This window comes from Lampetra planeri, chromosome 81, assembly GCF_965212315.1.
Source record: "Lampetra planeri chromosome 81, kcLamPlan1.2.h2, whole genome shotgun sequence".
In the NCBI taxonomy this organism is placed as follows: Eukaryota; Metazoa; Chordata; class Hyperoartia; order Petromyzontiformes; family Petromyzontidae; genus Lampetra; species Lampetra planeri.
The window spans coordinates 2482262-2626440 of record NC_136185.1 but is presented as its reverse complement, the minus strand read 5'-3'; the positions used below and the strand labels follow the sequence as shown (position 1 = coordinate 2626440).

The 144179-nt window shown below is 46.4% G+C and overlaps 6 protein-coding genes across 6 annotated transcripts in view; all 6 read right to left on the bottom strand.

Annotated features, from left to right (window-relative positions):
* Window positions 1-16592, bottom strand: part of LOC144738344 (uncharacterized) — a 69892-nt gene extending 53300 nt beyond the window's left edge. Inside the window, exons 1-3 of the mRNA XM_078621391.1 lie at window positions 16449-16592; window positions 14060-14719; window positions 2640-2744 (exon numbers count right to left, since the gene is read on the bottom strand). Coding sequence (XP_078477517.1) covers window positions 2640-2744; window positions 14060-14691 — 737 coding nt within the window. The 5' untranslated portion in view covers window positions 14692-14719; window positions 16449-16592. The remainder of the gene's footprint in view (window positions 1-2639; window positions 2745-14059; window positions 14720-16448) is intronic.
* Window positions 1-26087, bottom strand: part of LOC144738346 (uncharacterized) — a 35171-nt gene extending 9084 nt beyond the window's left edge. The window contains exon 1 of the mRNA XM_078621393.1: window positions 24769-26087. Within this exon, the coding sequence (XP_078477519.1) occupies window positions 24800-26047 (1248 nt within the window). The 5' untranslated portion in view covers window positions 26048-26087 and the 3' untranslated portion in view covers window positions 24769-24799. The remainder of the gene's footprint in view (window positions 1-24768) is intronic.
* A 15738-nt stretch (window positions 26088-41825) lies between these two features.
* LOC144738306 (uncharacterized) lies at window positions 41826-52266 on the bottom strand. The gene is made up of 3 exons (XM_078621313.1): window positions 52239-52266; window positions 50527-51671; window positions 41826-43924 (listed from the first exon to the last, which is right to left on the bottom strand). The coding sequence occupies exons 1-3, from the start codon at window positions 52264-52266 to the stop codon at window positions 43013-43015; spliced, it is 2085 nt and encodes a 694-aa protein (XP_078477439.1). The 3' UTR covers window positions 41826-43012.
* LOC144738305 (uncharacterized) lies at window positions 49302-90193 on the bottom strand. Its single transcript, XM_078621312.1, has 6 exons — window positions 90156-90193; window positions 89534-89600; window positions 87114-88364; window positions 77561-79025; window positions 60270-61761; window positions 49302-49553 (listed from the first exon to the last, which is right to left on the bottom strand). The coding sequence occupies exons 3-5, from the start codon at window positions 88334-88336 to the stop codon at window positions 60559-60561; spliced, it is 3891 nt and encodes a 1296-aa protein (XP_078477438.1). The 5' UTR covers window positions 88337-88364; window positions 89534-89600; window positions 90156-90193; the 3' UTR covers window positions 49302-49553; window positions 60270-60558.
* Window positions 90194-92450: 2257 nt separating this feature from the next.
* LOC144738304 (uncharacterized) lies at window positions 92451-105003 on the bottom strand. Its single transcript, XM_078621311.1, has 2 exons — window positions 103825-105003; window positions 92451-95141 (listed from the first exon to the last, which is right to left on the bottom strand). The coding sequence occupies exons 1-2, from the start codon at window positions 104977-104979 to the stop codon at window positions 93675-93677; spliced, it is 2622 nt and encodes an 873-aa protein (XP_078477437.1). The 5' UTR covers window positions 104980-105003; the 3' UTR covers window positions 92451-93674.
* A 9347-nt stretch (window positions 105004-114350) lies between these two features.
* On the bottom strand, window positions 114351-127679 carry LOC144738303 (uncharacterized). The gene is made up of 2 exons (XM_078621310.1): window positions 125832-127679; window positions 114351-116194 (listed from the first exon to the last, which is right to left on the bottom strand). Exons 1-2 carry the CDS (start codon window positions 127242-127244, stop codon window positions 114728-114730), a joined length of 2880 nt encoding a protein of 959 aa, XP_078477436.1. The 5' UTR covers window positions 127245-127679; the 3' UTR covers window positions 114351-114727.
* Between the last annotated feature and the right edge of the window lie 16500 nt (window positions 127680-144179).

Genomic DNA, 144179 nt, shown 5'->3' with positions numbered 1-144179 from the left:
TACAATAATCAAATGCAAAACAATATACAATTCAAAGTTGTTTCATATTAAAACTTCAAAAGGGAGCATCGGGTGCTTGCGCGGATGCGTCGTTCGTGTGCTATTTTTTTTTTACTTTCCTGGCCCAAGGCTGTAAATGGTTGTGAGGGGCACCGCAGGCGGTCAGGCTTGCTTCAACCCATGGTTGTCAACATCCAGACGTTAATCGGCAAGGACCATTTCCCGTCCTAATTCGACAAAATCTACGTCAACACGTAATACAAAATTATAATTCGTGTTGTTGAGAATGTATCTCCTCTACGTGTAACTTTTGAGTGGTATGCCTTGTAACTGATGAATGATCCGAGTGTGCTCCCTATTTCAAAGACAATGAGTTGCTCCAGAGGGAGATGCTTCCTGAAAACACAAAAGTACCCTTTGACCTGTACCACAAGAACAATGAGTCTCACCTGAGTGATCTGTACAGGTTACTTGCAAAACACACACTTTGTCCTAACATCACTTATTCAATGTTTGACCCTTATAGACAAAATGGTACATGTACGCACACCATCATACAAGTATTCATTCTAAATTATTGACAGGCATATTAACAAAATTGAATTACTGCACTGAAATATACTGCATTAGGTTACATCATATTAACAAGAAGCTAATATAAAAAATACGCACCGTCTGCTTAACAGTGTATGTACAACATACTAATGCACCATTCAAAACGAGTAGGCCATTGCATGCTGGCATCTGGGTCAAAATGTAGCAAATTCTAAAAACATTATCTACAAACTCCACAACTGAGATGCCACATCAACCATCGCCCCCTACTGACAGGCTCTTGTCCACATGCAGGCCGGTGCACGGCCACCACCTTGTGCCACATAGGGGCAGCTGCTACTCGGGGATGCTCTTCGAGTGTTTGAGACGAGAAACGATATAGAACTCATTCTAGATTTGAAGCTTTCGTGACTGCAAGGATTCATATTGTTAGGTTTTTTCGGTAAAGTCACGTAGGTAAAACATTAAAATTAATGAAAGTAAAATAAAATAAAAATCACGACGTTTCGGAGGCAACACAAGTCTCCGTCATCAGGTGGGACCGTCACAGCCAGATTTGCTGCATCAAGTGAGGCAATGATTCAAGATGTAATCCCTTAAAAGCAAGTTGAGGGGGGAGGAGAGGGGGGGGGAGCTCATCAGAATGTGGTAGCCAATGAATGGAACGTATCGGGAGGGAGGGGCGCGGGGCTCAAAGACGGCACGACGTGCCACGTAGAACGCATCGGGAGGGGGAGGGGGGGCGGGGCCAAAAGAATACACGACGTGGTACACGAGAGTCGGCGGCGTGGACGTGGTTGTGCGCAAGCAACTACTGCTGCACACGCCAACGCATTGGACAGAGAGGGGGAGGGGAGGCCAAAAGAGAGTGTGGGGTGCAAGTGTACGTGGACATGTTTGTGTACAAGCACCTGTTGATACACATGATAGAAAAGAACGAAAATGCCCATGTTTATACCAGTGCTGGCTGAACAATGAAGAGAGTACTGTTAAACACTGGGGATGTTAACACTCGGTAAAGTAAAGTAAAATAGTGCCTGTCAGATAAGATGGTCCAAAAATGTGTAATTAAGTCTTTTTTGCGTGGTTGATAACATCTTTCCAATGATTACTAAGTTTGTACCCATCATCACGGTTGAAATTATGTCTGTGTTTGTATATTTATAGAACTCCGAGTTGCCAAGGCGATTAAGCAAGCACCATATAAATGCAATTGATAACATAGCGAATGCTTGGGAGCTTATTGGCTCTCGCTCCTGGTTAGAGATCTACCCAACACACAGGTCCACACAGACTGGCCGCTCTTACTCTGCAGGTTGAACCTAGGAATTGAGTGTTCAACTTCATTCTTGTCATAAAAAGCCCGTCACAAAGGTGCGTCTATTGGAGCGACATCGTCACTGGCTTACACATCTACCGGGTCTCCATTTGACTTTGTATTGTCTCGGAGGAAGTCCACCCACACCTCCACTTCCACAAACTGCTGGGAGTTGCCTCGCTCTGCCTCACAGTCAGAATTCTCCTCCTGCTTCACGTTGCCTCCATCGATGTGAAGGTCCGATTTTGGAGTTGAATCTTCATCTTCACATTTTACCTTCACTTCTTCGCTCTTCACCATCACTTCTTCACTCTTCACCATCACTTCTTCACGTTTCACCTCGATACCTTTAAAAGCATCCAAGCTGGAATTGTCTTCCGGTTCTTGTTTGATGAGGGATGGGCTCATTGCGGCACTTTGACTTTCGCAAGCTGATTTCAGACTCCACTCCTTGTGGATCTTCTGATGCTTGTGTGTTCTCTGGTGTCTTTGAAGATTTGATGACTGTGCAAATGCCTTCCCACACACACTGCACTTGAAGGGATTCTCTCCCGTGTGTGTTCTCTGGTGTGTTAGAAGAGTAGATGACTGTGCAAACGCCTTCCCACACACACTGCACTTAAAGGGTTTCTCTCCCGTGTGTGTTCTCTGGTGTACTTGAAGATATTCATTACGTGCAAATGCCGTCCTGCACAGAGTGCACCTGAAGGGTTTCTCTCCCGTGTGTGTTCTCTGGTGTATTTCAAGATGAGATGAAAATAAAAACGCCTTCCCACACACACTGCACTTGAAGGGTTTCTCTCCCGTGTATGTTCTCTGGTGTACTTCAAGAGTATGTTTAAGTGCAAACGCCTTCCCGCACAGAGTGCATCTGAAGGGTTTCTCTCCCGTGTGTGTTCTCTGGTGTGCTACAAGATGAGATGAAATTGAAAATGCCTTCCCACACACACTGCACTTGAAGGGTTTCTCTCCCGTGTGTGTTCTCTGGTGTATTACAAGAATAGATGAATATTCAAACGCTTTCCCACACACACTGCACTTGAAGGGTTTCTCTCCTGTGTGAGTTCTCTGGTGCCTTGTCAAATGTGCAGGAAGATCCGTGCTGTATGCACACCAGTCGCATTGATGCCTTTTTGCACCGAGCCGCGCCGAGTGCCTTTGCTCCATCAGACCAAGTCTGTAGAGGAAGCGACAGCTGCAGACAGAAAAAAAGTTATATCCACGTCAGTATCGACGCACAGAGGAATGCATATTTACACAGTAACACATGACTTAGAAGTCAACACTTATTCATATATTCATGATATAGTGAAAAAGATTCCCAAATTCATCACACGGGCTGTTCTGGCACACAATGAGAGGGCGAATGGTCATAAACATGCCAGGAAGCCCTCGAATCTTCAAAATGAATGTTAAACCTAAAACTCCGAGCACGCAATTTTGGCTGTCTAGCTACAAAAGGAATACAGTAATCCCTCGCCACTTCGCGGTTCAAGTTTCGCGGCCTCAGTGCATCGTGGATTTTTCAGAAAAGGCACGTGATTGGTTCCCGGCGCGAGATTGACGAATGAGAGCACGAGTGGATGTACAGTATCCCGTGAGCTGATTGGCTGCGCATCATCGCATCCTCTCCCAGCTTATTCCCTTGTTGTATCTCGCCACTCTCGTTCATGCTGTCAACTGTGTCTCGCGTATCTTAGTGTTGTGTTCGAAATTAACTGGTGAGTGTAGAACACCATAATACGTATCGTATGAGAGAGAGAGTGAATGTATAATATTAAGGTTTTATAATTAAATAGATTTAAAGTATAAATATACATATTTTAAACATTCTGGTACCCACACACACATATAAGGAATTTCCTAGGGGGGCCAATCCTACTTCGCGAATTTTCACTCATCGCGGGGGGTTCCGGTCCCCATTAACCGCGATAAACGAGGGATCACTGTATTTATGAAAGCTAAATTTAGCTGACATAGCAAAAGGTGTTGAAAAGAATACTATTTGTGTCATGCAAAAATGCATAAATTAATGTTCAATCGCAACTTAGAGGTGTGAAGCCAGCCAGGCTCACGATGTCCTTGCACGCTGGAATGAACAGATCTGACTTCAGCTGCATGTGTTTGCTGTGTTAACTTCTTGACTGTTTCCATTCTTATAAAGTTCCAGAGGAAAACAAAAACAAACTATTGTTGTGATACAGTATAACCTCCGTGTTCAATAGAGTTAATAGACTTAACTGCAAACACAAACTTTACACTGTCACACACTGGCATGGTTAAGAGGTGTGTCCAGACCCATGCCTAGCCACCTTCATCTTCTCACTATTAATGCTTCCTGACTCCACAAAGTAATTCAATGAGGATTAATCAACATCGCCGAGGCTGCGTGTCTCTCTCGCTCCCCGTGGTGAGATATTAACTACCTCTCCTGGCATACAGGAAGTCATGGATTCATCCCAACCCTGACGCCTGCTGTATATTTAGTTTGTGTGTCTTTCTCTCTTCCCGTGGTCGTGTGGATTTCCCTCCGGATCCGCCGGTTGTCCCCACTCCACATGCAGAGAGTGAACAACGCCACGTGTCCAGAGTGAACACCGCCACGCGTCCAGAGTGAACACCGCCACGCGTCTAGAGTGAACACCACCACGCGTATAGAGTGAACACCGCCACGCGTTTAGAGTGAACACCACCACGCGTCCAGAGTGAACACCGCCACGCATCTAGAGTGAACACCACCACGCTGTTGACAAGCTTCACCTTGTTGTTGTTGTGAGCAGGTCGCTTCTGAAAACAAGAGCGGTACAGCAGCTCAAGCGGGCGTGGCCTGGTAAAAAATGAAAAAAAAGTGTGAATATTTCAAATAAAACAAAGTTACAAAGTAGCGAGCCAGGTGAAGAGAAATTAAAACTTAAGCAAGATACTCTTTGGTTCTTTCGGTAAAGTCACGTATAATAAATAAATAAATTACATTATAGTTTCAGTTTCATTTATTTGGTATAGCCCCGTGAGCCATTCGCCTCTTGAATCAGATGCAACCGTAACAAACAAAAAACAAAAACATGAACGAGGAAACATCTTAAAGTGACTATGTGACTGTGCAAACATTAAAATCCAGGGAAAAACAGCAAAATATTCCACAAAAAGCACCTAAACCAACGCTGTGTGCAAATAGCATACGACGTTTCGATTGCAACACAAGCAATCATCATCAGGTACAAATGAAAGAGAAAAAAAACCTAGTAAACTTAGAAATGTAATGCAATACAACAGAGAGTCAGCTAACATAACAGTCAACACCCCAACTGGTTGATAACGTTCTTCCAAAGATTGCTCAATTTGAGAGAGAGACAAAACACAGACACAGAGACACATAGACAGACACATAAGCAGAGAGAGATGACAGAAAGACACAGAGAGAGAGACACACACATAGACACACAGAGAGAGATGACACAGAGACACACAAAGAGAGACACACACATACAGTGAGGTAAAAAAGTATTTGATCCCCTGCTGATTTTGTACGTTTGCCCACTGAAAAAGAAATGATCAGTCTATAATTTTAATGGTAGGTTTATTTGAACAGTGAGAGACAGAATAACAACAACAAAAATCCAGAAAAACGCATGTCAAAAATGTTATAAATTGATTTGCATTTTAATGAGGGAAATAAGTATTTGACCCCCTCTCAATCAGAATGATTTCTGGCTCCCAGGTGTCTTTTATACAGGTAACGAGCTGAGATTAGGAGCACACTCTTAAAGGGAGTGCTCCTAATATCAGCTTGTTACCTGTATAAAAGACACCTGTTCACAGTAGAAATCAATCAATCAGATTCCAAACTCTCCACCATGGCCAAGACCAAAGAGCTCTCCAAGGATGTCAGGGACAAGATTGTAGACCTACACAAGGCTGGAATGGGCTACAAGACCATCGCCAAGCAGCTTGGCGATAAGGTGACAACAGTTGGTGCGATTATTTGCAAATGGAAGAAACACAAAAGAACTGTAAATCTCACTCGGCCTGGGGCTCCATGCAAGATCTCACCTCGTGGAGTTGCAATGATCATGAAAACGGTGAGGAATCAGCCCAGAACTACACGGGAGGATCTTGTCAATGATCTCAAGGCAGCTGAGACTATAGTCACCAAGAAAACAGTTGGTAACACACTACGCCGTGAAGGACTGAAATCCTGCAGCGCCCGCAAGGTCCCCCTGCTCAAGAAAGCACATTTACATGCCCATCTGAAGTTTGCCAATGAACATCGGAATGATTCAGAGGACAACTGGGTGAAAGTGTTGTGGTCAGATGAGACCAAAATGGAGCTCTTTGGCATCAACTCAACTAGCCGTGTTTGGAAGAGGAATGCTGCCTATGACCCCAAGAACACCATCCCCACCGTCAAACATGGAGATGGAAACATTATGCTTTGGGGGTGTTTTTCTGCTAAAGGGACAGGACAACTTCACCGCATCAAAGGGACGATGGACGGGGCCATGTACTGTCAAATCTTGGGTGAGAACCTCCTTCCCTCAGCCAGGGCATTGAAAATAGGTCGTGGATGGGTATTCCAGCATGACAATGACCCAAAACACACGGCCAAGGCAACAAAGGAGTGGATCAAGAAGAAGCACATTAAGGTCCTGGAGTGGCCTAGCCAGTCTCCAGACCTTAATCCCATAGAAAATTTGTGGAGGGAGCTGAAGGTTCGAGTTGCCAAACGTCAGCCTCGAAACCTTATTGACTTGGAGAAGATCTGCAAAGAGGAGTGGGACAAAATCCCTCCTGAAATGTGTGCAAACCTGGTGGCCAACTACAAGAAACGTCTGAACTCTGTGATTGCCAACAAGGGTTTTGCCACCAAGTACTAAGTCATGTTTTGCAGAGGGGTCAAATACTTATTTCCCTCATTAAAACGCAAATCCATTTATAACATTTTGACATGCGTTTTTCTGGATTTTTGTTGCTGTTATTCTGTCTCTCACTGTTCAAATAAACCTACCATTAAAATTATAGACTGATCATTTCTTTGTCAGTGGGCAATCGTACAAAATAAGCAGGGGATCAAATACTCTTTTCCCTCACTGTAGACACACAGACAAATGACACAGACACACAGAGAGAGACACACACACATAGACACAGAGAGATGACACAGAGACACACAGAGAGAGACACAAGCACACAGAGAAACAACGCCTGTGTCGAGGCCTTAAATAGAGAGAGGGGCAGAGAGAGAAGGGGGGCAGAGAGAGGGGGGGGGGGGTAGAGAGGGGGGGGTAGAGAAATTAGCACGTCAATGCAAGGCCGTAGCCATGGAGTCAACATTGGGGGGGGACCAAATCTTCCAGGGGGGTCTGGGGTCCCCCCCCCAGAAAAATATCTAAATTTGAAAACTCATTTCCTGCCATTTCCTCCCAAACATATTTTTAAAAGTTCACTAACACATGGGATGGAATTTGTTTTATTTGATACAATAATGTCTAATAGTGTATTGTATTACATTGCTCTGTTTTTTCTTTTTTACCTTTTCTTGTTTCATAGTATGTAATGGCAGAGATTAGGGATTCATAAACTACAACGCAATCATATAAACAGAAATCTATGCATTGTGATATGAAGACAACTCCAGATTTCGTGGCCAAGGTTTAGCAAATTGTTCTTTTTATTAACAGAGCATCGCAATTATTATTTACAAATATTTTACAGAAATATATTGGAGGGGCATATTTGATTATTATAATTATTATAACATATTATGATTATTATAACATGTTATATTTATTATAACATATTATACTTATTATAACATTATAATTAATATATATTATATTTATTATAACATTATAACTACGGCCTTGTGTCAATGAGAGATTTTGAGCTTTGGTGACTGCACACAGAGAGAGACACAACAAACTTAATATTTGAAATGTAATGCAACACAGAGTCGGTCAACACACCAGGTTATTTCGATAAAGTCACCATGTAGGTAGAAAATTAAATTAAAATTAATAAAAGTAAAAATAGAAATAAAATAATAAAAAAATCACGCCTCACTTGATGCAGCAAATCTGGCTGTGACGGTCCCACCTGATGACTTGTGTTGCCTCCGAAACGTCGTGATTTTTTATTTTATATTTTATTCTATTGTTACTTTTATTAATTTTTATTTAATTTTTCACCTACACGGTGACTTTACCGAACAAACCTAAGGGCATGAATCCTTGCAGTCACAACTAACGCATCGCCTGGCTGATCGCGTTCTTCCACAGGTTGCTAAACTATCTTCTTGGTTCTTTCGGTAAAGTCACGTAGAATGGAAATAATAAAATAATACAAATATTAAACATATTAGTTTTACAATTTTATTATTTTCATTCTACGTGATGTGAAACATAATAAAAGTTTGTTTTATTTTTATTATTTTATTATTTCCATTCTACGTGATATAAAACAAATTAAAAGGTTATGTTTTATTTTTATTATTTTATCGGTTTATGTTTATTATTTTATTATTTCCATTTTACGTGATATAAAACATATTAAAAGTTTATTATGTTACATTTTTATTATTTTATGTTTATTCTTTTATTATTTCCATTCTACGTGATGACTTTACCGAAAGAACCAAGCAGATGAATCACTGCAGTCACGAAAGCTTTAAATCGAAATTGCCAAACGAAGCGAGAGAATTGAAGCGAACGCGACCAGGCGAGGGCAGGAGGCAAGGCCCCGCGTTGTAAAGTTTCAATCTGGACATCGCTTCCATGCTCGCTGCTACTCAAATAACATCCCTGCGAGAGAGAGAGAGCGAGGCTCTACCTCGATAAACAACAACCACAACCACCACAACAACAACCACCACTACAACCACAACCACCACAACCGCGATCAGAATTTCTTACCTCGGATTTCAGTTCCCGCGCGGAGCCGCAACTTTCCGTTACTTCGTGACGTCACGCGGCAGCAGCAGGTGACATGACGTCACTTGCGCGTACGAGACACTCTCCTCCCACGACGAACGGGACTTAACTTGAACAAATTATGTTAATGAGACCAGCCCAGACGTGGAGGGATGGGGCGGGGCTGCTGAACCCGTCGCAAAAAAACTCGCGACGACTTTCACGAATAAATTATGTTAATGAGGCGCCAGTCACCGGCCGTAGCTTTGCCCAAATAAGGATTGGCACTGGGACAGATATCGGCAGCGGCCGAGCGGAGGTGACGTCACGCTCAAGAGCTTCGCGGTCGGGGGGTGGGGGGATTGGTGACATGACGTCACTAACGAGGCACACCTCCCCCTGGCGTTTGACGCCGATGAGGTCACACTGAGCGGTGACGTCAGAGGGCGGGGTCAGAGTTCAAGTTTGTTGACAGAAGGGGAGCGGCAGTGTCGAAACGGCCTCAAACGAGAACCCGGTGCGGTGTGTCAACATCGCTCGCACTGGGGAGACAAAGGCGGCCGGGCGTGGGGCTGGCCACCCACCCCCTCTGTGTGTGCCGTGACGACCTCCATCGGTGCTGCTACTCGCTATGAGCAGCACTTTGTAGATGTCGTGGCTTGGCTCTCGACATTTCACGATGACATTTTCACGTCCTTAAAAAGATGATCGCCATACTAACCTAGGCCGTTTTTTGGCAAAATTGGTCCAATTTTCCTAGCTTTATTTTTCAACGAAAAGTGCATTCCTTAGTTGTGTTTAGCCTGAGTAGCCTATATATTACGTTAAAAAGTGTGGAATTTCATGCATGAAATTTAGAAGTAAAAAGAAAAAGTGAATTCCTCCATTTTGTTAAGGATTAGTATGCTCTATATTACATTAAAAGTGGGAAATTTCACCATTAAATTTTCACGTCCCAAACAGGAAATCGGCATACTGCCGTTTTTGGCTAAAATTTAACGAATTTTTACAGCTGTATTTTTGAAGAAAAAGTGCATTCCTCGGTTGTGGTTAGCCTGAGTAGCCTATATATTACATTAAAAGTGGGAAATTTCACCATGAAATTTGAAGTAAAAACATCAAATCAGCATAGTTAACCAATGCCGTTCTTGGCCAAAATTTGCTCAATTTTCATAGCTAGATTTTCCAAGAAAAAGTTAATTCCTCCATTTTGTTAAGCTCTATATTACTTTAAAAGTGGGAAATTTCACCATTACATTTTCACGTCCCAAAAATAAAATCGCCATACTTATGCCGGTTTTAACCAAAATAAGCAAAATTTTCATAGCTCTCCTTTTCAACAAAAAGTTCATTCATCAATTGTATTTACCCTTAGTATGCCATGTATTAGATTAAAAGTGGAACATTTTATGATGAAATGTTCACGTCCCAGTATAGAAAATCGGCATACTAACATATGCCGTTTTTGGCCAATAATGGACACATTTTTACAGCTTCATTTTTTAACAAAAGTGCAATCCTCGGGTGTGTTTAGCCTTAGTATCCTATATATATTACGTAAAAAAAAGTGGGAAATTTCACCATGAAATTTTAAAGAAAAAAAATAAAATCGGCCAAAATTGGCCAAACTTTCAGCCTTATTAGTCGACAAAAGTTCATTGCTCCATTGTATTTAGCCTTAGTATGCTATGTATTAGATTAAAAGTTGAAAATTTTATGATGAAATGTGCACGTCCCAATATAGAATATCGGCATACTAACCTATGCCGTTTTTGGCCAATAATGGACAAATATTTGCAACTTCATTTTTCAACAAAAGTGCAATCCTCGGGTGTGCTTAGCCTTAGTATCCTATATATTACGATAAAAAGCGGGAAATTTCACGCCGGGTACTTCCCGCGAGCACTCTTATATAAGCACACAACTTCATCTGTGATGAACCCTGCACTTTCCTTCGTTTTCATGCAGGAGGCGCTGCAAACCTACGCGCCCCCTACATGAACGACGGAGGAGCAGGGACAGACGTTCGATCGCGTTGGAATCGATCTGAAGATGGCGGTCTTCTGGCACGGCCAGCTCTGTGTTGCCTTATCTCCGCCCCGCGATCCCAACCAGGTGAAAGTCCGCATCGAACCGAACCCCGGTAAGGCCATCTGCTTAACGACTAGAGAAAATTCACACGAAATGTCGTTTTCAATGAAGTCTTCCAGATGGAAAATGATATCAGCTTTTAATGAAGAAATACAAGTATCAAATGCAAAACATAATACAATTCAAAGTTGTTTCATTTTAAAACTTCAAAACGGAGCATCGGGAGCTTGCGTGAATGCGTCGTTCGTGCGCAATTTTCTTCGTGACTTTCCTGGCCCAAGGCCATAAATGGTTGTGAGGGACGCCGCAGGCGGTCAGGCTTGCTTCAACACATGGTTGTGAACATCCAGACGTTAATCGGCAAAGACCATTTCTTGTCCTAGTTCGCCAACATATAAGACGTCATGCAAATTTAAAATGAATGTTGTTGTGCAGAATGTATCTACTAGATGTGCTCTGCCTTGTAACCGAATACAAATCTGTACCAAAAATGTATTTCAAATGTGCTCTTAAAATTACCTCCTTGCTATGAAGCAGATCAGCAGACACGACATCTTTCATTTATCGATCTCTCCATGAAACAGAGGAATATTTTACACAAACTATAACTAGCAAAGCCTTCTGGGAGTCCGTCATTGATTCAGTGCAAGCCACCTGGGGACCCTTATTGGTGCACAGCGTCTCAAGAGCAGCCGGGCTTGCTTCAACCGATAGTTACTGACATCCAAACGTTAATCAGCAAGGAGCATTTCTAGCCCTAGTTAGACAAAATCTACGTCAACACGTAATACAAAATTATAATTCGTGTTGTAGAGAATGTATCTCCTCTACGTGTAACTTTTGAGTGGTATGCCTCGTAACAGATGAATGATCCGAGTGTGCTCCCTATTTCAAAGACAATGAGTTGCTCCAGAGGGAGATGCTTCCTGAAAACACAAAAATACCCTTTTACCTGTATCACAAGAACAATGAGTCTCACCTGAGTGATCCGTACAGATTACTTGCAAAACACACACTGTGTCCTAACATCACTTATTCAATGTTTGACCCTTATAGACAAAATGGTACATGTACGCACACCATCATACAAGTATTCATTCTAAATTATTGACAGGCATATTAACAAAATTTAATTACTGCACTGAAATATACTGCATTAGGTTACATCCTATTAACAAGAAGCTAATTAAAAAAATACGCACCGTCTGCTTAACAGTGTATGTACAACATACTAATGCACCATTCAAAACGAGTAGGCCATTGCATGATGGCATCTGGGTCAAAATGTAGCAAATTCTAAAAACATTATCTACAAACTCCACAACTGAGATGCCACATCAACCATCGCCCCCTACTGACAGGCTCTTGTCCACATGCAGGCCGGTGCACGGCCACCACCTTGTGCCACATAGGGGCAGCTGCTACTCGGGGATGCTCTTCGAGTGTTTGAGACGAGAAACGATATAGAACTCATTCTAGATTTGAAGCTTTCGTGACTGCAAGGATTCATATTCTTAGGTTTTTTCGGTAAAGTCACGTAGGTAAAACATTAAAATTAATGAAAGTAAAATAAAATAAAAATCATGACGTTTCGGAGGCAACACAAGTCTCCGTCATCAGGTGGGACCGTCACAGCCAAATTTGCTGCATCAAGTGAGGCAATGATTCAAGATGTAATCCCTTAAAAGCAAGTTGAGGGGGGAGGAGAGGGGGGGGGAGCTCATCAGAATGTGGTAGCCAATGAATGGAACGTATCGGGAGGGAGGGGCGCGGGGCTCAAAGACGGCACGACGTGCCACGTAGAACGCATCGGGAGGGGGAGGGGGGGCGGGGCCAAAAGAATGCACGACGTGGTACACGAGAGTCGGCGGCGTGGACGTGGTTGTGCGCAAGCAACTACTGCTGCACACGCCAACGCATTGGACAGAGAGGGGGAGGGGAGGCCAAAAGAGAGTGTGGGGTGCAAGTGTACGTGGACATGTTTGTGTACAAGCACCTGTTGATACACATGATAGAAAAGAACGAAAATGCCCATGTTTATACCAGTGCTGGCTGAACAATGAAGAGAGTACTGTTAAACACTGGGGATGTTAACACTCGGTAAAGTAAAGTAAAATAGTGCCTGTCAGATAAGATGGTCCAAAAATGTGTAATTAAGTCTTTTTTGCGTGGTTGATAACATCTTTCCAATGATTACTAAGTTTGTACCCATCATCACGGTTGAAATTATGTCTGTGTTTGTATATTTATAGAACTCCGAGTTGCCGAGGCGATTAAGCAAGCACCATATAAATGCAATTGATAACATAGCGAATGCTTGGGAGCTTATTGGCTCTCGCTCCTGGTTAGATATCTACCCAACACACAGGTCCACACAGACTGGCCGCTCTTACTCTGCAGGTGGAACCTAGGAATTGAGTGTTCAACTTCATTCTTGTCATAAAAAGCCTGTCACAAAGGTGCGTCTATTGGAGCGACATCGTCACTGGCTTACACATCTACCGGGTCTCCATTTGACTTTGTATTGTCTCGGAGGAAGTCCACCCACACCTCCACTTCCACAAACTGCTGGGAGTTGCCTCGCTCTGCCTCACAGTCAGAATTCTCCTCCTGCTTCACGTTGCCTCCATCGATGTGAAGGTCCGATTTTGGAGTTGAATCTTCATCTTCACATTTTACCTTCACTTCTTCGCTCTTCACCATCACTTCTTCACTCTTCACCATCACTTCTTCACGTTTCACCTCGATACCTTTAAAAGCATCCAAGCTGGAATTGTCTTCCGGTTCTTGTTTGATGAGGGATGGGCTCATTGCGGCACTTTGACTTTCGCAAGCTGATTTCAGACTCCACTCCTTGTGGATCTTCTGATTCTTGTGTGTTCTCTGGTGTCTTTGAAGATTTGATGACTGTGCAAATGCCTTCCCACACACACTGCACTTGAAGGGATTCTCTCCCGTGTGTGTTCTCTGGTGTGTTAGAAGAGTAGATGACTGTGCAAACGCCTTCCCACACACACTGCACTTAAAGGGTTTATCTCCCGTGTGTGTTCTCTGGTGTACTTGAAGATATTCATTACGTGCAAATGCCGTCCCGCACAGAGTGCACCTGAAGGGTTTCTCTCCCGTGTGTGTTCTCTGGTGTATTTCAAGATGAGATGAAAATAAAAACGCCTTCCCACACACACTGCACTTGAAGGGTTTCTCTCCCGTGTGTGTTCTTTGGTGTGCTCCAAGAGTAGATGACTGTGCAAAAGCCTTCCCACACACACTGCACTTGAAGGGTTTCTCTCCCGTGTGTGTTCTCTGGTGTGTTACAAGAGTAGATGAACTTGAAAACGCCTTCCCACACACACTGCACTTGAAGGGTTTCTCTCCCGTGTGTGTTCTCTGGTGTATTACAAGAATAGATGAATATTCAAACGCTTTCCCACACACACTGCACTTGAAGGGTTTCTCTCCCGTGTGTGTTCTCTGGTGTGCTCCAAGAGTAGATGACTGTGCAAAAGCCTTCCCACACACACTGCACTTGAAGGGTTTCTCTCCCGTGTGTGTTCTCTGGTGAGTTACATGAGTAGATGAACTTGAAAACGCCTTCCCACACACACTGCACTTGAAGGGTTTCTCTCCCGTGTGTGTTCTCTGGTGTATTACAAGAATAGATGAATATTCAAACGCTTTCCCACACACACTGCACTTGAAGGGTTTCTCTCCTGTGTGAGTTCTCTGGTGCCTTGTCAAATGTGCAGGACGATCCGTGCTGTTGGCACGCAGGTCGCATTGTTGCCTTTTTGCACCGAGCCACGCCGAGTGCCTTTGCTCCATCAGACCAAGTCTGCAGAGGAAGCGACAGCTGCAGACAGAAAAAAAGTTATATCCACGTCAGTATCGATGCACAGAGGAATGCATATTTACACAGTAACACATGACTTATAAGTCAACACTTATTCATATATTTATGATATAGTGAAAAAGATTCCCAAATTCATCACACGGGCTGTTTTGGCACACAATGAGAGGGCGAATGGTCATAAACATGCCAGGAAGCCCTCGAATCTTCAAAATGAATGTTAAACCTAAAACTCCGAGCACACAATTTTGGCTGTCCAGCTACAAAAGGAATACAGTAATCCCTCGCCACTTCGCGGTTCAAGTTTCGCGGCCTCAGTGCATCGCGGATTTTTCAGACAAGGCACGTGATTGGTTCCCGGTGCGAGAACGACGAATGAGAGCACGAGTGGATGTACAGTATCCCGTGAGCTGATTGGCTGCGCATCATCGCATCCTCTCCCAGCTTATTCCCTTGTTGTATCTCGCCACTCTCGTTCATGCTGTCAACTGTGTCTCGCGTATCTTAGTGTTGTGTTCGAAATTAACTGGTGAGTGTAGAACACCATAATACGTATTGTATGAGAGAGAGTGAATGTATAATATTAAGGTTTTATAATTAAATAGATTTAAGTAAAATATATATAAAGTATAAATATACATATTTTAAACATTCTGGTACCCACACACACATATACGGAAATTCCTAGGGGGGCCAATCCTACTTCGCGGATTTGCACTTATCGCGGGGGGTTCCGGTCCCCATTAACCGCGATAAACGAGGGATCACTGTATTTATGAAAGCTAAATTTAGCTGACATAGCAAAAGGTGTTGAAAAGAATACTATTTGTGTTATGCAAAAATGCATAAATTAATGTTCAGTCGCAACTTAGAGGTGTGAAGCCAGCCAGACTCACGATGTCCTTGAATGCTGATCTGACTTCAGCTGCATGTGTGTGCTGTGTTAACTTCTTGACTGTTTCCATTCTTATAAAGTTCCAGAGGAAAACAAAAACAAACTATTGTTGTGATACAGTATAACCTCCGTGTTCAATAGAGTTAATAGACTTAACTGCAAACACAAACTTTACACTGTCACACACTGGCATGGTTAAGAGGTGTGTCCAGACCCATGCCTAACCACCTTCATCCACTCACTATTAATGCTTCCTGACTCCACAAAGTAATTCAATGAGGATTAATCAACATCGCCGAGGCTGCGTGTCTCTCTCGCTCCCCGTGGTGAGATGTTAACTACCTCTCCTGGCATACAGGAAGTCGTGGATTCATCCCAACCCTGACGCCTGCTGTATATTTAGTTTGTGTGTCTTTCTCTCTTCCTGTGGTCGCGTGGATTTCCCTCCGGATCCCCCGGTTGTCCCCACTCCACATGCAGAGAGTGAACACTGCCACGCGTCCAGAGTGAACACCGCCACGCGTCCAGATTGAACACCGCCACGCGTCCAGAGTGAACACTGCCACGCGTCCAGAGTGAACACCGCCACGCGTCCAGAGTGAACACCGCCACGCGTCCAGAGTGAACACCGCCACGCGTCCAGAGTGAACACCGCCACGCGTCCAGATTGAACACCGCCACGCGTCCAGAGTGAACACCGCCACGCGTCCAGAGTGAACACCGCCACGCGTCCAGAGTGAACACCGCCACGCGTCCAGAGTGAACACCGCCACGCGTCCAGAGTGAACACCGCCACGCGTCTAGAGTGAACACCACCACGCTGTTGACAAGCCTCACCTTGTTGTTGTTGTTGTGAGCAGGTCGCTTCTGAAAACAAGAGCGGTACAGCAGCTCAAGCGGGCGTGGCCTGGTAAAAAATGAAAAAAAAAGTGTGAATATTTCAAATAAAACAAAGTTACAAAGTAGCGAGCCAGGTGAAGAGAAATTCAAACTTAAGCAAGATACTCTTTGGTTCTTTCGGTAAAGTCACGTAGAATAAATAAATAAATTACATTATAGTTTCAGTTTCATTTATTTGGTATAGCCCCGTGAGCCATTCGGCTCTTGAATCAGATGCAACCGTAACAAACAAAAAACTAAAACATGAACGAGGAAACATCTTAAAGTGACTATGTGACTGTGCAAACATTAAAATCCAGGGAAAAACAGCAAAATATTCCACAAAAAGCACCTAAACCAACGCTGTGTGCAAATAGCATACGACGTTTCGATTGCAACACAAGCAATCATCATCAGGTACAAATGAAAGAGAAAAAAAACCTAGTAAACTTAGAAATGTAATGCAATACAACACAGAGAGTCGGCTAACATAACAGTCAACACCCCAACTGGTTGATAACGTTCTTCCAAAGATTGCTCAATTTGAGAGAGAGACAAAACACAGACACGGAGACACATAGACAGACGCATAAGCAGAGAGAGATGACACAAAGACACAGAGAGAGAGAGAGACACACACAGACACACAGAGAGAGATGACACAGAGACACACAGAGAGAGACACACACATACAGTGAGGGAAAAAAGTATTTGATCCCCTGCTGATTTTGTATGTTTGCCCACTGACAAAGAAATGATCAGTCTATAATTTTAATGGTAGGTTTATTTGAACAGTGAGAGACAGAATAACAACAACAAAAATCCAGAAAAACGCATGTCAAAAATGTTATAAATTGATTTGCATTTTAATGAGGGAAATAAGTATTTGACCCCCTCTCAATCAGAATGATTTCTGGCTCCCAGGTGTCTTTTATACAGGTAACGAGCTGAGATTAGGAGCACACTCTTAAAGGGAGTGCTCCTAATATCAGCTTGTTACCTGTATAAAAGACACCTGTTCACAGTAGAAATCAATCAATCAGATTCCAAACTCTCCACCATGGCCAAGACCAAAGAGCTCTCCAAGGATGTCAGGGACAAGATTGTAGACCTACACAAGGCTGGAATGGGCTACAAGACCATCGCCAAGCAGCTTGGCGATAAGGTGACAACAGTTGGTGCGATTATTCGCAAATGGAAGAAACACAAAAGAACTGTAAATCTCACTCGGCCTGGGGCTCCATGCAAGATCTCACCTCGTGGAGTTGCAATGATCATGAAAACGGTGAGGAATCAGCCCAGAACTACACGGGAGGATCTTGTCAATGATCTCAAGGCAGCTGAGACTATAGTCACCAAGAAAACAGTTGGTAACACACTACGCCGTGAAGGACTGAAATCCTGCAGCGCCCGCAAGGTCCCCCTGCTCAAGAAAGCACATTTAAATGCCCATCTGAAGTTTGCCAATGAACATCTGAATGATTCAGAGGACAACTGGGTGAAAGTGTTGTGGTCAGATGAGACCAAAATGGAGCTCTTTGGCATCAACTCAACTCGCCGCGTTTGGAAGAGGAATGCTGCCTATCACCCCAAGAACACCATCACCACCGTCAAACATGGAGATGGAAACATTATGCTTTGGGGGTGTTTTTCTGCTAAAGGGACATGACAACTTCACCGCATCAAAGGGACGATGGACGGGGCCATGTACTGTCAAATCTTGGGTGAGAACCTCCTTCCCTCAGCCAGGGCATTGAAAATAGGTCGTGGATGGGTATTCCAGCATGACAATGACCCAAAACACACGGCCAAGGCAACAAAGGAGTGGCTCAAGAAGAAGCACATTAAGGTCCTGGAGTGGCCTAGCCAGTCTCCAGACCTTAATCCCATAGAAAATCTGTGGAGGGAGCTGAAGGTTCGAGTTGCCAAACGTCAGCCTCGAAACCTTAATGACTTGGAGAAGATCTGCAAAGAGGAGTGGGACAAAATCCCTCCTGAAATGTGTGCAAACCTGGTGGCCAACTACAAGAAACGTCTGAACTCTGTGATTGCCAACAAGGGTTTTGCCACCAAGTACTAAGTCATGTTTTGCAGAGGGGTCAAATACTTATTTCCCTCATTAAAACGCAAATCCATTTATAACATTTTGACATGCGTTTTTCTGGATTTTTGTTGTTGTTATTCTGTCTCTCACTGTTCAAATAAACCTACCATTAAAATTATAGACTGATCATTTCTTTGTCAGTGGGCAATCGTACAAAATCAGCAGGGGATCAAATACTCTTTTCCCTCACTGTAGACACACAGACAGATGACACAGACACACAGAGAGAGACACACACACACATAGACACAGAGAGATGACACAGAGACACACAGAGAGAGACACAAGCACACAGAGAAACAACGCCTGTGTCGAGGCCTTAAATAGAGAGAGGGGCAGAGAGAGGGGGGGGGGGCAGAGAGAGAGGGGGGGTAGAGAGGGGGGGGGTAGAGAAATTAGCACGTCAATGCAAGGCTGTAGCCATGGAGTCAACATTGGGGGGGGGGGACCAAATCTTCCAGGGGGGTCTGGGGTCCCCCCCCCAGAAAAATATCTAAATTTGAAAACTCATTTCCTGCCATTTCCTCCCAAACATATTTTTAAAAGTTCACTAACACATGGGATGGAATTTGTTTTATTTGATACAATAATGTCTAATAGTGTATTGTATTACATTGCTCTGTTTTTTCTTTTTTACCTTTTCTTGTTTCATAGTATGTAATGGCAGAGATTAGGGATTCATAAAGTACAACGCAATCATATGAATAGAAATCTATGCATTGTGATATGAAGACAACTCCAGATTTCATGGCCAAGGTTTAGAAAATTGTTCTTTTTATTAACAGAGCATCGCAATTATTATTTACAAATATTTTACAGAAATATATTGGAGGGGCATATTTGATTATTATAATTATTATAACATATTATGATTATTGTAACATGTTATATTTATTATAACATTATAATTACGGCCTTGTGTCAATGAGAGATTTTGAGCTTTGGTGACTGCACACAGAGAGAGACACTTAATCAAACAAACTTAATATTTGAAATGTAATGCAACACAGAGTCGGTCAACACACCAACTAACGTACTCTTAGGTTATTTTGGTAAAGTCACCATGTAGGTAGAAAATTAAATTAAAATTAATAAAAGTAAAAATAGAAATAAAATAATAAAAAAATCACGCTTCACTTGATGCAGCAAATCTGGCTGTGACGGTCCCACCTGATGACTTGTGTTGCCTCCGAAACGTCGTGATTTATTATTTTATTTCTATTGTTACTTTTATTAATTTTTATTTAATTTTTCACCTACACGGTGACTTTACCGAACAAACCTAAGGGCATGAATCCTTGCAGTCACAAAAGCTTCAAATCTAGAGTTAACACAACTAACGCATCGCCTGGCTGATCGCGTTCTTCCACAGGTTGCTAAACTATCTTCTTGGTTCTTTCGGTAGTCACGTAGATGGAAATAATAAAATAATAAAAATTATTTAACATTAGTTTTACTATTTTATTATTTCCATTCTACGTGATGTAAAACATATTAAAAGTTTATTATGTTACATTTTTATTGTTTTATGTTTATTATTTTATTATTTCCATTCTACGTGATGACTTTACCGAAAGAACCAAGCAGATGAATCACTGCAGTCACGAAAGCTTTAAATCGAAATTGCTAAACTAAGCGAGAGAATTGAAGCGAACGCGATCAGGCGAGGGCAGGAGGCAAGGCCCCGTGTTGTAAAGTTTCAATCAGGACATCGCTTCCATGCTCGCTGCTACTCAAATAACATCCCTACGAGAGAGAGCGAGGCTCTACCTCGGTAAACAACAACCACAACCACCACCACAACAACCACCACAACAACAACCACCACAACAACCACCACCACAACCGCGATGAGAATTTCTTACCTCGGATTTCAGTTCCCGCGCGGAGCGGCAACTTTCCGTTACCTCGTGACGTCACGCGGCAGCAGGTGACATGACGTCACTTGCGGGGTACACCTCCCCCTGGCGTTTGATGCCGATGAGGTCACGCTGAGCGGTGACGTCAGAGAGCGGGGTCAGAGCTCAAGTTTGTTGACAGAAAGGGAGCGGCAGTGTCGAAACGGCCTCAAACGAGTCCCCGGTGCGGTGTGTCAACATCGCTCGCACTGGGGAGACAAAGGCGGCCGGGCGTGGTGCTGGCCACCCACCCCCTCTGTGTGTGCCGTGACGACCTCCATCGGTGCTGCTACTCGCTATGAGCAGCGCTTTGTAGATGTCGTGGCTTGGCTCTCCAGCACACCGCTGGCGACATTTCACGATGACATTTTCACGTCCATAAAAGATAATCGCCATACTAACCTAGGCCGTTTTTTGGCAAAATCGATCAAAATTTTTTTAGCTTTTTTTTGCAACGAAAAGTGCATTCCTTGGTTGTGTTTAGCCTGAGTAGCCCATATATTACGTCAAAAAGTGGGGAATTTCATGCATGAAATTTAGAAGTAAAAAGAAAAAGTGAATTCCTCCATTTTGTTAAGGATTAGTATTCATCTGCTTGGTTCTTTCGGTAAAGTCACGTAGAATGGAAATAATAAAATAAAAATATAAAAACGCGACCAGGCGAGGGCAGGAGGCAAGGCCCCGCGTTGTAAAGTTTAAATCTGGACATCGCTTCCATGCTCGCTGCTACTCAAATAACATCGCTGCGAGAGAGAGAGAGCGAGGCTCTACCTCGGTAAACAACAACCACAACCACCACAACAACAACCACCACTACAACCACAACCACCACAACCGCGATGAGAATTTCTCACCTCGGATTTCAGTTCCCGCGCGGAGCGGAAACTTTCCGTTACTTCGTGACGTCACGCGGCAGCAGGCGGTGACATGACGTCACTTGCGTGTTACAAGACACTCACCTCCCACGACGAACGGGACTTAACTTGAACAAATTATGTTAATGAGACCAGCCCAGACGTGGAGGGATGGGGCGGGGCTGCTGAACCCGTCGCAAAAAAACTCGCGACGACTTTCACGAATAAATTATGTTAATGAGGCGCCAGTCACCGGCCGTGGCTTTGCCCAAATAAGGATTGGCACTGGGACAGATATCGGCAGCGGCCGAGCGGAGGTGACGTCACGCTCAAGAGCTTCGCGGTCGGGGGGTGGGGGGAATACCTTGGTGACATGACGTCACTAACGAGGCACACCTCCCCCTGGCGTTTGACGCCGATGAGGTCACACTGAGCGGTGACGTCAGAGGGCGGGGTCAGAGTTCAAGTTTGTTGACAGAAGGGGAGCGGCAGTGTCGAAACGGCCTCAAACGAGAACCCGGTGCGGTGTGTCAACATCGCTCGCACTGGGGAGACAAAGGCGGCCGGGCGTGGGGCTGGCCACCCACCCCCTCTGTGTGTGCCGTGACGACCTCCATCGGTGCTGCTACTCGCTATGAGCAGCGCTTTGTAGATGTCGTGGCTTGGCTCTCCAGCACACCGCTGGCGACATTTCACGATGACATTTTCACGTCCATAAAAGATAATCGCCATACTAACCTAGGCCGTTTTTTGGCAAAATCGATCAAAATTTTTTTAGCTTTTTTTTGCAACGAAAAGTGCATTCCTTGGTTGTGTTTAGCCTGAGTAGCCCATATATTACGTTAAAAAGTGGGGAATTTCATGCATGAAATTTTCGAATGTAAAAAAGTTAATCGGCATACTGTGTCGTTTTTAGGCTCAATAAGCCCAACTTTGACAGCTTTATTCCTCCATTGTATTTAGCCTTAGTATGCCACGTATTAGATTAAAAGTGGAAAATTTCACGATGAAATGTTCACGTCCCAAACAGAAAATCGACATACTAACCTCTGCCGTTTTTGGCTAAAATTGAACGAATTTTTACAGCTGTATTTTTTAACAAAAAGTGCATTCCTCGGTTGTGTTTAGACTGACTAGCCTATATATTACATTAAAAGTGGGAAATTTGACCATGAAATTTGAAGTAAAAAGATCAAATCGGCATACTTTACCAATGCTGTTCTTGGCCAAAATTTTCTCAATTTTCATAGCTAGATTTTCCAAGAAAAAGTGAATTCCTCCATTTTGTTCAGCATTAGTATGCTCTATGTTACTTTAAAAGTGGGAAAATTCACGATAAAATTTTCACGTCCCAAAAATAAAATCGCCATACTTATGCCCGTTTTAACCAAAATAAGCAAAATTTTCATAGCTCTCCTTTTCAACAAAAAGTTAATTAATCAATTGTATTTACCCTTAGTATGCCGTGTATTAGATTAAAAGTGGAATATTTTATGATGAAATGTTCACGTACCAATAATGGACACATTTTTACAGCTTCATTTTTTAACAAAAGTGCAATCCTCGGGTGTGTTTAGCCTTAGTTTCCTATACATTACGGTACAAGGTGGGAAATTTCACCATGAAATTTTAGAGTAAAAGAATAAAATCGGCCAAAATTGGCCAAACTTTCAGCCTTATTTGTCGACAAAAGTTCATTGCTCCATTGTATTTAGCCTTAGTATGCTATGTATTAGATTAAACGTTGAACATTTTATGATGAAATGTGCACGTCCCAATATATAAAATCGGCATACTAACCTATGCCGTTTTTGGCCAATAATGGACAAATATTTGCAACTTAATTTTTCAACAAAAGTGCAATCCTCGGGTGTGCTTAGCCTTAGTATCCTATAGATTACGATACAAGGTGGGAAATTTCACGCCGGGTACTTCCCGCGAGTACTCTTATATAAGCACACAACTTCATCTGTGATGAACGCTGCACTTTCCTTCGTTTTCATGCAGGAGGCGCTGCAAACCTACTCGCCCCCTACATGAACGACGGAGGAGCAGGGACAGACGTTCGATCGCGTTGGAATCGATCTGCACACGGCAGTCTTCTGGCACAGCCAGCTCTGTGTCGCCTTATCTCCACCCCGCGATCCCAACCAGGTGAAAGACCGCATCGAACCGAACCCCGGTAAGGCCATTTACCTCACGACTAGAGAAATTTCACACGAAATGTTGTTTTCAATGAAGTCTTCCAGTTGTAAAATGAAATAAGCTTTAATAAAGAAATACAATTATCTAATTCAAAAATAATACAATTCAAAGTTGTTTCATTTTAAAACTTTTAAACGGAGCATCGGGTGCTTGCGTGGATGCGTCGTTCGTGTGAATTTTTTTCATGACTTTCCTGGCCCAAGGCCGTAAATGGTTGTGAGGGGCACCGCAGGCAGTCAGGCTTGCTTCAACCCATGGTTGTCAACATCCAGACGTTAATCAGCAAGGACCATTTCTCGTCCTAATTCGACAAAATCTACGTCAACACGTAATACAAAATTATAATTCGTGTTGTTGAGAATGTATCTCCTCTACGTGTAACTTTTGAGTGGTCGCCTTGTAACTGATGAATGATCCGAGTGTGCTCCCTATTTCAAAGACAATGAGTTGCTCCAAAGGCCGTCGCGTCCTGAAAACACAAAAGTACCCTTTGACCTGTATCACAAGAACTATGAGTCTCACCTGAGTGATCTGTACAGGTTACTTGCAAAACACACACTTTGTCCTAACATCACTTATTCAATGTTTGACCCTTATAGACAAAATTATACATGTACGCACACCATCATACAAGTATTCATTCTAAATTATTGACAGGCATATTAACAAAATTGAATTACTGCACTGAAATATACTGCATTAGGTTACATCCTATTAACAAGAAGCTAATTTAAAAAATACGCACCGTCTGCTTAACAGTGTATGTACAACATACTAATGCACCATTCAAAATGAGTAGGCCATTGCATGCTGGCATCTGGGTCAAAATTGATGAAATTCTAAACATTACCTACAAACTCCACAACTAAGATGCCACATCAACCATCGCCTCCTACTGACAGGCTCTTGTCCACATGCAGGCCGGTGCACGGCCACCACCTTGTGCCACACAGGGGCAGCTGCTACTTGGGGATGCTCTTCGAGTGTTTGAAACGAGATACGATGCAAAACTCAGAGTTGCCGAGGCGATTAAGCAAGCACCATATAAATGCAATTGATAACATAGTGAATGCTTGGGAGCTTATTGGCTCTCGCTCCTGGTTAGAGATCTACCCAACCCATAGGTCCACACAGACTGGCCGCTCTTACTCTGCAGGTTGAACCTAGGAATTGAGTGTTCAACTTCACATTCTTGTCATTAAAAGCCTGTGACAAAGGTGCATCTATTGGAGCGACATCGTCTCAAGCTTACGCATCTACCGGGTCTCCATTTGACTTTGTATTGTCTCGGAGGAAGTCCACCCACACCTCCACTTCCACAAACTGCTGGGAGTTGCCTCGCTCTGCCTCACAGTCAGAATTCTCCTCCTGCTTCACGTTGCCTCCATCGATGTGAAGGTCAGATTTTGGAGTTGAATCTTCATCTTCACATTTTACCTTCACTTCTTCGCTCTTCACCATCACTTCTTCGCTCTTCACCATCACTTCTTCACTCTTCACCATCACTTCTTCACATTTCACCATCACTTCTTCGCTCTTCACCATCACTTCTTCAAATTTCACCTTCACCTCTTCATGTTTCACCTCGATACCTTTAAAAGCGTCCAAGCTGGAATTGTCTTCCGGTTCTTGTTTCACGAGGGATGGGCTCATTGCGGCACTTTGACTTTCGCAAGCTGATTTCAGACTCCACTCCTTGTGGATCTTCTGATGCTTGTGTGTTCTCTGGTGTTGCTCAAGATGTGATGACCGTGCAAACGCTTTCCCACACACACTGCACTTGAAGGGTTTCTCTCCCGTGTGTGTTCTATGGTGTCTTTGAAGACCAGATGACTGTGCAAACGCCTCCCCACACACACTGCACTTGAAGGGTTTCTCTCCCGTGTGTGTTCTCTGGTGTACTTGAAGATAATCTTTACGTGCAAATGCCGTCCCGCACAGAGTGCACCTGAAGGGTTTCTCTCCGGTGTGTGTTCTCTGGTGTGTTACAAGAGTAGATGACTGTGAAAACGCCTTCCCACACACACTGCACTTGAAGGGTTTCTTTCTCGTGTGTGTTCTCTGGTGTGCTACAAGATTAGTTGACTGTGAAAACGCCTTCCCACACACACTGCACTTGAAGGGTTTCTCTCCCGTGTGTGTTCTCTGGTGTGCTACAAGATTAGTTGACTGTGAAAACGCCTTCCCACACACACTGCACTTGAAGGGTTTCTCTCCCGTGTGTGTTCTCTGGTGTCTTTCAAGAGCAGATGACTGTGCAAACGCCTCCCCACACACACTGCACTTGAAGGGTTTATCTCCCGTGTGCATTCTCTGGTGTTTTACACGAGTAGATGAATCTGAAAACGCCTTCCCACACACACTGCCCTTGAAGGGTTTCTCTCCTGTGTGAGTTTTCTGGTGCCTTGTCAAATGTCCAGGATGATACGTGCTGTATGCACACCGGTCGCATTGTTGCCTTTTTGCACCGAGCCGCGCCGAGTGCCTTTGCTCCATCAGACCAATTCTGCAGAGGAAGCGACAGCTGCAGACAGAAAAAAAGTTACATCCACGTCAGTATCGATGCACAGAGGAATGCATATTTACACAGTAACACATGACTTATAAGTCGACACTTATTCATATATTCATGACATAGTGAAAAAGTTTCCCAAATTCATCACACGGGCTGTTCTGGCACACAATGAGAGGGTGAATGGTCATAAACATGCCTGGAAGCCCTCGTATCTTCAAAATGAATGTTAACCCAAAACTCCGAGCACGCAATTTTAGGCTGTCTAGCTACAAAAGGAATATGTATGAAAGCTAAATTTAGCTGACATAGCAAAAGGTGTTGAAAATAATACTATTTGTGTTATGCAAAAATGCATAAATTAATGTTCAATCGCAACTTAGAGGTGTGAAGCCAGCCAGGCTCACGATGTCCTTGCACGCTGGAATGAACAGATCTGACTTCAGCTGCATCTGTGTGCTGTGTTAACTTCTTGACTGTTTCCATTCTTATAAAGTTCCAGAGGAAAACAAAAACAAACTATTGTTGTGATACAGCATAACCTCCGTGTTCAATAGAGTTAATAGACTTAACTGCAAACACAAACTTTACACTGTCACACACTGGCATGGTTAAGAGGTGTGTCCAGACCCATGCCTAACCACCTTCATTTGCTCACTATTAATGCTTCCTGACTCCACAAAGTAATTCAATGAGGATTAATCAACACCCCTGGGGCTGCGTGTCTCTCTCGCTCCCCGTGGTGAGATGTTAACTACCTCTCCTGGCATACAGGAAGTCGTGGATTCATCCCAACCCTGACGCCTGCTGTATATTTAGTTTGTGTGTCTTTCTCTCTTCCCGTGGTCGCGTGGATTTCCCTGCGGATCCCCCGATTGTCCCCACTCCACATGCAGAGAGCGAACAACGCCACGTGTCCAGAGTGAACAACGCCACGCGTCCAGAGTGAACACCGCCACGCGTCCAGAGTGAACACCGCCACGCGTCCAGAGTGAACACCGCCACGCGTCCAGAGTGAACACCGCCACGCGTCCAGAGTGAACACCGCCACGCGTCCAGAGTGAACACCGCCACGCATCTAGAGTGAACACCACCACGCTGTTGACAAGCCTCACCTTGTTGTTGTTGTGAGCAGGTCGCTTCTGAAAACAAGAGCGGTACAGCAGCTCAAGCGGGCGTGGCCTGGTAAAAAATGAAAAAAAAATGTGAATATTTCAAATAAAACAAAGTTACAAAGTAGCGAGCCAGGTGAAGAGAAATTAAAACTTAAGCAAGATACTCTTTGGTTCTTTCGGTAAAGTCACGTAGAATAAATAAATAAATTACATTATAGTTTCAGTTTCATTTATTTGGTATAGCCCCGTGAGCCATTCGGCTCTTGAATCAGATGCAACCGTAACAAACAAAAAACAAAAACATGAACGAGGAAACATCTTAAAGTGACTATGTGACTGTGCAAACATTAAAATCCAGGGAAAAACAGCAAAATATTCCACAAAAAGCACCTAAACCAACGCTGTGTGCAAATAGCATACGACGTTTCGATTGCAACACAAGCAATCATCATCAGGTACAAATGAAAGAGAAAAAAAACCTAGTAAACTTAGAAATGTAATGCAATACAACAGAGAGTCAGCTAACATAACAGTCAACACCCCAACTGGTTGATAACGTTCTTCCAAAGATTGCTCAATTTGAGAGAGAGACAAAACACAGACACAGAGACACATAGACAGACACATAAGCAGAGAGAGATGACAGAAAGACACAGAGAGAGAGACACACACATAGACACACAGAGAGAGATGACAGAGAGACACACAGAGAGAGACACACACATAGACACACAGACAGATAATACAGAGACACACAGAGAGAGACACACACATAGACACACAGACAGATAATACAGAGACACACAGAGAGAGACACACACATAGACACACAGACAGATAATACAGAGACACAGAGAGAGAGACACACACATAGACACACAGAGAGATAAGACAGAGACACACATAGAGAGAGACACACACAGACACACAGAGAGAGATGACAGAGAGACACACAGAGAGATAATACAGAGACACAAAGAGAGACACACACAGAGAGACACACACAGACACACACAGAGATAATACAGAGATACAAAGAGAGACACACACAGAGAGACACACACACATAGGCACACAGAGAGAGATGACACAAAGACACACAGAGAGAGACACACACACAGACACAGAGAGAGATGACACAAAGACACACAGAGAGAGACAGACACACAGAGACACACCGAGAAAGATGACAGAGAGAGACACACAGAGAGAGATGACACAGAGACACACAGAGAAAGACACACACACAGAGACACACAGAGAGAGATGACAGAGAGTCACACAGAGAGAGACACACAGAGGCACACACAGAAAGATGACACAGAGACACACATAGACACAGAGACACACACATAGACACACAGAGAGACACACATAGACACAGAGACACTTACATAGACACACAGAGAGACAACGCCTCTGTGTCAAAGTCAACATTGGGGGGGACCAAATCTTCCGGGGGGTCTGGGCCCCCCCCCCCAGAAAAATATCTAAATTTGAAAACTCATTTCCTGCCATTTCCTCCCTAAAATATTTGTAAAAGTTCACTAACACATGGGATGGAATTTTTTTTCTTTTATACAATAATGTCTAATAGTGTATTGTATTACATTGATGTTTTTTCTTTTTTACCTTTCCTTGTTTCATAGTATGTAATGGCAGAGATTAGGGATTCATAAAGTACAACGCAATCATGTAAACAGAAATCTATGCATCGTTATATGAAGAAAAGTCCAGATTTTGTGGCAAAGGTTTAGCAAATAGTTGTTTTTATTAACAGAGCATCGCAAATATAATTTTTAAAGATTTTTACAGCAATATATTGGAGGGGCATATTTGAGTATTTTAATTATTATAACATATTATAATTATTATAACATTATAGAATTATTATATATTATAACATGTTATATTTATTATAACATATTATAACTACGGCCTTATGTCAATGAGAGATTTGGAGTTTTGGTGACTGCACACAGAGAGACACTTAATCAAACAAACTTAATATTTGAAATGTAATGCAACACAGAGTCGGTCAACACACCAACTAACGTACTCTTAGGTTATTTTGGTAAAGTCACCATGTAGGTAGAAAATTAAATTAAAAAAAGTAAAAATAGAAATAAAATAATAAAAAAATCACGCTTCACTTGATGCAGCAAATCTGGCTGTGACGGTCCCACCTGATGACTTGTGTTGCCTCCGAAACGTCGTAATTTTTTATTTTATATTTTATTTCTATTGTTACTTTTATTAATTTTTATTTCATTTTTCACCTACACGGTGACTTTACCGAACAAACCTAAGGGCATGAATCCTTGCAGTCACAACTAACGCATCGCCTGGCTGATCGCGTTCTTCCACAGGTTGCTAAACTATCTTCTTGGTTCTTTCGGTAAAGTCACGTAGAATGGAAATAATAAAATAATACAAATATTAAACATATTAGTTTTACTATTTTATTATTTTCATTCTACGTGATGTGAAACATAATAAAAGTTTGTTTTATTTTTATTATTTCCATTCTACGTGATATAAAACAAATTAAAAGGTTATGTTTTATTTTTATTATTTTATCGGTTTATGTTTATTATTTTATTATTTCCATTTTACGTGATATAAAACATATTAAAAGTTTATTATGTTACATTTTTATTTTATGTTTATTCTTTTATTATTTCCATTCTACGTGATGACTTTACCGAAAGAACCAAGCAGATGAATCACTGCAGTCACGAAAGAAGCTTTAAATCGAAATTGCTAAACGAAGCGAGAGAATTGAAGCGAACGCGACCAGGCGAGGGCAGGAGGCAAGGCCCCGCGTTGTAAAGTTTCAATCAGGACATCGCTTCCATGCTCGCTGCTACTCAATTGACATCCCTACGAGAGAGAGAGAGCGAGGCTCTACCTCGGTAAACAACAACCACAACCACCACAACAACAACCACAACAACAACAACCACAACAACAACAACCACAACCGCGATGAGAATTTCTCACCTCGGATTTCAGTTCCCGCGCGGAGCGGAAACTTTCCGTTACCTCGTGACGTCACGCGGCAGCAGCAGGTGACATGACGTCACTTGCGTGGTACAAGACACTCCCCTCCCACAATGAGCGGCTCTAACTTAAATAAATTGTGTTAATGAGCCACCAGTCACTGGGTGTGGCTTTGCCCAAATAAGGATAGTACTTGAACAGATAACGGAAGTCAAACAGGCAGAAGTGACGTTACGCTCAAGGGCCCGTTCTGCCGGGTGGGGTCACTAGCGAGGAACACTTCCCTCTGGCGTGTCACGCCGATGAGGTAATGCTGAATGGTGACGTCACAGAGCGGGGTTAGAGTTTAAGTTGATTTAGATTCATTTTCCATCGCTCCCTCCCTTGAACAGAGACCCCTTGGGTGTGTGAGCTCAACAACAACAACGTGGACATTATTGTGTGTGTGTACACTGCGTGTGTGCGTACACTGCCTTGGGATGAACTGTGTAGACTCGTCCTAAGCCATCAGATTCACCGTCAGCAGCACGTCGCTTCCATGTTTTTAGCAGTCCATGTATAGTAGGAGGGAACTTAATGGTAGAGCAGGTTGGCAGCAAATGGGTCACTTGGGCACAAAACAAAGAACGCCATCAGGGTGGTATCTAGTGGAGCCAGTGCCTGTTGTTGGGCATTTCCTTTGGTGACGTAGATGCGTTGACCATTTTGGAGGTGAAGTGCCAAATGGACGACTGTGGGGGACGATCATGGATGGGGAAGCCAAGAATTCAGCAAATGGCCTCATTGTTGCTGTATCTTCCTTGGAAAAAAATGTTGAGCTCATGCACACTTTGCCCCTCTGTTTTGTAATGCAAAAACAGCCATGTCAGAGCCATTGTTGATGTATTGGCAAACATAATTGATGGCTTTTTTTAGAATAGCAGAATTTCACGGTGAAGTGGGCCTGGAAGATCTTGCACAGAAGAGGGCAGTAGGGAACGATCCACCGGTTGTGAACCTTAATTAGCGAGTTAGTGGCAGGTCTGAGCATTGTTTGAAATCCACCATGCTCAGTATTTCTGTGACGATATCGAGGATAGCCATCATGGGCCGACTGAGTGTCTTGCAAGTAGTTCCGTGGATACCTCTTGGTACACCTGTGGTCTTGCATACATGGCGCATTTGGCTAGAACTGGGCACATGGGCCATGGACCATTTGGTTGCAGACCGCATAGAAAAAGGGCAGGGTCTGGATGGGGGTGAGATAGCTCAGCACTGATAAATGTGTCAACGTGACTTGCATCAATTGTTTCCCTCATCCATAGCGAAATGTGAGCATGAGGTGGACGACGATTTTGCCACCCAACGGTGTGCAAGTTACTGCTTGTCTATCCAAACACGCCGCCTTCGTTGGTCATAATTAGCATCATGAGGCCATAAACTTTGAGTTTTATACACTTGTGAGGGTCGCTAGCCCCCGCGATCCCTCCCTCGGTACCCCTAACGGCCGGGTTAACCTCATTACTCACCCCCTCGCTGCTAGGCGAACCGCTGCTGCGTTCTTCACCCATGGGGTGAGAGCCGTCGCTCCAGGATTCCCCTCCCCCGCGGGTCCGCGTAGTAGGCATGTTTAATTACGCACGCGCACACCCACACACAGCTCTGCGCGGCACTCACTCAACCCTCGCCGCTCACGTTATGATCGCGCACCGGGGGTACGCTGATTACGCACGCCGCGAGCTTACGCATACACAGTACCACACGCGTTCACCCTTATAACACGAGATCACACGAGGCCACGATCAGCTATTAATGATTTATTGTCTACTACGTGGGACTGGTTGTTGAGTCAGTATGAATCGACGAGGCTGCCTACTCTACTAACCCGGAACCTATTCCCTATTTATCGTTCACGAAACACTTTTACCTCCTTACTCACGGTTTGAGGCACTCGACGTTCCGTGGGTTTTCCTCGCTGCTCGCCTCGACACGTCGCACGGACGTCCGGAGGGCAGAGCTGGGGCCGTCCTGGACGTTGGCTTCTCGGAGCAAGAGAGCGATTTTCCCTTTTTGCCCCACTATTTATCCTCCCTACATCAAAGGGAGGCTGCGCTGAACAATGGGCTCGTGCACCTCGAGCCCGCGCACGGCGGTTCCGGCGCTTTTGATATGCTAATCAGTGAGCGGCGTTGGCGGCGTACATCCTAATTACTCCCTTACCCTTCCTAACAATGGGGCCTGTGCGCTCAAGCATAATGTTCCCAACCCTCCATGACTATGCGCAAGAGTCCATGCGGTCCCGCTATTCATGCTGTCCCCTCCCTCCTCCGCCTGTCTCGTCGACCCGTGGGGGTGTGTGTGGGGGGAAAATGCGCCTCCACCGCGGTGGCCGAATGCCCCATGCCGCGACCCCACCATATTAAGGCTGGTCGCAGCGCCGCGGCGCCACGTAGCACGGGGGAGGTCGTCCAATTCCCTGATCGCCGGAAACCGTGAAAGTTTAATCCCGATAAGGGCTTCTCGGATAAAAACCGGTCGGCCAGGTGACCTCCCCACGAGCTCTATGGGGGGGGGGGGAATGCGTGCGGGTGTGTTCGTGCGAGGTGAGGTGAGGGGGACGCGGGGTCGGCTCCGTCGCTTGGTGGTGGCGAGGTCTTAGATGGGGCGCCTGCTGAACGGCTTCGTGGCGGCGGCATGACATAGCCCCCCGAGGTGCTGGTCCCCGTCCCGGGTTGACTGGAGCACCTTGCTTGAGCCGCGCCCACGAGGAAACGCTGCGGGATCCGGGGGGTCCGTCCGGCCCTCGTGGCTGGTCTCGGGGTGGGTGGCTCCGTCCTCTGCAGCTCCTGCGGCGGCCTCCTCCTCCACTCCAGCGGCTCTCCCTGTACCTCGGTACCTGCGGGCTGGGGTACAAACTCAGAAGCGGAGGGGTTTAGGGGCCGTCGTCCGCGCCGTCCCCTGGCGGGGTCGGGGCGTCTCGGGGGCCCGGCGGGGCCCATGTAGGGTGCGAGGCCCCCCAACACGAGGGGTGCGGGTACTCCGGGATTACGGGGCCTTCGAGTGACGGGGTTCTCTCTCGCCGGGGCCGCTTTCCACGGTTTTAAGCGGCGGACGTTGACCACCGTCTCTCGATCCCTCTCCCCGCCATAAATTAGTACCGTCCAGGGGGAGATCTGTCGCACCACGGTCCAGGGTCCCCGCCAGTAGGTCGTCAGTTTCCCCACCTGCCCGGCCCCGACGCGAGGGGTGTGTAGCCACACCTTAGCGCCTGTCAGGAATAAGGGGGGTTCCATGCGGGGTCGGGTGCCCTGTTCCTGCCGCCGATGCGCGGCTTCCCCTTGCGGGTATGCTCGACCTCGGGCTTCTCGCAGGGTCTCCAACAGGTGTTCCACGGGGCGGCTTCCTTCCTCCGGCTGGGGGGAAGGGACGCCGAATAGCAGATCTGCGGGTAAACGAGACTCACGGCCGAACATCATTAAAAACGGGGTTTGTCCCGTCGACGTGTGTACGGTGGTGGCGTAGGCGAAAAGGGCGTAGGGGAGGTGTTCGTCCCAATCCCGTTGATTTGCGGCCGCCATACGTTTGAGTTTCCCCGCTAGGGTCTGATTCATGCGCTCCACCATACCGTTCGCTTGGGGGTGGTACGCTGTGGTTCGGTCCTTCTGGATTCCGAACTCTCGGCACAGTGCCTGGAACAACTCGGCCTCGAACTCGCTACCCTGGTCGGTGAGGACTCGTTCTGGGATCCCGTGCTTAAGTACGTAGTGTTCCACGAATGCCCGGGCCACCACCAAGGCCGTTTTATCAGGGATGGCCACTGCCACGGGGTAGCGGGTGAAATACTCTACTGCGACTAGGATATATCGGTTGCCTCGATGGGATCGCGGGAATGGCCCCTGTAGGTCAATCCCGACCAGCTGATTCGTGCGGCTGACGCGGAACGGCCTTAGGGGTACCTGGTATCGTGCCGGTTTCGGCCCGCACTGCTGACAGGCGCGGCAGCCCTGTACCCAGGCCGCCACGTCTTGTGCCAATTTGGGCCAGAGATACTGGCGACGCAGGGTCTCTCGAGTGCGTCGTTCCCCATCGTGGCCCCCGAGTGGGTGGTCATGCACCAGCCGAAGCAGCTGGGGTCGCACCTGGGCAGGAACACAGATGCACCCCGGCTGGCCGGCCTCGGTTAACTCCCGTACCACTCCGTTCTGCACACACAACCGGGCATACAAACCGCTCCAGGGTCCTGGCAGGGCGCTCTTTTCCTCCCGCAGTGCCGCCTCCACTGCCGCCAGATCGGGATCTCGCTGCTGGGTCTGTCTCAGCTGCTCGTCGTTCAGGCCCGGGAAGGCGCAGCCGACGTCCTCCTGGATCCGTCCGATCGGGTCCCGAGACGCGGGTCCCGCGCTTGCCGTGCGGTCGACGGGATCCTCGGTGCCACCTGTGAGGGCCTCTGTGGCGCACACTGCACTCTCTCTCGCTGGGGGGGGGTCAGTGGCCGCGGCCGCTCGGGGGTCCGTTGCCTGCCGGCAGCGTCCCCCCGTGAAGCACGGGCAGGCCTCCTCCGCCCTTGTCTCAGCGTCCACCGTGGGTCGCCTCGACAAGGCGTCCGCGTTTGCATGCGTCCGGCCAGCCCGATACTCGATTTGCAGGTTGTACTCCTGCAACTGCGCCAACCACCGGGCCATCTGCCCCCGCGGCTCCTTGAATGTGAGAAGGAACTGCAGAGCATAATGGTCAGTGCGTACGCGACATTTCCTGCCGTACAAATACGGCCGGAACTGCTTACATGCGAAAATCACGGCGTACAACTCTTGGCGGGTCACGCAATAGTTCAGCTCGGCCCCACTCAAGGTCCGGCTGGCGTACGCGATGACTCGTTCCGTCCCATCCTGTACCTGTGACAACACCGCGCCCAGCCCGCTGCTGCAGGCGTCGGTGTCCAAAATAAAATCGGTGGTAAAATCGGGGAAAGCGAGGGTGGGGGCGTGGGTGAGGTGGTCTTTGAGAGTGGTGAAGGCCGTCTGGCAGGCCCCCGTCCACTGGTAGGGGTGCTTAGGGGAGGTGAGTTGGGTGAGGGGGCGTGCAATCTCGCTGAATCCCTTTACAAATCGACGATAATAGGTGGCGAGCCCCAAAAATGATCTGATCTCCGTCAGATTCCTTGGCCGTGGCCACTCCACTACGGCGCGTACCTTCTCCGGATCAGTGTGCACGCCTGCCTCGCTGACGCGATGCCCGAGGTACCCCACCTCGCGTTGTGCGATGTAACACTTACGTGGCTTGAGCTTGAGATGAGCCGCTCGCAATCGCTGGAACACCTCTCGTAGCCTGGACCAATGCTCAGACAAAGATCTACTGAACACTATCACATCGTCCAAGTAAATCAGGCACTGTTCCCATTGCAAGCCCCGCATCACCAACTCCATCAGCCGCTGGAACGTCGCAGGCGCATTGGTGAGTCCGAACGGGAGTACTCGAAACTCGAATAGTCCCATCGGGGTGGTGAATGCGGTTTTCGGCCGATCCTCCTCCGCCATCTCCACCTGCCAGTACCCGGACGCGAGATCGAGGGTGGAAAAATATCGCGCTCCGGCGAGGCTGTCGAAGGTGTCGTCGATGCGGGGTATGGGGAAGGCATCGCCGAGCGTGACTGCATTTAGTTTACGGTAATCGACGCAGAACCGGGTTGACCCATCCTTTTTCGTTACTAGCACCACTGGGGCTGACCAGGGGCTCGCCGAGGGCTGAATTATGTTATCGCGAAGCATGTCCCCAACTGCCTCTTTGATTTGGGCGCGTTCGGGTGCGCCCACTCGGTACGCAGGGAGTTTGATGGGTCGGGCTGCACCGGTGTCAATTTGGTGCTTAACAAGATCGGTCCGACCCACGTCCGAGTCGTGTTCACTGAATACGTCGGCATACTCCCGCAGTAACTCGCGCAGCCGATCGGCCTCTCCCTTAGGTAAATCCGCCCATGGTACATGTAACGCGTCGAGCAGGGGAATGACCTCGGCTCGGGGAGTCGGACCGACTCGCCAGGCCAGGTCCTGGTCACCCTCAGGACGACCGGGGTCCTCAGCCCAGAGTGCGAACACCGAGTCGTCAGAGTGGCGTGCGTGCAGGGGGTGTACGGTGGCTATCGGGGTGCGTCGCCGCAGTATCGCTGGGGTACTGTGGGGGTTAAACATCCGCATAAACAATCGGTCCCCATCTGCGTTTACCAACGTGGCGGATCCCACAACCCCATACCGTTTTGCCAACTCCGGGTGAGGAGTTAGCATTACCTCCCCTGATGGTCGGAGCGCGGGGTCGGTGGGGGATGTTGCCACCGGCACCAGCATCTCGGTGAGCGGGCCGATGGTGACTGCCGTCGCCAGGATAGCGGCCACAGGTGCAAAGCGGAGGCGCGTTGGTTCTCGTCCCAGGAACGGTATCCGCTCGCCGTTGCTCTCCATGGTGGCGCATCGCTGGCGGGGTTGCACGTTGAGTCCCAACCGTTCTAGGAGGTCGGTACCTGCGATACACTCGTGACACAACGCACTCGACACGTAGAACTCCTGGGTGCACACCTGGCTGCCTATGCGGACCTCTAGGGTGGCTCTCCCTAGCAGCCCCATTCCGGCTCCGCTCGCCGTGTGCAGCGCGCGGTCCGGGGCCTGCAGGTGACGCACGTCGACCCCGATCGCGCTGCAGTGCGCTGCGCTCACGAGCGAGGCCACCGCCCCCGTGTCCAGCAGGATTCGGGTACGCACTCCGTTTACATCCCCTTCCACCAGCGACGTGGCCCCCGTGATCCCCGCCACCAGCTCCCGCAGCCAGTCGCCAGGAGTCACCGTTTCCGTGGGCGTTGTTGCTGGAACCTGTGTGGAGATCACTCGCTCGCCATTATTCTCATTATCGTCTATTTGTATTGGGACCGCGTCGATTGCACCCCTAGTTGGTCCGCTCACTAGGAGGCGTTGGAGTTTAACCCCCGCGCCTGCCGAGCTCGGGTGATTTCGGGACAGTCTCTCACTAGATGCCCTCGGCGATCGCACATATAACATGCCCGGGGAGGGGGGGCGGCTCCGTAGTGGGCCCCCTGCCCACTCCCTCCCCCCCCATTACGCCGCTGTCCACCCTCCGCCTCTAGTCGGGCCACCCTTCCAGATAACCCCCCTACCGTGGCGCGTAGGTCCCCCATTTCGGATCGGATGGTCTCTACGGAGGACTGCAGCTTGGTCATATTTTTATTCGCTTCCTCGCGTATATCTCCTATGCCAGCCTGTAACCCGGCTACCCACCCTGGGGTGGTCTCGCTGGGTCTCTGGGGCTCCCTTGCCCGTCCCCTTACTGCGATGGCGATCTCTTCCTCCTCGTCGGAGAGTAGGCTCGCCACGGCGCACTCTCGTCCCCTCCCTCGAGGCTGCGCGCGCTCACCCGAGAGTTTCTCGCATTTGCGCGCGCGCTCGACGAGGGTGTTAAAGGAGAGGCGTGCACCGTCTATATTTGGCTGCCACCACGGGGTGCGTGCCAAATATCGTTGGATTTTACCGGCGGCGAGGCCCTCAATTATTTTGGCCTCGTACTCTGGGTACGCGAGCTGGGTCAACATGCGTACATCCTCGGCGTAATCTCGCAGATCCTCGCCGGGCTGGCGGCGGCGTGCCTCTAAGGCCGCCTGCGCATCCTCCTCGTCATAGGCGCCGAAGCGCCGTTCGAGTTCGCACATTAATTTTTCCCACTGAGTTTGTGCGCTTGCGGGCAAAGCTTCCACAAAGTCAGCTGCCCGTCCATCTAAATGTATCTCTAACTGCTGCAACGCCTCCTCATCCGACCACCCATTAATCTTTTTAGCCCCCCTGATGCTGCGGGCAAACGATTTCCATGATGGAATTCCTTTGCCCGTAAATGTGCATTTGATTTTAACCTGGGTTGGGGGGCCTCTTTCCCTTGGGGGTGCGGGGGATCGTCCCGTTTCTGACACCAATATGTGAGGGTCGCTAGCCCCCGCGATCCCTCCCTCGGTACCCCTAACGGCCGGGTTAACCTCATTACTCACCCCCTCGCTGCTAGGCGAACCGCTGCTGCGTTCTTCACCCATGGGGTGAGAGCCGTCGCTCCAGGATTCCCCTCCCCCGCGGGTCCGCGTAGTAGGCATGTTTAATTACGCACGCGCACACCCACACACAGCTCTGCGCGGCACTCACTCAACCCTCGCCGCTCACGTTATGATCGCGCACCGGGGGTACGCTGATTACGCACGCCGCGAGCTTACGCATACACAGTACCACACGCGTTCACCCTTATAACACGAGATCACACGAGGCCACGATCAGCTATTAATGATTTATTGTCTACTACGTGGGACTGGTTGTTGAGTCAGTATGAATCGACGAGGCTGCCTACTCTACTAACCCGGAACCTATTCCCTATTTATCGTTCACGAAACACTTTTACCTCCTTACTCACGGTTTGAGGCACTCGACGTTCCGTGGGTTTTCCTCGCTGCTCGCCTCGACACGTCGCACGGACGTCCGGAGGGCAGAGCTGGGGCCGTCCTGGACGTTGGCTTCTCGGAGCAAGAGAGCGATTTTCCCTTTTTGCCCCACTATTTATCCTCCCTACATCAAAGGGAGGCTGCGCTGAACAATGGGCTCGTGCACCTCGAGCCCGCGCACGGCGGTTCCGGCGCTTTTGATATGCTAATCAGTGAGCGGCGTTGGCGGCGTACATCCTAATTACTCCCTTACCCTTCCTAACAATGGGGCCTGTGCGCTCAAGCATAATGTTCCCAACCCTCCATGACTATGCGCAAGAGTCCATGCGGTCCCGCTATTCATGCTGTCCCCTCCCTCCTCCGCCTGTCTCGTCGACCCGTGGGGGTGTGTGTGGGGGGAAAATGCGCCTCCACCGCGGTGGCCGAATGCCCCATGCCGCGACCCCACCATATTAAGGCTGGTCGCAGCGCCGCGGCGCCACGTAGCACGGGGGAGGTCGTCCAATTCCCTGATCGCCGGAAACCGTGAAAGTTTAATCCCGATAAGGGCTTCTCGGATAAAAACCGGTCGGCCAGGTGACCTCCCCACGAGCTCTATGGGGGGGGGGGAATGCGTGCGGGTGTGTTCGTGCGAGGTGAGGTGAGGGGGACGCGGGGTCGGCTCCGTCGCTTGGTGGTGGCGAGGTCTTAGATGGGGCGCCTGCTGAACGGCTTCGTGGCGGCGGCATGACACACTCGCTAAGATGTCATGTCTGTCTGGTGGCTTTCGGATTGGATAAAGGTAAACCTGCAACTCCTTTCATTTGGGATTGCAAGTGAAGGTAATGAAGAGATGGGGAGTGGTATATTGGCTATTGTACATCATGGTATCCCGAGTCTTCTCATGCATGTATCTTGGTGGAGCTGTGAAGGATGAAGGCAAAATAACTAATCAGCCCACATTGTGACAGTTTGCATCTCCTTTGGCATTGATGGCGTCCCAGAGATGAGCATACTGTTCACACGCAGGCGGGTTTGATTCAGTAGAATGTAACAGAAGGCGCTCACTCTCAATGTTGGCATACTCATCGACAACATACTGGTGAAAGAGGCTGGCGCACCACAATGTGGTGTCCTCCTCTGTCCATGATCACGAAGGAATAGAAGTTTTTTAGAGGAGACAGTTTCGTGAAGATGTCTTTGTCCTGCAGATTTTTAATTGGAGGAATCTTGACGTGGTACCCATCTTGGCCTTGCGACAAGAAAATGTGTTATTGTAGGGCATCGTATGCTCTGTTAGTGTCAAGAAATTGTGCGATGGTGTTTTCTTGGTATGGAACAATGTCTCTCTCACAATGTTCCTCACCCACCGTAAGAAAGCAAGGTCAACAATATTTGGGGCATTGAACCTCCCTGCATGCTCCCCGCTTTGGTGGAAAGTAAAGGTGCGGTACGGCAAAATTTTAATGGGTGATGTTCCCACGAATGTAACAAAACGGTAGACGAAATGCAATGGGCTGTAGCTAAGAAAATCCAACGTATTTAGCAGTATAACAAATTAATCGGCATCGCAGTACTACGTATCAGTAAATAGCGTGACGTGTGCAATCAAAACAATAGAAATGCATTGAAGAAATGATTAAATAAGCTTACATTAAAGAGCAGCATTACGCATAGGTAAGTTGAGAAGTAGGCTACAGTCGAGATTATAGACTGCCAGTACGCCGACTCAATGACACAAGCATTGCTACAGTCGACATGAAAGGCTGGCAATATGGTCAGCAGCTGATAAAGCAGGGTACAGTCGACATGAAAGGCTGGTAGTACACCATGTGAGGTAAAGAAGTAGGCAACAGATTATAGACTGGCATACACTCAATGCCCAAAAGCAAAATTAGCAGTGTAGATAATAGTTTAACATGTAGGCTTTCGCGACCAATATTATTTATTACAAACATTTTTGGGTTAGATCGCGTTATTATTTATGTGTCGTAATCCTCCACCACCCGACACGGCCAATCAGCAAAAAACTGTCACGTTGACAAAGACAAAAAGTTCCCTACTTTAGACCACCGGTGTGTTGAAGAGTGAATCCACAACATTTACAATTTTTGAGTACGACGTTTCGCTGGTAATCACATCCAGCATCGGGCAATTCGCCAGAATGGTGCCAGTGCACCGACGTGAATTAACGAGCAGGCAACAGCACGGACTGGCAGTACACCATCTCAGCTTCATAGAAACACAGTTAAACAAGAACATATTTAGCAACCAAATAGTGCAATATTAGTTTTCTACACACAAACATTTTTATTGTAATATTTGCCAACTTATTTGTTTCATAATAGTAAACAATAAACCTGAGTTCTTAGCGAAAGATTAAATAAAATTGTACTTCACATTGCCGTGGTGAGGCCTAGTCCCATGCAGAGCCCGCGGCCTCGCCTAGATTGCCAAGCCGGAGGAGGTGACACATTGCCAGGCTGGGGGCTGGGCCGCTCTCCCCACCCACGCTGCAATAATGCCATCTAAGCGCTCTAATATTAATAATTACGGACTTTATAGCAGTAACTGCACGCATTGGGGTGGGGGGAACATATGACTGTGAAGAATGAACCTCAGTGTTGTGTATATTTTTAAGCATTGTTAACGCGAATGAAATTTTTATCGATCGTGTGTGCGTTGCTCGGGGCGCAATTGCGTGCTTTGTCCCGCAGCGGGCGGCAAAACTACATAAATAAATAACGAAATATCGCACAAAATCGCTAATTAAACTAATTTTATGGTGACGGATGTGAAAACTGAATAGTGTTTGCCAACCGCAGGGCTTATGGCGTGGTACCGGGCAAATTTTTTTCATAAACCCCACTGTTAGAGAGACAAATCCCTCGCAAGCGCGTGAACACACAGACAGACAAAAAATGAATTTATATATAAGCGCACTACTTTAACTGTGATGAACGCTGCACTTTGTCGTTTTCATGCAGGGGGCGCTGTAAACCTACGCTCCCCCTGCATGAACGACGGAGGCGCAGGGACAGACGTTCGATCACGTTGGAATTGATCTGCAGACGGCGGTCTTCTCGCACGGCCAGCTCTGTGTCGCCTCATCTCAATCCCGCGATCCCAACCAGGTGAAAGTCCGCATCGAACCCAATCCCCGGAAAGGCCATCTACTTAACGACGAGAGAAAATTCACACGAAATGTCGTTTTCAATGAATAAGCTTTTAATGAAGAAATACAATTATCAAATGCAAAACAATATACAATTCAAAGTTGTTTCATATTAAAACTTCAAAACGGAGCATCAGGAGTTTGCGTGGATGCGTCGTTCGTGTGAATTTTTTTCGTGACTTTCCTGGCCCAAGGCCGTAAATGGTTGTGAGGGGCACCGCAGGCGGTCAGGCTTGCTTCAACCCATGGTTGTGAACATCCAGAAGTTAATCGGCAAGGGCCATTTCTCGCCCTAATTCGACAAAATCTACGTCAACACGTAATGCAAAATTATAATTCGTATTGTTGAGAATGTATCTCCTCTACGTGTAAATTTTGAGTGGTATGCCTTGTAAATGATGAATGATCCGAGTGTGCTCCCTATTTCAAAGACAATGAGTTGCTCCAAAGGCAGACGCTTCCTGAAAACACAAAAGTACCCTTTGACCTGTATCACACGAACTATGAGTCTCATCTGAGTGATCTGTACAAGTTACTTGCAAAACACACACTTTGTCCTAACATCACTTATTCAATGTTTGACCCTTATAGACAAAATTGTACATGTACGCACACCATCATACAAGTATTCATTCTAAATTATTGACAGGCATATTAACAAAATTGAATTACTGCACTGAAATATACTGCATTAGGTTACATCCTATTAACAAGAAGCTAATTTAAAAAATACGCACCGTCTGCTTAACAGTGTATGTACAACATACTAATGCACCATTCAAAACGAGTCGGCAATTGCATACTGGCATCTGGGTCAAAATGTAGCAAATTCTAAAAACATTATCTACAAACTCCACAACTGAGATGCCACATCAACCATCGCCCCCTACTGACAGGCTCTTGTCCACATGCAGGCCGGTGCACGGCCACCACCTTGTGCCACACAGGGGCAGCTGCTACTTGGGGATGCTCTTCGAGTGTTTGAAACGAGATACGATGCAAAACTCAGAGTTGCCATATAAATGCAATTGATAACATAGTGAATGCTTGGGAGCTTATTGGCTCTCGCTCCTGGTTAGAGATCTACCCAACCCATAGGTCCACACAGACTGGCCGCTCTTACTCTGCAGGTTGAACCTAGGAATTGAGTGTTCAACTTCACATTCTTGTCATTAAAAGCCTGTGACAAAGGTGCATCTATTGGAGCGACATCGTCTGAAGCTTACGCATCTACCGGGTCTCCATTTGACTTTGTATTGTCTCGGAGGAAGTCCACCCACACCTCCACTTCCACAAACTGCTGGGAGTTGCCTCGCTCTGCCTCACAGTCAGAATTCTCCTCCTGCTTCACGTTGCCTCCATCGATGTGAAGGTCAGATTTTGGAGTTGAATCTTCATCTTCACATTTTACCTTCACTTCTTCGCTCTTCACCATCACTTCTTCGCTCTTCACCATCACTTCTTCGCTCTTCACCATCACTTCTTCGCTCTTCACCAGCACTTCTTCAAATTTCACCTTCACCTCTTCATGTTTCACCTCGATACCTTTAAAAGCGCCCAAGCTGGAATTGTCTTCCGGTTCTTGTTTCACGAGGGATGGGCTCATTGCGGCACTTTGACTTTCGCAAGCTGATTTCAGACTCCACTCCTTGTGGATCTTCTGATGCTTCTGTGTTCTCTGGTGTCTTTCAAGAGCAGATGAACGTGCAAACGCCTTCCCACACACACTGCACTTGAAGGGTTTCACTCCCGTGTGTGTTCTCTGGTGTCTTTCAAGAGCATATGACTGTGCAAACGCCTCCCCACACACACTGCACTTGAAGGGTTTCTCTCCCGTGTGTGTTCTCTGGTGTGTTACAAGAGTAGATGACTGTGAAAACGCCTTCCCACACACACTGCACTTGAAGGGTTTCTTTCTCGTGTGTGTTCTCTGGTGTGCTACAAGATTAGTTGACTGTGAAAACGCCTTCCCACACACACTGCACTTGAAGGGTTTCTCTCCCGTGTGTGTTCTCTGGTGTGCTACAAGATTAGTTGACTGTGAAAACGCCTTCCCACACACACTGCACTTGAAGGGTTTCTCTCCCGTGTGTGTTCTCTGGTGTCTTTCAAGAGCAGATGACTGTGCAAACGCCTCCCCACACACACTGCACTTGAAGGGTTTATCTCCCGTGTGCATTCTCTGGTGTTTTACACGAGTAGATGAATCTGAAAACGCCTTCCCACACACACTGCCCTTGAAGGGTTTCTCTCCTGTGTGAGTTTTCTGGTGCCTTGTCAAATGTCCAGGATGATCCGTGCTGTATGCACACCGGTCGCATTGTTGCCTTTTTGCACCGAGCCGCGCCGAGTGCCTTTGCTCCATCAGACCAATTCTGCAGAGGAAGCGACAGCTGCAGACAGAAAAAAAGTTACATCCACGTCAGTATCGATGCACAGAGGAATGGATATTTACACAGTAACACATGACTTATAAGTCGACACTTATTCATATATTCATGATATAGTGAAAAAGTTTCCCAAATTCATCACACGGGCTGTTCTGGCACACAATGAGAGGGTGAATGGTCATAAACATGCCTGGAAGCCCTCGTATCTTCAACATGAATGTTAACCCAAAACTCCGAGCACACAATTTTAGGCTGTCTAGCTACAAAAGGAATATTTATGAAAGCTAAATTTAGCTGACATAGCAAAAGGTGTTGAAAATAATACTATTTGTGTTATGCAAAAATGCATAAATTAATGTTCAATCGCAACTTAGAGGTGTGAAGCCAGCCAGGCTCACGATGTCCTTGCACGCTGGAATGAACAGATCTGACTTCAGCTGCATGTGTGTGCTGTGTTAACTTCTTGACTGTTTCCATTCTTATAAAGTTCCAGAGGAAAACAAAAACAAACTATTGTTGTGATACAGCATAACCTCTGTGTTCAATAGAGTTAATAGACTTAACTGCAAACACAAACTTTACACTGTCACACACTGGCATGGTTAAGAGGTGTGTCTAGACCCATGCCTAGCCACCTTCATCCACTCACTATTAATGCTTCCTGACTCCACAAAGTAATTCAATGAGGATTAATCAACATCGCCGAGGCTGCGTGTCTTTCTTGCTCCCCGTGGTGACATGTTAACTACCTCTCCTGGCATACAGGAAGTCGTGGATTCATCCCAACCCTGACGCCTGCTGTATATTTAGTTTGTGTGTCTTTCTCTCTTCCCGTGGTCACGTGGATTTCCCTCCGGATCCCCCGATTGTCCCCACTCCACATGCAGAGAGCGAACAACGCCACGTGTCCAGAGTGAACACCGCCACGTGTCCAGAGTGAACACCGCCACGCGTCCAGAGTGAACACCGCCACGCGTCCAGAGTGAACACCACCACGCGTCCAGAGTGAACACCGCCACGCATCTAGAGTGACCACCGCCACGTGTCGAGAGTGAACACCGCCACGCGTCTAGAGTGAACACCACCACGCGTCTAGAGTGAACACCTCCACGCGTCTAGAGTGAACACCGTCACACGTCCAGAGTGAACACCACGCTGTTGACAAGCCCCACCTTGTTGTTGTTGTGGGCAGGTCGCTTGTGAAAACAAGAGCGGTACAGCAGCTCACGCGGGCGTGGCCTGGTAAAAATAAAAACTGTGTTAATATTTAAAGTAAAACAAAGTTACAAAGTGGCGAGCCGGGTGAAGACAAATTCAACTTAAGCGAGATATAATTGTTTTTTTATTCTTCTATCTGGCAAGAAAACTGACACCTTTTTTACGAGGAGTCATGTTTGCATAGACCACAATATCTGCAGTCGGAACGCAAACAAAACACACAACTCTGAGCGAGAGAATTGAAGCAAACGCGACCAGGCGAGGGCAGGAGGCAAGGTCCCGCGTTGTAAAGTTCCAACCTGGACATCGCTTCCATGCTCGCTGCTACTCAATTGACATCCCTACGAGAGAGAGAGCGAGGCTCTACCTCGGTACGCAACAACCACCACCACCACAACCAACACCACAACCACCACCATCACCCCCACCACAACCACCATCACCCCCACCACAACCTCCACCACAACAACCACCACTACAGCCACCACCACCACTACAACCACCACTACAACCACCACCACCACTACAACCACCACTACAACAACCACCACCACAACCGCGATGATAATTTCTCACCTCGGATTTCAGTTTACGGGCGGAGCGGCAACTTCCTGGTCCCTCGCGACGTCACGCGGCAGCAGGTGACATGACGTCACTTGCGGGGTACACCTCCCCCTGGCGTTTGATGCCGATGAGGTCACGCTGAGCGGTGACGTCAGAGAGCGGGGTCAGAGTTCAAGTTTGTTGACAGAAAGGGAGCGGCAGTGTCGAAACGGCCTCAAACGAGTTCCCGGTGCGGTGTGTCAACATCGCCAGCACTGGGGAGACAAAGGCGGCCGGGCGTGGTGCTGGCCACCCACCCCCTCTGTGTGTGCCGTGACGACCTCCATCGGTGCTGCTACTCGCTATGAGCAGCACTTTGTAGATGTCGTGTCTTGGCTCTCCAGGACACCGCTGGCGACATTTCACGATGACATTTTCACGTCCATAAAAGGAAAATCGCCATACTAACCTAGGCCGTTTTTTGGCAAAATTGGTCCAATTTTCGTAGCTTTATTTTTCAACGAAAAGTGCATTCCTTGGTTGTGTTGCCTATATATTACGTTAAAAAGTGTGGAATTTCATGCATGAAATTTAGAAGTAAAAAGAAAAATTAACCCGTAAAAACAAAGTTTTTCACTCTAAATCCTTTATATGCGTGGCGGCTAGAGTCCTCTCGTCCTCTGGCTTGAGATGGCTGCCACCTATGGGTCAGATGATTGTCTGCCAGTATTAAGCAATTGGTAATTAAATATTTAATTTGTTTTCCCTAAACAGTGTAAAATTTTGGAAATTATTTTTCACGAAAATTAATTGTCACACACGAGTCTGTGGAAAATGTCAGCTCGATTGGATCACGGGAAGTGGGTTAAAAAACGAGCGAAAGATTTGCACGGTCCTAAGCAAGCAAGCGAACTTAATATAAAGGATTTAAAAATATATTCGCCTGTGGAGGACGCGGGGATCGATCCCGCGACCTTTGGCATGGGAAGCGAGGGCGCTACCAACTGCGCTACTCCACCACGGCCTGTGGAGGGGTTACGCTCTGGGCTCCTACACTGTGATGTTCAGCCAAAGCCATGAATGAGTTCTATTTGAATAAATGTAAAATACTTTTTTTTGCCTAAAAAGTGTAAAATTTTTGACATTTTTTTCACGAACATCAATTGTCTCGCACAACGAGTCTGTGTGCAAAATGTCAGCTCGATTGGATCACGGGAAGTGGGTTAAAAAACGACCGAAAGATTTGCACGGTCGTAAGCAAGCAAGCACGCAAGCAAGCAAGCGAACTTAATATAAAGGATTTAAAAAAGTGAATTCCTCCATTTTGTTAAGCATTAGTATGCTCTATTACATTAAAAGTGGGAAATTTCACCATTAAGTTTTCACGTCCCAAACAGGAAATCGCCATACGAACCTCTGCCGTTTTTGGCTAAAATTTTACGAATTTTTACAGCTGTATTTTTGAACAAAAAGTGCATTCCTCGGTTGTGTTTAGCCTGAGTAGTCTATATATTACATTGAAAGTGAGAAATTTCACCATGAAATTTTAAGTAAAAACATCAAATCGGCATACTTTACCAATGCTGTTCTTGGCCAAAATTTGGTACATTTTCATAGTTAGATTTTCAAAGAAAAAGTGAATTCCTCCATTTTGTTAAGCATTCGTATGCTCTGTTACTTTAAAAGTGGGAAATTTCACGATTAAATTTTCAGGTCCCAAAAATAAAATCGGCATACTTATGCCGGTATTAACCAAAATAAGCCAAATTTTCATAGCTTTCTTTTTTAACAAAAAGTTAATTCATCAATTGTATTTACCCTTAGTATGCTATGTATTAGATTAAAAGTGGAACATTTTATGATGAAATGTTCACATCCCAATATAGAAAATCGGCATACTAACCTATGCCGTTTTTGACCAATAATGGCCAAATATTTGCAACTTAATTTTTCAACAAAAGTGCAATCCTCGGGTGTGCTTAGCCTTAGTATCCTATATATTACGATAAAAAGTGGGAAATTTCACGCCGGGTACTTCCCGCGAGTACTCTTATCTAAGCACACAACTTCATCTGTGATGAACGCTGCACTTTCCTTCGTTTTCATGCAGGAGGCGCTGCAAACCTACTCGCCCCCTACATGAACGACGGAGGAGCAGGGACAGACGTTCGATCGCGTTGGCATCGATCTGCACACGGCGGTCTTCTGGCACAGCCAGCTCTGTGTCGCCTTATCTCCACCCCGCGATCCCAACCAGGTGAAAGTCCGCATCGAACCGAACCCCGGTAAGGCCATCTACTTAACGACTAGAGAAAATTCACACGAAATGTCGTTTTCAATGAAGTCTTCCAGATGGAAAATGATATCAGTTTTTAATGAAGAAATACAAGTATCAAATGCAAAACATAATACAATTCAAAGTTGTTTCATTTTAAAACTTCAAAACGGAGCATCGGGAGCTTGCGTGAATGCGTCGTTCGTGCGCAATTTTCTTCGTGACTTTCCTGGCCCAAGGCCATAAATGGTTGTGAGGGACGCCGCAGGCGGTCAGGCTTGCTTCAACACATGGTTGTGAACATCCAGACGTTAATCGGCAAGGACCATTTCTTGTCCTAGTTCGCCAACATATAAGACGTCATGCAAATTTAAAATGAGTGTTGTTGTGCAGAATGTATCTACTAGATGTGCTCTGCCTTGTAACCGAATACAAATCTGTACCAAAAATGCATTTCAAATGTGCTCTTAAAATTACCTCCTTGCTATGAAGCAGATCAGCAGACACGACATCTTTCATTTATCGATCTCTCCATGAAACAGAGGAATATTTTACACAAACTATAACTAGCACAGCCTTCTGGGAGTCCGTCATTGATTCAGTGCAAGCCACCTGTGGACCCGTATTGGTGCACAGCGTCTCAAGAGCAGCCGGGGTTGCTTCAACTGACAATTACGAATATCCAGACGTTAATCAGCAAGGAGTATTTCTCTTCCTAGTTAGACAAAATCTACGTCAACACGTAAGACAAAATTATAATTCATGTTGTAGAGAATGTTCCTCTACGTGTAACGTTTGAGTGGTATGCCTTGTAACAGATGAATGATCCGAGTGTGCTCCCTATTTCAAAGACAATGAGTTGCTCCAGAGGCAGACGCTTCCTGAAAACACAAAAGTACCCTTTGACCTGTATCACACGAACTATGAGTCTCATCTGAGTGATCTGTACAGGTTACTTGCAAAACACACACTTTGTCCTAACATCACTTATTCAATGTTTGACCCTTATAGACAAAATGGTACATGTACGCACACAATCAGACAAGTATTCATTCTAAATTATTGACAGGCAATAATTACTGCACTGAAATATACTGCATTAGGTTACATCCTAATAACAAGCTAATTTAAAAAAATACGCACCGTCTGCTTAACAGTGTATGTACAACATACTAATGCACCATTCAAAACGAGTCGGCCATTGCATGCTGGCATCTGGGTAAAAATTTAGCAAATTCTAAACATTACCTACAAACTCCACAACTGAGATGCCACATCAACCATCGCCCCCTACTGACAGGCTCTTGTCCACATGCAGGCCGGTAAAGGGCCACCACCTTGTGCCACACAGGGGCAGCTGCTGCTTGGGGATGCTCTTGGAGTGTTTGAGACGAGATACGATACAAAACTCCGAGTTGCCGAGGCAATTAAGCAAGCACAATATAAATGCAATTGATAACAGTGAATGCTTGGGAGCTTATTGGCATTCGCTCCTGGTTAGAGATCTACCCAACCCACAGGTCCACAAAGACTGGCCGCTCTTACCCTGCAGGTTGAACCTAGGAACTGAGTGTTCAACTTCACATTCTTGTCATTAAAGGCATGTGACAAAGGTGCATCTATTGGAGCGGCATCGTCTAAGGCAGTGGTTCTTAACCTTGTTGGAGGTACTGAACCCCACCAGTTTCATATGCGCATTCACAGAACACTTCTTAATTGGAAAAATAAAATATGTTTTCAAATTCAAAACATAGGTACATGTTTTACTGGTGCACAATCATGAGTCAGGTGTGTGTCTTAACCTCCGCCGAACCCCTGAGACTGACTCACCGAACCCCTGGGGTTCGATCGAACCCAGCTTAAGAACCACTGGTCTAAGGCTTACGCATCTCCCGGGTCTCCATTTGACTTTGTATTGTCTCGGAGGAAGTCCACCCACACCTCCACTTCCACAAACTGCTGGGAGTTGCCTCGCTCTGCCTCACAGTCAGAATTCTCCTCCTGCTTCACGTTGCCTCCATCGATGTGAAGGTCCGATTTGGGAGTTGAATCTTCATCTTCACATTTTACCTTCACTTCTTCGCTCTTCACCATCACGTCTTCACATTTCACCTTCACCTCTTCATATTTCACCTTGACACCTTTAAAAGTGTCCAAGCTGGGATTTTCTTCCGGTTCTTGTTTGATGAGGGATGAGATCATTGCGGCACTTTGACTTTCACAAGCTGATTTCAGACTCCACTCCTTGTGGATCTTCTGATGCTTCTGTGTTCTCTGGTGTTTTTCAAGATGAGCTGAACGTGCAAACGCCCTCCCACACACACTGCACTTGAAGGGTTTCTCTCCCGTGTGTATTCTCTGGTGTCTTTCAAGAGCAGATGACTGTGCAAACGCCTTCCTGCACAAACTGCACCTGAACGGTTTCTCTCCCGTGTGTGTACTCTGGTGTTGTTCAAGATGTGATGACCATGCAAACGCTTTCCCACACACACTGCACTTGAAGGGTTTCTCTCCCGTGTGTGTTCTCTGGTGTGCATGAAGAGCAGATGAACATGCAAACGCCTTCCCACACACACTGCACTTGAAGGGTTTCTCTCCCGTGTGTGTTCTCTGGTGTCTTTCAAGAACAGATGACTGTGCAAATGCCTTCCCACACACACTGCACTTGAAGGGTTTCTCTCCCGTGTGTATTCTCTGGTGTGTTACAAGACTAGATGAATCTGAAAACGTCTTCCCACACACACTGCACTTGAAGGGTTTCTCTACCGTGTGTATTCTCTGGTGTACATGAAGAGAAGATGAATATGAAAACGCCTTCCCACACACACTGCACTTGAAGGGTTTCTCTCCTCTGTGAGTTCCCTGGTGTGCTACAAGAGAACATGAATGTGAAAACAACTTCCCACACACATTGCACTTGAAGGGTTTCTCTCCTGTGTGTGTTCTCTGGTGTGCTACAAGATTAATTGACTGTGAAAACGCCTTCCCACACACACTGCACTTGAAGGGTTTCTCTCCCGTGTGTGTTCTTTGGTGTGTTACAAGAGCGGATGACTGTGCAAACGCCCTCCCACACACAGTGCACTTGAAGGGTTTCTCTCCTGTGTGTGTTCTCTGGTGTGCTACAAGATGAATTGACTGTGAAAACGCCTTCCCACACACACTGCACTTGAAGGGTTTCTCTCCTGTGTGTATTCTCTGGTGTGTTACAAGAGCAGATGAATCTGAAAACGCCTTCCCACACACAGTGCACTTGAACGGTTTCTCTCCCGTGTGTGTTCTCTGGTGTATTACACAAGTAGATGAATCTGAAAACGCCTTCCCACACACACTGCACTTGAAGGGTTTCTCTCCCGTGTGTGTTCTCTGGTGTCTTCTAAGACATGAATGTGAAAACAACTTCCCACACACATTGCACTTGAAGGGTTTCTCTCCTGTGTGTGTTCTCTGGTGTGCTACAAGATTAATTGACTGTGAAAACGCCTTCCCACACACACTGCACTTGAAGGGTTTCTCTCCCGTGTGTGTTCTCTGGTGTGCATGAAGAGCAGATGAACGTGCAAACGCCTTCCCACACACACTGCACTTGAAGGGTTTCTCTCCCGTGTGTGTTCTCTGGTGTCTTTCAAGAACAGATGACTGTGCAAATGCATTCCCACACACACTGCACTTGAAGGGTTTCTCTCCCGTGTGTATTCTCTGGTGTGTTACAAGACTAGATGAATCTGAAAACGTCTTCCCACACACACTGCACTTGAAGGGTTTCTCTCCCGTGTGTATTCTCTGGTGTACATGAAGAGAAGATGAATATGAAAACGCCTTCCCACACACACTGCACTTGAAGGGTTTCTCTCCCGTGTGTGTTCTCTGGTGTTCTACAAGATGAGCTGAACGTGCAAACGCCTTCCCACACACACTGCACTTGCACGGTTTCTCTCCTGTGTGAGTTCTCTGGTGCTGTGTCAAATTTCCAGGATGATCCGTGCTGTATGCACACCGGTCACATTGTTGCCTTTTTGCACCGAACCGCGCCGACTGCCTTTGCTCCATCAGACCAATTCTGCAGAGGCAGCGACAGCTGCAGACAGAAAAAAAGAATATCCACACCATCTACACATCAATATCGATGCACAGAAGAATGCATATACACAGTCACACGTGACTTACACGTCTATACTTATTCATATATTCATGATAAAGTGAAAAAGTGTCCCAAATTCATCACACGGGCTGTTCTGGCACACAATGAGAGGGCAAATGGTTATAACCGTGCCTGGAAGCCCTCGTATCTTCAAAATGAATGTTAACCCAAAACTCCGAGCACAAAATTTCAGCTGTCTGGCTTCAAAAGGAATATTTATGAAAGATAAATTCAGCTGACATAGCAAAGGGTGTTGAAAATAATACAATTTTTGTTCTGCAGAAATGCATAAATTAATGTTCAATCACAACTTAGAGGTGTGAAGCCAGGCACAGATGTCCTTGAATGCTGGGATGAACAGTTCCGACTTCAGCTGCACCGTGTGCTGTGATAACTTCCTGACTCCATTCTTATAAAGAGTTCCAGATGAAAAAAAATACAACTACTGTTTTGGAAAAACCTCCGTGCTCAATGGAGTTAATAGACTTTACTGCAACTATAAACTTCATACTGTCACACACTCAAGAGGCGGAGCCAGGATTTTCAGGTACGGGGGGAAACCCCTCCAGTTATTAAGCAAGAAGTTGTTAGTAAGGAGTTGTAAGAACTTGTCCCTTGCTTTTTATTTGACGCGTGTGATCGGCATCGTGCTCACTGAAGGTGTTGATGCCTTCAGGGAAGTCGTGTACTGTAGACGCAACTGCGCACAATTCTGCGAGTCGCTTGTAACTGCTTTGCCGTTTCTTATTGCCAATTATGGACACGGACTGTTGTCCTCTCAGAGTCCCTGGCACGTAATAACATGCCACACGGTGGCGGTGGGGGTCGCAAAATGCTGATTTATCTATATATATAAAAGGGAAATTTGTGATTGTCTGTTCGAAAACATGCAACAAACTTAAAATTAGGCATGTGGGTAGCTTCCAGACTGTACACAATGCGAAAAGTATAAAAATAGACTTGTGTATTTTGGGGGGGAGGGGGTGGGGCGCAATAATGCATTTATTTTGCACGCAAGTGAGCGGTGACGTCATATCTGTGATGTCACACCCGCATGCGGAAGCATTACATAGCGTGCTTGCTGACGTCACCCCCCCCCCCCAAACACTCCGCGTAGGACGTGTTTTAATCCAAGACAAGAATCCAAGTCCCGGGCAAAGCCGGGTAGTGAAGCTAGTTACTAATAAACCCCAATGATCCCATCGAAATTAGAGATTTCGATCGGATCGTTGGGGGGGCACGTGCCACCCCACCCCCACTGGCTCCACCACTGTCACACACTGGCAGCATGGTTCACAGGTGGTGGTGTGTCCAGACCCACGCCTGGCCACCTTCACCTGCTCAGTATTAATGCTTCCTCACTCCACCAAGTAATTCATTGAGGATCAACCAACACAGCCGAGGCTGCGTGTCTCTCTCTCTCTCCCAGTGGTCGCGTTGATTTCCTTCCCAATCCCCAGGTATCCCCTCCACATGTCCAGAGTGAACACCGCCACGCGTCTAGAGTGAACACCGCCACGCGTCCAGAGTGAACACCGCCACGCGTCCAGAGTGAACACCGCCACGCGTCCAGAGTGAACACCGCCACGCGTCCAGAGTGAACACCGCCACGCGTCCAGAGTGAACACCGCCAAGCGTCTAGAGTGAACACCTCCACGCGTCTAGAGTGAACACCGCCACGCGTCTAGAGTGAACACCGCCACGCGTCTAGAGTGAACACCGCCACGCGTCTAGAGTGAACACCACCATGCGTCTAGAGTGAACACCGCCACGTGTCTAGAGTGAACACCGCCACGCGTCTAGAGTGAACACCACCACGCGTCTAGAACACCGCCACGCGTCTAGAGTGAACAACGCCACGTGTCCAGAGTGAACAACGCCACGCGTCCAGAGTGAACACCGCCACGCGTCCAGAGTGAACACCGCCACGCGTCCAGAGTGAACAACGCCACGCATCCAGAGTGAACACCGCCACGCGTCCAGAGTGAACACCACCACGCTGTTGACAAGCCTCACCTTGTTGTTGTTGTGAGCAGGTCGCTTCTGAAAACAAGAGCGGTACAGCAGCTCAAGCGGGCGTGGCCTGGTAAAAAATGAAAAAAAAAGTGTGAATATTTCAAATAAAACAAAGTTACAAAGTAGCGAGCCAGGTGAAGAGAAATTAAAACTTATGCAAGATACTCTTTGGTTCTTTCGGTAAAGTCACATAGAATAAATAAATAAATAAAATTATAGTTTCTGTTTCATTTATTTGGTATAGCCCCGTGAGCCATTCGGCTCTTGAATCGGATGCAACCGCAACAAACAAAAACATGAACGAGAAAACATCTTAAAGTGACTATGTGACTGTGCAAACATAAAATCCAGGGAAAAACAGCAACATATTCCACAAAAAGCACCGTACACCAACGCTGTGTGCAAATAGCAAATGACGTTTCGATTGCAACACAAGCAATCATCATCAGGTACAAATGAAAGAGGAAACAAACCTAGTAAACTTAGAAATGCAATGCAATACAACACAGAGAGTCGGCTAACATAACAGTCAACACCCCAACAGGTTGATTACGTTCTTCCAAAGATTGCTCAATTTGAGAGAGAGACAAAACACAGACACGGAGACACATAGACAGACACATAAGCAGAGAGAGATGACAGAAAGACACAGAGAGAGAGAGAGATACACACATAGACACACAGAGAGAGATGACAGAGACACACAGAGAGATGACACAGAGACACAGAGAGAGACACACACATAGACATGACAGACACAGAGAGAGACACACACACACACAGAGACACACAGAGAGATGACACAGACACACAGAGAGAGACACACACAGAGACATGACAGACACAGAGAGAGAGACAGACACACACACAGAGACACACAGAGAGATGACACAGACACACAGAGAGAGACACACAGAGACATGACAGACACAGAGAGAGACACACACACACACAGAGACAGACACACACAGAGACATGACAGACACAGAGAGAGACACACACACAGAGACACACAGAGAGATGACACAGACACACAGAGAGAGACACACACAGAGACATGACAGACACAGAGAGAGACACACACACACAGAGACACACAGAGAGATGACACAGACACACAGAGACACACACAGAGACATGACAGACACAGAGAGAGACACACACACACACAGAGACACACAGATAGATGACACAGACACACAGAGAGAGACACACACAGAGACATGACAGACACACACACACACAGAGACACACAGATAGATGACACAGACACACAGAGAGAGACACACACAGAGACATGACAGACACAGAGAGAGACACACACACACAGAGACACGCAGATAGATGACACAGACACACAGAGAGAGACACACACAGAGACATGACAGACACAGAGAGAGACACACACACACAGAGACACACAGATAGATGACACAGACACACACACAGAGACACACACAGAGACATGACAGACACAGAGAGAGACACACACAGAGACACACAGAGAACATCGGGGGGGACCAAATCTTCCAGGGGGTCTGGGGTCCCCCCCCAGAAAAATATCTAAATTTGAAAACTCATTTCCTGCCATTTCCTCCCAAAAATATTTTTAAAAGTTCACTAACACATGGGATGGAATTTGTTTTATTTGATACAATAATGTCTAATAGTGTGTTGTATTACATTGCTCTGTTTTTTCTTTTTTACCTTTCCTTGTTTCATATTATGTAATGGCAGAGATTAGGGATTCATAAAGTACAACGCAATCATGTAAACAGAAATCTATGCATCGTTATATGAAGACAAGTCCAGATTTTGTGGCCAAGGTTTAGCAAATAGTTGTTTTTATTAACAGAGCATCGCAATTATTATTTTTAAAGATTTTTACAGCAATATATTGGAGGGGCATATTTGAGTATTTTAATTATTATAACATTATGATTATTATAACATGTTATAATTATTATAACATATTATACTTATTATAACATTATAATTAATATATATTATATTTATTATAACATTATAATTACGGCCTTGTGTCAATGAGAGATTTGGAGCTTTGGTGACTGCACACAGAGAGAGACACTTAATCAAACAAACTTAATATTTGAAATGTAATACAACACAGAGAGTCGGTCAACACACCAACTAACGTACTCTTAGGTTGTTTCGGTAAAGTCACCATGTAGGTAGAAAATTAAATTAAAATTAATAAAAGTAAAAATAGAAATAAAATAATAAAAAATCACGCCTCACTTGATGCAGCAAATCTGGCTGTGACGGTCCCACCTGATGACTTGTGTTGCCTCCGAAACGTCGTGATTTATTATTTTATATTTTATTTCTATTGTTACTTTTATTAATTTTTATTTAATTTTTCACCTACACGGTGACTTTACCGAACAAACCTAAGAGTATGAATCACTGCAGTCACGAAAGCTTCAAATCTAGAGTTAACACAACTAACGCATCGCCTGGCTGATCGCGTTCTTCCACAGGTTGCTAAACTATCTTCTTGGTTCTTTCGGTAAAGTCACGTAGAATGGAAATAATAAAATAAAACAAATATTAAAAATAAGACTATTTTTTTGTTTCCATTCTACGTGATATAAAACATAATAAAATGCTATGTTTTATTTGTATTATTTTGTTTTATTATTTCCATTCTACGTGATGACTTTACCGAAAGAACCAAGCAGATGAATCACTGCAGTCACGAAAGCTTTAAATCGAAATTGCTAAACTAAGCGAGAGAATTGAAGCGAACGCGACCAGGCGAGGGCAGGAGGCAAGGCCCCGCGTTGTAAAGTTTAAATCTGGACATCGCTTCCATGCTCGCTGCTACTCAAATAACATCCCTACGAGAGAGAGAGAGCGAGGCTCTACCTCGGTAAACAACAACCACAACCACCACCACAACAACAACCACCACAACCGCGATGAGAATTTCTTACCTCGGATTTCAGTTCCCGCGCGGAGCGGCAACTTTCCGTTACCTCGTGACGTCACGCGGCAGCAGGTGACATGACGTCACTTGCGCGGTACACCTCCCCCTCGCGTTTGATGCCGATGAGGTCACGCTGAGCGGTGACGTCAGAGGGCGGGGTCAGAGTTCAAGTTTGTTGACAGAAGGGGAGCGGCAGTGTCGTGGTGAGCGCTGCGCTCCGTACCGACCAGCCGAGTTCCATTCCCGCTCGTGGCCAACACCGCCAGTGACGACTTTCTGAGCCGGTCCTGAGCCTCCCCTTCGTCGACTCAGCCTCAAACGAGTACCCGGTGCGGTGTGTCAACATCGCCACTAGGGAGACAAAGGCGGCCGGGCGTGGTGCTGGCCACCCACCCCCTCTGTGTGTGCCGTGACGACCTCCATCGGTGCTGCTACTCGCTATGAGCAGCACTTTGTAGATGTCGTGGCTTGGCTCTCCAGCACACCGCTGGCGACATTTCACGATGACATTTTCACGTCCATAAAAGATAATCGCCATACTAACCTAGGCCGTTTTTTGGCAAAATCGATCAAAATTTTGTTAGCTTTTTTTTGCAACGAAAAGTGCATTCCTTGGTTGTGTTTAGCCTGAGTAGCCCATATATTACGTTAAAAAGTGGGGAATTTCATGCATGAAATTTTCGAATGTAAAAAAGTTAATCGGCATACTGTGTCGTTTTTAGGCTCAATAAGCCCAACTTTGACAGCTTTATTTTAGGACGAAAGTTAATTCCTCCATTGTATTTAGCCTTAGTATGCCACGTATTAGATTAAAAGTGGAAAATTTCACGATGAAATGTTCACGTCCCAAACAGAAAATCGACATACTAAAATTGAACGAATTTTTACAGCTGTATTTTTTAACAAAAAGTGCATTCCTCGGTTGTGTTTAGACTGACTAGCCTATATATTACATTAAAAGTGGGAAATTTGACCATGAAATTTGAAGTAAAAAGATCAAATCGGCATACTTTACCAATGCTGTTCTTGGCCAAAATTTTCTCAATTTTCATAGCTAGATTTTCCAAGAAAAAGTGAATTCCTCCATTTTGTTCAGCATTAGTATGCTCTATGTTACTTTAAAAGTGGGAAATTTCACGATTACATTTTCACGTCCCAAAAATAAAATCGCCATACTTATGCCCGTTTTAACCAAAATAAGCAAAATTTTCATAGCTCTCCTTTTCAACAAAAAGTTAATTAATCAATTGTATTTACCCTTAGTATGCCGTGTATTAGATTAAAAGTGGAATATTTTATGATGAAATGTTCACGTACCAATAATGGACACATTTTTACAACTTCATTTTTTAACAAAAGTGCAATCCTCGGGTGTGTTTAGCCTTAGTTTCCTATACATTACGATACAAGGTGGGAAATTTCACCATGAAATTTTAAAGTAAAAGAATAAAATCGGCCAAAATTGGCCAAACTTTCAGCCTTATTTGTCGACAAAAGTTCATTGCTCCATTGTATTTAGCCTTAGTATGCTATGTATTAGATTAAACGTTGAACATTTTATGATGAAATGTGCACGTCCCAATATATAAAATCGGCATACTAACCTATGCCGTTTTTGGCCAATAATGGACAAATATTTGCAACTTAATTTTTCAACAAAAGTGCAATCCTCGGGTGTGCTTAGCCTTAGTATCCTATAGATTACGATACAAGGTGGGAAATTTCACGCCGGGTACTTCCCGCGAGTACTCTTATATAAGCACACAACTTCATCTGTGATGACCACTGCACTTTGCATTCGTTTTCATGCAGGAGGCGATGCAAACCTACTCGCCCCCTACATGAACGACGGAGGAGCAGGGACAGACGTTCGATCGCGTTGGAATCGATCTGCACACGGCGGTCTTCTGGCACAGCCAGCTCTGTGTCGCCTTATCTCCACCCCGCGATCCCAACCAGGTGAAAGTCCGCATCGAACCGAACCCTGGTAAGGCCATTTACCTCACGACTAGAGAAATTTCACACGAAATGTTGTTTTCAATGAAGTCTTCCAGTTGTAAAATGAAATAAGCTTTAATGAAGAAATACAATTATCTAATTCAAAAATAATACAATTCAAAGTTGTTTCATTTTAAAACTTTTAAACGGAGCATCGGGTGCTTGCGTGGATGCGTCGTTCGTGTGCATTTTTTTCATGACTTTCCTGGCCCAAGGCCGTAAATGGTTGTGAGGGGCACCACAGGCGGTCAGGCTTGCTTCAACCCATGGTTGTCAACATCCAGACGTTAATCAGCAAGGACCATTTCTCGTCCTAATTCGACAAAATCTACGTCAACACGTAATACAAAATTATAATTCGTGTTGTTGAGAATGTATCTCCTCTACGTGTAACTTTTGAGTGGTCGCCTTGTAACTGATGAATGATCCGAGTGTGCTCCCTATTTCAAAGACAATGAGTTGCTCCAAAGGCCGTCGCGTCCTGAAAACACAAAAGTACCCTTTGACCTGTATCACAAGAACTATGAGTCTCACCTGAGTGATATGTACAGGTTACTTGCAAAACACACACTTTGTCCTAACATCACTTATTCAATGTTTGACCCTTATAGACAAAATTATACATGTACGCACACCATCATACAAGTATTCATTCTAAATTATTGACAGGCATATTAACAAAATTGAATTACTGCACTGAAATATACTGCATTAGGTTACATCCTATTAACAAGAAGCTAATTTAAAAAATACGCACCGTCTGCTTAACAGTGTATGTACAACATACTAATGCACCATTCAAAACGAGTAGGCCATTGCATGCTGGCATCTGGGTCAAAATTGATGAAATTCTAAACATTACCTACAAACTCCACAACTAAGATGCCACATCAACCATCGCCCCCTGACAGGCTCTTGTCCACATGCAGGCCGGTGCACGGCCACCACCTTGTGCCACACAGGGGCAGCTGCTACTTGGGGATGCTCTTCGAGTGTTTGAAACGAGATACGATGCAAAACTCAGAGTTGCCATATAAATGCAATTGATAACATAGTGAATGCTTGGGAGCTTATTGGCTCTCGCTCCTGGTTAGAGATCTACCCAACCCATAGGTCCACACAGACTGGCCGCTCTTACTCTGCAGGTTGAACCTAGGAATTGAGTGTTCAACTTCACATTCTTGTCATTAAAAGCCTGTGACAAAGGTGCATCTATTGGAGCGACATCGTCTCAAGCTTACGCATCTACCGGGTCTCCATTTGACTTTGTATTGTCTCGGAGGAAGTCCACCCACACCTCCACTTCCACAAACTGCTGGGAGTTGCCTCGCTCTGCCTCACAGTCAGAATTCTCCTCCTGCTTCACGTTGCCTCCATCGATGTGAAGGTCAGATTTTGGAGTTGAATCTTCATCTTCACATTTTACCTTCACTTCTTCGCTCTTCACCATCACTTCTTCGCTCTTCACCATCACTTCTTCACTCTTCACCATCACTTCTTCACATTTCACCATCACTTCTTCGCTCTTCACCATCACTTCTTCAAATTTCACCTTCACCTCTTCATGTTTCACCTCGATACCTTTAAAAGCGTCCAAGCTGGAATTGTCTTCCGGTTCTTGTTTCACGAGGGATGGGCTCATTGCGGAACTTTGACTTTCGCAAGCTGATTTCAGACTCCACTCCTTGTGGATCTTCTGATGCTTCTGTGTTCTCTGGTGTCTTTCAAGAGCAGATGAACGTGCAAACGCCTTCCCACACACACTGCACTTGAAGGGTTTCTCTCCCGTGTGTGTTCTCTGGTGTCTTTCAAGAGAATATGACTGTGCAAACGCCTCCCCACACACACTGCACTTGAAGGGTTTCTCTCCCGTGTGTGTTCTCTGGTGTACTTGAAGATTTTGTTTACGTGCAAATGCCGTCCCGCACAGAGTGCACCTGAAGGGTTTCTCTCCGGTGTGTGTTCTCTGGTGTGTTACAAGAGTAGATGACTGTGAAAACGCCTTCCCACACACACTGCACTTGAAGGGTTTCTTTCTCGTGTGTGTTCTCTGGTGTGCTACAAGATTAGTTGACTGTGAAAACGCCTTCCCACACACACTGCACTTGAAGGGTTTCTCTCCTGTGTGTGTTCTCTGGTGTGCTACAAGATTAGTTGACTGTGAAAACGCCTTCCCACACACACTGCACTTGAAGGGTTTCTCTCCCGTGTGCATTCTCTGGTGTTTTACACGAGTAGATGAATCTGAAAACGCCTTCCCACACACACTGCCCTTGAAGGGTTTCTCTCCTGTGTGAGTTTTCTGGTGCCTTGTCAAATGTCCAGGATGATCCGTGCTGTATGCACACCGGTCGCATTGTTGCCTTTTTGCACCGAGCCGCGCCGAGTGCCTTTGCTCCATCAGACCAATTCTGCAGAGGAAGCGACAGCTGCAGACAGAAAAAAAGTTACATCCACGTCAGTATCGATGCACAGAGGAATGCATATTTACACAGTAACACATGACTTATAAGTCGACACTTATTCATATATTCATGACATAGTGAAAAAGTTTCCCAAATTCATCACACGGGCTGTTCTGGCACACAATGAGAGGGTGAATGGTCATAAACATGCCTGGAAGCCCTCGTATCTTCAAAATGAATGTTAACCCAAAACTCCGAGCACACAATTTTAGGCTGTCTAGCTACAAAAGGAATATTTATGAAAGCTAAATTTAGCTGACATAGCAAAAGGTGTTGAAAATAATACTATTTGTGTTATGCAAAAATGCATAAATTAATGTTCAATCGCAACTTAGAGGTGTGAAGCCAGCCAGGCTCACGATGTCCTTGCACGCTGGAATGAACAGATCTGACTTCAGCTGCATGTGTGTGCTGTGTTAACTTCTTGACTGTTTCCATTCTTATAAAGTTCCAGAGGAAAACAAAAACAAACTATTGTTGTGATACAGCATAACCTCCGTGTTCAATAGAGTTAATAGACTTAACTGCAAACACAAACTTTACACTGTCACACACTGGCATGGTTAAGAGGTGTGTCTAGACCCATGCCTAGCCACCTTCATCCACTCACTATTAATGCTTCCTGACTCCACAAAGTAATTCAATGAGGATTAATCAACATCGCCGAGGCTGCGTGTCTCTCTTGCTCCCCGTGGTGAGATGTTAACTACCTCTCCTGGCATACAGGAAGTCGTGGATTCATCCCAACCCTGACGCCTGCTGTATATTTAGTTTGTGTGTCTTTCTCTCTTCCCGTGGTCGCGTGGATTTCCCTCCGGATCCCCCGATTGTCCCCACTCCACATGCAGAGAGCGAACAACGCCACGTGTCCAGAGTGAACAACGCCACGCGTCCAGAGTGAACACCGCCACGCGTTCAGAGTGAACACCGCCACGCGTCCAGAGTGAACACCGCCACGCGTCCAGAGTGAACACCGCCACGCATCTAGAGTGAACACCACCACGCTGTTGACAAGCCTCACCTTGTTGTTGTTGTGAGCAGGTCGCTTCTGAAAACAAGAGCGGTACAGCAGCTCAAGCGGGCGTGGCCTGGTAAAAAATGAAAAAAAAGTGTGAATATTTCAAATAAAACAAAGTTACAAAGTAGCGAGCCAGGTGAAGAGAAATTAAAACTTAAGCAAGATACTCTTTGGTTCTTTCGGTAAAGTCACGTAGAATAAATAAATAAATTACATTATACTTTCAGTTTCATTTATTTGGTATAGCCCCGTGAGCCATTCGGCTCTTGAATCAGATGCAACCGTAACAAACAAAAAACAAAAACATGAACGAGGAAACATCTTAAAGTGACTATGTGACTGTGCAAACATTAAAATCCAGGGAAAAACAGCAAAATATTCCACAAAAAGCACCTAAACCAACGCTGTGTGCAAATAGCATACGACGTTTCGATTGCAACACAAGCAATCATCATCAGGTACAAATGAAAGAGAAAAAAAACCTAGTAAACTTAGAAATGTAATGCAATACAACAGAGAGTCAGCTAACATAACAGTCAACACCCCAACTGGTTGATAACGTTCTTCCAAAGATTGCTCAATTTGAGAGAGAGACAAAACACAGACACAGAGACACATAGACAGACACATAAGCAGAGAGAGATGACAGAAAGACACAGAGAGAGAGACACACACATAGACACACAGAGAGAGATGACACAGAGACACACAAAGAGAGACACACACATACAGTGAGGTAAAAAAGTATTTGATCCCCTGCTGATTTTGTACGTTTGCCCACTGAAAAAGAAATGATCAGTCTATAATTTTAATGGTAGGTTTATTTGAACAGTGAGAGACAGAATAACAACAACAAAAATCCAGAAAAACGCATGTCAAAAATGTTATAAATTGATTTGCATTTTAATGAGGGAAATAAGTATTTGACCCCCTCTCAATCAGAATGATTTATGGCTCCCAGGTGTCTTTTATACAGGTAACGAGCTGAGATTAGGAGCACACTCTTAAAGGGAGTGCTCCTAATATCAGCTTGTTACCTGTGAAGTACCGGTAAGTACGCTGGACACCCAGGTTGAGGCACACGTATGTTTATTCAAGCTTGTCGGTACAGGACAGCACTAGAGGGGGTAGCGGCCCCCTCACCCGGATAACTGGGGATACACCCTAGCTAGTCCTGACCTACTCCCAAGTCCTCCACTAACGGGCTAGGGGAGGCTAACTGGCCCGACACTGGTGAGTCGGGCTACGGTCTCCGGAGTCCCAGGGTACTGACCCTGGTTCACGGAACCACGCCTCTGGCTCGATCCTCCGCAGCCCTTACAAGGGCGGCGTCGAGGGGAGTCCAGGGCTTCTAACTAGAAGATCTTCCTTCTTCCTCCTTCGTTCCCAGACTGAGCCCCGAGCTCTCTCTGTCCTCCCCCTTTATACCCCCCGTCAGGATCACAACCCCCCAGGCTGCCTGATGCGGACGTCGTTGCGGGCACCCCCCCCCCGTGTACTCCCGTAACTCCGCCCACTGTGTTTGTTACCCGTTGGATCGTATGCACCCACAGCCCTCCCGTAACAGCCCTACATCACCCCCCCCATTACAGCTCGCAGCCGTCCCGGCTGCAACAATTCCAAATAAAGGAACATTTACCCCTCGACCCCGTGTGTGCCTCATTTTTTTCCAACAAAATGCAAATTGAAGAACAACAAGAACAACAACCCTACCCCCGAAGGGAATGTCCGACGCACCCCCCCCTCCCGCATAAATACGAAATCCGTAAAAGCACGTATATACAACTAGCCAGGAACTCCCCCCAGCACACACAGCACACCCACGACACACAACGCACCCACCCACACACACACACCGCGCCCACACAACACAACACACACAGTGTGCAAGGAGCACACCACCGACGCAGCATACAGTAACCATGACACGTGAAGGAAAATAAATAAAATAAAAAATAAAAAATTCTTTTTCTTCCTTCTGTATATTATAAGAGTCTGCGCATTTTAGCGCGCGTCCTTGCCGCAGGCCCGTCACACGGGGCAACCCCGGACGGCGGACCATCCGGTGGCGGCTGTCCCATTCGAGGTGAGGTCGCGATTGAAGTCGCGCGACTGTCGGCATCACCCGTGTGGGTTCTAGGGCGTGAGCCCGTCATTCCCGGTGCACCTGTGGGTGGGACAGCCGGCAACACATCAGGCGAGAGCAGCGACGGACCATCCGAGTCGGTCGACCCCCCACATGCTTGGCCCCGCGCGTGTGGAGTGGGCCCTCGCACCGCAACAAACGGTTTTAGCCTAGAGGGGTGTACAAACCACCGGCGCCTGCCCCATTTGATTCGAACGCACTGAGGCCTCAAAACCTCGACAACCTCGACGGGGCCCCGCCACGGGCGCACGAGTTTAGAGGAGGTCGCGAGTGGTACCTGGGGGACAGTGCAGCCATGCCCTGTCCCCCGGCTTCCACTGCAGCACGTGCGCGCGAGCCCGCCTGAGGCGCTCGTTCGCCTTTTGACGCCTGTCAGAATTTAGCCTCGCAGCATCCCGCGCCTCAGTCAGTTTGTCAAGGTTAAATTTAACGTGTTCATCCAATTTAATTTTACCCAGCGGCGCGGGGATCTGCAGCTGTGCCGGAACAGGTGGGTCGGGTTCGCGGCCATACATAAGAAAGAATGGTGAAAATCCCGTCGCAGCATGGGGAGCCAATCTGTATGCCGCTAGAACCCCTTGAATTTGTAAGTCCCAATCAGTCTGTGAGTCCGAGACTTGCTGCGACAACATAGACGAGATGGTGCGATGCAGACGCTCGACCATCCCGTCCGTTTGCGGGTGATAAGGAGAGGTTCGAATTTTTTTCGTTCCTAGGAGATCACAGACTTGTTTTAGGAGTTTCCCGGAAAAATTTCTACCCTGGTCGGTCAACAACCGCTCCGGGGCACCTTTGTCCATGACATAACCTTGGACAAAGGCGTCGACGATGGCTGCTGCCGACTGATTCGCCAGGGGCCAGGCCATAGGCCAGCGCGTAAAATATTCGACCCCAGTAAGCAAATATTTATTTCCCCTGGGGGTGGCGGGGAATGGCCCCAGAATGTCCAGTGCGACCAGTTCATTTATTCTGGAGACCTGGATGGACTGCAAGGGCGGGTTCGACTCCCATGCTGGTGGTTTGCGCTGCGCACACTGAGGGCATGCCGCCAACAGATCAGCGACATCCCTAGTCATGCCCGGCCAAAAATAATTCAGCTGGAGCAAGGCGAGTGTTTTCTGGGTACCTAGGTGGAGGAGGCGCTCATGAGCAGCCCACACCACCTTACCCCGTAGGCCAGAAGGGACCACCAGCCGGTGACGCTGGGATTTCCCGTCCCAATGCATAAGCAAGCCCGCATGGGTTTCTCATGCGTCGGCATGACCCGTCACACGCCCCCTCTCCCCGGCGCGACGACGCAACGCGAGGAGGGAGGCATCCTCCAACTGGAGGCGCCCCCATTCATCAACGGGCAATCCAAGCAGGGAATCTCTCCCCTGTTCGGCGATATCAATGGGGACTACCGTTTCATCGTCGGCGGCCGCCGCCAGGACCGGAACCATCATGTCCCCTACTGGCTTGCAACGCCCCGACCCCAGGAGGCATGCGCATTCGGAGGCGGTTGGCATCCGTGACAGAGCGTCAGCGTTGGTGTGGCGAACGCCCTTACGATAAGTGGTTTCAAAACTGAAATCCTGGAGGACCTCCAGCCATCGGGACAATTGTCCCGATGGCTGTTGAACATTCAGGGCGTACTGCAGTGCCGCATGATCTGTGCGGACGGTGAAATGCCGACCGTACAGATATGGGCGATACTGTTGGATGAAATAGACAATTGCCAACAGTTCCCTACGGGTGACACAATATCTTTGCTCCGTTGGAGACAACACCCGACTGCCGTACGCGACCACCCGTTCCACGCCGTCAACCACCTGGGAAAGCACGCCTCCAATACCCGTGTTGCTCGCGTCGGTGTCGAGCAAAAACGGCCTCGAAAAATCTGGGTAAATCAAGGGAGGAGCCTTCACCAGCGCGTCCCGAAGGGAGCAGAAAGCAGCTTCCTCATCCTGACCCCAGTGGAACCGGACCCCTTTAGATGTTAACGCGTGTAGGGGTTTTGCAATGGTTGCAAAATTAGCGACGAAGCGTCGGTAATATGATGCGAAGCCAATAAAACTCCTGACCTCTCCCACCGTGGTTGGAGTCGGCCAGGAGCTGACACACTGCGTTTTGGCGGGATCGGTAGCAATACCCGAGCGCCCTACGATGTGCCCCAAATAACGCACCGACTCGCGTAACAAATGGCATTTCTGGGGCTTAAATTTCAAATTAGCAGCCCGCATCTTTAGGAAAACCGCCCGCAACCTCTGGAGATGTTCGTCAAAAGTTTTACCAAAGACAATAACGTCATCCAAATAAATCAGGCACGACTCCCATTGCAACCCAGCCAAAACCAATTCCATCAATCGCTGGAAAGTTGCCGGCGCTGAGTGTAAGCCCATCGGCAACCGGTTGAATTGGAACAGGCCGTGCGGTGTACGGAAAGCAGTTTTAGGCTTAGAATCATCGTCCAGAGGAAGCTGCCAGAATCCCGAAAGTAAATCTAGTGTGGAGAAGAATCGCGCTCCCGCCAAAGCGTCCAGCGATTCGTCCATCCGTGGGAGCGGGTATGCGTCGGCAACCGAAATTTTATTAAGGCGCCGAAAATCCACGCAAAACCGCAACGAGCCGTCCTGCTTTTTAACCAGGACGATCGGCGCTCCCCACGGGCTGGTGGAGGGAGAAATGATGTCGGCGGCTAACATGTCATCAACAGCCGATTTGACATGGTCCTTTTCGGCGGGACTTAACCGAAACGGATTTTGGCGAATTGGCGCGCTGTCACCCGTGTCAATATGGTGACGCAGCAGGTGAGTGCAACCCAAATCATATTTATCACGACTGAAAACGTCGGAAAATTCCCTCAGTAGCCTTCTAAGCTGTTGGCGCTCTGAATTTGTCAGGTCCGTCGATTCCGCACAAAGCGCGTCGAGCCACCCTTCATCGCTGTCCGAATGTGGGAGCATCCGGGAAGCAGAGCCAACGTGGTTCGCGACAGGTACCTCGCAGGGCATCGGCGTCGCATGCGCGAGCACCGTCCCTTGAGGAACCACCACCGTCTGCGATCCCACATTGAGGACCGCGATGAAAGGGTCCCCGTCCCCTCTTACAACGGTCTGGGCCGGAATCAAATGAGGTCCATTAACCCCGGCCCTAGACGGTCCCAGCAAAACACCCTGATCCCCTATGCCCTTAGCGAAGGGCTTACGAAGTTTCAGAGGCACTAGCATTTGAGCTCCCGGCGGCACACGAACAGTCTTAACAACGAACGCCGGTACCGTCGCGAACGCCGTCGGAGCCGCCGCAGGGGATGGCAGGAACGCCATGCGCCGCCCCGACGGAAGCTCAATGCATCCTTGGTCGATCAAAATACGAATGGGCATTTTGCCTAAAAAATCCGTCCCCAGCAGGCACGGAACCGCCAGCGAGGAGGAAACGAAAATCGGCCCCGACAATTTGATGTCCCCAATAGAAATTTGCGCTCGAATCTGTCCCATGATGCCGAGAGAGCCCCCCGTTAGCGGCATAGAATGGGACGTTAACCGGCATTAAAGGCCGGCTTTGTACGGGCAGAATATTGTAAATTAATTCCGAAATGATTGTCGCCGATGCCCCCGTATCGACCAAGATGCGTACTTCTACCCCGTCAATGTGTCCGACCACGGCCGACGACCCTGACGACGCGGCTACCACGCGATGGGCCAACACGGACCACTGTTTGGGCTCGATTTGAGTCCCCGCAGTGATCCGCGTTGGCCCCTTGCAACGCGACATCGGCCCCCCGTTTGTTGTGGTGCGAGAGTGTGCAACGGGTGGGTGCTTTGGCCAAGCATGTGTGGTGCCGCGACTCGCCGGATCATGTTGCTGGAGCTTGGGAAGAGGAGGGCCGGCGTCCCGTCGTCCCGCGCTGTCGCGGAGAGCGGCACCCCGAGGCGACGTGGCCCCGGACGCCGCAGTTGAAACACCGCGGGAGCCCCGGTGGAGACGATGGGCGGTTGAAACGGCTTGACCCGTCCCGGGCCGACCGTACTTCTTGCGCCTGTTGCCGTCGATGGTCGACGGCGAAGAGCTCCTCCGTCGGAAGGGTGGCTGCAGCCACCGCACGCCCTGCCGATGCCCTGCTGGCTTTCCGCCGCAGGGACAGAAGGTTGGCGTGAAGGAGGCGCGCCGCCTGAAGAGAGGTCATCTCAGCGTCCTCCTGTGCGACGACAGCGATGTCCAGGTCGTCTGCCAGGAGGAGTATTTTCTCCGTGACCATCGCGTCCACGTCGTCGTCGTCCATACGGGGAAAAGCCGTCTTAGCCAGCGCTAGGAGGCTCGTCCTGTATGCCAGGGGCGACTCCTTTTCACCCCGCTTGCGCTCGTAGAACTGCTCTCTGCATTCTGCTGAAGGTCCATAGACCCCGGCCAGCAGTTGTAGCGCCTTCGGCAGAGTAGACCGCTTCTCTTTCGGCGCCGATGTGAGGGCGGCGAGCGCGTCTGCGTCGAGGAGCGCCGGCAGCGCGCAGAGGGCTTCATCGTCGGACCACCTTGCCATTTCTTGGTGGGCGATGAAGCGTCGCTGGAAGCCGCCCCAGTCGCCCTCTGCACCAACAAATTCTTTCAGCGGAGGCAGCCGTTGTTGCAGCGCAGCTTTCGCCTTGGAAGTCTGCAGGCTGTTATTCCCGGGACTCGGCTGTGCGTCGGCGCAAATGGCAGATGGAATCGCCTGTCGCCGATGTGATGACGCTCCCTCCGCTGGTGATGACGCAGCTGTCCCAGCGAGAGCGGTGTCGGACCCAAGGTTGAGCCCGGCCACGCCCTCTGCAGCTGCCGTAACGATGGCGGGAAATTCAAAGTTGGAGTCTTCAGAAATGGCGGGAAGGCGCTCAGGTCGACGACTCCCCTCGCCCCGTGGTGGACCACCAGCCCCCAGCCGCGTGATGTTTTCCAGCGTGGCGGCAGCGGCGTACAGTAGCTCCGCCAGTCTCTCGTGAGCCAGCCGTAGCGCGTCTGGCTGCGGCCCCTCCTCATGCCGATGCCCCGGTAGGAACGCGTCGGCCCCCGGCTGCGCCATGTCTTGGTGAGCCGTCTCGGGCTCAATGACTTCAGCAGTGTCCTCCTCCGGTACTCTGGCTCGAGCTGTCTGGCGTGTTTCCATGTCCGTAGTTCTTCTGACACCAGATGAAGTACCGGTAAGTACGCTGGACACCCAGGTTGAGGCACACGTATGTTTATTCAAGCTTGTCGGTACAGGACAGCACTAGAGGGGGTAGCGGCCCCCTCACCCGGATAACTGGGGATACACCCTAGCTAGTCCTGACCTACTCCCAAGTCCTCCACTAACGGGCTAGGGGAGGCTAACTGGCCCGACACTGGTGAGTCGGGCTACGGTCTCCGGAGTCCCAGGGTACTGACCCTGGTTCACGGAACCACGCCTCTGGCTCGATCCTCCGCAGCCCTTACAAGGGCGGTGTCGAGGGGAGTCCAGGGCTTCTAACTAGAAGATCTTCCTTCTTCCTCCTTCGTTCCCAGACTGAGCCCCGAGCTCTCTCTGTCCTCCCCCTTTATACCCCCCGTCAGGATCACAACCCCCCAGGCTGCCTGATGCGGACGTCGTTGCGGGCACCCCCCCCCGTGTACTCCCGTAACTCCGCCCACTGTGTTTGTTACCCGTTGGATCGTATGCACCCACAGCCCTCCCGTAACAGCCCTACACCTGTATAAAAGACACCTGTTCACAGTAGAAATCAATCAATCAGATTCCAAACTCTCCACCATGGCCAAGACCAAAGAGCTCTCCAAGGATGTCAGGGACAAGATTGTAGACCTACACAAGGCTGGAATGGGCTACAAGACCATCGCCAAGCAGCTTGGCGATAAGGTGACAACAGTTGGTGCGATTATTTGCAAATGGAAGAAACACAAAAGAACTGTAAATCTCACTCGGCCTGGGGCTCCATGCAAGATCTCACCTCGTGGAGTTGCAATGATCATGAAAACGGTGAGGAATCAGCCCAGAACTACACGGGAGGATCTTGTCAATGATCTCAAGGCAGCTGAGACTATATTCACCAAGAAAACAGTTGGTAACACACTACGCCGTGAAGGACTGAAATCCTGCAGCGCCCGCAAGGTCCCCCTGCTCAAGAAAGCACATTTAAATGCCCATCTGAAGTTTGCCAATGAACATCTGAATGATTCAGAGGACAACTGGGTGAAAGTGTTGTGGTCAGATGAGACCAAAATGGAGCTCTTTGGCATCAACTCAACTCGCCGCGTTTGGAAGAGGAATGCTGCCTATCACCCCAAGAACACCATCACCACCGTCAAACATGGAGATGGAAACATTATGCTTTGGGGGTGTTTTTCTGCTAAAGGGACATGACAACTTCACCGCATCAAAGGGACGATGGACGGGGCCATGTACTGTCAAATCTTGGGTGAGAACCTCCTTCCCTCAGCCAGGGCATTGAAAATAGGTCGTGGATGGGTATTCCAGCATGACAATGACCCAAAACACACGGCCAAGGCAACAAAGGAGTGGCTCAAGAAGAAGCACATTAAGGTCCTGGAGTGGCCTAGCCAGTCTCCAGACCTTAATCCCATAGAAAATCTGTGGAGGGAGCTGAAGGTTCGAGTTGCCAAACGTCAGCCTCGAAACCTTAATGACTTGGAGATCTGCAAAGAGGAGTGGGACAAAATCCCTCCTGAAATGTGTGCAAACCTGGTGGCCAACTACAAGAAACGTCTGAACTCTGTGATTGCCAACAAGGGTTTTGCCACCAAGTACTAAGTCATGTTTTGCAGAGGGGTCAAATACTTATTTCCCTCATTAAAACGCAAATCCATTTATAACATTTTGACATGCGTTTTTCTGGATTTTTGTTGTTGTTATTCTGTCTCTCACTGTTCAAATAAACCTACCATTAAAATTATAGACTGATCATTTCTTTGTCAGTGGGCAATCGTACAAAATCAGCAGGGGATCAAATACTCTTTTCCCTCACTGTAGACACACAGACAGATGACACAGACACACAGAGAGAGACACACACACATAGACACAGAGAGATGACACAGAGACACACAGAGAGAGACACAAGCACACAGAGAAACAACGCCTGTGTCGAGGCCTTAAATAGAGAGAGGGGCAGAGAGAGGGGGGGGGGCAGAGAGAGGGGGGGGGGTAGAGAGGGGGGGGGGGGTAGAGAAATTAGCACGTCAATCCAAGGCCGTAGCCATGGAGTCAACATTGGGGGGGGACCAAATCTTCCAGGGGGGTCTGGGGTCCCCCCCCCCAGAAAAATATCTAAATTTGAAAACTCATTTCCTGCCATTTCCTCCCAAACTGCACACAGAGAGAGACACAACAAACTTATAATTTGAAATGTAATGCAACACAGAGTCGGTCAACACACCAACTAACGTACTCTTAGGTTATTTTGGTAAAGTCACCATGTAGGTAGAAAATTAAATTAAAATTAATAAAAGTAAAAATAGAAATAAAATAATAAAAAAATCACGCTTCAGTTGATGCAGCAAATCTGGCTGTGACGGTCCCACCTGATGACTTGTGTTGCCTCCGAAACGTCGTGATTTTTTATTTTATATTTTATTCTATTGTTACTTTTATTAATTTTAATTTAATTTTTCACCTACACGGTGACTTTACCGAACAAACCTAAGGGCATGAATCCTTGCAGTCACAACTAACGCATCGCCTGGCTGATCGCGTTCTTCCACAGGTTGCTAAACTATCTTCTTGGTTCTTTCGGTAAAGTCACGTAGAATGGAAATAATAAAATAATACAAATATTAAACATATTAGTTTTACTATTTTATTATTTTCATTCTACGTGATGTGAAACATAATAAAAGTTTGTTTTATTTTTATTATTTTATTATTTCCATTCTACGTGATATAAAACAAATTAAAAGGTTATGTTTTATTTTTATTATTTTATCGGTTTATGTTTATTATTTTATTATTTCCATTTTACGTGATATAAAACATATTCAAAGTTTATTATGTTACATTTTTATTATTTTATGTTTATTCTTTTATTATTTCCATTCTACGTGATGACTTTACCGAAAGAACCAAGCAGATGAATCACTGCAGTCAGGAAAGAAGCTTTAAATCGAAATTGCTAAACGAAGCGAGAGAATTGAAACGAACGCGACCAGGCGAGGGCAGGAGGCAAGGCCCCGCGTTGTAAAGTTTCAATCTGGACATCGCTTCCATGCTCGCTGCTACTCAAATAACATCCCTGCGAGAGAGAGAGAGCGAGGCTTTACCTCGGTAAACAACAACCACAACCACCACAACAACAACCACCACTACAACCACAACCACCACAACCGCGATGAGAATTTCTCACCTCGGATTTCAGTTCCCGCGCGGAGCAGAAACTTTCCGTTACCTCGTGACGTCACGCGGCAGCAGGCGGTGACATGACGTCACTTGCGTGTTACAAGACACTCACCTCCCACGACGAACGGGACTTAACTTGAACAAATTATGCTAATGAGACCAGCCCAGACGTGGAGGGATGGGGCGGGGCTGCTGAACCCGTCGCATAAAAACTCGCGAATTTCACGAATAAATTATGTTAATGAGGCGCCAGTCACCGGCCGTAGCTTTGCCCAAATAAGGATTGGCACTGGGACAGATATCGGCAGCGGCCGAGCGGAGGTGACGTCACGCTCAAGAGCTTCGCGGTCGGGGGGTGGGGGGATTGGTGACATGACGTCACTAACGAGGCACACCTCCCCCTGGCGTTTGACGCCGATGAGGTCACACTGAGCGGTGACGTCAGAGGGCGGGGTCAGAGTTCAAGTTTGTTGACAGAAGGGGAGCGGCAGTGTCGAAACGGCCTCAAACGAGAACCCGGTGCGGTGTGTCAACATCGCCAGCACTGGGGAGACAAAGGCGGCCGGGCGTGGGGCTGGCCACCCACCCCCTCTGTGTGTGCCGTGACGACCTCCATCGGTGCTGCTACTCGCTATGAGCAGCACTTTGTAGATGTCGTGGCTTGGCTCTCGACATTTCACGATGACATTTTCACGTCCTTAAAAAGATGATCGCCATACTAACCTAGGCCGTTTTTTGGCAAAATTGGTCCAATTTTCCTAGCTTTATTTTTCAACGAAAAGTGCATTCCTTAGTTGTGTTTAGCCTGAGTAGCCTATATATTACGTTAAAAAGTGTGGAATTTCATGCATGAAATTTAGAAGTAAAAAGAAAAAGTGAATTCCTCCATTTTGTTAAGGATTAGTATGCTCTATATTACATTAAAAGTGGGAAATTTCACCATTAAATTTTCACGTCCCAAACAGGAAATCGGCATACTGCCGTTTTTGGCTAAAATTTTACGAATTTTTACAGCTGTATTTTGAAGAAAAAGTGCATTCCTCGGTTGTGGTTAGCCTGAGTAGCCTATATATTACATTAAAAGTGGGAAATTTCACCATGAAATTTGAAGTAAAAACATCAAATCAGCATATTTAACCAATGCCGTTCTTGGCCAAAATTTGCTCAATTTTCATAGCTAGATTTTCCAAGAAAAAGTGAATTCCTCCATTTTGTTAAGCTCTATATTACTTTAAAAGTGGGAAATTTCACCATTACATTTTCACGTCCCAAAAATAAAATCGCCATACTTATGCCGGTTTTAACCAAAATAAGCAAAATTTTCATAGCTTTCTTTTTCAACAAAAAGTTCATTCATCAATTGTATTTACCCTTAGTATGCCATGTATTAGATTAAAAGTGGAACATTTTATGATGAAATGTTCACGTCCCAGTATAGAAAATCGGCATACTAACATATGCCGTTTTTGGCCAATAATGGACACATTTTTACAGCTTCATTTTTTAACAAAAGTGCAATCCTCGGGTGTGCTTAGCCTTAGTATCCTATATATTACGATAAAAAGCGGGAAATTTCACGCCGGGTACTTCCCGCGAGTACTCTTATATAAGCACACAACTTCATCTGTGATGAACCCTGCACTTTCCTTCGTTTTCATGCAGGAGGCGCTGCAAACCTACGCGCCCCCTACATGAACGACGGAGGAGCAGGGACAGACGTTCGATCGCGTTGGAATCGATCTGAAGATGGCGGTCTTCTGGCACGGCCAGCTCTGTGTTGCCTTATCTCCGCCCCGCGATCCCAACCAGGTGAAAGTCCGCATCGAACCGAACCCCGGTAAGGCCATCTACTTAACGACTAGAGAAAATTCACACGAAATGTCGTTTTCAATTAAGTCTTCCAGATGGAAAATGATATCAGCTTTTAATGAAGAAATACAAGTATCAAATGCAAAACATAATACAATTCAAAGTTGTTTCATTTTAAAACTTCAAAACGGAGCATCGGGAGCTTGCGTGAATGCGTCGTTCGTGCGCAATTTCTTCGTGACTTTCCTGGCCCAAGGCCATAAATGGTTGTGAGGGACGCCGCAGGCGGTCAGGCTTGCTTCAACACATGGTTGTGAACATCCAGACGTTAATCGGCAAGGACCATTTCTTGTCCTAGTTCGCCAACATATAAGACGTCATGCAAATTTAAAATGAGTGTTGTTGTGCAGAATGTATCTAGTAGATGTGCTCTGCCTTGTAACCGAATACAAATCTGTACCAAAAATGCATTTCAAATGTGCTCTTAAAATTACCTCCTTGCTATGAAGCAGATCAGCAGACACGACATCTTTCATTTATCGATCTCTCCATGAAACAGAGGAATATTTTACACAAACTATAACTAGCACAGCCTTCTGGGAGTCCGTCATTGATTCAGTGCAAGCCACCTGTGGACCCGTATTGGTGCACAGCGTCTCAAGAGCAGCCGGGGTTGCTTCAACTGACAATTACGAATATCCAGACGTTAATCAGCAAGGAGTATTTCTCTTCCTAGTTAGACAAAATCTACGTCAACACGTAATACAAAATTATAATTCGTGTTGTAGAGAATGTATCTCCTCTACGTGTAACTTTTGAGTGGTTTGCCTTGTAACAGATGAATGATCCGAGTGTGCTCACTATTTCAAAGACAATGAGTTGCTCCAGAGGGAGATGCTTCCTGAAAACACAAAAATACCCTTTTACCTGTATCACAAGAACAATGAGTCTCACCTGAGTGATCTGTACAGGTTACTTGCAAAACACACACTTTGTCCTAACATCACTTATTCAATGTTTGACCCTAATAGACAAAATGGTACATGTACGCACACCATCATACAAGTATTCATTCTAAATTATTGACAGGCATATTAACAAAATTTAATTACTGCACTGAAATATACTGCATTAGGTTACATCCTATTAACAAGAAGCTAATTAAAAAAATACGCACCGTCTGCTTAACAGTGTATGTACAACATACTAATGCACCACTCAAAACGAGTCGGCCATTGCATGCTGGCATCTGGGTCAAAATGTAGCAAATTCTAAAAACATTATCTACAAACTCCACAACTGAGATGCCACATCAACCATCGCCCCCTACTGACAGGCTCTTGTCCACATGCAGGCCGGTGCACGGCCACCACCTTGTGCCACATAGGGGCAGCTGCTACTCGGGGATGCTCTTCGAGTGTTTGAGACGAGAAACGATATAGAACTCATTCTAGATTTGAAGCTTTCGTGACTGCAAGGATTCAAATTCTTAGGTTCTTTCGGTAAAGTCACGTAGGTAAAACATTAAAATTAATGAAAGTAAAATAAAATAAAAATCACGACGTTTCGGAGGCAACACAAGTCTCCGTCATCAGGTGGGACCGTCACAGCCAGATTTGCTGCATCAAGTGAGGCAATGATTCAAGATGTAATCCCTTAAAAGCAAGTTGAGGGGGGAGGAGAGGGGGGGGGAGCTCATCAGAATGTGGTAGCCAATGAATGGAACGTATCGGGAGGGAGGGGCGCGGGGCTCAAAGACGGCACGACGTGCCACGTAGAACGCATCGGGAGGGGGAGGGGGGGCGGGGCCAAAAGAATACACGACGTGGTACACGAGAGTCGGCGGCGTGGACGTGGTTGTGCGCAAGCAACTACTGCTGCACACGCCAACGCATTGGACAGAGAGGGGGAGGGGAGGCCAAAAGAGAGTGTGGGGTGCAAGTGTACGTGGACATGTTTGTGTACAAGCACCTGTTGATACACATGATAGAAAAGAACGAAAATGCCCATGTTTATACCAGTGCTGGCTGAACAATGAAGAGAGTACTGTTAAACACTGGGGATGTTAACACTCGGTAAAGTAAAGTAAAATAGTGCCTGTCAGATAAGATGGTCCAAAAATGTGTAATTAAGTCTTTTTTGCGTGGTTGCTAACATCTTTCCAATGATTACTAAGTTTGTACCCATCATCACGGTTGAAATTATGTCTGTTTGTATGTTTATAGAACTCCGAGTTGCCGAGGCGATTAAGCAAGCACCATATAAATGCAATTGATAACATAGCGAATGCTTGGGAGCTTATTGGCTCTCGCTCCTGGTTAGAGATCTACCCAACACACAGGTCCACACAGACTGGCCGCTCTTACTCTGCAGGTTGAACCGAGGAATTGAGTGTTCAACTTCATTCTTGTCACAAAAAGCCTGTCACAAAGGTGCGTCTATTGGAGCGACATCGTCACTGGCTTACACATCTACCGGGTCTCCATTTGACTTTGTATTGTCTCGGAGGAAGTCCACCCACACCTCCACTTCCACAAACTGCTGGGAGTTGCCTCGCTCTGCCTCACAGTCAGAATTCTCCTCCTGCTTCACGTTGCCTCCATCGATGTGAAGGTCCGATTTTGGAGTTGAATCTTCATCTTCACATTTTACCTTCACTTCTTCGCTCTTCACCATCACTTCTTCACTCTTCACCATCACTTCTTCACGTTTCACCTCGATACCTTTAAAAGCGTCCAAGCTGGAATTGTCTTCCGGTTCTTGTTTGATGAGGGATGGGCTCATTGCGGCACTTTTACTTTCGCAAGCTGATTTCAGACTCCACTCCTTGTGGATCTTCTGATGCTTGTGTGTTCTCTGGTGTCTTTGAAGAGTAGATGACTGTGCAAACGCCTTCCCACACACACTGCACTTAAAGGGTTTCTCTCCCGTGTGTGTTCTCTGGTGTCTTTCAAGACCAGATGACAGTGCAAACGCCTTCCCACACACACTGCACTTGAAGGGTTTCTCTCCCGTGTGAGTTTTCTGGTGTGTTACAAGATTAGTTGACTGTGAAAACGCCTTCCCACACACACTGCACTTGAAGGGTTTCTCTCCCGTGTGTGTTCTCTGGTGTGCTACAAGATTAGTTGACTGTGAAAACGCCTTCCCACACACACTGCACTTGAAGGGTTTCTCTCCCGTGTGTGTTTTCTGGTGTGTTACAAGAGTAGATGCATCTGAAAACGCCTTCCCACACGCACTGCACTTGAAGGGTTTCTCTCTCGTGTGTGTTCTCTGGTGTACTTGAAGATAATCTTTACGTGCAAATGCCGCCCCGCACAGAGTGCACCTGAAGGGTTTCTCTCTCGTGTGTGTTCTCTGGTGTATTTCAAGATGAGATGAAAATAAAAACGCCTTCCCACACACACTGCACTTAAAGGGTTTCTCTCCCGTGTGAGTTTTCTGGTGTGTTACAAGATTAGTTGACTGTGAAAACGCCTTCCCACACACACTGCACTTGAAGGGTTTCTCTCCCGTGTGTGTTCTCTGGTGTGCTACAAGATTAGTTGACTGTGAAAACGCCTTCCCACACACACTGCACTTGAAGGGTTTCTCTCCCGTGTGTGTTCTCTGGTGTCTTTCAAGAGCAGATGACTGTGCAAACGCCTCCCCACACACACTGCACTTGAAGGGTTTATCTCCCGTGTGCATTCTCTGGTGTTTTACACGAGTAGATGAATCTGAAAACGCCTTCCCACACACACTGCCCTTGAAGGGTTTCTCTCCTGTGTGAGTTTTCTGGTGCCTTGTCAAATGTCCAGGATGATCCGTGCTGTATGCACACCGGTCGCATTGATGCCTTTTTGCACCGAGCCGCGCCGAGTGCCTTTGCTCCATCAGACCAATTCTGCAGAGGAAGCGACAGCTGCAGACAGAAAAAAAGTTACATCCACGTCAGTATCGATGCACAGAGGAATGCATATTTACACAGTAACACATGACTTATAAGTCGACACTTATTCATATATTCATGACATAGTGAAAAAGTTTCCCAAATTCATCACACGGGCTGGTAGGGCACACAATGAGAGGGTGAATGGTCATAAACATGCCTGGAAGCCCTCGTATCTTCAAAATGAATGTTAACCCAAAACTCAGAGCACGCAATTTTAGGCTGTCTAGCTACAAAAGGAATATTTATGAAAGCTAAATTTAGCTGACATAGCAAAAGGTGTTGAAAATAATACTAATTGTGTTATGCAAAAATGCATAAATTAATGTTCAATCGCAACTTAGAGGTGTGAAGCCAGCCAGGCTCACGATGTCCTTGCACGCTGGAATGAACAGATCTGACTTCAGCTGCATGTGTGTGCTGTGTTAACTTCTTGACTGTTTCCATTCTTATAAAGTTCCAGAGGAAAACAAAAACAAACTATTGTTGTGATACAGTATAACCTCCGTGTTCAATAGAGTTAATAGACTTAACTGCCAACACAAACTTTACACTGTCACACACTGGCATGGTTAAGAGGTGTGTCCAGACCCATGCCTACCCACCTTCATTTGCTCACTATTAATGCTTCCTGACTCCACAAAGTAATTCAATGAGGATTAATCAACACCCCTGAGGCTGCGTGTCTCTCTCGCTCCCCGTGGTGAGATGTTAACTACCTCTCCTGGCATACAGGAAGTCGTGGATTCATCCCAACCCTGACGCCTGCTGTATATTTAGTTTGTGTGTCTTTCTCTCTTCCCGTGGTCGCGTGGATTTCCCTGCGGATCCCCCGATTGTCCCCACTCCACATGCAGAGAGTGAACAACGCCACGTGTCCAGAGTGAACACCGCCACGCGTCCAGAGTGAACACCGCCACGCGTCCAGAGTGAACACCGCCACGCGTCCAGAGTGAACACCGCCACGCGTCCAGAGTGAACACCGCCACGCGTCCAGAGTGAACACCGCCACGCGTCCAGAGTGAACACCGCCACGCGTCCAGAGTGAACACCGCCACGCGTCCAGAATGAACAACGCCACGCGTCCAGAGTGAACACCGTCACGCGTCCAGAGTGAACACCGCCACGCGTCCAGAGTGAACACCGCCACGCGTCCAGAGTGAACACCGCCACGCGTCCAGAGTGAACACCGCCACGCGTCCCGAGTGAACACCGCCACGCGTCCAGAGTGAACACCGCCACGCGTCCAGAGTGAACACCGCCACGCGTCCAGAGTGAACACCGCCACGCGTCCAGAGTGAACACCACCACGCGTCCAGAGTGAACACCGCCACGCGTCCAGAGTGAACAACGCCACGCGTCCAGAGTGAACACCGCCACGCGTCCAGAGTGAACACCGCCACGCGTCCAGAGTGAACACCGCCACGCGTCCAGAGTGAACACCGTCACGCGTCTAGAGTGAACACCGCCACGCGTCCAGAGTGAACACCGCCACGCGTCCAGAGTGAACACCACCACGCTGTTGACAAGCCTCACCTTGTTGTTGTTGTTGTTGTGAGCAGGTCGCTTCTGAAAACAAGAGCGGTACAGCAGCTCAAGCGGGCGTGGCCTGGTAAAAAATGAAAAAAAAAAGTGTGAATATTTCAAATAAAACAAAGTTACAAAGTAGCGAGCCAGGTGAAGAGAAATTAAAACTTAAGCAAGATACTCTTTGGTTCTTTCGGTAAAGTCACGTAGAATAAATAAATAAATACATTTATAGTTTCTGTTTCATTTATTTGGTATAGCCGCGTGAGCCATTCGGCTCTTGAATCGGATGCAACCGTAACAAACAAAAAACTAAAACATGAACGAGGAAACATCTTAAAGTGACTATGTGACTGTGCAAACATTAAAATCCAGGGAAAAACAGCAAAATATTCCACAAAAAGCACCTAAACCAACGCTGTGTGCAAATAGCATACGACGTTTCGATTGCAACACAAGCAATCATCATCAGGTACAAATGAAAGAGAAAAAAAACCTAGTAAACTTAGAAATGTAATGCAATACAACAGAGAGTCAGCTAACATAACAGTCAACACCCCAACTGGTTGATAACGTTCTTCCAAAGATTGCTCAATTTGAGAGAGAGACAAAACAGACACAGAGACACATAGACAGACACATAAGCAGAGAGAGATGACAGAAAGACACAGAGAGAGAGACACACACATAGACACACAGAGAGAGATGACACAGAGACACACAAAGAGAGACACACACATACAGTGAGGTAAAAAAGTATTTGATCCCCTGCTGATTTTGTACGTTTGCCCACTGACAAAGAAATGATCAGTCTATAATTTTAATGGTAGGTTTATTTGAACAGTGAGAGACAGAATAACAACAACAAAAATCCAGAAAAACGCATGTCAAAAATGTTATAAATTGATTTGCATTTTAATGAGGGAAATAAGTATTTGACCCCCTCTCAATCAGAATGATTTCTGGCTCCCAGGTGTCTTTTATACAGGTAACGAGCTGAGATTAGGAGCACACTCTTAAAAGGAGTGCTCCTAATATCAGCTTGTTACCTGTATAAAAGACACCTGTTCACAGTAGAAATCAATCAATCAGATTCCAAACTCTCCACCATGGCCAAGACCAAAGAGCTCTCCAAGGATGTCAGGGACAAGATTGTAGACCTACACAAGGCTGGAATGGGCTACAAGACCATCGCCAAGCAGCTTGGCGATAAGGTGACAACAGTTGGTGCGATTATTCGCAAATGGAAGAAACACAAAAGAACTGTAAATCTCACTCGGCCTGGGGCTCCATGCAAGATCTCACCTCGTGGAGTTGCAATGATCATGAAAACGGTGAGGAATCAGCCCAGAACTACACGGGAGGATCTTGTCAATGATCTCAAGGCAGCTGAGACTATAGTCACCAAGAAAACAGTTGGTAACACACTACGCCGTGAAGGACTGAAATCCTGCAGCGCCCGCAAGGTCCCCCTGCTCAAGAAAGCACATTTACATGCCCATCTGAAGTTTGCCAATGAACATCTGAATGATTCAGAGGACAACTGGGTGAAAGTGTTGTGGTCAGATGAGATCAAAATGGAGCTCTTTGGCATCAACTCAACTCGCCGCGTTTGGAAGAGGAATGCTGCCTATCACCCCAAGAACACCATCACCACCGTCAAACATGGAGATGGAAACATTATGCTTTGGGGGTGTTTTTCTGCTAAAGGGACATGACAACTTCACCGCATCAAAGGGACGATGGACGGGGCCATGTACTGTCAAATCTTGGGTGAGAACCTCCTTCCCTCAGCCAGGGCATTGAAAATAGGTCGTGGATGGGTATTCCAGCATGACAATGACCCAAAACACACGGCCAAGGCAACAAAGGAGTGGCTCAAGAAGAAGCACATTAAGGTCCTGGAGTGGCCTAGCCAGTCTCCAGACCTTAATCCCATAGAAAATATGTGGAGGGAGCTGAAGGTTCGAGTTGCCAAACGTCAGCCTCGAAACCTTAATGACTTGGAGAAGATCTGCAAAGAGGAGTGGGACAAAATCCCTCCTGAAATGTGTGCAAACCTGGTGGCCAACTACAAGAAACGTCTGAACTCTGTGATTGCCAACAAGGGTTTTGCCACCAAGTACTAAGTCATGTTTTGCAGAGGGGTCAAATACTTATTTCCCTCATTAAAACGCAAATCCATTTATAACATTTTGACATGCGTTTTTCTGGATTTTTGTTGTTGTTATTCTGTCTCTCACTGTTCAAATAAACCTACCATTAAAATTATAGACTGATCATTTCTTTGTCAGTGGGCAATCGTACAAAATCAGCAGGGGATCAAATACTCTTTTCCCTCACTGTAGACACACAGACAGATGACACAGACACACAGAGAGAGACACACACACATAGACACAGAGAGATGACACAGAGACACACAGAGAGACACAAGCACACAGAGAAACAACGCCTGTGTCGAGGCCTTAAATAGAGAGAGGGGCAGAGAGAGGGGGGGGGGGCAGAGTGAGGGGGGGGGGGTAGAGAGGGGGGGGGGGGTAGAGAAATTAGCACGTCAATGCAAGGCCGTAGCCATGGAGTCAACATTGGGGGGGACCAAATCTTCCAGGGGGGTCTGGGGTCCCCCCCCCCAGAAAAATATCAAAATTTGAAAACTCATTTCCTGCCATTTCCTCCCAAACATATTTTTAAAAGTTCACTAACACATGGGATGGAATTTGTTTTATTTGATACAATAATGTCTAATAGTGTATTGTATTACATTGCTCTGTTTTTTCTTTTTTACCTTTTCTTGTTTCATAGTATGTAATGGCAGAGATTAGGGATTCATAAAGTACAACGCAATCATGTAAACAGAAATCTATGCATTGTGATATGAAGACAACTCCAGATTTCGTGGCCAAGGTTTAGCAAATTGTTCTTTTTATTAACAGAGCATCGCAATTATTATTTACAAATATTTTACAGAAATATATTGGAGGGGCATATTTGATTATTATAATTATTATAACATATTATGATTATTATAACATGTTATAATTATTATAACATATTATACTTATTATAACATTATAATTAATATATATTATATTTATTATAACATTATAACTACGGCCTTGTGTCAATGAGAGATTTGGAGCTTTGGTGACTGCACACAGAGAGAGACACTTAATCAAACAAACTTAATATTTGAAATGCAATGCAACACAGAGTCGGTCAACACACCAACTAACGTACTCTTAGGTTGTTTCGATAAAGTCACCATGTAGGTAGAAAATTAAATTTAAAAAAGTAAAAATAGAAATAAAATAATAAAAAATCACGCTTCACTTGATGCAGCAAATCTGGCTGTGACGGTCCCACCTGATGACTTGTGTTGCCTCCGAAACGTCGTGATTTTTTATTTTATATTTTATTTCTATTGTTACTTTTATTAATTTTTATTAAATTTTTCACCTACACGGTGACTTTACCGAACAAACCTAAGAGTATGAATCACTGCAGTCACGAAAGCTTCAAATCTAGAGTTAACACAACTAACGCATCGCCTGGCTGATCGCGTTCTTCCACAGGTTGCTAAACTATCTTCTTGGTTCTTTCGGTAAAGTCACGTAGAATGGAAATAATAAAATAAAACAAATATTAAAAATAAGACTATTTTTTGTTTCCATTCTACGTGATATAAAACATAATAAAATGCTATGTTTTATTTGTATTATTTTGTTTTATTATTTCCATTCTACGTGATGACTTTACCGAAAGAACCAAGCAGATGAATCACTGCAGTCACGAAAGCTTTAAATCGAAATTGCTAAACGAAGCGAGAGAATTGAAGCGAACGCGACCAGGCGAGGGCAGGAGGCAAGGCCCCGCGTTGTAAAGTTTAAATCTGGACATCGCTTCCATGCTCGCTGCTACTCAAATAACATCCCTGCGAGAGAGAGAGAGGCTCTACCTCGGTAAACAACAACCACAACCACCACAACAACAACCACCACTACAACCACAACCACCACAACCGCGATCAGAATTTCTTACCTCGGATTTCAGTTCCCGCGCGGAGCCGCAACTTTCCGTTACTTCGTGACGTCACGCGGCAGCAGCAGGTGACATGACGTCACTTGCGGCGTACGAGACACTCTCCTCCCACGACGAACGGGACTTAACTTGAATAAATTATGTTAATGAGACCAGCCCAGACGTGGAGGAATGGGGCGGGGCTGCTGAACCCGTCGCAAAAAAACTCGCGAATTTCACGAATAAATTATGTTAATGAGGCGCCAGTCACCGGGCGTGGCTTTGCCCAAATAAGGATTGGCACTGGGACAGATATCGGCAGCGGCCGAGCGGAGGTGACGTCACGCTCAAGAGCTTCGCGGTCGGGGGGGTGGGGCGAATACCTTGGTGACATGACGTCACTAGCGAGGCTAAAATTGAACGAATTTTTACAGCTGTATTTTTTAACAAAAAGTGCATTGCTCGGTTGTGTTGAGCATGAGTAGCCTATATGTGAGAAATTTCACCACGAAATTTGAAGTAAAAAGATCAAATCGGCATACTTTACCAATGCCGTTCTTGGCCAAAATTTTCTCAATTTTCATAGCTAGATTTTCCAATAAAAAGTGAATTCCTCCATTTTGTTGAGCATTAGTATGCTCTATATTACTTTAAAAGTGGGAAATTTCACGATTACATTTTCACGTCCCAAAAATAAAATCGGGGATACTTACTTATGCCGGTTTTAACCAAAATGAGCCAAATTTTCATAGCTTTCTTTTTCAACAAAAAGTTCATTCATCAATTGTATTTACCCTTAGTATGCTATGTATTAGATTAAAAGTTGAACATTTTATGATGAAATGTGCACGTCCCAATATATAAAATCGGTATACTAACCTATGCCGTTTTTGGCCAATAATGGACAAATATTTGCAACTTCATTTTTCAACAAAAGTGCAATCCTCGGGTGTGCTTAGCCTTAGTATCCTATATATTACGATACAAGGTGGGAAATTTCACGCTGGGTACTTCCCGCGAGTACTCTTATATAAGCACACAACTTCATCTGTGATGAACGCTGCACTTTCCTTCGTTTTCATGCAGGAGGCGCTGCAAACCTACTCGCCCCCTGCATGAACGACGGAGGAGCAGGGACAGACGTTCGATCGCATTGGAATCGATCTGCACACGGCGGTCTTCTGGCACGGCCAGCTCTGTGTCGCCTTATCTCCACCCCGCGATCCCAACCAGGAGAAAGTCCGCATCGAACCGAACCCCGGTAAGGCCATTTACCTCACGACTAGAGAAAATTCACACGAAATGTTGTTTTCAATGAAGTCTTCCAGATGGAAAATATCGGCTTTTAATGAAGAAATACAATAATCAAATGCAAAACAATATACAATTCAAAGTTGTTTCATATTAAAACTTCAAAAGGGAGCATCGGGTGCTTGCGTGGATGCGTCGTTCGTGGATAATTTTTTTCGTGACTTTCCTGGCCCAAGGCCGAAATGGTTGTGAGGGGCACCGCAGGCGGTCAGGCTTGCTACACCCCATGGTTGTCAACATCCAGACGTTAATCGGCAAGGACCATTTCTCGTCCTAATTCGACAAAATCTACGTCAACACGTAATACAAAATTATAATTCGTGTTGTTGAGAATGTATCTCCACTATGTGTAACTTTTGAGTGGTATGCCTTGTAAATGATGAATGATCCGAGTGTGCTCCCTATTTCAAAGACAATGAGTTGCTCCAAAGGCAGACGCTTCCTGAAAACACAAAAGTACCCTTTGACCTGTATCACACGAACTATGAGTCTCATCTGAGTGATCTGTACAAGTTACTTGCAAAACACACACTTTGTCCTAACATCACTTATTCAATGTTTGACCCTTATAGACAAAATTGTACATGTACGCACACCATCATACAAGTATTCATTCTAAATTATTGACAGGCATATTAACAAAATTGAATTACTGCACTGAAATATACTGCATTAGGTTACATCCTATTAACAAGAAGCTAATTTAAAAAATACGCACCGTCTGCTTAACAGTGTATGTACAACATACTAATGCACCATTCAAAACGAGTCGGCAATTGCATACTGGCATCTGGGTCAAAATGTAGCAAATTCTAAAAACATTATCTACAAACTCCACAACTGAGATGCCACATCAACCATCGCCCCCTACTGACAGGCTCTTGTCCACATGCAGGCCGGTGCACGGCCACCACCTTGTGCCACACAGGGGCAGCTGCTACTTGGGGATGCTCTTCGAGTGTTTGAAACGAGATACGATGCAAAACTCAGAGTTGCCGAGGCGATTAAGCAAGCACCATATAAATGCAATTGATAACATAGTGAATGCTTGGGAGCTTATTGGCTCTCGCTCCTGGTTAGAGATCTACCCAACCCATAGGTCCACACAGACTGGCCGCTCTTACTCTGCAGGTTGAACCTAGGAATTGAGTGTTCAACTTCACATTCTTGTCATTAAAAGCCTGTGACAAAGGTGCATCTATTGGAGCGACATCGTCTGAAGCTTACGCATCTACCGGGTCTCCATTTGACTTTGTATTGTCTCGGAGGAAGTCCACCCACACCTCCACTTCCACAAACTGCTGGGAGTTGCCTCGCTCTGCCTCACAGTCAGAATTCTCCTCCTGCTTCACGTTGCCTCCATCGATGTGAAGGTCAGATTTTGGAGTTGAATCTTCATCTTCACATTTTACCTTCACTTCTTCGCTCTTCACCATCACTTCTTCGCTCTTCACCATCACTTCTTCGCTCTTCACCATCACTTCTTCGCTCTTCACCATCACTTCTTCAAATTTCACCTTCACCTCTTCATGTTTCACCTCGATACCTTTAAAAGCGTCCAAGCTGGAATTGTCTTCCGGTTCTTGTTTCACGAGGGATGGGCTCATTGCGGCACTTTGACTTTCGCAAGCTGATTTCAGACTCCACTCCTTGTGGATCTTCTGATGCTTCTGTGTTCTCTGGTGTCTTTCAAGAGCAGATGAACGTGCAAACGCCTTCCCACACACACTGCACTTGAAGGGTTTCACTCCCGTGTGTGTTCTCTGGTGTCTTTCAAGAGCATATGACTGTGCAAACGCCTCCCCACACACACTGCACTTGAAGGGTTTCTCTCCCGTGTGTGTTCTCTGGTGTACTTGAAGATTTTGTTTACGTGCAAATGCCGTCCCGCACAGAGTGCACCTGAAGGGTTTCTCTCCGGTGTGTGTTGTCTGGTGTGTTACAAGAGTAGATGACTGTGAAAACGCCTTCCCACACACACTGCACTTGAAGGGTTTCTTTCTCGTGTGTGTTCTCTGGTGTGCTACAAGATTAGTTGACTGTGAAAACGCCTTCCCACACACACTGCACTTGAAGGGTTTCTCTCCCGTGTGTGTTCTCTGGTGTGCTACAAGATTAGTTGACTGTGAAAACGCCTTCCCACACACACTGCACTTGAAGGGTTTCTCTCCCGTGTGTGTTCTCTGGTGTCTTTCAAGAGCAGATGACTGTGCAAACGCCTCCCCACACACACTGCACTTGAAGGGTTTATCTCCCGTGTGCATTCTCTGGTGTTTTACACGAGTAGATGAATCTGAAAACGCCTTCCCACACACACTGCCCTTGAAGGGTTTCTCTCCTGTGTGAGTTTTCTGGTGCCTTGTCAAATGTCCAGGATGATCCGTGCTGTATGCACACCGGTCGCATTGTTGCCTTTTTGCACCGAGCCGCGCCGAGTGCCTTTGCTCCATCAGACCAATTCTGCAGAGGAAGCGACAGCTGCAGACAGAAAAAAAGTTACATCCACGTCAGTATCGATGCACAGAGGAATGCATATTTACACAGTAACACATGACTTATAAGTCGACACTTATTCATATATTCATGATATAGTGAAAAAGTTTCCCAAATTCATCACACGGGCTGTTCTGGCACACAATGAGAGGGTGAATGGTCATAAACATGCCTGGAAGCCCTCGTATCTTCAACATGAATGTTAACCCAAAACTCCGAGCACACAATTTTAGGCTGTCTAGCTACAAAAGGAATATTTATGAAAGCTAAATTTAGCTGACATAGCAAAAGGTGTTGAAAATAATACTATTTGTGTTATGCAAAAATGCATAAATTAATGTTCAATCGCAACTTAGAGGTGTGAAGCCAGCCAGGCTCACGATGTCCTTGCACGCTGGAATGAACAGATCTGACTTCAGCTGCATGTGTGTGCTGTGTTAACTTCTTGACTGTTTCCATTCTTATAAAGTTCCAGAGGAAAACAAAAACAAACTATTGTTGTGATACAGCATAACCTCCGTGTTCAATAGAGTTAATAGACTTAACTGCAAACACAAACTTTACACTGTCACACACTGGCATGGTTAAGAGGTGTGTCTAGACCCATGCCTAGCCACCTTCATCCACTCACTATTAATGCTTCCTGACTCCACAAAGTAATTCAATGAGGATTAATCAACACCCCTGAGGCTGCGTGTCTCTCTCGCTCCCCGTGGTGAGATGTTAACTACCTCTCCTGGCATACAGGAAGTCGTGGATTCATCCCAACCCTGACGCCTGCTGTATATTTAGTTTGTGTGTCTTTCTCTCTTCCCGTGGTCGCGTGGATTTCCCTGCGGATCCCCCGATTGTGCCCACTCCACATGCAGAGAGTGAACAACGCCACGTGTCCAGAGTGAACACCGCCACGCGTCCAGAGTGAACACCGCCACGCGTCCAGAGTGAACACCGCCACGCGTCCAGAGTGAACACCGCCACGCGTCCAGAGTGAACACCGCCACGCGTCCAGAGTGAACACCGCCACGCGTCCAGAGTGAACACCGTCACGCGTCCAGAGTGAACACCGCCACGCGTCTAGAGTGAACACCACCACGCGTCTAGAGTGAACACCGTCACATGTCCAGAGTGAACACCACGCTGTTGACAAGCCCCACCTTGTTGTTGTTGTGGGCAGGTCGCTTGTGAAAACAAGAGCGGTACAGCAGCTCACGCGGGCGTGGCCTGGTAAAAATAAAAACTGTGTTAATATTTAAAGTAAAACAAAGTTACAAAGTGGCGAGCCGGGTGAAGACAAATTCAACTTAAGCGAGATATAATTGTTTTTTTATTCTTCTATCTGGCAAGAAAACTGACACCTTTTTTACGAGGAGTCATGTTTGCATAGACCACAATATCTGCAGTCGGAACGCAAACAAAACACACAACTCTGAGCGAGAGAATTGAAGCAAACGCGACCAGGCGAGGGCAGGAGGCAAGGTCCCGCGTTGTAAAGTTCCAACCTGGACATCGCTTCCATGCTCGCTGCTACTCAATTGACATCCCTACGAGAGAGAGAGCGAGGCTCTACCTCGGTACGCAACAACCACCACCACCACAACCAACACCACAACCACCACCATCACCCCCACCACAACCACCATCACCCCCACCACAACCTCCACCACAACAACCACCACTACAGCCACCACCACCACTACAACCACCACTACAACCACCACCACCACTACAACCACCACTACAACAACCACCACCACAACCGCGATGATAATTTCTCACCTCGGATTTCAGTTTACGGGCGGAGCGGCAACTTCCTGGTCGCTCGCGACGTCACGCGGCAGCAGGTGACATGACGTCACTTGCGGGGTACACCTCCCCCTCGCGTTTGATGCCGATGAGGTCACGCTGAGCGGTGACGTCAGAGAGCGGGGTCAGAGTTCAAGTTTGTTGACAGAAAGGGAGTGGCAGTGTCGAAACGGCCTCAAACGAGTTCCCGGTGCGGTGTGTCAACATCGCCAGCACTGGGGAGACAAAGGCGGCCGGGCGTGGTGCTGGCCACCCACCCCCTCGTGTGCCGTGACGACCTCCATCGGTGCTGCTACTCGCTATGAGCAGCACTTTGTAGATGTCGTGTCTTGGCTCTCCAGCACACCGCTGGCGACATTTCACGATGACATTTTCACGTCCATCAAAGGAAAATCGCCATACTAACCTAGGCCGTTTTTTGGCAAAATTGGTCCAATTTTCGTAGCTTTATTTTTCAACGAAAAGTGCATTCCTTGGTTGTGTTGCCTATATATTACGTTAAAAAGTGTGGAATTTCATGCATGAAATTTAGAAGTAAAAAGAAAAATTAACCCGTAAAAACAAAGTTTTTCACTCTAAATCCTTTATATGCGTGGCGGCTAGAGTCCTCTCGTTCTCTGGCTTGAGATGGCTGCCACCTATGGGTCAGATGATTGTCTGCCACCATTAAGCAATTGGTAATTAAATATTTTAAAAAAATTCCCTAAACTGTAAAATTTTGGAAAAAAAATTTCACGAAAATTTATTGTCACGCACAACGAGTCTGTGTGGAAAATGTCAGCTCGATTTGATCACGGGAAGTGGGTTAAAAAACGAGCGAAAGATTTGCACGGTCCTAAGCAAGCAAGCGAACTTAATATAAAGGATTTAAAAATATATTCGCCTGTGGAGGACGCGGGGATCGATCCCGCGACCTTTGGCATGGGAAGCGAGGGCGCTACCAACTGCGCTACTCCACCACGGCCTGTGGAGGGGTTACGCTCTGGGCTCCTACACTGTGACGTTCAGCCAAAGCCATGAATGAGTTCTATTTGAATAAATGTAAAATACTTTTTTTTGCCTAAAAAGTGTAAAATTTTTGACATTTTTTTCACGAACATTGTCTCGCACAACGAGTCTGTGTGCAAAATGTCAGCTCGATTGGATCACGGGAAGTGGGTTAAAAAACGACCGAAAGATTTGCACGGTCGTAAGCAAGCAAGCACGCAAGCAAGCAAGCGAACTTGATATAAAGGATTTAAAAAAGTGAATTCCTCCATTTTGTTAAGCATTAGTATGCTCTATTACATTAAAAGTGGGAAATTTCACCATTAAGTTTTCACGTCCCAAACAGGAAATCGCCATACGAACCTCTGCCGTTTTTGGCTAAAATTTTACGAATTTTTACAGCTGTATTTTTGAACAAAAAGTGCATTCCTCGGTTGTGTTTAGCCTGAGTAGTCTATATATTACATTGAAAGTGAGAAATTTCACCATGAAATTTTAAGTAAAAACATCAAATCGGCATACTTTACCAATGCTGTTCTTGGCCAAAATTTGGTACATTTTCATAGTTAGATTTTCAAAGAAAAAGTGAATTCCTCCATTTTGTTAAGCATTCGTATGCTCTGTTACTTTAAAAGTGGGAAATTTCACGATTAAATTTTCAGGTCCCAAAAATAAAATCGGCATACTTATGCCGGTATTAACCAAAATAAGCCAAATTTTCATAGCTTTCTTTTTGAACAAAAAGTTAATTCATCAATTGTATTTACCCTTAGTATGCTATGTATTAGATTAAAAGTGGAACATTTTGTGATGAAATGTTCACATCCCAATATAGAAAATCGGCATACTAACCTATGCCGTTTTTGACCAATAATGGCCAAATATTTGCAACTTAATTTTTCAACAAAAGTGCAATCCTCGGGTGTGCTTAGCCTTAGTATCCTATATATTACGATAAAAAGTGGGAAATTTCACGCCGGGTACTTCCCGCGAGTACTCTTATCTAAGCACACAACTTCATCTGTGATGAACGCTGCACTTTCCTTCGTTTTCATGCAGGAGGCGCTGCAAACCTACTCGCCCCCTACATGAACGACGGAGGAGCAGGGACAGACGTTCGATCGCGTTGGAATCGATCTGCAGACGGCGGTCTTCTGGCACGGCCAGCTCTGTGTCGCCTTATCTCCACCCCGCGATCCCAACCAGGAGAAAGTCCGCATCGAACCGAACCCCGGAAAGGCCATTTACCTCACGACTAGAGAAAATTCACACGAAATGTTGTTTTCAATGAAGTCTTCCAGATGGAAAATATCGGCTTTTAATGAAGAAATACAATAATCAAATGCAAAACAATATACAATTCAAAGTTGTTTCATATTAAAACTTCAAAAGGGAGCATCGGGTGCTTGCGTGGATGCGTCGTTCGTGGACAATTTTTTTCGTGACTTTCCTGGCCCAAGGCCGTAAATGGTTGTGAGGGGCACCGCAGGCGGTCAGGCTTGCTACACCCCATGGTTGTCAACATCCAGACGTTAATCGGCAAGGACCATTTCTCGTCCTAATTCGACAAAATCTACGTCAACACGTAATACAAAATTATAATTCGTGTTGTTGAGAATGTATCTCCACTATGTGTAACTTTTGAGTGGTATGCCTTGTAACAGATGAATGATCCGAGTGTGCTCCCTATTTCAAAGACGATGAGTTGCTCCAGAGGGAGATGCTTCCTGAAAACACAAAAGTACCCTTTGACCTGTACCACAAGAACAATGAGTCTCACCTGAGTGATCTGTACAGGTTACTTGCAAAACACACACTTTGTCCTAACATCACTTATTCAATGTTTGACCCTTATAGACAAAATGGTACATGTACGCACACCATCATACAAGTATTCATTCTAAATTATTGACAGGCATATTAACAAAATTGAATTACTGCACTGAAATATACTGCATTACGTTACATCCTATTAACAAGAAGCTAATTAAAAATATATGCACCATCTGCTTAACAGTGTATGTACAACATACTAATGCACCATTCAAAACGAGTCGGCCATTGCATGCTGGCGTCTGGGTCAAAATTGATGAAATTATAAACATTACCTACAAACTCCACAACTGAGATGCCACATCAACCATCGCCCCCTACTGACAGGCTCTTGTCCACATGCAGGCCGGTGCAGGGCCACCACCTTGTGCCACACAGGGGCAGCTGCTACTTGGGGATGCTCTTCGAGTGTTTGAAACGAGATACGATGCAAAACTCAGAGTTGCCGAGGCGATTAAGCAAGCACCATATAAATGCAATTGATAACATAGTGAATGCTTGGGAGCTTATTGGCTCTCGCTCCTGGTTAGAGATCTACCCAACCCACAGGTCCACAAAGACTGGCCGCTCTTACCCTGCAGGTTGAACATAGGAATTGAGTGTTCAACTTCACATTCTTGTCATTAACAGCCTGTGCAAAGGTGCATCTATTGGAGCGACATCGTCTCAGGCTTACACATCTACCGGGTCTCCATTTGACTTTGTATTGTCTCGGAGGAAGTCCACCCACACCTCCACTTCCACAAACTGCTGGGAGTTGCCTCGCTCTGCCTCACAGTCAGAATTCTCCTCCTGCTTCACGTTGCCTCCATCGAAGTGAAGGTCCGATTTTGGAGTTGAATCTTCATCTTCACATTTTACCTTCACTTCTTGGCTCTTCATCATCACTTCTTCACATTTCACGTTCACCTCTTCATATTTCACCTCGATACCTTTAAAAGTGTCCAAGCTGGGATTTTCTTCTGGTTCTTGTTTGATGAGGGATGGGCTCATTGCAGCACTTTGACTTTCACAAGCTGATTTCAGACTCCACTCCTGGTGGACCTTCTGATGCTTGTGTGTTCTCTGGTGTACATGAAAATTTGATGACTGTGCAAACGCCTTCCCACACACACTGCACTTGAAGGGTTTCTCTCCCGTGTGTGTTCTCTGGTGTCTTTCAAGACCAGATGACAGTGCAAACGCCTTCCCACACACACTGCACTTGAAGGGTTTTTCTCCCGTGTGTGTTCTCTGGTGTACTTGAAGAGTTTGATCACGTGCAAATGCCGTCCCGCACAGAGTGCACCTGAAGGGTTTCTCTCTGGTGTGTGTTCTCTGGTGTGCTACAAGATTAGTTGACTGTGAAAACGCCTTCCCACACACACTGCACTTGAAGGGTTTCTCTCCCGTGTGTGTTCTCTGGTGTGTTACAAGAGTAGATGCATCTGAAAACGCCTTCCCACACGCACTGCACTTGAAGGGTTTCTCTCCCGTGTGTGTTCTCTGGTGTACTTGAAGATAATCTTTACGTGCAAATGCCGTCCCGCACAGAGTGCACCTGAAGGGTTTCTCTCTCGTGTGTGTTCTCTGGTGTATTTCAAGATGAGATGAAAATAAAAACGCCTTCCCACACACACTGCACTTAAAGGGTTTCTCTCCCGTGTGAGTTTTCTGGTGTGTTACAAGATTAGTTGACTGTGAAAACGCCTTCCCACACACACTGCACTTGAAGGGTTTCTCTCCCGTGTGTGTTCTCTGGTGTGCTACAAGATTAGTTGACTGTGAAAACGCCTTCCCACACACACTGCACTTGAAGGGTTTCTCTCCCGTGTGTGTTCTCTGGTGTCTTTCAAGAGCAGATGACTGTGCAAACGCCTCCCCACACACACTGCACTTGAAGGGTTTATCTCCCGTGTGCATTCTCTGGTGTTTTACACGAGTAGATGAATCTGAAAACGCCTTCCCACACACACTGCCCTTGAAGGGTTTCTCTCCTGTGTGAGTTTTCTGGTGCCTTGTCAAATGTCCAGGATGATCCGTGCTGTATGCACACCGGTCGCATTGATGCCTTTTTGCACCGAGCCGCGCCGAGTGCCTTTGCTCCATCAGACCAATTCTGCAGAGGAAGCGACAGCTGCAGACAGAAAAAAAGTTACATCCACGTCAGTATCGATGCACAGAGGAATGCATATTTACACAGTAACACATGACTTATAAGTCGACACTTATTCATATATTCATGACATAGTGAAAAAGTTTCCCAAATTCATCACACGGGCTGGTAGGGCACACAATGAGAGGGTGAATGGTCATAAACATGCCTGGAAGCCCTCGTATCTTCAAAATGAATGTTAACCCAAAACTCAGAGCACGCAATTTTAGGCTGTCTAGCTACAAAAGGAATATTTATGAAAGCTAAATTTAGCTGACATAGCAAAAGGTGTTGAAAATAATACTAATTGTGTTATGCAAAAATGCATAAATTAATGTTCAATCGCAACTTAGAGGTGTGAAGCCAGCCAGGCTCACGATGTCCTTGCACGCTGGAATGAACAGATCTGACTTCAGCTGCATGTGTGTGCTGTGTTAACTTCTTGACTGTTTCCATTCTTATAAAGTTCCAGAGGAAAACAAAAACAAACTATTGTTGTGATACAGTATAACCTCCGTGTTCAATAGAGTTAATAGACTTAACTGCCAACACAAATTTTACACTGTCACACACTGGCATGGTTAAGAGGTGTGTCCAGACCCATGCCTACCCACCTTCATTTGCTCACTATTAATGCTTCCTGACTCCACAAAGTAATTCAATGAGGATTAATCAACACCCCTGAGGCTGCGTGTCTCTCTCGCTCCCCGTGGTGAGATGTTAACTACCTCTCCTGGCATACAGGAAGTCGTGGATTCATCCCAACCCTGACGCCTGCTGTATATTTAGTTTGTGTGTCTTTCTCTCTTCCCGTGGTCGCGTGGATTTCCCTGCGGATCCCCCGATTGTCCCCACTCCACATGCAGAGAGTGAACAACGCCACGTGTCCAGAGTGAACACCGCCACGCGTCCAGAGTGAACACCGCCACGCGTCCAGAGTGAACACCGCCACGCGTCCAGAGTGAACACCGCCACGCGTCCAGAGTGAACACCGCCACGCGTCCAGAGTGAACACCGCCACGCGTCCAGAGTGAACACCGTCACGCGTCCAGAGTGAACACCGCCACGCGTCCAGAGTGAACAACGCCACGCGTCCAGAGTGAACACCGTCACGCGTCCAGAGTGAACACCGCCACGCGTCCAGAGTGAACACCGCCACGCGTCCAGAGTGAACACCGCCACGCGTCCAGAGTGAACACCGCCACGCGTCCAGAGTGAACACCGCCACGCGTCCAGAGTGAACAACGCCACGCGTCCAGAGTGAACACCGCCACGCGTCCAGAGTGAACACCGCCACGCGTCCAGAGTGAACACCGCCACGCGTCCAGAGTGAACAACGCCACGCGTCCAGAGTGAACACCGCCACGCGTCCAGAGTGAACACCGCCACGCGTCCAGAGTGAACACCACCACGCTGTTGACAAGCCTCACCTTGTTGTTGTTGTTGTTGTGAGCAGGTCGCTTCTGAAAACAAGAGCGGTACAGCAGCTCAAGCGGGCGTGGCCTGGTAAAAAATGAAAAAAAAAAGTGTGAATATTTCAAATAAAACAAAGTTACAAAGTAGCGAGCCAGGTGAAGAGAAATTAAAACTTAAGCAAGATACTCTTTGGTTCTTTCGGTAAAGTCACGTAGAATAAATAAATAAATAAATAAAATTATAGTTTCTGTTTCATTTATTTGGTATAGCCCCGTGAGCCATTCGGCTCTTGAATCGGATGCAACCGTAACAAACAAAAAACTAAAACATGAACGAGGAAACATCTTAAAGTGACTATGTGACTGTGCAAACATTAAAATCCAGGGAAAAACAGCAAAATATTCCACAAAAAGCACCTAAACCAACGCTGTGTGCAAATAGCATACGACGTTTCGATTGCAACACAAGCAATCATCATCAGGTACAAATGAAAGAGAAAAAAAACCTAGTAAACTTAGAAATGTAATGCAATACAACAGAGAGTCAGCTAACATAACAGTCAACACCCCAACTGGTTGATAACGTTCTTCCAAAGATTGCTCAATTTGAGAGAGAGACAAAACACAGACACAGAGACACATAGACAGACACATAAGCAGAGAGAGATGACAGAAAGACACAGAGAGAGAGACACACACATAGACACACAGAGAGAGATGACACAGAGACACACAAAGAGAGACACACACATACAGTGAGGTAAAAAAGTATTTGATCCCCTGCTGATTTTGTACGTTTGCCCACTGACAAAGAAATGATCAGTCTATAATTTTAATGGTAGGTTTATTTGAACAGTGAGAGACAGAATAACAACAACAAAAATCCAGAAAAACGCATGTCAAAAATGTTATAAATTGATTTGCATTTTAATGAGGGAAATAAGTATTTGACCCCCTCTCAATCAGAATGATTTCTGGCTCCCAGGTGTCTTTTATACAGGTAACGAGCTGAGATTAGGAGCACACTCTTAAAGGGAGTGCCTTTTATACAGGTAACGAGCTGAGATTAGGAGATTAGGAGCACACTCTTAAAGGGAGTGCTCCTAATATCAGCTTGTTACCTGTATAAAAGACACCTGTTCACAGTAGAAATCAATCAATCAGATTCCAAACTCTCCACCATGGCCAAGACCAAAGAGCTCTCCAAGGATGTCAGGGACAAGATTGTAGACCTACACAAGGCTGGAATGGGCTACAAGACCATCGCCAAGCAGCTTGGCGATAAGGTGACAACAGTTGGTGCGATTATTCGCAAATGGAAGAAACACAAAAGAACTGTAAATCTCACTCGGCCTGGGGCTCCATGCAAGATCTCACCTCGTGGAGTTGCAATGATCATGAAAACGGTGAGGAATCAGCCCAGAACTACACGGGAGGATCTTGTCAATGATCTCAAGGCAGCTGAGACTATAGTCACCAAGAAAACAGTTGGTAACACACTACACCGTGAAGGACTGAAATCCTGCAGCGCCCGCAAGGTCCCCCTGCTCAAGAAAGCACATATACATGCCCATCTGAAGTTTGCCAATGAACATCTGAATGATTCAGAGGACAACTGGGTGAAAGTGTTGTGGTCAGATGAGACCAAAATGGAGCTCTTTGGCATCAACTCAACTCGCCGCGTTTGGAAGAGGAATGCTGCCTATCACCCCAAGAACACCATCACCACCGTCAAACATGGAGATGGAAACATTATGCTTTGGGGGTGTTTTTCTGCTAAAGGGACATGACAACTTCACCGCATCAAAGGGACGATGGACGGGGCCATGTACTGTCAAATCTTGGGTGAGAACCTCCTTCCCTCAGCCAGGGCATTGAAAATAGGTCGTGGATGGGTATTCCAGCATGACAATGACCCAAAACACACGGCCAAGGCAACAAAGGAGTGGCTCAAGAAGAAGCACATTAAGGTCCTGGAGTGGCCTAGCCAGTCTCCAGACCTTAATCCCATAGAAAATCTGTGGAGGGAGCTGAAGGTTCGAGTTGCCAAACGTCAGCCTCGAAACCTTAATGACTTGGAGAAGATCTGCAAAGAGGAGTGGGACAAAATCCCTCCTGAAATGTGTGCAAACCTGGTGGCCAACTACAAGAAACGTCTGAACTCTGTGATTGCCAACAAGGGTTTTGCCACCAAGTACTAAGTCATGTTTTGCAGAGGGGTCAAATACTTATTTCCCTCATTAAAACGCAAATCCATTTATAACATTTTGACATGCGTTTTTCTGGATTTTTGTTGTTGTTATTCTGTCTCTCACTGTTCAAATAAACCTACCATTAAAATTATAGACTGATCATTTCTTTGTCAGTGGGCAATCGTACAAAATAAGCAGGGGATCAAATACTCTTTTCCCTCACTGTAGACACACAGACAAATGACACAGACACACAGAGAGAGACACACACACATAGACACAGAGAGATGACACAGAGACACACAGAGAGAGACACAAGCACACAGAGAAACAACGCCTGTGTCGAGGCCTTAAATAGAGAGAGGGGCAGAGAGAGGGGGGGGGCAGAGAGAGGGGGGGGGGTAGAGAGGGGGGGGTAGAGAAATTAGCACGTCAATGCAAGGCCGTAGCCATGGAGTCAACATTGGGGGGGGACCAAATCTTCCAGGGGGGTCTGGGGTCCCCCCCCCAGAAAAATATCTAAATTTGAAAACTCATTTCCAGCCATTTCCTCACAAACATATTTTTAAAAGTTCACTAACACATGGGATGGAATTTGTTTTATTTGATACAATAATGTCTAATAGTGTATTGTATTACATTGCTCTGTTTTTTCTTTTTTACCTTTTCTTGTTTCATAGTATGTAATGGCAGAGATTAGAGATTCATAAAGTACAACGCAATCATATAAACAGAAATCTATGCATTGTGATATGAAGACAACTCCAGATTTCGTGGCCAAGGTTTAGCAAATTGTTCTTTTTATTAACAGAGCATCGCAATTATTATTTACAAATATTTTACAGAAACATATTGGAGGGGCATATTTGATTATTATAATTATTATAACATATTATGATTATTGTAACATGTTATATTTATTATAACATTATAATTACGGCCTTGTGTCAATGAGAGATTTGGAGCTTTGGTGACTGCACACAGAGAGAGACACTTAATCAAACAAACTTAATATTTGAAATGTAATGCAACACAGAGTCGGTCAACACACCAACTAACGTACTCTTAGGTTATTTTGGTAAAGTCACCATGTAGGTAGAAAATTAAATTAAAATTAATAAAAGTAAAAATAGAAATAAAATAATAAAAAAATCACGCTTCACTTGATGCAGCAAATCTGGCTGTGACGGTCCCACCTGATGACTTGTGTTGCCTCCGAAACGTCGTGATTTTTTCTTTTATATTTTATTCTATTGTTACTTTTATTAATTTTTATTTAATTTTTCACCTACACGGTGACTTTACCGAACAAACCTAAGGGCATGAATCCTTGCAGTCACAAAAGCTTCAAATCTAGAGTTAACACAACTAACGCATCGCCTGGCTGATCGCGTTCTTCCACAGGTTGCTAAACTATCTTCTTGGTTCTTTCGGTAGTCACGTAGATGGAAATAATAAAATAATAAAAATTATTTAACATATTAGTTTTACTATTTTATTATTTCCATTCTACGTGATGTAAAACATATTAAAAGTTTATTATGTTACATTTTTATTGTTTTATGTTTATTATTTTATTATTTCCATTCTACGTGATGACTTTACCGAAAGAACCAAGCAGATGAATCACTGCAGTCACGAAAGCTTTAAATCGAAATTGCTAAACTAAGCGAGAGAATTGAAGCGAACGCGATCAGGCGAGGGCAGGAGGCAAGGCCCCGTGTTGTAAAGTTTCAATCAGGACATCGCTTCCATGCTCGCTGCTACTCAAATAACATCCCTACGAGAGAGAGAGAGCGAGGCTCTACCTCGGTAAACAACAACCACAACCACCACCACAACAACCACCACAACAACAACCACCACAACAACCACCACCACAACCGCGATGAGAATTTCTTACCTCGGATTTCAGTTCCCGCGCGGAGCGGCAACTTTCCGTTACCTCGTGACGTCACGCGGCAGCAGGTGACATGACGTCACTTGCGGGGTACACCTCCCCCTGGCGTTTGATGCCGATGAGGTCACGCTGAGCGGTGACGTCAGAGAGCGGGGTCAGAGTTCAAGTTTGTTGACAGAAGGGGAGCGGCAGTGTCGAAACGGCCTCAAACGAGAACCCGGTGCGGTGTGTCAACATCGCTCGCACTGGGGAGACAAAGGCGGCCGGGCGTGGGGCTGGCCACCCACCCCCTCTGTGTGTGCCGTGACGACCTCCATCGGTGCTGCTACTCGCTATGAGCAGCGCTTTGTAGATGTCGTGGCTTGGCTCTCCAGCACACCGCTGACGACATTTCACGATGACATTTTCACGTCCATAAAAGATAATCGCCATACTAACCTAGGCCGTTTTTTGGCAAAATCGATCAACATTTTTTTAGCTTTTTTTTGCAACGAAAAGTGCATTCCTTGGTTGTGTTTAGCCTGAGTAGCCCATATATTACGTTAAAAAGTGGGGAATTTCATGCATGAAATTTTCGAATGTAAAAAAGTTAACCGGCATACTGTGTCGTTTTTAGGCTCAATAAGCCCAACTTTGTGACAGCTTTATTTTAGGACGAAAGTTAATTCCTCCATTGTATTTAGCCTTAGTATGCTATGTATTAGATTAAAAGTGGAAAATTTCACGATGAAATGTTCACGTCCCAAACAGAAAATCGACATACTAACCTCTGCCGTTTTTGGCTAAAATTGAACGAATTTTTACAGCTGTATTTTTTAACAAAAAGTGCATTCCTCGGTTGTGTTTAGACTGACTAGCCTATATATTACATTAAAAGTGGGAAATTTGACCATGAAATTTGAAGTAAAAAGATCAAATCGGCATACTTTACCAATGCTGTTCTTGGCCAAAATTTTCTCAATTTTCATAGCTAAATTTTCCAAGAAAAAGTGAATTCCTCCATTTTGTTCAGCATTAGTATGCTCTATGTTACTTTAAAAGTGGGAAATTTCACGATTAAATTTTCACGTCCCAAAAATAAAATCGCCATACTTATGCCCGTTTTAACCAAAATAAGCAAAATTTTCATAGCTCTCCTTTTCAACAAAAAGTTAATTAATCAATTGTATTTACCCTTAGTATGCCGTGTATTAGATTAAAAGTGGAATATTTTATGATGAAATGTTCACGTACCAATAATGGACACATTTTTACAACTTCATTTTTTAACAAAAGTGCAATCCTCGGGTGTGTTTAGCCTTAGTTTCCTATACATTACGATACAAGGTGGGAAATTTCTCCATGAAATTTTAAAGTAAAAGAATAAAATCGGCCAAAATTGGCCAAACTTTCAGCCTTATTTGTCGACAAAAGTTCATTGCTCCATTGTATTTAGCCTTAGTATGCTATGTATTAGATTAAACGTTGAACATTTTATGATGAAATGTGCACGTCCCAATATATAAAATCGGCATACTAACCTATGCCGTTTTTGGCCAATAATGGACAAATATTTGCAACTTAATTTTTCAACAAAAGTGCAATCCTCGGGTGTGCTTAGCCTTAGTATCCTATAGATTACGATACAAGGTGGGAAATTTCACGCCGGGTACTTCCCGCGAGTACTCTTATATAAGCACACAACTTCATCTGTGATGACCACTGCACTTTGCATTCGTTTTCATGCAGGAGGCGCTGCAAACCTACTCGCCCCCTACATGAACGACGGAGGAGCAGGGACAGACGTTCGATCGCGTTGGAATCGATCTGCACACGGCGGTCTTCTGGCACAGCCAGCTCTGTGTCGCCTTATCTCCACCCCGCGATCCCAACCAGGTGAAAGTCCGCATCGAACCGAACCCTGGTAAGGCCATTTACCTCACGACTAGAGAAATTTCACACGAAATGTTGTTTTCAATGAAGTCTTCCAGTTGTAAAATGAAATAAGCTTTAATGAAGAAATACAATTATCTAATTCAAAAATAATACAATTCAAAGTTGTTTCATTTTAAAACTTTTAAACGGAGCATCGGGTGCTTGCGTGGATGCGTCGTTCGTGTGAATTTTTTTCATGACTTTCCTGGCCCAAGGCCGTAAATGGTTGAGGGGCACCACAGGCGGTCAGGCTTGCTTCAACCCATGGTTGTCAACATCCAGACGTTAATCAGCAAGGACCATTTCTCGTCCTAATTCGACAAAATCTACGTCAACACGTAATACAAAATTATAATTCGTGTTGTTGAGAATGTATCTCCTCTACGTGTAACTTTTGAGTGGTCGCCTTGTAACTGATGAATGATCCGAGTGTGCTACCTATTTCAAAGACAATGAGTTGCTCCAAAGGCCGTCGCGTCCTGAAAACACAAAAGTACCCTTTGACCTGTATCACAAGAACTATGAGTCTCACCTGAGTGATCTGTACAGGTTACTTGCAAAACACACACTTTGTCCTAACATCACTTATTCAATGTTTGACCCTTATAGACAAAATTATACATGTATGCACACCATCATACAAGTATTCATTCTAAATTATTGACAGGCATATTAACAAAATTGAATTACTGCACTGAAATATACTGCATTAGGTTACATCCTATTAACAAGAAGCTAATTAAAAAAATACGCACCGTCTGCTTAACAGTGTATGTACAACATACTAATGCACCATTCAAAACGAGTAGGCCATTGCATGCTGGCATCTGGGTCAAAATTGATGAAATTCTAAACATTACCTACAAACTCCACAACTAAGATGCCACATCAACCATCGCCCCCTACTGACAGGCTCTTGTCCACATGCAGGCCGGTGCACGGCCACCACCTTGTGCCACACAGGGGCAGCTGCTACTTGGGGATGCTCTTCGAGTGTTTGAAACGAGATACGATGCAAAACTCAGAGTTGCCGAGGCGATTAAGCAAGCACCATATAAATGCAATTGATAACATAGCGAATGCTTGGGAGCTTATTGGCTCTCGCTCCTGGTTAGAGATCTACCCAACCCATAGGTCCACACAGACTGGCCGCTCTTACTCTGCAGGTTGAACCTAGGAATTGAGTGTTCAACTTCACATTCTTGTCATTAAAAGCCTGTGACAAAGGTGCATCTATTGGAGCGACATCGTCTCAAGCTTACGCATCTACCGGGTCTCCATTTGACTTTGTATTGTCTCGGAGGAAGTCCACCCACACCTCCACTTCCACAAACTGCTGGGAGTTGCCTCGCTCTGCCTCACAGTCAGAATTCTCCTCCTGCTTCACGTTGCCTCCATCGATGTGAAGGTCAGATTTTGGAGTTGAATCTTCATCTTCACATTTTACCTTCACTTCTTCGCTCTTCACCATCACTTCTTCGCTCTTCACCATCACTTCTTCACTCTTCACCATCACTTCTTCACATTTCACCATCACTTCTTCGCTCTTCACCATCACTTCTTCAAATTTCACCTTCACCTCTTCATGTTTCACCTCGATACCTTTAAAAGCGTCCAAGCTGGAATTGTCTTCCGGTTCTTGTTTCACGAGGGATGGGCTCATTGCGGCACTTTGACTTTCGCAAGCTGATTTCAGACTCCACTCCTTGTGGATCTTCTGATGCTTCTGTGTTCTCTGGTGTCTTTCAAGAGCAGATGAACGTGCAAACGCCTTCCCACACACACTGCACTTGAAGGGTTTCTCTCCCATGTGTGTTCTCTGGTGTCTTTCAAGAGCATATGACTGTGCAAACGCCTCCCCACACACACTGCACTTGAAGGGTTTCTCTCCCGTGTGTGTTCTCTGGTGTACTTGAAGATTTTGTTTACGTGCAAATGCCGTCCCGCACAGAGTGCACCTGAAGGGTTTCTCTCCGGTGTGTGTTCTCTGGTGTGTTACAAGAGTAGATGACTGTGAAAACGCCTTCCCACACACACTGCACTTGAAGGGTTTCTTTCTCGTGTGTGTTCTCTGGTGTGCTACAAGATGAGTTGACTGTGAAAACGCCTTCCCACACACACTGCACTTGAAGGGTTTCTCTCCCGTGTGTGTTCTCTGGTGTGCTACAAGATTAGTTGACTGTGAAAACGCCTTCCCACACACACTGCACTTGAAGGGTTTCTCTCCCGTGTGCATTCTCTGGTGTTTTACACGAGTAGATGAATCTGAAAACGCCTTCCCACACACACTGCCCTTGAAGGGTTTCTCTCCTGTGTGAGTTTTCTGGTGCCTTGTCAAATGTCCAGGATGATCCGTGCTGTATGCACACCGGTCGCGTTGTTGCCTTTTTGCACCGAGCCGCGCCGAGTGCCTTTGCTCCATCAGACCAATTCTGCAGAGGAAGCGACAGCTGCAGACAGAAAAAAAGTTATATCCACGTCAGTATCGATGCACAGAGGAATGCATATTTACACAGTAACACATGACTTATAAGTCGACACTTATTCATATATTCATGACATAGTGAAAAAGTTTCCCAAATTCATCACACGGGCTGTTCTGGCACACAATGAGAGGGTGAATGGTCATAAACATGCCTGGAAGCCCTCGTATCTTCAAAATGAATGTTAACCCAAAACTCCGAGCACACAATTTTAGGCTGTCTAGCTACAAAAGGAATATTTATGAAAGCTAAATTTAGCTGACATAGCAAAAGGTGTTGAAAATAATACTATTTGTGTTATGCAAAAATGCATAAATTAATGTTCAATCGCAACTTAGAGGTGTGAAGCCAGCCAGGCTCACGATGTCCTTGCACGCTGGAATGAACAGATCTGACTTCAGCTGCATGTGTGTGCTGTGTTAACTTCTTGACTGTTTCCATTCTTATAAAGTTCCAGAGGAAAACAAAAACAAACTATTGTTGTGATACAGCATAACCTCCGTGTTCAATAGAGTTAATAGACTTAACTGCAAACACAAACTTTACACTGTCACACACTGGCATGGTTAAGAGGTGTGTCTAGACCCATGCCTAGCCACCTTCATCCACTCACTATTAATGCTTCCTGACTCCACAAAGTAATTCAATGAGGATTAATCAACATCGCCGAGGCTGCGTGTCTCTCTTGCTCCCCGTGGTGAGATGTTAACTACCTCTCCTGGCATACAGGAAGTCGTGGATTCATCCCAACCCTGACGCCTGCTGTATATTTAGTTTGTGTGTCTTTCTCTCTTCCCGTGGTCGCGTGGATTTCCCTCCGGATCCCCCGATTGTCCCCACTCCACATGCAGAGAGCGAACAACGCCACGTGTCCAGAGTGAACAACGCCACGCGTCCAGAGTGAACACCGCCACACGTCCAGAGTGAACACCGCCACGCATCTAGAGTGAACACCACCACGCTGTTGACAAGCCTCACCTTGTTGTTGTTGTGAGCAGGTCGCTTCTGAAAACAAGAGCGGTACAGCAGCTCAAGCGGGCGTGGCCTGGTAAAAAATGAAAAAAAAGTGTGAATATTTCAAATAAAACAAAGTTACAAAGTAGCGAGCCAGGTGAAGAGAAATTAAAACTTAAGCAAGATACTCTTTGGTTCTTTCGGTAAAGTCACGTAGAATAAATAAATAAATTACATTATACTTTCAGTTTCATTTATTTGGTATAGCCCCATGAGCCATTCGGCTCTTGAATCAGATGCAACCGTAACAAACAAAAAACAAAAACATGAACGAGGAAACATCTTAAAGTGACTATGTGACTGTGCAAACATTAAAATCCAGGGAAAAACAGCAAAATATTCCACAAAAAGCACCTAAACCAACGCTGTGTAAAAATAGCATACGACGTTTCGATTGCAACACAAGCAATCATCATCAGGTACAAATGAAAGAGAAAAAAAACCTAGTAAACTTAGAAATGTAATGCAATACAACAGAGAGTCAGCTAACATAACAGTCAACACCCCAACTGGTTGATAACGTTCTTCCAAAGATTGCTCAATTTGAGAGAGAGACAAAACACAGACACAGAGACACATAGACAGACACATAAGCAGAGAGAGATGACAGAAAGACACAGAGAGAGAGACACACACATAGACACACAGAGAGAGATGACACAGAGACACACAAAGAGAGACACACACATACAGTGAGGTAAAAAAGTATTTGATCCCCTGCTGATTTTGTACGTTTGCCCACTGAAAAAGAAATGATCAGTCTATAATTTTAATGGTAGGTTTATTTGAACAGTGAGAGACCGAATAACAACAAAAATCCAGAAAAACGCATGTCAAAAATGTTATAAATTGATTTGCATTTTAATGAGGGAAATAAGTATTTGACCCCCTCTCAATCAGAATGATTTCTGGCTCCCAGGTGTCTTTTATACAGGTAACGAGCTGAGATTAGGAGCACACTCTTAAAGGGAGTGCTCCTAATATCAGCTTGTTACCTGTATAAAAGACACCTGTTCACAGTAGAAACCAATCAATCAGATTCCAAACTCTCCACCATGGCCAAGACCAAAGAGCTCTCCAAGGATGTCAGGGACAAGATTGTAGACCTACACAAGGCTGGAATGGGCTACAAGACCATCGCCAAGCAGCTTGGCGATAAGGTGACAACAGTTGGTGCGATTATTTGCAAATGGAAGAAACACAAAAGAACTGTAAATCTCACTCGGCCTGGGGCTCCATGCAAGATCTCACCTCGTGGAGTTGCAATGATCATGAAAACGGTGAGGAATCAGCCCAGAACTACACGGGAGGATCTTGTCAATGATCTCAAGGCAGCTGAGACTATAGTCACCAAGAAAACAGTTGGTTTACACACTACGCCGTGAAGGACTGAAATCCTGCAGCGCCCGCAAGGTCCCCCTGCTCAAGAAAGCACATTTACATGCCCATCTGAAGTTTGCCAATGAACATCGGAATGATTCAGAGGACAACTGGGTGAAAGTGTTGTGGTCAGATGAGACCAAAATGGAGCTCTTTGGCATCAACTCAACTCGCCGTGTTTGGAAGAGGAATGCTGCCTATGACCCCAAGAACACCATCCCCACCGTCAAACATGGAGATGGAAACATTATGCTTTGGGGGTGTTTTTCTGCTAAAGGGACAGGACAACTTCACCGCATCAAAGGGACGATGGACGGGGCCATGTACTGTCAAATCTTGGGTGAGAACCTCCTTCCCTCAGCCAGGGCATTGAAAATAGGTCGTGGATGGGTATTCCAGCATGACAATGACCCAAAACACACGGCCAAGGCAACAAAGGAGTGGCTCAAGAAGAAGCACATTAAGGTCCTGGAGTGGCCTAGCCAGTCTCCAGACCTTAATCCCATAGAAAATCTGTGGAGGGAGCTGAAGGTTCGAGTTGCCAAACGTCAGCCTCGAAACCTTAATGACTTGGAGAAGATCTGCAAAGAGGAGTGGGACAAAATCCCTCCTGAAATGTGTGCAAACCTGGTGGCCAACTACAAGAAACGTCTGAACTCTGTGATTGCCAACAAGGGTTTTGCCACCAAGTACTAAGTCATGTTTTGCAGAGGGGTCAAATACTTATTTCCCTCATTAAAACGCAAATCCATTTATAACATTTTGACATGCGTTTTTCTGGATTTTTGTTGTTGTTATTCTGTCTCTCACTGTTCAAATAAACCTACCATTAAAATTATAGACTGATCATTTCTTTGTCAGTGGGCAATCGTACAAAATCAGCAGGGGATCAAATACTCTTTTCCCTCACTGTAGACACACAGACAGATGACACAGACACAGAGAGAAAGACACACACACATAGACACAGAGAGATGACACAGAGACACACAGAGAGAGACACAAGCACACAGAGAAACAACGCCTGTGTCGAGGCCTTAAATAGAGAGAGGGGCAGAGAGAGGGGGGGGTAGAGAGGGGGGGGGGTAGAGAAATTAGCACGTCAATGCAAGGCCGTAGCCATGGAGTCAACATTGGGGGGGGACCAAATCTTCCAGGGGGGTCTGGGGTCCCCCCCCCCCAGAAAAATATCTAAATTTGAAAACTCATTTCCTGCCATTTCCTCCCAAACATATTTTTAAAAGTTCACTAACACATGGGATGGAATTTGTTTTATTTGATACAATAATGTCTAATAGTGTATTGTATTACATTGCTCTGTTTTTTTCTTTTTTACCTTTTCTTGTTTCATAGTATGTAATGGCAGAGATTAGGGATTCATAAAGTACAACGCAATCATGTAAACAGAAATGTATGCATTGTGATATGAAGACAACTCCAGATTTCGTGGCCAAGGTTTAGCAAATTGTTCTTTTTATTAACAGAGCATCGCAATTATTATTTACAAATATTTTACAGAAATATATTGGAGGGGCATATTTGATTATTATAATTATTATAACATATTATGATTATTATAACATGTTATATTTATTATAACATATTATACTTATTATAACATTATAATTAATATATATTATATTTATTATAACATTATAACTACGGCCTTGTGTCAATGAGAGATTTTGAGCTTTGGTGACTGCACACAGAGAGAGACACAACAAACTTAATATTTGAAATGTAATGCAACACAGAGTCGGTCAACACACCAACTAACGTACTCTTAGGTTATTTCGATAAAGTCACCATGTAGGTAGAAAATTAAATTAAAATTAATAAAAGTAAAAATAGAAATAAAATAATAAAAAAATCACGCCTCACTTGATGCAGCAAATCTGGCTGTGACGGTCCCACCAGATGACTTGTGTTGCCTCCGAAACGTCGTGATTTTTTATTTTATATTTTATTCTATTGTTACTTTTATTAATTTTTATTTAATTTTTCACCTACACGGTGACTTTACCGAACAAACCTAAGGGCATGAATCCTTGCAGTCACAACTAACGCATCGCCTGGCTGATCGCGTTCTTCCACAGGTTGCTAAACTATCTTCTTGGTTCTTTCGGTAAAGTCACGTAGAATGGAAATAATAAAATAATACAAATATTAAACATATTAGTTTTACTATTTTATTATTTTCATTCTACGTGATGTAAAACATATTAAAAGGTTATTATGTTTTTTTTTATTATTTCATTGGTTTATGTTTATTCTTTTATTATTTCCATTCTACGTGATGACTTTACCGAAAGAACCAAGCAGATGAATCACTGCAGTCACGAAAGAAGCTTTAAATCGAAATTGCTAAACGAAGCGAGAGAATTGAAGCGAACGCGACCAGGCGAGGGCAGGAGGCAAGGCCCCGCGTTGTAAAGTTTCAATCAGGACATCGCTTCCATGCTCGCTGCTACTCAAATAACATCCCTACGAGAGAGAGAGAGCGAGGCTCTACCTCGGTAAACAACAACCACAACCACCACCACCACCACAACAACAACCACCATCACAACCACCACAACAACAACAACCACCACAACCGCGATGAGAATTTCTTACCTCGGATTTCAGTTCCCGCGCGGAGCGGCAACTTTCCGTTACCTCGTGACGTCACGCGGCAGCAGGTGACATGACGTCACTTGCGGGGTACACCTCCCTCTCGCGTTTGATGCCGATGAGGTCACGCTGAGCGGTGACGTCAGAGGGCGGGGTCAGAGTTCAAGTTTGTTGACAGAAGGGGAGCGGCAGTGTCGTGGTGAGCGCTACTCTCCGTACCGACCAGCCGAGTTCCATTCCCGCTCGTGGCCAACACCGCCAGTGACGACTTTCTGAGCCGGTCCTGAGCCTCCCCTTCGTCGACTCAGCCTCAAACGAGTACCCGGTGCGGTGTGTCAACATCGCCACTAGGGAGACAAAGGCGGCCGGACGTGGTGCTGGCCACCCACCCCCTCGTGTGCCGTGACGACCTCCATCGGTGCTGCTACTCGCTATGAGCAGCACTTTGTAGATGTCGTGGCTTGGCTCTCCAGCACACCGCTGGCGACATTTCACGATGACATTTTCACGTCCATAAAAGGAAAATCGCCATACTAACCTAGGCCGTTTTTTGGCAAAATTGATCCATTTTTTTTTAGCTTTTTTTGCAACGAAAAGTGCATTCCTTGGTTGTGTTTAGCCTGAGTAGCCCATATATTACGTCAAAAAGTGGGGAATTTCATGCATGAAATTTTCTTATGTAAAAAAGTTAATCGGCATACTGTGCCGTTTTTAGGCTGAATAAGCCCAACTTTCACAGCTTTATTTTAGGACGAAAGTTTATTCCTCTATTGTATTTACCCTTAGTATGCCATGTATTAGATTAAAATGCCGTTTTCAGCATACTAACCTATGCCGTTTTTGGCCAATAATGGGCAAATTTTTACAGCTTCATTTTTCAACAAAAGTGCAATCCTCGGGTGTGCTTAGCCTTAGTATCCTATATATTACGTAAAAAGAAAGTGGTAAATTTCACCATGAAATTTTAAAGTAAAAAAATAAAATCGGCCAAAATTTCACAGCCTTATTTGTCGACAAAGGTTCATTGCTCCATTGTATTTAGCCTTAGTTTGCTATGTATTAGATTAAAAGTGGAAAATTTCACGATGAAATGTTCACGTCCCAAACAGAAAATCAACATACTAACCTCTGCCGTTTTTGGCTAATATTTAACGAATTTTTACAGCTGTATTTTTTAACAAAAAGTGCATTCCTCGGTTGTGTTTAGCCTGAGTAGTCTATATATTACATTAAAAGTGAGAAATTTCACCATTAAATTTTAAGTAAAAAGATCAAATCGGCATAGTTAACCTATGCCGTTCTTGGCCAAAATTTTCTCAATTTTCATAGCTAGATTTTCCAATAAAAAGTGAATTCCTCCATTTTGTTAAGCATTAGTATGCTCTATATTACTTTAAAAGTGGGAAATTTCACCATTACATTTTCACGTCCCAAAAATAAAATCGCCATACTTATGCCGGTTTTAACCAAAATAAGCAAAATTTTCATAGCTTTCTTTTTCAACAAAAAGTTCATTCATCAATTGTATTTACCCTTAGTATGCCGTGTATTAGATTAAAAGTGGAATATTTTATGATGAAATGTTCACGTACCAATAATGGACACATTTTTACAGCTTCATTTTTTAACAAAAGTGCAATCCTCGGGTGTGTTTAGCCTTAGTATCCTATATAGATTACGTAAAAAAAAAGTGGGAAATTTCACCATGAAATTTAAAAGTAAAAGAATAAAATTGGCCAAACTTTCAGCCTTATTTGTCGACAAAAGTTCATTGCTCCATTGTATTTATCCTTAGTATGCTATGTATTAGATTAAAAGTTGAAAATTTTATGATGAAATGTGCACGTCCCAATATAGAATATCGGCATACTAACCTATGCCGTTTTTGGCCAATAATGGACAAATATTTGCAACTTCATTTTTCAACAAAAGTGCAATCCTCGGGTGTGCTTAGCCTTAGTATCCTATATATTACGATAAAAAGCGGGAAATTTCACGCCGGGTACTTCCCGCGAGTACTCTTATATAAGCACACAACTTCATCTGTGATGAACCCTGCACTTTCCTTCGTTTTCATGCAGGAGGCGCTGCAAACCTACGCGCCCCCTGCATGAACGACGGAGGAGCAGGGACAGACGTTCGATCGCGTTGGAATCGATCTGAAGATGGCGGTCTTCTGGCACGGCCAGCTCTGTGTCGCCTCATCTCCACCCCGCGATCCCAACCAGGTGAAAGTCCGCATCGAACCGAACCCCGGTAAGGCCATCTACTTAACGACTAGAGAAAATTCACACGAAATGTCGTTTTCAATGAAGTCTTCCAGATGGAAAATGATATCAGCTTTTAATGAAGAAATACAAGTATCAAATGCAAAACATAATACAATTCAAAGTTGTTTCATTTTAAAACTTCAAAACGGAGCATCGGGAGCTTGCGTGAATGCGTCGTTCGTGCGCAATTTTCTTCGTGACTTTCCTGGCCCAAGGCCATAAATGGTTGTGAGGGACGCCGCAGGCGGTCAGGCTTGCTTCAACACATGGTAGTGAACATCCAGACGTTAATCGGCAAGGACCATTTCTTGTCCTAGTTCGCCAACATATAAGACGTCATGCAAATTTAAAATGAGTGTTGTTGTGCAGAATGTATCTACTAGATGTGCTCTGCCTTGTAACCGAATACAAATCTGTACCAAAAATGCATTTCAAATGTGCTCTTAAAATTACCTCCTTGCTATGAAGCAGATCAGCAGACACGACATCTTTCATTTATCGATCTCTCCATGAAACAGAGGAATATTTTACCCAAACTATAACTAGCAAAGCCTTCTGGGAGTCCGTCATTGATTCAGTGCAAGCCACCTGGGGACCCTTATTGGTGCACAGCGTCTCAAGAGCAGCCGGGCTTGCTTCAACCGATAGTTACTGACATCCAAACGTTAATCAGCAAGGAGCATTTCTAGCCCTAGTTAGACAAAATCTACGTCAACACGTAATACAAAATTATAATTCGTGTTGTAGAGAATGTATCTCCTCTACGTGTAACTTTTGAGTGGTATGCCTTGTAACAGATGAATGATCCGAGTGTGCTCCCTATTTCAAAGACAATGAGTTGCTCCAGAGGGAGATGCTTCCTGAAAACACAAAAGTACCCTTTGACCTGTATCACAAGAACAATGAGTCTCACCTGAGTTATCTGTACAGGTAACTCCAAAAACACAGTGTCCTAACATCACTTATTCAATGTTTGACTCTTATAGACAAAAGGTTACATGTACAAACCCAATCAGACAAGTATTCATTGTAACTTATTGACAGGCATATTAACAAAATGGAATTACTGCACTGAAATATACTGCATTAGGTTACATCCTATTAACAAGAAGCTAATTTAAAAAATACGCACCGTCTGCTTAACAGTGTATGTACAACATACTAATGCACCATTCAAAACGAGTAGGCCATTGCATGCTGGGATCTGGGTCAAAATAGATAAAATTCTAAACATTACCTACAAACTCCACAACTAAGATGCCACATCAACCATCGCCTCCTACTGACAGGCTCTTGTCCACATGCAGGCCGGTGCACGGCCACCACCTTGTGCCACATAGGGGCAGCTGCTACTCGGGGATGCTCTTCGAGTGTTTGAGACGAGAAACGATATAGAACTCATTCTAGATTTGAAGCTTTCGTGACTGCAAGGATTCATATTCTTAGGTTTTTTCGGTAAAGTCACGTAGGTAAAACATTAAAATTAATGAAAGTAAAATAAAATAAAAATCACGACGTTTCGGAGGCAACACAAGTCTCCGTCATCAGGTGGGACCGTCACAGCCAGATTTGCTGCATCAAGTGAGGCAATGATTCAAGATGTAATCCCTTAAAAGCAAGTTGAGGGGGGAGGAGAGGGGGGGGGAGCTCATCAGAATGTGGTAGCCAATGAATGGAACGTATCGGGAGGGAGGGGCGCGGGGCTCAAAGACGGCACGACGTGCCACGTAGAACGCATCGGGAGGGGGGGCGGGGCCAAAAGAATGCACGACGTGGTACACGAGAGTCGGCGGCGTGGACGTGGTTGTGCGCAAGCAACTACTGCTGCACACGCCAACGCATTGGACAGAGGGGGAGGGGAGGCCAAAAGAGAGTGTGGGGTGCAAGTGTACGTGGACATGTTTGTGTACAAGCACCTGTTGATACACATGATAGAAAAGAACGAAAATGCCCATGTTTATACCAGTGCTGGCTGAACAATGAAGAGAGTACTGTTAAACACTGGGGATGGTAACACTCGGTAAAGTAAAGTAAAATAGTGCCTGTCAGATAAGATGGTCCAAAAATGTGTAATTAAGTCTTTTTTGCGTGGTTGATAACATCTTTCCAATGATTACTAAGTTTGTACCCATCATCACGGTTGAAATTATGTCTGTGTTTGTATATTTATAGAACTCCGAGTTGCCGAGGCGATTAAGCAAGCACCATATAAATGCAATTGATAACATAGCGAATGCTTGGGAGCTTATTGGCTCTCGCTCCTGGTTAGAGATCTACCCAACACACAGGTCCACACAGACTTGCCGCTCTTACCCTGCAGGTTGAACCTAGGAATTGAGTGTTCAACTTCATTCTTGTCATTAATAGCCTGTGACAAAGGTGCATCTATTGGAGCGACATCGTCTCAGGCTTACGCATCTACCGGGTCTCCATTTGACTTTGTATTGTCTCGGAGGAAGTCCACCCACACCTCCACTTCCACAAACTGCTGGGAGTTGCCTCGCTCTGCCTCACAGTCAGAATTCTCCTCCTGCTTCACGTTGCCTCCATCGAAGTGAAGGTCCCATTTGGGAGTTGAATCTTCATCTTCACATTTTACCATCACTTCTTCACTCTTCACCATCACTTCTTCACATTTCACCTTCACCTCTTCATATTTCACCTCGATACCTTTAAAAGTGTCCAAGCTGGGATTTTCTTCTGGTTCTTGTTTGATGAGGGATGGGCTCATTGCAGCACTTTGACTTTCACAAGCTGATTTCAGACTCCACTCCTGGTGGACCTTCTGATGCTTGTGTGTTCTCTGGTGTACATGAAAATTTGATGACTGTGCAAACGCCTTCCCACACACACTGCACTTGAAGGGTTTCTCTCCCGTGTGTGTTCTCTGGTGTCTTTCAAGACCAGATGACAGTGCAAACGCCTTCCCACACACACTGCACTTGAAGGGTTTTTCTCCCGTGTGTGTTCTCTGGTGTACTTGAAGAGTTTGATCACGTGCAAATGCCGTCCCGCACAGAGTGCACCTGAAGGGTTTCTCTCTGTTGTGTGTTCTCTGGTGTGCTACAAGATTAGTTGACTGTGAAAACGCCTTCCCACACACACTGCACTTGAAGGGTTTCTCTCCCGTGTGTGTTCTCTGGTGTGTTACAAGAGTAGATGCATCTGAAAACGCCTTCCCACACGCACTGCACTTGAAGGGTTTCTCTCCCGTGTGTGTTCTCTGGTGTACTTGAAGATAATCTTTACGTGCAAATGCCGCCCCGCACAGAGTGCACCTGAAGGGTTTCTCTCTCGTGTGTGTTCTCTGGTGTATTTCAAGATGAGATGAAAATAAAAACGCCTTCCCACACACACTGCACTTAAAGGGTTTCTCTCCCGTGTGAGTTTTCTGGTGTGTTACAAGATTAGTTGACTGTGAAAACGCCTTCCCACACACACTGCACTTGAAGGGTTTCTCTCCCGTGTGTGTTCTCTGGTGTGCTACAAGATTAGTTGACTGTGAAAACGCCTTCCCACACACACTGCACTTGAAGGGTTTCTCTCCCGTGTGTGTTCTCTGGTGTCTTTCAAGAGCAGATGACTGTGCAAACGCCTCCCCACACACACTGCACTTGAAGGGTTTATCTCCCGTGTGCATTCTCTGGTGTTTTACACGAGTAGATGAATCTGAAAACGCCTTCCCACACACACTGCCCTTGAAGGGTTTCTCTCCTGTGTGAGTTTTCTGGTGCCTTGTCAAATGTCCAGGATGATCCGTGCTGTATGCACACCGGTCGCATTGATGCCTTTTTGCACCGAGCCGCGCCGAGTGCCTTTGCTCCATCAGACCAATTCTGCAGAGGAAGCGACAGCTGCAGACAGAAAAAAAGTTACATCCACGTCAGTATCGATGCACAGAGGAATGCATATTTACACAGTAACACATGACTTATAAGTCGACACTTATTCATATATTCATGACATAGTGAAAAAGTTTCCCAAATTCATCACACGGGCTGGTAGGGCACACAATGAGAGGGTGAATGGTCATAAACATGCCTGGAAGCCCTCGTATCTTCAAAATGAATGTTAACCCAAAACTCAGAGCACGCAATTTTAGGCTGTCTAGCTACAAAAGGAATATTTATGAAAGCTAAATTTAGCTGACATAGCAAAAGGTGTTGAAAATAATACTAATTGTGTTATGCAAAAATGCATAAATTAATGTTCAATCGCAACTTAGAGGTGTGAAGCCAGCCAGGCTCACGATGTCCTTGCACGCTGGAATGAACAGATCTGACTTCAGCTGCATGTGTGTGCTGTGTTAACTTCTTGACTGTTTCCATTCTTATAAAGTTCCAGAGGAAAACAAAAACAAACTATTGTTGTGATACAGTATAACCTCCGTGTTCAATAGAGTTAATAGACTTAACTGCCAACACAAACTTTACACTGTCACACACTGGCATGGTTAAGAGGTGTGTCCAGACCCATGCCTACCCACCTTCATTTGCTCACTATTAATGCTTCCTGACTCCACAAAGTAATTCAATGAGGATTAATCAACACCCCTGAGGCTGCGTGTCTCTCTCGCTCCCCGTGGTGAGATGTTAACTACCTCTCCTGGCATACAGGAAGTCGTGGATTCATCCCAACCCTGACGCCTGCTGTATATTTAGTTTGTGTGTCTTTCTCTCTTCCCGTGGTCGCGTGGATTTCCCTGCGGATCCCCCGATTGTCCCCACTCCACATGCAGAGAGTGAACAACGCCACGTGTCCAGAGTGAACACCGCCACGCGTCCAGAGTGAACACCGCCACGCGTCCAGAGTGAACACCGCCACGCGTCCAGAGTGAACACCGCCACGCGTCCAGAGTGAACACCGCCACGCGTCCAGAGTGAACACCGCCACGCGTCCAGAGTGAACAACGCCACGCGTCCAGAGTGAACACCGCCACGCGTCCAGAGTGAACACCGCCACGCGTCCAGAGTGAACACCACCACGCGTCCAGAGTGAACACCGCCACGCGTCCAGAGTGAACAACGCCACGCGTCCAGAGTGAACACCGCCACGCGTCCAGAGTGAACACCGCCACGCGTCCAGAGTGAACACCGCCACGCGTCCAGAGTGAACACCGTCACGCGTCTAGAGTGAACACCGCCACGCGTCCAGAGTGAACACCGCCACGCGTCCAGAGTGAACACCACCACGCTGTTGACAAGCCTCACCTTGTTGTTGTTGTTGTTGTGAGCAGGTCGCTTCTGAAAACAAGAGCGGTACAGCAGCTCAAGCGGGCGTGGCCTGGTAAAAAATGAAAAAAAAAAGTGTGAATATTTCAAATAAAACAAAGTTACAAAGTAGCGAGCCAGGTGAAGAGAAATTAAAACTTAAGCAAGATACTCTTTGGTTCTTTCGGTAAAGTCACGTAGAATAAATAAATAAATAAAATTATAGTTTCTGTTTCATTTATTTGGTATAGCCGCGTGAGCCATTCGGCTCTTGAATCGGATGCAACCGTAACAAACAAAAAACTAAAACATGAACGAGGAAACATCTTAAAGTGACTATGTGACTGTGCAAACATTAAAATCCAGGGAAAAACAGCAAAATATTCCACAAAAAGCACCTAAACCAACGCTGTGTGCAAATAGCATACGACGTTTCGATTGCAACACAAGCAATCATCATCAGGTACAAATGAAAGAGAAAAAAAACCTAGTAAACTTAGAAATGTAATGCAATACAACAGAGAGTCAGCTAACATAACAGTCAACACCCCAACTGGTTGATAACGTTCTTCCAAAGATTGCTCAATTTGAGAGAGAGACAAAACACAGACACAGAGACACATAGACAGACACATAAGCAGAGAGAGATGACAGAAAGACACAGAGAGAGAGACACACACATAGACACACAGAGAGAGATGACACAGAGACACACAAAGAGAGACACACACATACAGTGAGGTAAAAAAGTATTTGATCCCCTGCTGATTTTGTACGTTTGCCCACTGACAAAGAAATGATCAGTCTATAATTTTAATGGTAGGTTTATTTGAACAGTGAGAGACAGAATAACAACAACAAAAATCCAGAAAAACGCATGTCAAAAATGTTATAAATTGATTTGCATTTTAATGAGGGAAATAAGTATTTGACCCCCTCTCAATCAGAATGATTTCTGGCTCCCAGGTGTCTTTTATACAGGTAACGAGCTGAGATTAGGAGCACACTCTTAAAGGGAGTGCTCCTAATATCAGCTTGTTACCTGTATAAAAGACACCTGTTCACAGTAGAAATCAATCAATCAGATTCCAAACTCTCCACCATGGCCAAGACCAAAGAGCTCTCCAAGGATGTCAGGGACAAGATTGTAGACCTACACAAGGCTGGAATGGGCTACAAGACCATCGCCAAGCAGCTTGGCGATAAGGTGACAACAGTTGGTGCGATTATTCGCAAATGGAAGAAACACAAAAGAACTGTAAATCTCACTCGGCCTGGGGCTCCATGCAAGATCTCACCTCGTGGAGTTGCAATGATCATGAAAACGGTGAGGAATCAGCCCAGAACTACACGGGAGGATCTTGTCAATGATCTCAAGGCAGCTGAGACTATAGTCACCAAGAAAACAGTTGGTAACACACTACGCCGTGAAGGACTGAAATCCTGCAGCGCCCGCAAGGTCCCCCTGCTCAAGAAAGCACATTTACATGCCCATCTGAAGTTTGCCAATGAACATCTGAATGATTCAGAGGACAACTGGGTGAAAGTGTTGTGGTCAGATGAGACCAAAATGGAGCTCTTTGGCATCAACTCAACTCGCCGCGTTTGGAAGAGGAATGCTGCCTATCACCCCAAGAACACCATCACCACCGTCAAACATGGAGATGGAAACATTATGCTTTGGGGGTGTTTTTCTGCTAAAGGGACATGACAACTTCACCACATCAAAGGGACGATGGACGGGGCCATGTACTGTCAAATCTTGGGTGAGAACCTCCTTCCCTCAGCCAGGGCATTGAAAATAGGTCGTGGATGGGTATTCCAGCATGACAATGACCCAAAACACACGGCCAAGGCAACAAAGGAGTGGCTCAAGAAGAAGCACATTAAGGTCCTGGAGTGGCCTAGCCAGTCTCCAGACCTTAATCCCATAGAAAATATGTGGAGGGAGCTGAAGGTTCGAGTTGCCAAACGTCAGCCTCGAAACCTTAATGACTTGGAGAAGATCTGCAAAGAGGAGTGGGACAAAATCCCTCCTGAAATGTGTGCAAACCTGGTGGCCAACTACAAGAAACGTCTGAACTCTGTGATTGCCAACAAGGGTTTTGCCACCAAGTACTAAGTCATGTTTTGCAGAGGGGTCAAATACTTATTTCCCTCATTAAAACGCAAATCCATTTATAACATTTTGACATGCGTTTTTCTGGATTTTTGTTGTTGTTATTCTGTCTCTCACTGTTCAAATAAACCTACCATTAAAATTATAGACTGATCATTTCTTTGTCAGTGGGCAATCGTACAAAATAAGCAGGGGATCAAATACTCTTTTCCCTCACTGTAGACACACAGACAAATGACACAGACACACAGAGAGAGACACACACACATAGACACAGAGAGATGACACAGAGACACACAGAGAGAGACACAAGCACACAGAGAAACAACGCCTGTGTCGAGGCCTTAAATAGAGAGAGGGGCAGAGAGAGGGGGGGGGGGCAGAGTGAGGGGGGGGGGTAGAGAGGGGGGGGGTAGAGAAATTAGCACGTCAATGCAAGGCCGTAGCCATGGAGTCAACATTCCAGGGGGGTCTGGGGTCCCCCCCCCCAGAAAAATATCTAAATTTGAAAACTCATTTCCTGCCATTTCCTCCCAAACATATTTTTAAAAGTTCACTAACACATGGGATGGAATTTGTTTTATTTGATACAATAATGTCTAATAGTGTATTGTATTACATTGCTCTGTTTTTTCTTTTTTACCTTTTCTTGTTTCATAGTATGTAATGGCAGAGATTAGGGATTCATAAAGTACAACGCAATCATATGAACAGAAATCTATGCATTGTGATATGAAGACAACTCCAGATTTCGTGGCCAAGGTTTAGCAAATTGTTCTTTTTATTAACAGAGCATCGCAATTATTATTTACAAATATTTTACAGAAACATATTGGAGGGGCATATTTGATTATTATAATTATTATAACATATTATGATTATTATAACATGTTAGAATTATTATAACATATTATACTTATTATAGCATTATAATTAATATATATTATATTTATTATAACATTATAACTACGGCCTTGTGTCAATGAGAGATTTGGAGCTTTGGTGACTGCACACAGAGAGAGACACTTAATCAAACAAACTTAATATTTGAAATGTAATACAACACAGAGAGTCGGTCAACACACCAACTGACGTACTCTTAGGTTGTTTCGGTAAAGTCACCATGTCGGTAACAAATTAATTTAAAATTAATAAAAGTAAAAATAGAAATAAAATAATAAAAAATCACGCCTCACTTGATGCAGCAAATCTGGCTGTGACGGTCCCACCTGATGACGGAGACTTGTGTTGCCTCCGAAACGTCGTGATTTTTTATTTTATATTTTATTTCTATTGTTACTTTTATTAATTTGTATTACATTTTTCACCTACACGGTGACTTTACCGAACAAACCTAAGAGTATGAATCACTGCAGTCACGAAAGCTTCAAATCTAGAGTTAACACAACTAACGCATCGCCTGGCTGATCGCGTTCTTCCACAGGTTGCTAAACTATCTTCTTGGTTCTTTCGGTAAAGTCACGTAGAATGGAAATAATAAAATAATACAAATATTAAAAATAAGACTATTTTTTGTTTCCATTCTACGTGATATAAAACATAATAAAATGCTATGTTTTATTTGTATTATTTTGTTTTATTATTTCCATTCTACGTGATGACTTTACCGAAAGAACCAAGCAGATGAATCACTGCAGTCACGAAAGAAGCTTTAAATCGAAATTGCTAAACGAAGCGAGAGAATTGAAGCGAACGCGACCAGGCGAGGGCAGGAGGCAAGGCCCCGCGTTGTAAAGTTTCAATCTGGACATCGCTTCCATGCTCGCTGCTACTCAAATAACATCCCTGCGAGAGAGAGAGAGCGAGGCTTTACCTCGGTAAACAACAACCACAACCACCACAACAACAACCACCACTACAACCACAACCACCACAACCGCGATGAGAATTTCTCACCTCGGATTTCAGTTCCCGCGCGGAGCGGAAACTTTCCGTTACCTCGTGACGTCACGCGGCAGCAGGCGGTGACATGACGTCACTTGCGTGTTACAAGACACTCACCTCCCACGACGAACGGGACTTAACTTGAACAAATTATGTTAATGAGACAAGCCCAGACGTGGAGGGATGGGGCGGGGCTGCTGAACCCGTCGCATAAAAACTCGCGAATTTCACGAATAAATTATGTTAATGAGGCGCCAGTCACCGGCCGTAGCTTTGCCCAAATAAGGATTGGCACTGGGACAGATATCGGCAGCGGCCGAGCGGAGGTGACGTCACGCTCAAGAGCTTCGCGGTCGGGGGGTGGGGGGATTGGTGACATGACGTCACTAACGAGGCACACCTCCCCCTGGCGTTTGACGCCGATGAGGTCACACTGAGCGGTGACGTCAGAGGGCGGGGTCAGAGTTCAAGTTTGTTGACAGAAGGGGAGCGGCAGTGTCGAAACGGCCTCAAACGAGAACCCGGTGCGGTGTGTCAACATCGCCAGCACTGGGGAGACAAAGGCGGCCGGGCGTGGGGCTGGCCACCCACCCCCTCTGTGTGTGCCGTGACGACCTCCATCGGTGCTGCTACTCGCTATGAGCAGCACTTTGTAGATGTCGTGGCTTGGCTCTCGACATTTCACGATGACATTTTCACGTCCTTAAAAAGATGATCGCCATACTAACCTAGGCCGTTTTTTGGCAAAATTGGTCCAATTTTCCTAGCTTTATTTTTCAACGAAAAGTGCATTCCTTAGTTGTGTTTAGCCTGAGTAGCCTATATATTACGTTAAAAAGTGTGGAATTTCATGCATGAAATTTAGAAGTAAAAAGAAAAAGTGAATTCCTCCATTTTGTTAAGGATTAGTATGCTCTATATTACATTAAAAGTGGGAAATTTCACCATTAAATTTTCACGTCCCAAACAGGAAATCGGCATACTGCCGTTTTTGGCTAAAATTTTACGAATTTTTACAGCTGTATTTTGAAGAAAAAGTGCATTCCTCGGTTGTGGTTAGCCTGAGTAGCCTATATATTACATTAAAAGTGGGAAATTTCACCATGAAATTTGAAGTAAAAACATCAAATCAGCATATTTAACCAATGCCGTTCTTGGCCAAAATTTGCTCAATTTTCATAGCTAGATTTTCCAAGAAAAAGTGAATTCCTCCATTTTGTTAAGCTCTATATTACTTTAAAAGTGGGAAATTTCACCATTACATTTTCACGTCCCAAAAATAAAATCGCCATACTTATGCCGGTTTTAACCAAAATAAGCAAAATTTTCATAGCTTTCTTTTTCAACAAAAAGTTCATTCATCAATTGTATTTACCCTTAGTATGCCATGTATTAGATTAAAAGTGGAACATTTTATGATGAAATGTTCACGTCCCAGTATAGAAAATCGGCATACTAACATATGCCGTTTTTGGCCAATAATGGACACATTTTTACAGCTTCATTTTTTAACAAAAGTGCAATCCTCGGGTGTGCTTAGCCTTAGTATCCTATATATTACGATAAAAAGCGGGAAATTTCACGCCGGGTACTTCCCGCGAGTACTCTTATATAAGCACACAACTTCATCTGTGATGAACCCTGCACTTTCCTTCGTTTTCATGCAGGAGGCGCTGCAAACCTACGCGCCCCCTACATGAACGACGGAGGAGCAGGGACAGACGTTCGATCGCGTTGGAATCGATCTGAAGATGGCGGTCTTCTGGCACGGCCAGCTCTGTGTTGCCTTATCTCCGCCCCGCGATCCCAACCAGGTGAAAGTCCGCATCGAACCGAACCCCGGTAAGGCCATCTACTTAACGACTAGAGAAAATTCACACGAAATGTCGTTTTCAATTAAGTCTTCCAGATGGAAAATGATATCAGCTTTTAATGAAGAAATACAAGTATCAAATGCAAAACATAATACAATTCAAAGTTGTTTCATTTTAAAACTTCAAAACGGAGCATCGGGAGCTTGCGTGAATGCGTCGTTCGTGCGCAATTTCTTCGTGACTTTCCTGGCCCAAGGCCATAAATGGTTGTGAGGGACGCCGCAGGCGGTCAGGCTTGCTTCAACACATGGTTGTGAACATCCAGACGTTAATCGGCAAGGACCATTTCTTGTCCTAGTTCGCCAACATATAAGACGTCATGCAAATTTAAAATGAGTGTTGTTGTGCAGAATGTATCTAGTAGATGTGCTCTGCCTTGTAACCGAATACAAATCTGTACCAAAAATGCATTTCAAATGTGCTCTTAAAATTACCTCCTTGCTATGAAGCAGATCAGCAGACACGACATCTTTCATTTATCGATCTCTCCATGAAACAGAGGAATATTTTACACAAACTATAACTAGCACAGCCTTCTGGGAGTCCGTCATTGATTCAGTGCAAGCCACCTGTGGACCCGTATTGGTGCACAGCGTCTCAAGAGCAGCCGGGGTTGCTTCAACTGACAATTACGAATATCCAGACGTTAATCAGCAAGGAGTATTTCTCTTCCTAGTTAGACAAAATCTACGTCAACACGTAATACAAAATTATAATTCGTGTTGTAGAGAATGTATCTCCTCTACGTGTAACTTTTGAGTGGTTTGCCTTGTAACAGATGAATGATCCGAGTGTGCTCACTATTTCAAAGACAATGAGTTGCTCCAGAGGGAGATGCTTCCTGAAAACACAAAAATACCCTTTTACCTGTATCACAAGAACAATGAGTCTCACCTGAGTGATCTGTACAGGTTACTTGCAAAACACACACTTTGTCCTAACATCACTTATTCAATGTTTGACCCTAATAGACAAAATGGTACATGTACGCACACCATCATACAAGTATTCATTCTAAATTATTGACAGGCATATTAACAAAATTTAATTACTGCACTGAAATATACTGCATTAGGTTACATCCTATTAACAAGAAGCTAATTAAAAAAATACGCACCGTCTGCTTAACAGTGTATGTACAACATACTAATGCACCACTCAAAACGAGTCGGCCATTGCATGCTGGCATCTGGGTCAAAATGTAGCAAATTCTAAAAACATTATCTACAAACTCCACAACTGAGATGCCACATCAACCATCGCCCCCTACTGACAGGCTCTTGTCCACATGCAGGCCGGTGCACGGCCACCACCTTGTGCCACATAGGGGCAGCTGCTACTCGGGGATGCTCTTCGAGTGTTTGAGACGAGAAACGATATAGAACTCATTCTAGATTTGAAGCTTTCGTGACTGCAAGGATTCAAATTCTTAGGTTCTTTCGGTAAAGTCACGTAGGTAAAACATTAAAATTAATGAAAGTAAAATAAAATAAAAATCACGACGTTTCGGAGGCAACACAAGTCTCCGTCATCAGGTGGGACCGTCACAGCCAGATTTGCTGCATCAAGTGAGGCAATGATTCAAGATGTAATCCCTTAAAAGCAAGTTGAGGGGGGAGGAGAGGGGGGGGGAGCTCATCAGAATGTGGTAGCCAATGAATGGAACGTATCGGGAGGGAGGGGCGCGGGGCTCAAAGACGGCACGACGTGCCACGTAGAACGCATCGGGAGGGGGAGGGGGGGCGGGGCCAAAAGAATACACGACGTGGTACACGAGAGTCGGCGGCGTGGACGTGGTTGTGCGCAAGCAACTACTGCTGCACACGCCAACGCATTGGACAGAGAGGGGGAGGGGAGGCCAAAAGAGAGTGTGGGGTGCAAGTGTACGTGGACATGTTTGTGTACAAGCACCTGTTGATACACATGATAGAAAAGAACGAAAATGCCCATGTTTATACCAGTGCTGGCTGAACAATGAAGAGAGTACTGTTAAACACTGGGGATGTTAACACTCGGTAAAGTAAAGTAAAATAGTGCCTGTCAGATAAGATGGTCCAAAAATGTGTAATTAAGTCTTTTTTGCGTGGTTGCTAACATCTTTCCAATGATTACTAAGTTTGTACCCATCATCACGGTTGAAATTATGTCTGTTTGTATGTTTATAGAACTCCGAGTTGCCGAGGCGATTAAGCAAGCACCATATAAATGCAATTGATAACATAGCGAATGCTTGGGAGCTTATTGGCTCTCGCTCCTGGTTAGAGATCTACCCAACACACAGGTCCACACAGACTGGCCGCTCTTACTCTGCAGGTTGAACCGAGGAATTGAGTGTTCAACTTCATTCTTGTCACAAAAAGCCTGTCACAAAGGTGCGTCTATTGGAGCGACATCGTCACTGGCTTACACATCTACCGGGTCTCCATTTGACTTTGTATTGTCTCGGAGGAAGTCCACCCACACCTCCACTTCCACAAACTGCTGGGAGTTGCCTCGCTCTGCCTCACAGTCAGAATTCTCCTCCTGCTTCACGTTGCCTCCATCGATGTGAAGGTCCGATTTTGGAGTTGAATCTTCATCTTCACATTTTACCTTCACTTCTTCGCTCTTCACCATCACTTCTTCACTCTTCACCATCACTTCTTCACGTTTCACCTCGATACCTTTAAAAGCGTCCAAGCTGGAATTGTCTTCCGGTTCTTGTTTGATGAGGGATGGGCTCATTGCGGCACTTTTACTTTCGCAAGCTGATTTCAGACTCCACTCCTTGTGGATCTTCTGATGCTTGTGTGTTCTCTGGTGTCTTTGAAGAGTAGATGACTGTGCAAACGCCTTCCCACACACACTGCACTTAAAGGGTTTCTCTCCCGTGTGTGTTCTCTGGTGTCTTTCAAGACCAGATGACAGTGCAAACGCCTTCCCACACACACTGCACTTGAAGGGTTTCTCTCCCGTGTGAGTTTTCTGGTGTGTTACAAGATTAGTTGACTGTGAAAACGCCTTCCCACACACACTGCACTTGAAGGGTTTCTCTCCCGTGTGTGTTCTCTGGTGTGCTACAAGATTAGTTGACTGTGAAAACGCCTTCCCACACACACTGCACTTGAAGGGTTTCTCTCCCGTGTGTGTTTTCTGGTGTGTTACAAGAGTAGATGCATCTGAAAACGCCTTCCCACACGCACTGCACTTGAAGGGTTTCTCTCTCGTGTGTGTTCTCTGGTGTACTTGAAGATAATCTTTACGTGCAAATGCCGCCCCGCACAGAGTGCACCTGAAGGGTTTCTCTCTCGTGTGTGTTCTCTGGTGTATTTCAAGATGAGATGAAAATAAAAACGCCTTCCCACACACACTGCACTTAAAGGGTTTCTCTCCCGTGTGAGTTTTCTGGTGTGTTACAAGATTAGTTGACTGTGAAAACGCCTTCCCACACACACTGCACTTGAAGGGTTTCTCTCCCGTGTGTGTTCTCTGGTGTGCTACAAGATTAGTTGACTGTGAAAACGCCTTCCCACACACACTGCACTTGAAGGGTTTCTCTCCCGTGTGTGTTCTCTGGTGTCTTTCAAGAGCAGATGACTGTGCAAACGCCTCCCCACACACACTGCACTTGAAGGGTTTATCTCCCGTGTGCATTCTCTGGTGTTTTACACGAGTAGATGAATCTGAAAACGCCTTCCCACACACACTGCCCTTGAAGGGTTTCTCTCCTGTGTGAGTTTTCTGGTGCCTTGTCAAATGTCCAGGATGATCCGTGCTGTATGCACACCGGTCGCATTGATGCCTTTTTGCACCGAGCCGCGCCGAGTGCCTTTGCTCCATCAGACCAATTCTGCAGAGGAAGCGACAGCTGCAGACAGAAAAAAAGTTACATCCACGTCAGTATCGATGCACAGAGGAATGCATATTTACACAGTAACACATGACTTATAAGTCGACACTTATTCATATATTCATGACATAGTGAAAAAGTTTCCCAAATTCATCACACGGGCTGGTAGGGCACACAATGAGAGGGTGAATGGTCATAAACATGCCTGGAAGCCCTCGTATCTTCAAAATGAATGTTAACCCAAAACTCAGAGCACGCAATTTTAGGCTGTCTAGCTACAAAAGGAATATTTATGAAAGCTAAATTTAGCTGACATAGCAAAAGGTGTTGAAAATAATACTAATTGTGTTATGCAAAAATGCATAAATTAATGTTCAATCGCAACTTAGAGGTGTGAAGCCAGCCAGGCTCACGATGTCCTTGCACGCTGGAATGAACAGATCTGACTTCAGCTGCATGTGTGTGCTGTGTTAACTTCTTGACTGTTTCCATTCTTATAAAGTTCCAGAGGAAAACAAAAACAAACTATTGTTGTGATACAGTATAACCTCCGTGTTCAATAGAGTTAATAGACTTAACTGCCAACACAAACTTTACACTGTCACACACTGGCATGGTTAAGAGGTGTGTCCAGACCCATGCCTACCCACCTTCATTTGCTCACTATTAATGCTTCCTGACTCCACAAAGTAATTCAATGAGGATTAATCAACACCCCTGAGGCTGCGTGTCTCTCTCGCTCCCCGTGGTGAGATGTTAACTACCTCTCCTGGCATACAGGAAGTCGTGGATTCATCCCAACCCTGACGCCTGCTGTATATTTAGTTTGTGTGTCTTTCTCTCTTCCCGTGGTCGCGTGGATTTCCCTGCGGATCCCCCGATTGTCCCCACTCCACATGCAGAGAGTGAACAACGCCACGTGTCCAGAGTGAACACCGCCACGCGTCCAGAGTGAACACCGCCACGCGTCCAGAGTGAACACCGCCACGCGTCCAGAGTGAACACCGCCACGCGTCCAGAGTGAACACCGCCACGCGTCCAGAGTGAACACCGCCACGCGTCCAGAGTGAACACCGCCACGCGTCCAGAGTGAACACCGCCACGCGTCCAGAATGAACAACGCCACGCGTCCAGAGTGAACACCGTCACGCGTCCAGAGTGAACACCGCCACGCGTCCAGAGTGAACACCGCCACGCGTCCAGAGTGAACACCGCCACGCGTCCAGAGTGAACACCGCCACGCGTCCCGAGTGAACACCGCCACGCGTCCAGAGTGAACAACGCCACGCGTCCAGAGTGAACACCGCCACGCGTCCAGAGTGAACACCGCCACGCGTCCAGAGTGAACACCACCACGCGTCCAGAGTGAACACCGCCACGCGTCCAGAGTGAACAACGCCACGCGTCCAGAGTGAACACCGCCACGCGTCCAGAGTGAACACCGCCACGCGTCCAGAGTGAACACCGCCACGCGTCCAGAGTGAACACCGTCACGCGTCTAGAGTGAACACCGCCACGCGTCCAGAGTGAACACCGCCACGCGTCCAGAGTGAACACCACCACGCTGTTGACAAGCCTCACCTTGTTGTTGTTGTTGTTGTGAGCAGGTCGCTTCTGAAAACAAGAGCGGTACAGCAGCTCAAGCGGGCGTGGCCTGGTAAAAAATGAAAAAAAAAAGTGTGAATATTTCAAATAAAACAAAGTTACAAAGTAGCGAGCCAGGTGAAGAGAAATTAAAACTTAAGCAAGATACTCTTTGGTTCTTTCGGTAAAGTCACGTAGAATAAATAAATAAATACATTTATAGTTTCTGTTTCATTTATTTGGTATAGCCGCGTGAGCCATTCGGCTCTTGAATCGGATGCAACCGTAACAAACAAAAAACTAAAACATGAACGAGGAAACATCTTAAAGTGACTATGTGACTGTGCAAACATTAAAATCCAGGGAAAAACAGCAAAATATTCCACAAAAAGCACCTAAACCAACGCTGTGTGCAAATAGCATACGACGTTTCGATTGCAACACAAGCAATCATCATCAGGTACAAATGAAAGAGAAAAAAAACCTAGTAAACTTAGAAATGTAATGCAATACAACAGAGAGTCAGCTAACATAACAGTCAACACCCCAACTGGTTGATAACGTTCTTCCAAAGATTGCTCAATTTGAGAGAGAGACAAAACAGACACAGAGACACATAGACAGACACATAAGCAGAGAGAGATGACAGAAAGACACAGAGAGAGAGACACACACATAGACACACAGAGAGAGATGACACAGAGACACACAAAGAGAGACACACACATACAGTGAGGTAAAAAAGTATTTGATCCCCTGCTGATTTTGTACGTTTGCCCACTGACAAAGAAATGATCAGTCTATAATTTTAATGGTAGGTTTATTTGAACAGTGAGAGACAGAATAACAACAACAAAAATCCAGAAAAACGCATGTCAAAAATGTTATAAATTGATTTGCATTTTAATGAGGGAAATAAGTATTTGACCCCCTCTCAATCAGAATGATTTCTGGCTCCCAGGTGTCTTTTATACAGGTAACGAGCTGAGATTAGGAGCACACTCTTAAAAGGAGTGCTCCTAATATCAGCTTGTTACCTGTATAAAAGACACCTGTTCACAGTAGAAATCAATCAATCAGATTCCAAACTCTCCACCATGGCCAAGACCAAAGAGCTCTCCAAGGATGTCAGGGACAAGATTGTAGACCTACACAAGGCTGGAATGGGCTACAAGACCATCGCCAAGCAGCTTGGCGATAAGGTGACAACAGTTGGTGCGATTATTCGCAAATGGAAGAAACACAAAAGAACTGTAAATCTCACTCGGCCTGGGGCTCCATGCAAGATCTCACCTCGTGGAGTTGCAATGATCATGAAAACGGTGAGGAATCAGCCCAGAACTACACGGGAGGATCTTGTCAATGATCTCAAGGCAGCTGAGACTATAGTCACCAAGAAAACAGTTGGTAACACACTACGCCGTGAAGGACTGAAATCCTGCAGCGCCCGCAAGGTCCCCCTGCTCAAGAAAGCACATTTACATGCCCATCTGAAGTTTGCCAATGAACATCTGAATGATTCAGAGGACAACTGGGTGAAAGTGTTGTGGTCAGATGAGATCAAAATGGAGCTCTTTGGCATCAACTCAACTCGCCGCGTTTGGAAGAGGAATGCTGCCTATCACCCCAAGAACACCATCACCACCGTCAAACATGGAGATGGAAACATTATGCTTTGGGGGTGTTTTTCTGCTAAAGGGACATGACAACTTCACCGCATCAAAGGGACGATGGACGGGGCCATGTACTGTCAAATCTTGGGTGAGAACCTCCTTCCCTCAGCCAGGGCATTGAAAATAGGTCGTGGATGGGTATTCCAGCATGACAATGACCCAAAACACACGGCCAAGGCAACAAAGGAGTGGCTCAAGAAGAAGCACATTAAGGTCCTGGAGTGGCCTAGCCAGTCTCCAGACCTTAATCCCATAGAAAATATGTGGAGGGAGCTGAAGGTTCGAGTTGCCAAACGTCAGCCTCGAAACCTTAATGACTTGGAGAAGATCTGCAAAGAGGAGTGGGACAAAATCCCTCCTGAAATGTGTGCAAACCTGGTGGCCAACTACAAGAAACGTCTGAACTCTGTGATTGCCAACAAGGGTTTTGCCACCAAGTACTAAGTCATGTTTTGCAGAGGGGTCAAATACTTATTTCCCTCATTAAAACGCAAATCCATTTATAACATTTTGACATGCGTTTTTCTGGATTTTTGTTGTTGTTATTCTGTCTCTCACTGTTCAAATAAACCTACCATTAAAATTATAGACTGATCATTTCTTTGTCAGTGGGCAATCGTACAAAATCAGCAGGGGATCAAATACTCTTTTCCCTCACTGTAGACACACAGACAGATGACACAGACACACAGAGAGAGACACACACACATAGACACAGAGAGATGACACAGAGACACACAGAGAGACACAAGCACACAGAGAAACAACGCCTGTGTCGAGGCCTTAAATAGAGAGAGGGGCAGAGAGAGGGGGGGGGGGGCAGAGTGAGGGGGGGGGGGGTAGAGAGGGGGGGGGGGGTAGAGAAATTAGCACGTCAATGCAAGGCCGTAGCCATGGAGTCAACATTGGGGGGGACCAAATCTTCCAGGGGGGTCTGGGGTCCCCCCCCCCAGAAAAATATCTAAATTTGAAAACTCATTTCCTGCCATTTCCTCCCAAACATATTTTTAAAAGTTCACTAACACATGGGATGGAATTTGTTTTATTTGATACAATAATGTCTAATAGTGTATTGTATTACATTGCTCTGTTTTTTCTTTTTTACCTTTTCTTGTTTCATAGTATGTAATGGCAGAGATTAGGGATTCATAAAGTACAACGCAATCATATGAACAGAAATCTATGCATTGTGATATGAAGACAACTCCAGATTTCGTGGCCAAGGTTTAGCAAATTGTTCTTTTTATTAACAGAGCATCGCAATTATTATTTACAAATATTTTACAGAAATATATTGGAGGGGCATATTTGATTATTATAATTATTATAACATATTATGATTATTATAACATGTTATAATTATTATAACATATACTTATTATAACATTATAATTAATATATATTATATTTATTATAACATTATAATTACGGCCTTGTGTCAATGAGAGATTTGGAGCTTTGGTGACTGCACACAGAGAGAGACACTTAATCAAACAAACTTAATATTTGAAATGTAATACAACACAGAGAGTCGGTCAACACACCAACTGACGTACTCTTAGGTTGTTTTCGGTAAAGTCACCATGTCGGTAACAAATTAATTTAAAATTAATAAAAGTAAAAATAGAAATAAAATAATAAAAAATCACGCCTCACTTGATGCAGCAAATCTGGCTGTGACGGTCCCACCTGATGACTTGTGTTGCCTCCGAAACGTCGTGATTTATTATTTTATATTTTATTTCTATTGTTACTTTTATTAAATTTTTCACCTACACGGTGACTTTACCGAACAAACCTAAGAGTATGAATCACTGCAGTGACGAAAGCTTCAAATCTAGAGTTAACACAACTAACGCATCGCCTGGCTGATCGCGTTCTTCCACAGGTTGCTAAACTATCTTCTTGGTTCTTTCGGTAAAGTCACGTAGAATGGAAATAATAAAATAATACAAATATTAAAAATAAGACTATTTTTTGTTTCCATTCTACGTGATATAAAACATAATAAAATGCTATGTTTTATTTGTATTATTTTGTTTTATTATTTCCATTCTACGTGATGACTTTACCGAAAGAACCAAGCAGATGAATCACTGCAGTCACGAAAGAAGCTTTAAATCGAAATTGCTAAACTAAGCGAGAGAATTGAAGCGAACGCGACCAGGCGAGGGCAGGAGGCAAGGCCCCGCGTTGTAAAGTTTAAATCTGGACATCGCTTCCATGCTCGCTGCTACTCAAATAACATCCCTGCGAGAGAGAGAGAGCGAGGCTCTACCTCGGTAAACAACAACCACAACCACCACAACAACAACCACCACTACAACCACAACCACCACAACCGCGATGAGAATTTCTCACCTCGGATTTCAGTTCCCGCGCGGAGCGGAAACTTTCCGTTACCTCGTGACGTCACGCGGCAGCAGCAGGTGACATGACGTCACTTGCGTGGTACAAGACACTCCCCTCCCACAATGAGCGGCTCTAACTTAAATAAATTGTGTTAATGAGCCACCAGTCACTGGGTGTGGCTTTGCCCAAATAAGGATAGTACTTGAACAGATAACGGAAGTCAAACAGGCAGAAGTGACGTTACGCTCAAGGGCCCGTTCTGCCGGGTGGGGTCACTAGCGAGGAACACTTCCCTCTGGCGTGTCACGCCGATGAGGTAATGCTGAATGGTGACGTCACAGAGCGGGGTTAGAGTTTAAGTTGATTTAGATTCATTTTCCATCGCTCCCTCCCTTGAACAGAGACCCCTTGGGTGTGTGAGCTCAACAACAACAACGTGGACATTATTGTGTGTGTGTACACTGCGTGTGTGCGTACACTGCCTTGGGATGAACTGTGTAGACTCGTCCTAAGCCATCAGATTCACCGTCAGCAGCACGTCGCTTCCATGTTTTTAGCAGTCCATGTATAGTAGGAGGGAACTTAATGGTAGAGCAGGTTGGCAGCAAATGGGTCACTTGGGCACAAAACAAAGAACGCCATCAGGGTGGTATCTAGTGGAGCCAGTGCCTGTTGTTGGGCATTTCCTTTGGTGACGTAGATGCGTTGACCATTTTGGAGGTGAAGTGCCAAATGGACGACTGTGGGGGACGATCATGGATGGGGAAGCCAAGAATTCAGCAAATGGCCTCATTGTTGCTGTATCTTCCTTGGAAAAAAATGTTGAGCTCATGCACACTTTGCCCCTCTGTTTTGTAATGCAAAAACAGCCATGTCAGAGCCATTGTTGATGTATTGGCAAACATAATTGATGGCTTTTTTTAGAATAGCAGAATTTCACGGTGAAGTGGGCCTGGAAGATCTTGCACAGAAGAGGGCAGTAGGGAACGATCCACCGGTTGTGAACCTTAATTAGCGAGTTAGTGGCAGGTCTGAGCATTGTTTGAAATCCACCATGCTCAGTATTTCTGTGACGATATCGAGGATAGCCATCATGGGCCGACTGAGTGTCTTGCAAGTAGTTCCGTGGATACCTCTTGGTACACCTGTGGTCTTGCATACATGGCGCATTTGGCTAGAACTGGGCACATGGGCCATGGACCATTTGGTTGCAGACCGCATAGAAAAAGGGCAGGGTCTGGATGGGGGTGAGATAGCTCAGCACTGATAAATGTGTCAACGTGACTTGCATCAATTGTTTCCCTCATCCATAGCGAAATGTGAGCATGAGGTGGACGACGATTTTGCCACCCAACGGTGTGCAAGTTACTGCTTGTCTATCCAAACACGCCGCCTTCGTTGGTCATAATTAGCATCATGAGGCCATAAACTTTGAGTTTTATACACTTGTGAGGGTCGCTAGCCCCCGCGATCCCTCCCTCGGTACCCCTAACGGCCGGGTTAACCTCATTACTCACCCCCTCGCTGCTAGGCGAACCGCTGCTGCGTTCTTCACCCATGGGGTGAGAGCCGTCGCTCCAGGATTCCCCTCCCCCGCGGGTCCGCGTAGTAGGCATGTTTAATTACGCACGCGCACACCCACACACAGCTCTGCGCGGCACTCACTCAACCCTCGCCGCTCACGTTATGATCGCGCACCGGGGGTACGCTGATTACGCACGCCGCGAGCTTACGCATACACAGTACCACACGCGTTCACCCTTATAACACGAGATCACACGAGGCCACGATCAGCTATTAATGATTTATTGTCTACTACGTGGGACTGGTTGTTGAGTCAGTATGAATCGACGAGGCTGCCTACTCTACTAACCCGGAACCTATTCCCTATTTATCGTTCACGAAACACTTTTACCTCCTTACTCACGGTTTGAGGCACTCGACGTTCCGTGGGTTTTCCTCGCTGCTCGCCTCGACACGTCGCACGGACGTCCGGAGGGCAGAGCTGGGGCCGTCCTGGACGTTGGCTTCTCGGAGCAAGAGAGCGATTTTCCCTTTTTGCCCCACTATTTATCCTCCCTACATCAAAGGGAGGCTGCGCTGAACAATGGGCTCGTGCACCTCGAGCCCGCGCACGGCGGTTCCGGCGCTTTTGATATGCTAATCAGTGAGCGGCGTTGGCGGCGTACATCCTAATTACTCCCTTACCCTTCCTAACAATGGGGCCTGTGCGCTCAAGCATAATGTTCCCAACCCTCCATGACTATGCGCAAGAGTCCATGCGGTCCCGCTATTCATGCTGTCCCCTCCCTCCTCCGCCTGTCTCGTCGACCCGTGGGGGTGTGTGTGGGGGGAAAATGCGCCTCCACCGCGGTGGCCGAATGCCCCATGCCGCGACCCCACCATATTAAGGCTGGTCGCAGCGCCGCGGCGCCACGTAGCACGGGGGAGGTCGTCCAATTCCCTGATCGCCGGAAACCGTGAAAGTTTAATCCCGATAAGGGCTTCTCGGATAAAAACCGGTCGGCCAGGTGACCTCCCCACGAGCTCTATGGGGGGGGGGGGAATGCGTGCGGGTGTGTTCGTGCGAGGTGAGGTGAGGGGGACGCGGGGTCGGCTCCGTCGCTTGGTGGTGGCGAGGTCTTAGATGGGGCGCCTGCTGAACGGCTTCGTGGCGGCGGCATGACATAGCCCCCCGAGGTGCTGGTCCCCGTCCCGGGTTGACTGGAGCACCTTGCTTGAGCCGCGCCCACGAGGAAACGCTGCGGGATCCGGGGGGTCCGTCCGGCCCTCGTGGCTGGTCTCGGGGTGGGTGGCTCCGTCCTCTGCAGCTCCTGCGGCGGCCTCCTCCTCCACTCCAGCGGCTCTCCCTGTACCTCGGTACCTGCGGGCTGGGGTACAAACTCAGAAGCGGAGGGGTTTAGGGGCCGTCGTCCGCGCCGTCCCCTGGCGGGGTCGGGGCGTCTCGGGGGCCCGGCGGGGCCCATGTAGGGTGCGAGGCCCCCCAACACGAGGGGTGCGGGTACTCCGGGATTACGGGGCCTTCGAGTGACGGGGTTCTCTCTCGCCGGGGCCGCTTTCCACGGTTTTAAGCGGCGGACGTTGACCACCGTCTCTCGATCCCTCTCCCCGCCATAAATTAGTACCGTCCAGGGGGAGATCTGTCGCACCACGGTCCAGGGTCCCCGCCAGTAGGTCGTCAGTTTCCCCACCTGCCCGGCCCCGACGCGAGGGGTGTGTAGCCACACCTTAGCGCCTGTCAGGAATAAGGGGGGTTCCATGCGGGGTCGGGTGCCCTGTTCCTGCCGCCGATGCGCGGCTTCCCCTTGCGGGTATGCTCGACCTCGGGCTTCTCGCAGGGTCTCCAACAGGTGTTCCACGGGGCGGCTTCCTTCCTCCGGCTGGGGGGAAGGGACGCCGAATAGCAGATCTGCGGGTAAACGAGACTCACGGCCGAACATCATTAAAAACGGGGTTTGTCCCGTCGACGTGTGTACGGTGGTGGCGTAGGCGAAAAGGGCGTAGGGGAGGTGTTCGTCCCAATCCCGTTGATTTGCGGCCGCCATACGTTTGAGTTTCCCCGCTAGGGTCTGATTCATGCGCTCCACCATACCGTTCGCTTGGGGGTGGTACGCTGTGGTTCGGTCCTTCTGGATTCCGAACTCTCGGCACAGTGCCTGGAACAACTCGGCCTCGAACTCGCTACCCTGGTCGGTGAGGACTCGTTCTGGGATCCCGTGCTTAAGTACGTAGTGTTCCACGAATGCCCGGGCCACCACCAAGGCCGTTTTATCAGGGATGGCCACTGCCACGGGGTAGCGGGTGAAATACTCTACTGCGACTAGGATATATCGGTTGCCTCGATGGGATCGCGGGAATGGCCCCTGTAGGTCAATCCCGACCAGCTGATTCGTGCGGCTGACGCGGAACGGCCTTAGGGGTACCTGGTATCGTGCCGGTTTCGGCCCGCACTGCTGACAGGCGCGGCAGCCCTGTACCCAGGCCGCCACGTCTTGTGCCAATTTGGGCCAGAGATACTGGCGACGCAGGGTCTCTCGAGTGCGTCGTTCCCCATCGTGGCCCCCGAGTGGGTGGTCATGCACCAGCCGAAGCAGCTGGGGTCGCACCTGGGCAGGAACACAGATGCACCCCGGCTGGCCGGCCTCGGTTAACTCCCGTACCACTCCGTTCTGCACACACAACCGGGCATACAAACCGCTCCAGGGTCCTGGCAGGGCGCTCTTTTCCTCCCGCAGTGCCGCCTCCACTGCCGCCAGATCGGGATCTCGCTGCTGGGTCTGTCTCAGCTGCTCGTCGTTCAGGCCCGGGAAGGCGCAGCCGACGTCCTCCTGGATCCGTCCGATCGGGTCCCGAGACGCGGGTCCCGCGCTTGCCGTGCGGTCGACGGGATCCTCGGTGCCACCTGTGAGGGCCTCTGTGGCGCACACTGCACTCTCTCTCGCTGGGGGGGGGTCAGTGGCCGCGGCCGCTCGGGGGTCCGTTGCCTGCCGGCAGCGTCCCCCCGTGAAGCACGGGCAGGCCTCCTCCGCCCTTGTCTCAGCGTCCACCGTGGGTCGCCTCGACAAGGCGTCCGCGTTTGCATGCGTCCGGCCAGCCCGATACTCGATTTGCAGGTTGTACTCCTGCAACTGCGCCAACCACCGGGCCATCTGCCCCCGCGGCTCCTTGAATGTGAGAAGGAACTGCAGAGCATAATGGTCAGTGCGTACGCGACATTTCCTGCCGTACAAATACGGCCGGAACTGCTTACATGCGAAAATCACGGCGTACAACTCTTGGCGGGTCACGCAATAGTTCAGCTCGGCCCCACTCAAGGTCCGGCTGGCGTACGCGATGACTCGTTCCGTCCCATCCTGTACCTGTGACAACACCGCGCCCAGCCCGCTGCTGCAGGCGTCGGTGTCCAAAATAAAATCGGTGGTAAAATCGGGGAAAGCGAGGGTGGGGGCGTGGGTGAGGTGGTCTTTGAGAGTGGTGAAGGCCGTCTGGCAGGCCCCCGTCCACTGGTAGGGGTGCTTAGGGGAGGTGAGTTGGGTGAGGGGGCGTGCAATCTCGCTGAATCCCTTTACAAATCGACGATAATAGGTGGCGAGCCCCAAAAATGATCTGATCTCCGTCAGATTCCTTGGCCGTGGCCACTCCACTACGGCGCGTACCTTCTCCGGATCAGTGTGCACGCCTGCCTCGCTGACGCGATGCCCGAGGTACCCCACCTCGCGTTGTGCGATGTAACACTTACGTGGCTTGAGCTTGAGATGAGCCGCTCGCAATCGCTGGAACACCTCTCGTAGCCTGGACCAATGCTCAGACAAAGATCTACTGAACACTATCACATCGTCCAAGTAAATCAGGCACTGTTCCCATTGCAAGCCCCGCATCACCAACTCCATCAGCCGCTGGAACGTCGCAGGCGCATTGGTGAGTCCGAACGGGAGTACTCGAAACTCGAATAGTCCCATCGGGGTGGTGAATGCGGTTTTCGGCCGATCCTCCTCCGCCATCTCCACCTGCCAGTACCCGGACGCGAGATCGAGGGTGGAAAAATATCGCGCTCCGGCGAGGCTGTCGAAGGTGTCGTCGATGCGGGGTATGGGGAAGGCATCGCCGAGCGTGACTGCATTTAGTTTACGGTAATCGACGCAGAACCGGGTTGACCCATCCTTTTTCGTTACTAGCACCACTGGGGCTGACCAGGGGCTCGCCGAGGGCTGAATTATGTTATCGCGAAGCATGTCCCCAACTGCCTCTTTGATTTGGGCGCGTTCGGGTGCGCCCACTCGGTACGCAGGGAGTTTGATGGGTCGGGCTGCACCGGTGTCAATTTGGTGCTTAACAAGATCGGTCCGACCCACGTCCGAGTCGTGTTCACTGAATACGTCGGCATACTCCCGCAGTAACTCGCGCAGCCGATCGGCCTCTCCCTTAGGTAAATCCGCCCATGGTACATGTAACGCGTCGAGCAGGGGAATGACCTCGGCTCGGGGAGTCGGACCGACTCGCCAGGCCAGGTCCTGGTCACCCTCAGGACGACCGGGGTCCTCAGCCCAGAGTGCGAACACCGAGTCGTCAGAGTGGCGTGCGTGCAGGGGGTGTACGGTGGCTATCGGGGTGCGTCGCCGCAGTATCGCTGGGGTACTGTGGGGGTTAAACATCCGCATAAACAATCGGTCCCCATCTGCGTTTACCAACGTGGCGGATCCCACAACCCCATACCGTTTTGCCAACTCCGGGTGAGGAGTTAGCATTACCTCCCCTGATGGTCGGAGCGCGGGGTCGGTGGGGGATGTTGCCACCGGCACCAGCATCTCGGTGAGCGGGCCGATGGTGACTGCCGTCGCCAGGATAGCGGCCACAGGTGCAAAGCGGAGGCGCGTTGGTTCTCGTCCCAGGAACGGTATCCGCTCGCCGTTGCTCTCCATGGTGGCGCATCGCTGGCGGGGTTGCACGTTGAGTCCCAACCGTTCTAGGAGGTCGGTACCTGCGATACACTCGTGACACAACGCACTCGACACGTAGAACTCCTGGGTGCACACCTGGCTGCCTATGCGGACCTCTAGGGTGGCTCTCCCTAGCAGCCCCATTCCGGCTCCGCTCGCCGTGTGCAGCGCGCGGTCCGGGGCCTGCAGGTGACGCACGTCGACCCCGATCGCGCTGCAGTGCGCTGCGCTCACGAGCGAGGCCACCGCCCCCGTGTCCAGCAGGATTCGGGTACGCACTCCGTTTACATCCCCTTCCACCAGCGACGTGGCCCCCGTGATCCCCGCCACCAGCTCCCGCAGCCAGTCGCCAGGAGTCACCGTTTCCGTGGGCGTTGTTGCTGGAACCTGTGTGGAGATCACTCGCTCGCCATTATTCTCATTATCGTCTATTTGTATTGGGACCGCGTCGATTGCACCCCTAGTTGGTCCGCTCACTAGGAGGCGTTGGAGTTTAACCCCCGCGCCTGCCGAGCTCGGGTGATTTCGGGACAGTCTCTCACTAGATGCCCTCGGCGATCGCACATATAACATGCCCGGGGAGGGGGGGCGGCTCCGTAGTGGGCCCCCTGCCCACTCCCTCCCCCCCCATTACGCCGCTGTCCACCCTCCGCCTCTAGTCGGGCCACCCTTCCAGATAACCCCCCTACCGTGGCGCGTAGGTCCCCCATTTCGGATCGGATGGTCTCTACGGAGGACTGCAGCTTGGTCATATTTTTATTCGCTTCCTCGCGTATATCTCCTATGCCAGCCTGTAACCCGGCTACCCACCCTGGGGTGGTCTCGCTGGGTCTCTGGGGCTCCCTTGCCCGTCCCCTTACTGCGATGGCGATCTCTTCCTCCTCGTCGGAGAGTAGGCTCGCCACGGCGCACTCTCGTCCCCTCCCTCGAGGCTGCGCGCGCTCACCCGAGAGTTTCTCGCATTTGCGCGCGCGCTCGACGAGGGTGTTAAAGGAGAGGCGTGCACCGTCTATATTTGGCTGCCACCACGGGGTGCGTGCCAAATATCGTTGGATTTTACCGGCGGCGAGGCCCTCAATTATTTTGGCCTCGTACTCTGGGTACGCGAGCTGGGTCAACATGCGTACATCCTCGGCGTAATCTCGCAGATCCTCGCCGGGCTGGCGGCGGCGTGCCTCTAAGGCCGCCTGCGCATCCTCCTCGTCATAGGCGCCGAAGCGCCGTTCGAGTTCGCACATTAATTTTTCCCACTGAGTTTGTGCGCTTGCGGGCAAAGCTTCCACAAAGTCAGCTGCCCGTCCATCTAAATGTATCTCTAACTGCTGCAACGCCTCCTCATCCGACCACCCATTAATCTTTTTAGCCCCCCTGATGCTGCGGGCAAACGATTTCCATGATGGAATTCCTTTGCCCGTAAATGTGCATTTGATTTTAACCTGGGTTGGGGGGCCTCTTTCCCTTGGGGGTGCGGGGGATCGTCCCGTTTCTGACACCAATATGTGAGGGTCGCTAGCCCCCGCGATCCCTCCCTCGGTACCCCTAACGGCCGGGTTAACCTCATTACTCACCCCCTCGCTGCTAGGCGAACCGCTGCTGCGTTCTTCACCCATGGGGTGAGAGCCGTCGCTCCAGGATTCCCCTCCCCCGCGGGTCCGCGTAGTAGGCATGTTTAATTACGCACGCGCACACCCACACACAGCTCTGCGCGGCACTCACTCAACCCTCGCCGCTCACGTTATGATCGCGCACCGGGGGTACGCTGATTACGCACGCCGCGAGCTTACGCATACACAGTACCACACGCGTTCACCCTTATAACACGAGATCACACGAGGCCACGATCAGCTATTAATGATTTATTGTCTACTACGTGGGACTGGTTGTTGAGTCAGTATGAATCGACGAGGCTGCCTACTCTACTAACCCGGAACCTATTCCCTATTTATCGTTCACGAAACACTTTTACCTCCTTACTCACGGTTTGAGGCACTCGACGTTCCGTGGGTTTTCCTCGCTGCTCGCCTCGACACGTCGCACGGACGTCCGGAGGGCAGAGCTGGGGCCGTCCTGGACGTTGGCTTCTCGGAGCAAGAGAGCGATTTTCCCTTTTTGCCCCACTATTTATCCTCCCTACATCAAAGGGAGGCTGCGCTGAACAATGGGCTCGTGCACCTCGAGCCCGCGCACGGCGGTTCCGGCGCTTTTGATATGCTAATCAGTGAGCGGCGTTGGCGGCGTACATCCTAATTACTCCCTTACCCTTCCTAACAATGGGGCCTGTGCGCTCAAGCATAATGTTCCCAACCCTCCATGACTATGCGCAAGAGTCCATGCGGTCCCGCTATTCATGCTGTCCCCTCCCTCCTCCGCCTGTCTCGTCGACCCGTGGGGGTGTGTGTGGGGGGAAAATGCGCCTCCACCGCGGTGGCCGAATGCCCCATGCCGCGACCCCACCATATTAAGGCTGGTCGCAGCGCCGCGGCGCCACGTAGCACGGGGGAGGTCGTCCAATTCCCTGATCGCCGGAAACCGTGAAAGTTTAATCCCGATAAGGGCTTCTCGGATAAAAACCGGTCGGCCAGGTGACCTCCCCACGAGCTCTATGGGGGGGGGGGAATGCGTGCGGGTGTGTTCGTGCGAGGTGAGGTGAGGGGGACGCGGGGTCGGCTCCGTCGCTTGGTGGTGGCGAGGTCTTAGATGGGGCGCCTGCTGAACGGCTTCGTGGCGGCGGCATGACACACTCGCTAAGATGTCATGTCTGTCTGGTGGCTTTCGGATTGGATAAAGGTAAACCTGCAACTCCTTTCATTTGGGATTGCAAGTGAAGGTAATGAAGAGATGGGGAGTGGTATATTGGCTATTGTACATCATGGTATCCCGAGTCTTCTCATGCATGTATCTTGGTGGAGCTGTGAAGGATGAAGGCAAAATAACTAATCAGCCCACATTGTGACAGTTTGCATCTCCTTTGGCATTGATGGCGTCCCAGAGATGAGCATACTGTTCACACGCAGGCGGGTTTGATTCAGTAGAATGTAACAGAAGGCGCTCACTCTCAATGTTGGCATACTCATCGACAACATACTGGTGAAAGAGGCTGGCGCACCACAATGTGGTGTCCTCCTCTGTCCATGATCACGAAGGAATAGAAGTTTTTTAGAGGAGACAGTTTCGTGAAGATGTCTTTGTCCTGCAGATTTTTAATTGGAGGAATCTTGACGTGGTACCCATCTTGGCCTTGCGACAAGAAAATGTGTTATTGTAGGGCATCGTATGCTCTGTTAGTGTCAAGAAATTGTGCGATGGTGTTTTCTTGGTATGGAACAATGTCTCTCTCACAATGTTCCTCACCCACCGTAAGAAAGCAAGGTCAACAATATTTGGGGCATTGAACCTCCCTGCATGCTCCCCGCTTTGGTGGAAAGTAAAGGTGCGGTACGGCAAAATTTTAATGGGTGATGTTCCCACGAATGTAACAAAACGGTAGACGAAATGCAATGGGCTGTAGCTAAGAAAATCCAACGTATTTAGCAGTATAACAAATTAATCGGCATCGCAGTACTACGTATCAGTAAATAGCGTGACGTGTGCAATCAAAACAATAGAAATGCATTGAAGAAATGATTAAATAAGCTTACATTAAAGAGCAGCATTACGCATAGGTAAGTTGAGAAGTAGGCTACAGTCGAGATTATAGACTGCCAGTACGCCGACTCAATGACACAAGCATTGCTACAGTCGACATGAAAGGCTGGCAATATGGTCAGCAGCTGATAAAGCAGGGTACAGTCGACATGAAAGGCTGGTAGTACACCATGTGAGGTAAAGAAGTAGGCAACAGATTATAGACTGGCATACACTCAATGCCCAAAAGCAAAATTAGCAGTGTAGATAATAGTTTAACATGTAGGCTTTCGCGACCAATATTATTTATTACAAACATTTTTGGGTTAGATCGCGTTATTATTTATGTGTCGTAATCCTCCACCACCCGACACGGCCAATCAGCAAAAAACTGTCACGTTGACAAAGACAAAAAGTTCCCTACTTTAGACCACCGGTGTGTTGAAGAGTGAATCCACAACATTTACAATTTTTGAGTACGACGTTTCGCTGGTAATCACATCCAGCATCGGGCAATTCGCCAGAATGGTGCCAGTGCACCGACGTGAATTAACGAGCAGGCAACAGCACGGACTGGCAGTACACCATCTCAGCTTCATAGAAACACAGTTAAACAAGAACATATTTAGCAACCAAATAGTGCAATATTAGTTTTCTACACACAAACATTTTTATTGTAATATTTGCCAACTTATTTGTTTCATAATAGTAAACAATAAACCTGAGTTCTTAGCGAAAGATTAAATAAAATTGTACTTCACATTGCCGTGGTGAGGCCTAGTCCCATGCAGAGCCCGCGGCCTCGCCTAGATTGCCAAGCCGGAGGAGGTGACACATTGCCAGGCTGGGGGCTGGGCCGCTCTCCCCACCCACGCTGCAATAATGCCATCTAAGCGCTCTAATATTAATAATTACGGACTTTATAGCAGTAACTGCACGCATTGGGGTGGGGGGAACATATGACTGTGAAGAATGAACCTCAGTGTTGTGTATATTTTTAAGCATTGTTAACGCGAATGAAATTTTTATCGATCGTGTGTGCGTTGCTCGGGGCGCAATTGCGTGCTTTGTCCCGCAGCGGGCGGCAAAACTACATAAATAAATAACGAAATATCGCACAAAATCGCTAATTAAACTAATTTTATGGTGACGGATGTGAAAACTGAATAGTGTTTGCCAACCGCAGGGCTTATGGCGTGGTACCGGGCAAATTTTTTTCATAAACCCCACTGTT

Excerpts from the sequence above, each read along its gene's own strand:
- LOC144738306 (XM_078621313.1), bottom strand. The coding sequence starts at position 52,266 with ATGGAGCAAAGGCAGTCGGCGCGGTTCG. Across the intron at positions 51,672-52,238 it reads AAGGCAGTCGGCGCGGTTCG|CACACCAGAGAACACACACA; the intron begins GTGCAAAAAGGC and ends TTAATCTTGTAG. Across the intron at positions 43,925-50,526 it reads AGTGCAGTGTGTGTGGGAGG|GCGTTTGCACAGTCATCTGC; the intron begins GCGTTTGCACGT and ends GTGTGTGGGGAG.
- LOC144738305 (XM_078621312.1), bottom strand. The coding sequence starts at position 88,336 with ATGGAGCAAAGGCACTCGGCGCGGCTCGGTGCAAAAAGGCAACAATGC. Across the intron at positions 79,026-87,113 it reads AATGGAGACCCGGTAGATGC|ATGTAACTTTTTTTCTGTCT; the intron begins GTAAGCTTCAGA and ends ATACTGACGTGG. Across the intron at positions 61,762-77,560 it reads ATGGAGACCCGGTAGATGTG|TCTGTCTGCAGCTGTCGCTT; the intron begins TAAGCCAGTGAC and ends TGTAACTTTTTT.
- LOC144738304 (XM_078621311.1), bottom strand. The coding sequence starts at position 104,979 with ATGGAGCAAAGGCACTCGGCGCGGCTCGGTGCAAAAAGGCAACAACGC. Across the intron at positions 95,142-103,824 it reads AGTCAAATGGAGACCCGGTA|TGTAACTTTTTTTCTGTCTG; the intron begins GATGCGTAAGCT and ends TACTGACGTGGA.
- LOC144738303 (XM_078621310.1), bottom strand. The coding sequence starts at position 127,244 with ATGGAGCAAAGGCACTCGGCGCGGCTCGGTGCAAAAAGGCATCAATGC. Across the intron at positions 116,195-125,831 it reads ATGGAGACCCGGTAGATGTG|TGTAACTTTTTTTCTGTCTG; the intron begins TAAGCCAGTGAC and ends TACTGACGTGGA.